The sequence below is a fragment of the Barbatula barbatula genome (genome assembly GCF_947034865.1).
Source record: "Barbatula barbatula genome assembly, chromosome: 14".
NCBI lineage: Eukaryota > Metazoa > Chordata > Actinopteri > Cypriniformes > Nemacheilidae > Barbatula > Barbatula barbatula.
The window spans coordinates 3,043,167-3,187,345 of NC_136777.1; the positions used below are offsets into that span (position 1 = coordinate 3,043,167).

The 144,179-nt window shown below is 39.0% G+C and overlaps 7 protein-coding genes across 17 annotated transcripts in view; 3 read left to right on the forward strand and 4 right to left on the reverse strand.

The window, feature by feature from the left end:
* Window positions 1-293: 293 nt before the first annotated feature.
* On the reverse strand, window positions 294-20,300 carry cpeb3 (cytoplasmic polyadenylation element binding protein 3). 6 transcript variants are annotated; one of them, XM_079472879.1, is made up of 11 exons: window positions 20,246-20,300; window positions 17,839-18,521; window positions 15,560-15,644; window positions 11,530-11,586; window positions 7,959-7,982; window positions 6,923-7,090; window positions 6,686-6,775; window positions 3,286-3,404; window positions 2,522-2,636; window positions 2,106-2,287; window positions 294-657 (listed from the first exon to the last, which is right to left on the reverse strand). In XM_079472879.1, the coding sequence occupies exons 1-11, from the start codon at window positions 20,283-20,285 to the stop codon at window positions 430-432; spliced, it is 1,791 nt and encodes a 596-aa protein (XP_079329005.1). In that variant the 5' UTR covers window positions 20,286-20,300; the 3' UTR covers window positions 294-429. The 6 variants fall into 6 exon arrangements, with proteins under 6 accessions (XP_079329005.1, XP_079329002.1, XP_079329000.1 ...); XM_079472876.1 differs by having other exon boundaries at window positions 19,750-20,248; XM_079472874.1 differs by having other exon boundaries at window positions 19,738-20,248.
* A 69-nt stretch (window positions 20,301-20,369) lies between these two features.
* Window positions 20,370-36,195, forward strand: marchf5 (membrane-associated ring finger (C3HC4) 5). The gene is made up of 6 exons (XM_079472881.1): window positions 20,370-20,756; window positions 30,004-30,206; window positions 32,857-32,987; window positions 33,061-33,244; window positions 33,645-33,811; window positions 33,889-36,195. Exons 1-6 carry the CDS (start codon window positions 20,713-20,715, stop codon window positions 34,003-34,005), a joined length of 846 nt encoding a protein of 281 aa, XP_079329007.1. The 5' UTR covers window positions 20,370-20,712; the 3' UTR covers window positions 34,006-36,195.
* Window positions 36,196-39,204: 3,009 nt separating this feature from the next.
* Window positions 39,205-54,511, reverse strand: ide (insulin-degrading enzyme). 2 transcript variants are annotated; one of them, XM_079473491.1, is made up of 25 exons: window positions 54,200-54,511; window positions 53,211-53,395; window positions 51,851-52,058; window positions 50,689-50,858; window positions 50,065-50,187; window positions 49,521-49,633; window positions 49,220-49,382; window positions 48,649-48,741; window positions 48,479-48,570; window positions 48,201-48,281; window positions 47,673-47,776; window positions 46,409-46,511; window positions 46,135-46,257; window positions 45,660-45,742; window positions 45,083-45,227; window positions 44,032-44,142; window positions 42,509-42,629; window positions 42,344-42,435; window positions 42,152-42,263; window positions 41,547-41,714; window positions 41,073-41,345; window positions 40,904-40,965; window positions 40,130-40,202; window positions 39,981-40,048; window positions 39,205-39,867 (listed from the first exon to the last, which is right to left on the reverse strand). In XM_079473491.1, the coding sequence occupies exons 1-25, from the start codon at window positions 54,232-54,234 to the stop codon at window positions 39,772-39,774; spliced, it is 2,997 nt and encodes a 998-aa protein (XP_079329617.1). In that variant the 5' UTR covers window positions 54,235-54,511; the 3' UTR covers window positions 39,205-39,771. The 2 variants fall into 2 exon arrangements, with proteins under 2 accessions (XP_079329617.1, XP_079329616.1); XM_079473490.1 differs by lacking the exon at window positions 45,083-45,227 and adding an exon at window positions 44,651-44,795 and having other exon boundaries at window positions 54,200-54,355.
* Window positions 54,512-55,732: 1,221 nt separating this feature from the next.
* On the forward strand, window positions 55,733-64,945 carry kmo (kynurenine 3-monooxygenase). Its single transcript, XM_079473168.1, has 15 exons — window positions 55,733-56,149; window positions 57,396-57,465; window positions 57,605-57,702; window positions 58,646-58,735; window positions 59,057-59,105; window positions 59,595-59,682; window positions 60,531-60,696; window positions 60,784-60,855; window positions 61,103-61,224; window positions 61,840-61,987; window positions 62,220-62,277; window positions 62,625-62,707; window positions 63,109-63,210; window positions 63,299-63,358; window positions 63,630-64,945. The coding sequence occupies exons 1-15, from the start codon at window positions 56,072-56,074 to the stop codon at window positions 63,768-63,770; spliced, it is 1,425 nt and encodes a 474-aa protein (XP_079329294.1). The 5' UTR covers window positions 55,733-56,071; the 3' UTR covers window positions 63,771-64,945.
* Window positions 64,946-64,958: 13 nt separating this feature from the next.
* Window positions 64,959-73,203, reverse strand: opn3 (opsin 3). The gene is made up of 4 exons (XM_079473169.1): window positions 72,763-73,203; window positions 70,736-71,055; window positions 66,693-66,944; window positions 64,959-66,017 (listed from the first exon to the last, which is right to left on the reverse strand). The coding sequence occupies exons 1-4, from the start codon at window positions 73,133-73,135 to the stop codon at window positions 65,751-65,753; spliced, it is 1,212 nt and encodes a 403-aa protein (XP_079329295.1). The 5' UTR covers window positions 73,136-73,203; the 3' UTR covers window positions 64,959-65,750.
* Window positions 73,204-100,915: 27,712 nt separating this feature from the next.
* On the reverse strand, window positions 100,916-107,720 carry cdc42ep3 (CDC42 effector protein (Rho GTPase binding) 3). The gene is made up of 2 exons (XM_079473938.1): window positions 107,248-107,720; window positions 100,916-102,504 (listed from the first exon to the last, which is right to left on the reverse strand). The coding sequence occupies exon 2, from the start codon at window positions 102,297-102,299 to the stop codon at window positions 101,406-101,408; it is 894 nt and encodes a 297-aa protein (XP_079330064.1). The 5' UTR covers window positions 102,300-102,504; window positions 107,248-107,720; the 3' UTR covers window positions 100,916-101,405.
* Window positions 107,721-124,386: 16,666 nt separating this feature from the next.
* Window positions 124,387-144,179, forward strand: part of rmdn2 (regulator of microtubule dynamics 2) — a 25,076-nt gene continuing 5,283 nt past the window's right edge. The window contains exons 1-9 of one of the 5 annotated variants that reach the window (XM_079473177.1): window positions 124,387-124,454; window positions 125,046-125,114; window positions 126,385-126,818; window positions 131,684-131,861; window positions 131,954-132,056; window positions 133,133-133,193; window positions 139,222-139,297; window positions 139,861-139,938; window positions 140,146-140,244. In XM_079473177.1, the coding sequence (XP_079329303.1) occupies window positions 124,401-124,454; window positions 125,046-125,114; window positions 126,385-126,818; window positions 131,684-131,861; window positions 131,954-132,056; window positions 133,133-133,193; window positions 139,222-139,297; window positions 139,861-139,938; window positions 140,146-140,244 (1,152 nt within the window). In that variant the 5' untranslated portion in view covers window positions 124,387-124,400. The other 4 variants (XM_079473178.1, XM_079473179.1, XM_079473180.1 and 1 more) reach the window with 4 other exon arrangements.

Consider the following 144,179-nt stretch of genomic DNA (forward strand, 5'->3'; position numbering starts at 1 on the left):
GCATGCTCCTAGAAAAAACAAAACATCTGACACTCAAAACCTAAGTGTATATAGATAAATATACAATAAAAAATAGATCGTTTTTTGTAAATGTATAAGTATATATATATATATATATATATATATATACGTCTCACACTGTCTAATTTTACCTATGTGGAGCACAGAGCAACCGAACGAAGGAAAATGAGATTTCAAGCACAACATCCTTACAAGCGTTAACATCGACTGTGGGTCACGTATATGTTTGTGCCAAAGTGCAACTTCTGAGCACTCAGACTCAAAATTGGTTTTTTTCTGAATGTTTATAAGCAGAGAATATATTAGGTTCTAAAATGATGGAGGAAAAGAAGGAGATCCAGGTGTGTGTTTGACGGGTTATTGGTTATGGTTGAAGGTGTTGGGTGGGTGGAGTGGTATATTCTGACATCAGCTCCAGCGGAAGGAAACGTGTCGGGGTCGGTCACCGCCCTCCTTCACCAGCGGTTTGTGGAACTCGCGCCCGGCGCGGGAGTGAATGCTTGCCCAGCAGTACTCGCAGTAATACTGCAGACAGGTGACGTTGGCACAGAAAAACGGAGCGAACTTGCCACCGCAGCGAGCCCCTTGACATTCATCGCACATCTGATCGTCCAGAACGTACGGCTTCACCTCCACCTGAGGACAGAGAGAGAGAGAGATCATGAACGCCTTCTATGGACAACACATGTAGAGAAAGCATTTGCCACGTTTATGAATGACATCACACGCTTTAATCTTATTGACTGCTTTGATGTAACTTCACAATGTACAACGTTTAGTTCACGTAGACAATACGTATACAAACCTTTCAAAGTGCATTTTTTAAGGTTATTAATGAACCTATTCTGGTGAGCGCAAAGTTTAAGTTCACTGACCGTCAGCTACTTAGCCAAATAACATTCTCAAAACAGTCCAGCAGCTCTGGTGTGTACAGAAGTGAACAGGAATAGCTTGGAGCTATAAATAAGAAATGCCACGTCTGAGAGTTGACATGCTCAATGGTCATCTGGATTACACACAGTCTGCTCTGTGGTTTCCGTCTGTATTGTTTGCTGTATAGAAACAATCGAGGAGAAAAACCGCAGTACTGCCAGTATGTGTTCAGAACATCTAGAGTTAACTTACAGTTAAAAAAAATCTGTTTATGAGGCAACCTAGTCTATATAGCATCCGTGATGAAATGTCCTGGAGCCACGAGTCACGCTCTGATCCTCAATGCTAAAACACTTTAATGGTTTAATTTAAAGGTATAAGAGAAGCAACACGGCATAAGATATTTAGAGGATGTATTTGAATATAAATGAATTTCATCTTGAACGATAAAAAACGCATCCAGAATAAAGTTTGTGTTTACATAATATTTGTCTGTGTAACGTACATATATGCATTTTTGTTTATGAATACATAATAAATATTCAAGATTCTTTTATAAATGTTTGTTTAAATTATTGGCAAATGTAAATAAATACATGTAAATATTTCCTAAATATGTAAACATGTGTGTGCATATTATTTTTGTATTTATAAACACATACACAGTACAAAGACACATATTATGTAAACACAAACTTTAGTTCTGAATGAGATTAATCACAATGAACTGTTTGATAGCTCTTGTTTTGTTATCAATGGTTTATAAACGTTTAGATAGTATACGTTTACTTAAAGAGCAAAACGATGTAAGATTTTGTCTGGCTTTTGAGAAACCAAATAAAATGTTATATTTGAGGTGAAACAATCGAATTCATAAGGAAAAACAGGAAAATAATGTTTGTTAGTAGAGAAACCCTATTTTACGTATTAACGTCACAAGATTTTGTTATTACACAAGATTTTCGATTCTTTCAAAATAATCACACAAATTGTCCTTTTTCCAAAATACATCTCTATACAAAGAGATGTTTAGATATTTGTGTTGTAAAACAAGGCACGAAATAGGAAAAAAAAGGAAAAAATTACTTTGCTTGCTTGTTTCCACTGTTTTTACAAAAGTGTATTTTTGGAAGGCTGCTTTGCAAAAAAGGCAAAATAAAACAAGTCTAAACATCTCATACAGTGTTGCTTCTCAAATACATCGGACTCACCCGTTTGTCAATGTCATTATGTTGCAGTTGAACAAATCTGGCGCTGATGGCTGCGATGTAGCTCTGCTGATTGGAGAAGGCCACCCGGCCCGCCCCTTTAGGGTATTTGAGTTCTGGGTCAGTATCAATCCCAGCGTAACACACACCTCCATACAGTCTGTCCATTATCATAGCCAACTCCACTAAACACACACACAACACAGTACGGTTAGTCACAATCTTTTACAACAATTCCATCTTTTTAATAATAACTCATCTAGTCACTGAGAAAACATCCTGGAATGACTCTATTTCAGTGAGCTTAAGTTGAATGAGACCAGATCACATTAGGTCATGGGACATTGAGACTGTCTGGAGACAAAAAGGGCAACAAATGTACGTTTCCAAACAAGAGATATTGAAGAGGAGAGCGTCACCTGCACGCAGAGGCCGTGGAACTCCTCCCACAAAGATGGTCTTGCGTGGGTCCAGAGGCTGAGAGCCATCCATCACGAAATCACTGTCGCTCAGATTCCACGGGCGAATCTGGACCTGAGAAAGACAAACATGTGATCTCCCTTCCAACAAAAGAGCTTAAAGTGTGCTATTAGTATAGAAATTTGCTTATGTGTATTTATACTGGCCTATACTTGTATTCAATCTTTAGACTGAGATATACTTCAAATCTAAACTTATACGATGAATACCTAAATAGGAACATACTAGCGTACTTAAAGTGCAAAATAATATACAAATAAATACAGTTTGAAAACTACTCAAATAGTAGTTTCCTAGTATAAGTGTGCTAAAAATGCTATAAGTATAAAACTAGTATACTACGACAAGTGAATTTATAGGTGAACCGATATAGTTGCAGTGCAAACGAAAAACATAGTTGTAAACTAGTTGTGTTTACTACTGCTAGCCTTAAAGTTTACTTAAAGTCTTTCATGATCTTAAAAGTGTGCCAATTGAATCTCAGGCAGTACCGAAGTAGTACACTTACAAGTAGTAGAACGCTGATATTAGTAAACTTACTGCACAAGGTCAAATGTATTTTAACTTTACTTACTGCAAGTACACTTAATAATTAAAACCTAAAATATATACAGTATGTATTGTGTGTGTCTTAGTGGAGATATGGTGTGTGAAATCTCCACAGTAGAGAGTGGACGCTGGACGGTGTCTTTACGTGACTCACTGGTTTATCTTTGATAGTGGGACTGGAGACACACAGGTAGAGTTTCCCGTCCTCCTCGATACAGGCGTCAATAAGAGCCTGGACTGAACTCTCCTCCTGAAAGAGCAGGAACGCATAACCTGAAAAAGAACACAGAACATAAAGTTATGGCAATGTTTTTCATTTCAATCGTTGACTGATGAAAACGCAAATTGTTGTTTAGTTATAAAACTATGTGTTCACATATGCCATGTTTGGTTCGATTAAAACGAACGCTGCCACCCGAACCCTGGTGCTCACCAAAACGAACTCTGGGTTCGATTGAAACATGAACGCAACACGGATCAAAAACAGGAAGCGTGATTCTGTAATATAAAAGGAGTGTTTATTAGATCAGTGCTTGCGCGTGTAACGGAGGAAATCCAGGCGCCGTTTTGCCTGCTTTAAACACTTCATAAGGTCTTTGAGTTACCGGCTGGCTAAAAATATCCTCATATGCACAGACATACTCTCAGCATGTATAACCCAGCGCACAGCATTGTTTTGGATGTCCGATAAGTCACAAAACGTGTCCAATCACGTTGCGACTTTACACGCAAGCTGTAAAAGCTGTCTAAATTCATGTTGTTCTTTTAGGGTCCGGACCAAGTAACCAAAAGAACCGACCTACAAATATGAACAGATCTTAAAAAGATGCGAAATCACCTCATTTGGATTTGTTTTCGGCTTCAGATGCACATCTTTACATAACATATTTACTGTGCAAGAAATGCTTAGACAGTAAGAGACTAATGACGGATTTGGACTTTGAAAAGGGGCACACGTGATGTTTGTCGTGGGCTCAGACGTCTCTCACTTCCAGGCCCAAAGAATGAGTGTTATTTCCTTTACAGGACTGCTGTGTATCAGGATCAGAGCCAGCAGAAGTGCCGATGGCATGAACAGAACAAAGAGTTCTGCCTCGGACAGAGAGAGAGAGAGAGACAGAGAGAGAGAGATAGAGAGAGAGAGACAGAGAGAGAGAGAGAGAGAGAGAGCGAAGGAAAGAATCAGACAAAAACACAAACAACCTTCAATATGAAAGGTTTGATTCGGTCTGATACTCCACCCACAAATTGTAATTATGTCATGAATTACTTACCCTAGTTGTTCCAAACCTGTATACATTTCTTTGTTTGGTTGAACACCGAGAAACATATTTGGAAGAATCTGGAACAGTTCTTGGCCGCATTGTCTACCATAGTAGGAAAATGACAATGGTGGTCAAAAGTGCCCCAGAACGGTTTTCTTTTCATACAGTCTTCAAAACATCCTATTTTGTGTTCAACAGAACAAAGAAATGTATACAGATTTGGAATAACTTTGGATGTGTGTAAATGACGACATTTTTGGGTGAACTGTTCCTTTAAGATCATCTTGTCGGATTTAGTTTACTCTCACAAATTAGAGAGATTTGAGCCATTGTACGATAGTGATAATATACACCAGTTATTTAGCTTTAAGCCAAATCTATTTAAAACAACTTGTGCATCTAAGGTAGGTATACATCTTAAGTCAGCGCACCATTCTCTACAGCTGAGCTATAAGGAGCTCTCGAAAAAAAGGTGAGCCCCGTTTAACACGTTCAGGCTTCAGGTCTTAACTCAGTCCTGCCGTGAGGCTGTGAGTCATGATGCTTTACACAACACCGGATGGAAAAATTACCAGCATCTTCCATTCAGTCACTATGAGCGTTTCACATGAGCTGGATGAACAGTCTGCATACAGCCGTCCACATCTATCAAATCTTCAAATGCACTTTGGAGACAAATAAATGAAGACAAATGGCATCCGACGTGACCGATTCGACTACACTTTATCATTGCGAGGATAATTAAAATATCAAACAAAGAGGCATTTATTTAAAAAAGGAAAGATGCATTTAAAATATTTTAGGTTTAAAAAGATAAACAGAAACAAATGGATGTGGAGGTCTACACCTGTGGTTCATCGGCTCTACACCTGTGCGAACTTGAGAAGAATTGACTTACAGCCCGTTTATACAGCATTCCAGTCACATGACAAATATGGAAAACTCCTGCAGGATTTCTCACACCCCCTATACAGTTAAACTGAAAAACAGGTGTTTTGGGGCGTAACGCAGGAACTTTGACTCACTGGTCCGTATAAGTGAATGTTTCTTATTGACCAACGCCAATGTCTGATGTCACACACCTGCATCTCAGCAGTTTTTCCACACTGGAAATCCGACTTCAAGTACCGTTCCGTTTTACTTTTCCGAATAGGAAGTCAGAAATTTAGCGTTCATTGGAATGCAGCATAAAAGCTGACCTAAAATGATCGTGAAAAGCGAGAAAGGATCATATTGTGTTCATATTATATTTGCATTTCATATGTTTGTGTGTATTTATGCCTTTTTCTATGTATATAGGTATTTGGCTGTTCTTCCATTTAACCGTATTTATATATTTCTCGTATAACGTTATAATTGTGTTTTTATAATTGTTCACCTGTCATCCTAAACTAAACTTCCTTAAACCATGAAAATGAAGCTCTATTCTATATCTTTTTAAGCAGAACGCTTGGTTTGATATTATCGAACGGTTTCATGCATTTCATACATCTGATCCAGCCAAACTCTCACGTATGATGCAAAGTCAAATGCAGTTGGTCTCTCCCCGTAGGTTTGTATCTGTAAGTACTTGTCCGTGTGTGTCTGTGCAGGCAACACCTGGAGGCCTTTTGAACAGATAAAGGCCAAACTGACGCACAACCGCTTCCAGATTTACCATCTTTGCAAATACTGCCCAGCATTCACACAAATGATTCAGATCAGCAACTTCTGCACAGAATATCAACTAAACACTTCTAGTTAAACGCCGGTAAGAAATGCCGTTTCAATTCCAGCAGTGTCATGCTTACGTGTGCCAAAAGGCACCTAACGTCTCGAGGCGGCTGCAGTTCTGAGATGCTCTTAAAGGTGAAGTGTTTTACAAGAAGAACGCTTCTATCCAAACTAACACAGAGTCAACTTGACGTGTCCTATTCATAGGCGGATGTGCAAATACTGTGATGGTGACAAAACATTCCTCTGTTTAAGAATGTTGACCAGCCCAACATGACAACATTGGTTTAACCAACTGAAGTGTTTTCAAAACTTTATTTTGCAGTTCTGTTTGGTGACGCTTAGTGACACACCAGTTAATAAATCAATTTGTCAGATATGATGGGTAATAAAATCACATGCATACAATTTGTTCTACATCTAGAAAGAGACTTTTGGGGGGAATAAAAATCTAGTCCACTCGTCTAGTTTTATAGTGACATCTTTAAGGTTTCACAGAGCATCTCATTCTGATCTTTTAAACGCTTACAGCTGTTGTACAATGGCAAGAGAGATATGATGTCATGGTGTCTTTACCTTTAGGGGGAAAATAAGATTTGCTTTCTGCTTTATGCGGCCAGTCCACCACCAGGTGTCCGAAGCGGCGGAAACTGTTTGTGATCTCATCTGGAAAAAAAAGGAATGTGTGAAAAATAAAGCGGTCATTGTTTTGGATTTTTGTCTCAAAGGGATAGTTCATCCAAAAATGAAAATAAGACTTTAAACCCACTTAAAAACCCCACACTTAAACATCCCATTACACGTGTCATGTACCTTCATCGATGTCCGGTGGTAGTCCACCCACAAACACCTTCCTGGAGTAACGCTCCATTCTCTCTCCGTTCTGACAGCGGTTGGGGGAGCTCAGGCCAGGGGTGAGGGGCTGATCGCCATGACCGTCGTCCAGGAAGCCGTCCTCGAACGGAAACAGTGAAGAGCGACCTGAAGCAGGAAACGGAGGAGAAACGAAAAGAAAAGAGAAGGTGGAAGCACACAGAACGGAAGATGGAAGTGTGTGGAAGAGGAGAGAAAACAGAACCCCAGAGGAGAGAAACTCATTAATGCAATTCATGTCAAAGCTGAGATAAAACAGCTTAAAATAAATCCACTTACTCACTTAAATGTCATATGAATATAATTTCTATGGTAATTTAGGTTTAGCAAGATGAGATGTGTTACCCTAAAGCAGGGGTTCCCAAGGTGAGAGGTCGCAAGATGATTTCCAGAATTCATTTATTTAATTATTAGAAATAGCGTATATGTACTATGAACTGAGTAAATAACTATAAAATAATATAATACTGGCACTGTTTTTTTGAGGGTCGTGGGCTGAAAAGTTTGGGAACCCCTGCCTTAAAGACCTCATAGTTAAAAAATACACGGATGTGATTGACACGTTTGTTTGTCTGTTATCAGACTTCAGTAGTAATAAAAGAATCATGCACAAAAACAGAATTAGTCCAACACTCACAATGAAACGTATGCCAAGATCACAGAATTAATTTCACACATTTGTATAATACACATTATTCGGATTTATTACTGCCGTGTTAGCTCCGTTAGCAATACATTGAACATGATTGACTCCAAAACACAATGATCACGAAGAAAGATAATCTTTTCAATAAAAGATTCATTATAGTAAACCTCCAAAAGTGACTATTAACCACTGTGTTAGAAAATAGAAATTTACTAATAATCGTGAAAGAAACTTAATATTATAATTGTTAGAACAAAACCAGTAATTCAATTTCGCGCAAAAGCCCAATCATTCCTGCAAACACAATACACAAAGTAGGCGAGAGGTTACCTCTTCTGCGACCATAACTCCTGGCTGCTCGAGAGCAGAAAGAGAGAGAGAGAGAGAGAGAGAGAGAGAGAGAGTCAGGACATGGCAGAAGGGACAGACAGTCAGAAAAAGAGAAAGACAGAATATGGGTTCTGTAGGCAGAGCCATAGATATGTATAGATGCCACAACTGACTGCTCCGAACACGTTAAGACGTCGACCATCTTGGAACAGTCAACATTTGTGGAATGGGATGCAAATGTCTACTATACTGATAGCACAGATGTCCATCTGATGTTAAGTTTGGTGGTTTAAATACCCATGTGAGGTCTGTCAAAGGTTCAAAAGCATGTTTTTCTCTAGTGATGCTTTTCAGAACGGTCACATCCATAATATGTGAATTTCTCATAAATGGGCACATGAAGATTAAAATGTGCCATTTTATGTTCCATGAAGAGGCATCCCTTCTCCATGTGCTGTGCACTATTGCTTCTGGCGTTTGAATTCATCTTTCAAAAACTCATCGATAACACGCTTATTTCCCTTTTTTAAAATAGAAAAATTATGTCTGGACTCTTATAAGCAATATATTGAACCGTGTATTTCCTAAACCCCTGTTGATAAATACATTACGCTAGTTATAATTCGAGTTTTGACTAAAGATGTCATTCTTCCATTTAAAAAAAGGGAAAAACGTGTGTTATGGATGTCTGGACTCTATTAGCAATATATAAATGAATATTATACATCTCCTAAACCCCTGTTGATAAATACATTATGCAGCTTTCCTGTAGCTCAGTGGTAAGAGCGTCGTGGCTTCGATCCCAGGGGATTGCATATACTTAGAAACAAATGTCTAGGATAATGCAATGTAAGTCGCTTTGGATAAAAGTAAATGTATGTTTCGATCCCAGGGTGAGTAAATGATGACAGAATTAAAATTTTTGCCTGAACTATCCCTTCAACTTCTGATAGACCTCAGCAAAGAATTTGTAACTGTAGAGTAGCTTTAATTTAATATATTACAATCAATATACAACAAAATATGAATAACAATTGATAAATTCAATTTATTAAATATAAAATAAACTGTTACTTTATAACCAAACACAACTGACAACTGATCGTCAGCTGACCACCAATATACCGTATTTTTATAAAAAGGTAAGATCCCAAACTACCACCACCTGAACAACAACACATCTGGTTAAACAGCACAGACGTGGGACGAAGCTTGAGACTTGTGCAAACATTCACACCTGTGTTTGCACAACTATCCGGCTTACCAAATATCACAGGTATAGAATTTCCTTTAAACAGCTTTAAGGGTGAAGCATGTGATTTAAAACAGTACCTCAGTTCAAACAACAGTGTGAGATTGGAAACAATAATTTATGCAATTCTGCTTCGAGTCGATCAAGAACTCTTGTAAATATTAGCGTCTGAGCTCAGGACCGACCTCGATGCGATACCATTGTCCTCCTGGAGCATGATGGGAGACACTAAAGTCTCACAAGAGGGACGCTTTTTACAAAACACCATTCTGAAAGAAACCCATCTGCCTTTCCTCAGCTCCAATTGTGTGACATTTTTCCCAGTTGGACGGAAACTCGACTCACTTCTTGGATTTTCATTAAATCTGTCTCTGTGCACCGCCTCAGACACAAAAAACATCCAAGTAGTGATATCAGGGGGTCTTTAAACTCTTAGCAACAATGAAAGCAGAGAGTTACTATGTGTCCTAAGTCAGCGACCCCTCAGAGAGACAGATAGAGGTGTTTGTTACAAAATGAGACTTGAGCGACTGTACGGCTACAGGTGAAATTAAAGTGCATGATCTAGTAGGGTTTCTCTTTCTCTTGAAGAAAAAGGGCTGACACGTTTTACGAGGATTCGAGAGTGAGAAACGGGGATTAATAGAAGCCCCTCAGGCTAATAGTGAATGCAAGTCACGGCATATCACACACAACCTTTAAAACTGTGCTGGGATACAATGATGCTGGGATAGTGAGAAAGAACACAGGGTGACATTACCACCCACCACCAGCCCAAACTGTGATAAGAGGGTAGTTTATGTTCTGGCAAAAGTTATGATGTAATCTTGAAATTTGTCAAGAGAGGCCATTGCTCAAAATCAATGACTCATGCTTGATGCAACACATACTCCTACATTTTCAAGCCTACACATTCCTAGACTTCCTCTTCTTCAATGTTTCCCTAGACTCGTTTTTTTAAAAGCAATCGTGGACAAAGACTACAGGTTGGTTTCCCATAAAATAATGCTCATAGAAAGTATATCGTATCGGCGTTCCCTTCACGCGTCTGAAACTGAATTTTTATTTAACAGGGTCCCAGAGTGGATGAATCTGAAAATGGCACCCTTGCGTTTGATGCCATCACACCAGCGCCCAACGTTTGTGCGCATGCCAAACGCTATAATAATAATACAAACGCTATAATAATAATACATGAGAATTGTTTTGGGATAAAAGCATCTCAAATGTAAGTTATCACGGTTAATCATTTTTGGATCATAGAGGTGAACTTGTTCATCTTGTGCTAGACTTTTTTTACTCCCCAAACACTGGTAACTTATCTTCAAGTTAAAATTAGAGGTTTGAAGGTGGTCAAGCCATCCTGGCCTCTTCCTGTGCTGCTCCTACTAAACAGTGTCTATAAACCACACAAAGCTTTTCAGTGGTGACCAATAACTGACTGTAACCGAGAGATAGATACCCGTTGCAACCGCCATTCTAATTAGCACAATGAAGCTACTCCAATCTGGAATTATCTTTGTGACCCTGGTCAAAATGCTTCGGGTGTTTCCTTCCTTTAATGTTCTCACGCCAACTGCTGAGGCGGACCGTGAGCGTATATAAACTATCAGGGCGGCTAATCATAGGTGGACAGGTGTGCAGAGGATCAGCACATTGCTTTTCGGGCAACAATGGTCGATAGATATGAGCTTTTGCCATGTCTCTGCTGACGGGCCAATAAAAGAAAATCTAATACAGTGGGATTTAAAGTCTACAATGGAAGTAAGGGATTAAGAATATAGTTCAGCACTACGACGTTGCGCCAAAGCGTCGTCCTGTGTTACATAATCTTTACAGACGTGACGCAACATTGTAGAACATTAGAAAACATATCTTTATTGGTTGACACGTTGTTCCAGCTTCTTTTGTGCAAAATAAAATACGATTTTGCAGTATTTCAAGGTTAGGAATCAAATATATGACACTGTTAAAGGGACAGTTCCCACGAAAATGAAAATACTGTCATCATTTAGTCACCCTCAGGTTGTTCCATACCCGTTCTTTGTAGGGATGCTCCGATACCATTTTATAAGTACCCACCGATACTATGCTACACAGATGCCTGTATTTATTTTTTGGCGAGGTTGCAATTTTCCAAGCACAACACACAGAAAATAACGAATATCTAATCGCTTCTTTATTACAAACAACTCCCCCGCAAACACATCGTTTATAAAAAACATTTTTAGCACAAAAATGTAGTCCTACATTTTCATTCATATCCCTTTAATTTGAAGCAAATAACAATCGTGTGCCTTTGAAGCGTCGCATACTCACTGTTCAGTGGTAATATATGTTCAGCTACTGGATGGTGAAAGTTCAGACCCATGCGACCTATGAAGAGATAAGAGAAGAACACCATGAGAATTATTACACAAACGTTTCCTTTCATGTCCTCTGTGTTGGCGTTTAATTCCCTTTAAACTCTAGTCTTTAATTATTTTCTTCGTGGTAATGCAATACAGAAGCAGGTGGTATAAAGAAAAGGGGCATTCTTATTCAAGAAAACACTTCATTAAACCAAAACTTGTACGCCCATGACGGCAATATTTTAATATGAATATCCTTTAATACTCTTGTTTGGCAGATGTAAACAAACAGCTACTCCAGGTATAACTTCATCATGTCAAGTCAAGTCTTTTACAATTGTCATGTCTATACAGGGGTAGTTCATCATTACTCATCATTGTCATGATGACTTCCTTTCTTCTGCAGAACAGAAAAGAAGATACGCCGGTTACCAAACAACATTGAACCCCATTGACCTCCATTATACGAACACCACATTTCTCAGAAGATGAAACACGAAATAAAGAATCATATTTGAATGGCCTAAGAGGTGACATTTTTATTTTAGGCTATCATTTACTAACTAAGCAGTTGACCTGAAAGAAAAATAATGACTCTAGAAGACAGTTTATGGGAAGGCCACTTACATGAGAAGGCTTTATACGTGTTGTTTTAAAAACTGTGTTCTGTCACATGTTAGAATGCGTTCGCACATCTCGGGACAGAGTTGTAGGCTATGTTGGAGGTACCCTTCATAGTTAGACACGTATACACACGCATGCGCACACACACACGGTCTATATGTTTGCATGCATGTGAAGCAGCTGTCGATATATTTAAAGAAACAGAGCTCTAATACGGCAGCATTAGCAGTTTTGGTTATAAATGACAGCAGGGCTCTTGTGAGATTCCAGGGAACGCAGTGAGCAAGCCGTGACTGGCTTGTATACGCAAATTCTGATGTGCACATTCTCAGAGTCCCTCTGCCCTACGGTGACTTAACCAATGCCGAACACTTGAGAAACGTGTACAACGGTGCAGTTTCGACAGGTATATGAAAAGTGCCCTGTTTAGACAGTTTTCTGGAAAATTCAAATGAATATAACAGCAGTTCAACCGTCATTGTGACACACGGCACGCGCGTCAGTCGCATCTGTCCAGTTCATTTTCAAAGGGAAACATGTGGCAAAATGCGGGCCGATTCGTTGGTTGAGCGGAAACGGTGCTGGTGTATCCAAAATCCCGCAACTTCTACAGGCACGGCTCTTTGCGGCATGCGCAGCTGAAGATATAAATATTTTATATATTTCTGGGAATGGCAGGCGCATCGGCTTAAAGGCGGCTGCCGCGTGACAATTCCACCGCTCGCATGAATCCAGCATAAGAGTACAATGACTATCATTTGTTTTAATTATGCAGTTCATTCTAATAGATCAGATAAAAAAATATAAAAATACATCATAAAATTAAAAACACACGTTTTTGAACTCCTTCAATACAGTTTGAAATAAGATGAGACCTTGAGATGCTGGTTGATGCCTTTGTATTTGGGAAATTGACAAATAAACCGTACTGTACATCTGTCCATGGTGTGACAGCAACAAACGACTAATGTTATATTATTTATATTTACGATATAAAATGGCATGAGAGATTTATTTATCTTATCTTCATTCATCGTCATACTACCAAGTCTGCAAGTGACCCTACATTTTTTAACTAGACCATCAACTAAATGACAATTTCCATAAATAATTCAACAAAAAATTGTTCTCTATTAAGAGTCAAACTGAAGACGTCCTGTGGCTGACATTTCCTACAGGGGTCTGTGCTCATGCAAATCACACGCTTCCTTTTCCCCTCTCGCCGTTTAATCAGCACTGAACGCTGGAAGTAAATGTCAACGTGTTTTCCTTCAGCGAGAAAGTGTCTGATTTTCTAGTCTTGTTATGACAGAAACACATGAGCCATCTTTCCCCCTGTGACACTGGCTTGAAGTAAGGGTTAGTAACTTCTGAGGGCTTGGACCTTGGAGCTTTCATATCTCTTATAAAAACACAACAGAATGGGAACAATGGTGTCAATGTTCACTGACCCTGTTACAAGCGATTTTTTGCACGCACACACCAGAGCATTTTGGATTTTTGACAGTTTTCTATTGTCTTTTGGTGTTCCATGATGGACAAATTGAAATGTGAACCATGACACACTTTTATCAATGTCAAAATCAAACCATCCCAGTGTTGACAAACATCTTGCAACATGATCTTAGTCGCTCTCTCAACTTTGGCATGCTCAAACCTTCTGGGTCGAAATGAGCTCAGATTGACCTCTATGGATCTCAGCGTCCCAGGTCATGCTGTCAAACGTTTCCCAGTTCTCAAGTTCCTCTCATTGCACTGTGTGTCCAGATATAAAGAAATGGGACCCTGAAACGCACTCCTCTCATCAGCTGAATTGCTATTAAATCGGATTTATTGATCAGATTGAAACTACTATCAGCACCGTATCACTCAACCCTATTTCAAACCCATGACAGCAAAAGATTCGGTCACAGTCCAAACTACATTTGATTGTTCTTGCACAAAGACGTACAAACACAGCATCTTTGTGATTTTCCCACATTTTGATCTTATCAATAGTTCTTCTGCTTGTTAATAATACAAGTCCCTTGAGTCCCCTTTATGACTCGGTGGGATGCGTAAATGTGGCCGGTCATATGGGAATGTTTTAAAAACTATGAACCATTTTGTAGCTCTAAACAAACATAACATGTAAAGGTCCAGTGTATGAAATTTTGTGTCATCTAGCGGCGAGGTTGCCAATTTCAACCAATGGCTCACTCCTTCGCTCCCCTTCCCTTTGGAAGAACTACGGTGGTTGACACAGGGTTAAGATGTCTTCATGTTTCGGCTTCTTTGCCAAAGTAGATAACATATTACGAAATACACTCTGTAGAGCAGTTTGTCCATTTGGAGCTACCGTAGAAACAACATGGTGAATTCCACATTAGGGGACCCACGCTGTATATAGATAGAAATAGCTCTTTCTAGGGTATAAAAACATAACGCTTCATTATGCAAGGTCTTTATACACCTCTGAACACATAAGTACAGTATGTATATTATATTGCATATCTATCAATAGATCCTCCATTAAAAGAGGTTCACATCATGAGAATTTCTGGTAGCACAGCCAAAAGAAAATAAAGCCAGCACTTTATTTGCATGCGTCAGAAGTGAGCAGTTTGCCAGGGTTTCAACAAGCGATTACTACATAATGTCAACTACGACTAACCCCACGACTTGAGCCACAAGATGAGAAAAACAGCTTGACGTACGAGAACGGGCCGAGGACCCTGATGTTGCTCTCCATGAATCCAGCACATAAAAACAATCTCTCTCCCACTGTTTTTCACATTCAAACGCTTCCATTGTCTAAGAGAGGAAAGCAATCACTTGTGATATCCCCCGAGACTCTGGTGTGATCATTAAACATCATACGAGAGAATTTCCCACTGCTGTCAAACTCTATTCTCATCTAATGGTTCACTAAAGACTTCAGCTCTTCAGGTCCATTCACACCCGGTGTTGAAGGAATGTTCCAGATTCAGTGTTGTTGATCGGATTTGCCCTTTCTGTTATTGCAGTGCGAACGTTAAAAGGTTACTGGTGTAATGTTGTCCAGTTAACTTAGAACTAATTTAAAATATTCCGGGTTTATTAAACGTTACAGATATTCTTAAAACGGTACCCATAAACATTACGTGATATGATCACTCGAGCCATTTTCATATGTGATCAGACATGCATATGTAAACCCCTCTGCAACATCCAATCACATGTGGTTACATATTAGAGGCATGTTAATAGCATGTGTAAACTGCCCTTCAGTGCTATACTGGAAGAACAAAACAATGATCACAACTAAATGATTTTGGTGAATGAAGTCAACAGAACATAGATGGTTAAAAAGTTCTAACCTTCAAAATGATAAAATATCAGCGATGGCCATTTACCTTTGTCATGGTCGGTCCTAATCATGTCCATCAAGGAATTCTCCAAAGTTTGCAAACTAAATGGGTCAAAGGATCGATTCCTATCCTGAAAGACAAAACGAAGAGGTCAGAAGACAAGCAACTGCAGGATCAGCCTATTCACAACAGAGTAACACATTACATAAAAAAAGAAACAAATCTAAACAACTGAACGTCTTGTTTAAAAGAGAACTAACCGTTTGTGCCGTATTTGTAATGAAAGTTGGATCTGGTGCTGTGTCTATTTTTTTGGAGGATCTATTGACAGAAATGCAATATAATATACATAACTATGTCTCCAAAGGTGTAGGAAGACCTCACATAATGAAGCGTTATCTTTTATATTTCCTTAGAATGGGCTATTTCAATCTACATACAAAGCCCCCTTACAAGGAATTCGCCCTGTTGTTTCTACAGTAGCCTTCAACGGACAAACGTTAATACGTAAATACTTTATCTCCATTTTGGCAAAGAAGCGAAAATGTGACATCATCTTAGTTGTGTGTCAGTCGCCATAGAGCAATTCGCAACCTCACCCCAGATGCCGCTAAATGTCATAAATGGACCTTTAACCCCAAGTGTTAAACATGAATAATCCAACAATGAATAAAACCTCAAACCACGTGACTTGTTCAGTAGATAGTGAGATTGCTTAAAGTAATGGCACGTCAATTTACAGTACTATTTTGACAGCCACCCACCTGTCAACCACCCAAATTGAGAGTAGTGCTTTTTGGCAACGCTATCATTATTTTTAATCAAGCGTGCTGTGAATTCCATAATGATCATAGTGTGAATGTTTGCACGACCATCAGCTTTCTTCACTAGATCTCCTGCCTTCCGTCCAGTGAGATGGGCAGTCTAACAGGATCTCCATTAAAGAGAACGAACAGGGGAATAAATTCAAGGAGAGAGAGAAATAGAGAAAGAGAGATTAAGACGCAGGTGGACGTGTCGATGAATACAGCAGTGGACAGAGGCCAGCAGAGGAAAGGACATTGTTTGCAAATCGAGCCCATTGTCACGTAACCGGCTGAGCATTCAAAAAGCCATATTTCCCCTTCTCGCGTTCCAGATAAAAATCTGCCCGCTTTGTGAAAATCACGATGGATATAAACGCTGAGCTCTTCACTACAGTCACATTAGACAGACATATCTCAGAATTAAACAACACCACACACATTTGCCACATACTGTGGCGACCTGCTCATGTACCTATAATATAAATTGCGTTGGATGATAGCATATGCAAAATGTATTCATTTACATGAATTATATTAATGTAGTGTAATGCCCATAATTGCTGTGAGAGAGGCTTCTGGTAGATCAAATATCACTATGGAAATAAGCATCTCAATGCGGATGAGTGAGTCATTTGGCTACAAATGATAAAACAAGCACAATAATGTAGTACAAAAGGAGGTGGGTGTCTCAATTTGTTCCTCATTGCAAAAAAACATCTTAACAATAGAGCAAAATGTGTTGCCTAGATGAAAGATTATAACCGTGTCTGTGAATTTTTATTAATTATGCACAAGATGATGATATTGAAAAAATCCCTATAAGAATAATGTACTGCATAAGAATAAATTAAAATCTTGTTGGATAAACTGTAATTCCTACAGGACTTTAGGAAATCATCTGTTCAAACTCCTTAACTTCACAAAGTCTATTTAATTAAAAACAGTCTCCCGGACACATGCTAAAGGTGTTAAAATTAACACATCCGTTTTAAGATTGTAGGAATAAAATGCTCCCTTGATTACTTTGAGCATTTGTTACAAATGTTTTATTGTTTAAGTCTTTCATGCCAAAACAAATATGTCAATGTCCCCTTCTCCAAATCGTCAACAGAACTGCTTCAGTTCATGACAGCGAATCAAGCACCGCCCCCGCACCCACCAACCACCAATCAGATTCGAGTGGTGTTCCCTTTAAACGCCCCCAAGTGAGCTTCAAAAGAGCTTTGCACCTTACATTTATAGATAAAGCTGGAAATATATTTTTAAACAACTGTGTATTATAAACATAAATGTACACGTTAAAAATTTAAATTTGCGTAAAAATACATAACAATTTTTATAAATGTGCAACTTCCGACTGCTTTCCTGAAGACCCAAAACAAAAATCTATGTATGAAAATACAAAAACCCACCTCTCAAAAATAAATATTTTAGTGATGCTGCTCTTTAAATTAAATCTTATAAGACACCCAACGACGAGCAGTAGTTGTGTGTTATTTATGTCCTAAATACTCTCACCTGAAACGGCATCAAGTTGTTGCTGTTGTCGGTTCTGAATGGTTCCGGTGGCTCTGAGATCATCCAGGGTTTCTGCAGGGCTGCGGGTCTCTGATACTTCGGGGGCGCGATGACATTGGTCGGGAAGAGTTTCTTGCTCGGGGAAACGGGGTTGAGCCGAGCCGGGACGCCGAGTCCGAGCGCCCTACGCGGGTCCCTGCCGCTCCAGGGGTTCGCCGCGGTGCTCCACGCCGCGTTCTGGTGATTATTCCAGGCGGAGGCCGAGGCGGACGACGCGGACACTTTACTGATGAGGGTCTGGTGGCTGTAGGGGTTCCTCTGGTTGACGTTCACCGGAGACCTTCTCATCTGGGGAGAAACACCTCCGTACACCGGACTGACGTGATGGGGAAAGTTTTGGAAAAGCACCGACGGAACCCCTTGATAAACGCTCTCGTCTACGGTGTTGGTGGACCAGGTGCTGGCGAACGACGGCGATAGAGAGGATCCGACGGAGTCCTGATGAAAACCCAAACCCGGCAACACCGGAGACTCCATGGCGACCCGCTCGTGGTTCTGCTCGTCCGGGATATGCGGGTCGGAGGGGGTCGCGGTGGATGGAGGCTCTGTATTTGACGGGTCTTGCTGCTGGTGAGGATGAGCTTTGTTTTTGTCCATCAGTAAATCATCCTGCATGTTTTGAGCTGAAACAGATGTTCAGTTAATTGAGGACACTGATCGGGAATGGATTTTTATTAATGAACCCCCGATCACCCATGCATTAGCGGCACGGGATCTGTCTGCACTCGCGTTTCATTCTCTCCTCGCTCGGGTGTCCGAATGCGAATAAAGGGGGGAAGCTCGCAGGTCACCGATATTCGCCAATTTTCGCCACGTCTCGTTTTTCTCTCGCCGGAACTCCAGACAGAAATGAGAAACTGATTCTTGTTCCTGTTTTTTCCAAGTCTAAGCCCCGCCCCTCCGCATTTGCATACGTCAATAAATACAGCCGCGTCCTTCAACAAGGTTAAAAAGAAACACCCGTCGGGTTTAAAAGTACACAGTGCCATTTTATCACCTTTTTTACACGGGAATATCACGAAACGGTTTTGCGGGGATTCACTTTCAGCGTCGGGTTAAAATGAAAGGAATATACACGCGTATAGTTCCAAGAGATGGCAAAGTGTGTTGATATGTTTTGGATGGTGTGCAAAAGTCAACGGCACAGCAACGAGGTTATATTTGCTGCAGGATCTTGGGTTACACCCCGGACTGTTGCACAAAAACATCTACGCAACATAAATCCCGACTCGGTATAAATTCCCACTTCGTGGCTTACAGTACACTTATAGTGAGAAGACCACGGACGAAAGTTCTAGATACACCTGAACGATTTGTGTTTTTTTTTTGTAAAATGTCATTTCTATACTCATCCATACGATCGGTGCATAAAACGTAAAACCTTTCTAGAAAGTAAAACGATTTCAACGTACCTTGTGAGGGTTTCTACGCCGATTCAAGTAAAAATGTTCCCACGAAAAGCAGGCCGAGAACGCGACAGTTTCTGCGATTTGCGAATAAAATAATTCAATTTCGATCGAGCTGTAACGATGATGACAATCGTGAAAGGTGGACGGCGAATCGCTCTCATATTCCGTCGGTTAATCCTTGAATTGCTGCATTAGATCTGCGTATTCAAGGTCATAGAAAGCATTACATCAGAAGACACGCTGACCAACTAAATGACACTAAACGATGCGATTTTGTGCCGTGATGATAAAAACGCACTCGGTTATTTCTAAGCGGACTTTAATCCGCCGCACGCAAAGTATTATTAAACACGCATAACATGCATCTGATGGGTTGAATTTCTTTCCCCCCGTTCTTTCTTTTTCGCCCCGTACATGAGTAAGACTTTACCTTATCGTTCACCTTTTTAGGATTCTGTAAATAAGGCTATTTCTGTTGGTCTCGCCTGGGTTTTGATATGACAGATGAGCTGCCCTTCTGCAGTCGTCTAAACAGCTGATTGACTGCGACGCATGCCTGGTGCACTGGAGGGTTGTGGGAATTGTAGTTTTCTGGTAAGTACGCGCAGCAAGCGCTCAAACTTAATGCGATGAGATGCGGCACATAACAAGCAAAACGGAGTGTGATTTTTGTTCATTTCCACAACGTTGATAATGAAATAAATAAACAAATGGTGAGTGTGAACTCCATTGCGTTCTGTGCACATGGAAGGCTTTAAATAAATATCTCAAATGACAACACACCGGCTGTAACCGCACCGTTTCTCAATTCCCAAACTATAGGTTGCACGAAATTGGTAATGAAGATGCAGCTATAATAAACGTCGTGCCTTGTAAATAAAGTAGCCACATTAGAATGTACGTTTTAAATTGAATTAAAATAGGCTGACTCTTCTTACCGCAGTACGAGGTGTTCTGAAGCCAAATATGTATCTTCATGTTGTTAAGGCAAGCAGGCGTAGTCCCTCTTGCTCTGGGCTGCCTGGCTGTTAGACATAAATTGTATATTTTTGGCTACACGCTAAGAAGACTACATTTCCCAGAATGCAACTGTAGTATCGCGAGAGTTGGCGCTCGATCGCAAGCGTGGCGTCGTGTCCTCTCTCGCAGTCAATGGAGTCGTTGCGTGTTTCTGGAAATGCAAACATTTATGATAAAGCATTTCCGATTATAATAATTGATACAAGTAGTCTGTAAGTTAAGTGGGTTTCTGTGATTTTGTTTTCCGTCGGTGCGCGTTCGCGTCTCGTGCCATACGGTGTGCACGTTCACCGCGGCCTGACGATTCATCCGCTATTTGTATAATATTCACACTTGTTATAGTTGAGTTATTTATCGTTATTTAAGCGCGTGAACTCATGTAAAGATGGCAGAAGAGGGAGCGGTCGTGATGCAGCAGATCGTGGACAGGTGAGGATTAAAATGAATGTAAACAAACGACATAATGAGCCACACACCAGCCGTGTCGTTAAAGGTGCAGAAGAAGTCATCGATGTATGTTTGAATGTAGATATTGTTAACGATGTATATATGTTAATGAACTAGTTTGATGATTAATGAGTGATTGTTGGCAGGCAGATGTTAGGTTGTTAGCTAACAGCCGCGATGTGTCGTGACGAGGGGGCGTGGTTTTTAGTTCTTTAGTAGTGTTTATTTAGTTATTTAGTCTTTTATGTGAAAGAGCTTTACTTTTATTTACATAGTGCCTTATGTTTAATATGTCACGTCATATCTTTCTCCTCGCCATTGTTATTTCTGGTATTAGCTTTGACCTTCACAGATGTACACCATGCTCAAAGCATTGTTTGTTTATCATATGGGTCCGGGTTGCCAGGTCTAAGAAATATTTCCATCCCAATGACCCCTTTAATCTGCCCTATATGGAATCAAAACTTTCCCGATTTTTTTCCCGGTGTCAAATTAAAGTTAACAACTGACAAAAGACATTTACGATTGCTGTGTGTACTTATCTCAATGGTTCCCTTGGTATTGTATATATTTTTGGTTCGGGTTAATTGTTTTCTGTTTTGAGGGATTTAGGATGGCCAACATTTCTCGGTCACCTTTGACTACCATTACAAATTTTCAGCTACACGGTAGTCAATGATGCTCCAGAATATCAGCTGCTAACATTTTTCCTAAATTACAACCGAACAAATACATTTTTGGGTGGAGTGTCCCTTTAAAAAAGATCCCATGGTGGAGAAACGTGTTTTCTCTCCGTAAGACTTGCAAAAATTTGCTTAAGAAATAAATATGGTTACATTTATTGCATATGTTATGTACAATGTGTTCAAGTCCCTTAATGTTTTAGTTGTTCTTGTCTAGTCTCGCGTAGCCAGACCTTCATACTTAAGTAGTTATGGCCGCTTCCCGAACTAATCGTTCTTTTGAGCCAGTTCTTTTCAGTGAACCGGTCGATCTGGTTCACCAATTCGGATTAAACGCCTCTAAACAGTTCGCGTCTCCACTAAGCACTTAATCACAAATTACTTGAATTACTCATTTTCTGGCGTGTCTGACAATCCCTCTGACTCGAAATAAACCATTATATCATTCAGTAAGTCACAGTACTTAACTGAAGTGGGTGAAGAGGGAACTAATGAGAACGGGCAGCTGATACTGAGCTGTATACACTGAACCGAGAGCTATATAAAGTTATATAAAAACAGATAAATCGTATTTGATTGTGCATGGATCATATCGTTTCTGTGAAACGCTGATGAAGATTAATTATGTGCTACACATTATGTACTTTGTTGTAAACACGACAGTTTACTTCTCGGATTAAAGAACGCGACACACACGTCTCCCAGAAATCCTGTGAAATTCAACCAATCAGATGTCGACTTTGAACATGCTGAAGTGTTTCCAGAAAAGTTTAGCCAAGTTTAGGGGTCCGTGAGCATGACGTCTCAGGCTGAGACTAGACTGCATATAGGGCTGCTCAAACGTGATATTTGGCAGCTGGATGAATCAATTGTTGTACACTCACGCGTGAAACTTAGTAAGAAAAATTGGTACAAGCATAATTCGGATCTATTGTCTCATTCCACTGCTATATTTTTCCTCTTTGGTTGAGCTGAGCTCCCGCGTCCCTACCTGTACTGTCGTCTTTCAGACGCTCGTTCCCCACACTTTTGAGAACGGGTCTGGTCCTTTAGTTGCCAGGTATTCATTCGGAGTATGAATGCACATTAGGAAACTCATCAATTAACATTTATCCGTAGAATATGAAAAAACATTTTGGCTGCCGAATTACATTATGAAAGTAGCCCAAGCCCAAAAACCTGTGGCAACTGCATTTAAAAAATAGTCTAATTGTGGGGAAAACCCTAATAAACATCTTACAGACGTCTACAAGACATCTGACAGCAAAAGTCTCCGACAGTAATGCAGATGGGCAAACTATGTCCTGCAGATGGAAATGCAGACATCATAAGGTGTGGCTTGGATTTATTTCATCAAAGGTTAAGCCTATCGACGGTAACAGTGGCATGCTCTTGGTTGTTCACCGAAACATTACATTTATTCATTTGGAATACAGAAACACGCGTTTACAGTGATGTTGATGGCTATGAAAAAAAGTTTGTGTTTTTGTTACGGTGCTTTCTACAAATTCTTCCTCAAACAGTGTTAGTAACCGATTAGTATCACGTGAACACATGACAATACTTTCTAAACAAAGCGTGTATAAAATATTAATTCAAGTGCAATGACTCGCCCCAAGTACATTATTGTGAACGTCACAAAATGTTAGTTTTTCATGTTTTAATTCACCTGCTCAGGTCAGCAAACAGTTACGAAGTTATACAAATAATAATTGACTTATTTGTGATATCAAGCAGGTGGCTTGTGTGATTGATCTTGAGCACAATGTACCTGAAGGTCAACCCAGCAACCATAACATATTTGTTATGGGAGCTTTGTAACCGCCGATAAAAGAAAAACAATATTCTATCACCTGTTCCCTATTCACATACGTCTTTGCATTGAAGTATTAATTACATGTTTTAGAAGTTTATTGTCTAAAACCTAAAGCCAAGCTTTTCTGTGTCCTGCTCTTGTACATGTTTCTCCACTTAGTCTGTTTGCCAAAGGCCAGCATCCACAAACAAACCAGACAACTGCGCTAGCCTGATGGTTTGACACATGAGATTGGAAAAAGAATCATATTCATGCAGTCAGACACCATTAATGCTCCTTTTGCTAAGCAGACAATGACACAGGTGTTGGTAGACAGTCATCTCCCTAAAACTCACATCTCTTGCATCCGTCACTGAGACAGGCACCTTCACAGGTCTGTGTGGAAGCAGATAGCCGTACTCGAGCACACAGCTCTATCAGACGTGAACACGCGCCCTTATCACGGCCCGCCACCCGCAGCTGCTCCCTCTGCAATGCAGCTCCTCACCGGTTGAAAAGACGAGGTCATGCTTAAATCCTGTCTGACCTTTATGTGGCAGGCTCTCTCTATCACCCTTTTGTTCTCGTCTGTATTCACAAAGCGGGCTTCATTTATTTTGGCTGTTTTTAAACCTTATTTTCGCCGTCTTTTGTCTTTCCCACCGAGTGGGACGGGTTCCAACGTCAGCAGGGATGAAACAAGCCGGTCTTTGATATTTGTGTCTCAATCTGGTTGGAAAGTGTTTGAGATTATTCACCCTGATATAGACCTTTGTTCTATGTCGTTCCATGTGAATTTCAGTCAAGATACTTTTCTGAAGAGTGGTGGTGTGAGGGGATGCTAGCGTGTTGCTAAGTGGTTCTAGCTGGCCAAGAGCCCAGTTCCAAATCTCAGTGATATACTGCTTCCTAGTTTTGGATCCGGGTTTACTTCATTTTTCAGACATTGTTTGCTAATAATATAAGCTCAATTTCACACAAAGCGACTTTAAAAATGTGGAACTTACATTGCACTGAAGCAGAAATAAATGTACATGTGTGCACTTGCCAGATTTATTCAAAGTAGCTAACAGTGCATTTAAGGTATAATAAAGATATTTTACAATAGTTTTCCCTTGGATCAAACACTTGTGTTGCTTACTCAATGCTCTTCCACTTAAAGGAATAGTTCACCCCAAAAGGTCCCTATTCAGGGCTCACAATTTGAGAGAGATGGCACTGGTGCTACGAAGTTATTTCTATGGTGGTAGCTCCAGAGTCATGAGATGAAGTAGGAAAAAATAATCAGAAAAATTGTATTCAAATTTGTTTAATTGTTCAATTTGAAATCATAAACAATTATTTGTTTTAATTTCTAAGTTTTTTATTGTATAAACTCTCTTTCCGAAAAGCACATCTTCCTAAAGCTACTTTTTTCCTTTATTTGTTATGAACAACTTGTATAAGACATTAAGATTCATTTAGATTCCATCCTTTGTTGTTTGATGAACATTATAAATGGAGATCTTTAATATGCTGCTGCCACTTTTAAGAGCTAGCGCGCTTTACTACAACACACATGCGTTTTGTTTCCCAACTTTTTGTTCACGAAACGGACGACGTTTAGAAGGATTCTTGTAAATACGCTAAATTTGACGTCATTTTGTGTTTACATGTCAGTTTCATAGTAAGAAGGTGTGAAAGAGACTCTGACTCCCTGGGCACGATCTCAAACAACCCGCGAGACCTGAAGTCTTGAGTCATTATTCTTCATTGTCTTCATCAATAGAGACTCACAAATAAATAGGATTCAACATGATGCATAACGTCAACATTTTGTATGCTTTGCATTATTGTTAGAGAGCACTCAGTGGCGCATGGCGCTAACAATGCCAAGGTCGTGGGTTCGATAACTGGGGATTGCGTATACTTCGAAACAAATGTATAAGATAATGCAATGCAAGTTGCTTCGGATAAAAGCGTCTGTGCATGTGCAATAGTATAGTGCTTAAAGTTTAAACACATTTTTCCTGCATTAGCTTCACATGCATACAATACACGCAACGCATTTCTTTATCTTTGCCATTTTGTTCCTTGACACTCTTGTTATCTGCAGGCGTCAAAACATATTTGAGTTGCAAGAATGCCTTCTGCTTCATTATAGCATTAAATTCGCCTCTTTTTACACCCGCGCATCATGTCTTTGGTGGCGGGACACTGATATATAAGTGAATGGTCGAAGGAGTGGAGGGACATTTTTAACATCCATCTGTTTTTCATAAATGCTGATAATCGTACGCGGTGTATGAATTCATGCCCCTTCATACATTTGCAGGCTTGATCTTGTGACCACGAAAGAGAGAGAGAGAGAGAGAGTGAGTGTATGTTTATGGATCAGCAGGCCACACCAGACCCCCTTCGAAGTACAAATATAGATCACACGTTCAAGATGAGTTTCTTTACTGGAACCGCAGTGCCTAAAGTTACATGAGCTCTGGTGTAGCCGCTGTTAATCTCATTAAAGTGTCTGTCCGAGCTCTTATTTAAACACGAATTTTGTTGCAAAACTTTGAGCCGAACGCAGGTAGATTTGAGTGAATAGTGCAGAAGGATGATTCAATGTTTGTAGGAGTTGTACAGTTAAGACTTCAAGCTGTCAGGATGTAGAAGATAGAAGCTCTGATGCTAGGCTCTGTGTCGACTCCCCGCTGATGGAAGTTTCTCCCGCAAGCTTTTGGCTGGAAGGTCTTTCAGGTTCCCACAGTCACGTGACCACGGCCTTGTGTTCGGGGATTTAAAGGACTAAACACTATAACCATACTGCAAGTGTCTTGAACGTGAAGTCCAATGCATTAAAGTGAACCCAAAAATAAACAAAAAGTGTCATTATTCACCCTCACCTGTAGTTGACTATTTTGTATGTAGAACACAAAATAAGATATTCAAAATGTCATCTTTTGTGTTCTGCACAAGGAAGAAAGACATATAGATTTGTAATGAAGAGAGGGTGAGTGAATAACATCATTTAAAGCCACTGTTTTGTAACTCCGTGTGATATTTTGATGTTTTGTGATTTAACACAGTTTCATATGAGGTGCGGTAGAAGCCCATGGATTGACTTTAGCATTCACGATATTTCAACTATTATTAGGGTTATCCGATCCAAAGACCCCCTCGCTAGATTATTTTACTGTGCCATGTAACCAGGCTCCAAACAGGTAAAGAGAGGTGAGCGCTATCGACTTTCTGACCTACCGATGGCATCTCACGGACATTAGAGCCATATTTTGCAAGAACTGAAGTAGTAATGGAAATCTATAGGTCATGAAGTCCGTTTGCTGGGAAACTATGAGGGATTTTTGCGGCATTGTTCCTGGAATATAATGGCAAATGGCTGCCAGGATAATACAGATATTTTCAGGAAAATAAATGTTTGCTAAACTGTAGTGAAATGTAATTCAGTTTGGTGATTGTTTTGAAGCTATGAAAAGAGATTCAGTGTTTGTTTGATGGTCAAACGTCATTGGTTGGGTGCGTGTGTAAATACGTGTAATGTCTTATGGAATAACTTTCATTAGTCTACATTTCAAGTCAAAATTAATCTTGTAAACTGACAGTTTTGCAAAGATTTTGTTATAGATTAGTTGTCATAGTAAAACCGGTTGGTAATAATAAACGTCGCTGGGTTTGTGACCACGACATTATTCTTTATTAAAGGGACAGTTCACCCAAATTGAATATCTAGTCATTTACTCATACTCAAGTTAATCCAATCTGTATAAATGCCTTTGTTGAACACAGAAAACGATATTTGGAAGAATGCTTGTAACCAAACAGTTCTTGGAGCCCATTGACCACCATATTTGGAAAAATTGCATTTTTTCCTATTAGTTTATTAGTGGTTATTTTAGGATATTTCAATTTTTATAAGTGTATGAATGCAATCCGTCTACCAAGTTGTAAACCCGAAAGTGATCGAATAACAAAGTAATTGGCTTGGGAAAAATATTTTTCAGTTCCCGGTCAGATTTGCGTCACTCTTGTGTACTGCCCCCCAATATTCCATTTGCGACCATGCGTGCGGTAGACCAATCACAGCAGACTAGACCATCTGACCAATCAGATCAGAGTGGGCTGACCGAAAGGAGGGGATTAGACCGATGAATCGCAGAACGAATCATTTAAGAGTCAGTCAAGAATTAAGGTAACAATAAATGCCTATTATTAGAAAATGTAAGTGGTTTCACATCGTGTATGTATGTAAACGTGTTGTTGAACACTGCATAAACCAAAGGTTTAGGACCTGAAAAATATTTACTCTTTAAGGGATGATTGCAACTGTTTTTGGAAATGAATGTAATGAATCAATGTTCTTGGCCCCCACTCCACCGAAATCTCACTGTAGTAAGTGTTAAGTGTGTGTGTAGCCCTTGGTTTGAAACCGTACCCTCGTACAGTGAAGGCGAATAAGCTTAAATCAGATACCATTTCACAGCAGGATTTGTTTGAGCTTCTTTATTGACTGATATCTGGTGGTCTGACCATGACGGTGCACCTTAATGAACACGTGTTAAAGCATGTCATGAGTGTGTTTGCGGGAGAGGGGGACGATGAGACGCGTCTTGGGTTTCTCAGGGCTGATTGGGTTTCTGAAGGCTGTCACGATGGAGGCAGGGTTACAGATACAGGAGAAGATGGAGAACGGTCTTTGTCCGTAGCTCCGCTCCTGCCGAGATCTCCAGCCGGCCGGTGCTGCTCTCGTTTCATGCGGCTGTCAGCAGACGCGGACAACTTCAGTGTTCATATGCGATGATTGTTTTCAGTAGGGAATCAGACACCCAGTAGTCTGAATCAGTTTTTTGGTTCTCTGGTGGATTCTTAAAGGTGAAAGGTAGAATTCATGAATTAAAGAGATTGTAAATAATTCAAGACGTTTATTTTGGGGTCGAACTGACTCTCATGTGTTTCCATGCCTGACTTTCTTCTGCAGAACACGGAAGTTATTTTGAACAACGTTGGTAACCGAACGAACTTGGATCCCATTGACTTTGATTGTATGGACACAAAGCCACTGAGAGGTTTCGCAAAATATCTTCTTTTGTGAAGAGAGAAGGAGAGAGTCATGCGGGTTTTGAATGACATGAGGGTGAATAAATGACTTAATTTTCTGATGGTTTTGCAGTTCTTTATTTCTCTTGGATGGTTGATCAGGAGCTCATGACTGTTGTCGGTCACTTGAGCGTCTCTGCATCCCTCATGTTTAATTAAAAAAATGCAGAACGGAAAACTCACACAGGAACCTTAGAGAAGGTCCGATGGTCTCTGTCCTTTATCCAGGCACTGAATACTGAAACAATGACTTGGATTATTTACAGCCTCTACATTAGACATTATCGCAGCGACGTTGGACACCGTCTAGATATGGCACATTTACACCAGTACCAATAAACATCATTAAGCTTTGAGACGTCTCGACTGCGGATGACGCAAGATGCAAATTATGTTTAGTATATTGTTTGGATGAGATCAGGTTTAATGGAGCTGTATGAACTTTGACTCGTTACTTTCAATAACGTTTTCCAATGTTTATGGGCAGAATAGCGACGTATAGAAATCAATGTAGTACACAGTGTTGTAATGGCACATGTTTAAATGTTTAGAAATATAGCTTCATGAATTAAAGAACATATCGTTTTTATCTGTATTTACATTTCAGAAAAAGCACATTTGTCATACGTGTTTTGTTAGTCTGCTGATATGTACACGAATGAAAATGAACGTAACTCACTCTCTATCTAATAAAAGGAGAAATTCTCGACTTTAAATAATGAACTATTTATATGCTTAAGACATCTGTGTTTTAAGAATGTACCGTGAGACTTTAGATGTAAAAAAACCCCTATTCATTTAATAGTACGTTTGGGAATACCAACATGGCGGCGCGGTAGCTACAGTGTAATGACGGCATGAACAATCCAGTCATTTCAGGGCTCCAGACTACGACCAAATGGTCGCATTTTGCGACAAATTTTTGAGACCGTGCGAGCAACTACTCCTGCATTCGCGACCAGCCAATTTTGATTTTTTTCTACCACCATTGTAGGCCTATGGGTGTGAGAAGGAGAGAGTCCCGAGAAGTTTGCGATGCACTTTTATTTATACCAGCCGCGCAGCATCAAAGCGTCCCAAAAGCCGCTCTCCATGCCGCCTCCCTAAGGATACGCACCTTGTCTATTTTTGACGTCATGTTTCTGGTCGTCTTTGCGTTGGTCTCAGCTCAAGTTTACAGACACTTAAAAATTACAGTCAGGGGCTACAGTGCAACATTTTTTTATATATTGTTTTTCTTTAATCTCTAAAGATATGTTGTTTCATTTTGCTTAGTCACTGATCCACATTACTTTGTTCTCTCTCTCTCTTCCCCTTTTGTCTTCTGTCCTGCAATACATCAAAAAGTTAGACTATAAAAATAACACAGTCATCTGTTTCAAAGCCTAGTCAGCTGTGACTCAGTCTTTTTCTTACAAAGGCCGCTGTCCTCTTAAACATCATCCTAGTTGGAACCTCAGAAGTTCGAAAGTAAAAAAGGGAGCACATCTACGTTGCCTAAAAATGCTGTCTTGGTAGGCAGCTCTTTAGGACTTGAAACAGTGAATCTGACACTCAAGTTTTCCCCTAAACTTTTAGTTTTTCGTCCTTGCCCCGGATTTCTAGAACACGCACACATGGTGTAAGATGATTGTCACTGAGTGCTGATGTGTGTGTGTTGCAGGAGTTGTTGGGTGTGTTTCGCCACAGACGAGGACGACCGGACGGCGGAGTGGGTGCGTCCGTGCCGTTGCCGTGGTTCCACTAAGTGGGTTCACCAGTCGTGTCTGCAACGCTGGGTGGACGAGAAACAGCGAGGGAACAGCACAGCGCGCGTCGCCTGCCCACAATGCAACGCGGAGTACCTCATTGTGTTCCCCAAACTCGGTATGACAAAACTTGTTTTACAAAATAAACGAGAGTGAAAAAGTGAAAGTATGTCAGGAATCTGACACTGTCGCATTGTGCATATTTCAGAGTTTCTATTGAAGCACGAATGATCCTGTAACAATAAAACATGCTGCAGTCGTGATGAAAGAGGTTTCTCGCACTTTTTAGGTCAATCCTGGTTCCAGAGAATTAGCTTTTGATTGTTGCGATGGGGATTTGGTTGTGATTCCAGTAATCCGCTGCTCATGAAGCGAAATGTCATTTTTCATCCTCGTGTATTTCTGCTCTTATGTAAATTGATCAGGTTTTTGAGTACATCTACATTCTGCGCTAATAATCTTCCATCTCCTGAGGGCCAGACGCCTTCCATAGCATTGGGTTTATTCTGGGAGACGGTTGTCAGGGTGACTGCGACCAGCTGTGAAATTGCGACAGTCATGTATCCTGTTCAATTTTCAAACTTTAGGAGCGAGAGACAGGAAGCAGAGATGAGAGAGATGCGGACAGATGCGCTACAACAAAGAGAGAAATTTCGCAGTTCACTCACGAACTGCGCAGCGAGAAATTCCACAGCCTGACAACAAAACGCTTTAGACTTTTGTTGAGCTGTGAGCTTGTGTATTTAAAACGAGAATAAATGAGCAACATATTTTGGAAGGAAAGTGGTCATGTCTTCGCCTAGTTTACATTGTTACGTGTTTTCTTTGTTCTCTGTTTTTTCTCTGTGTTGTGTACATTTAAGGATTTTATTTTAGAAAACAAAATGTTAAAGCTCAAAATCTCAAAGGTGTTTAAATTGATCCGCAGGCCTAACACTTCATAGAAAATGTGAAAATATGAAGATAACCATTTGGGCAATTCCAACGTTATGGATGTGACATTTAGCATTATGGACGTGACATAAAAACGCTCAGAGAACAGATTTGTTACGAATATATTGAACCGTCTGTTTATATTTAACTAAACCCTTGTTGATAGAGCCTAAACGTCAAAAACGTCAGTCTATGAAAACATTTTCAATTTGAAAAAAGATCCTGAACATGTGTTATGGATGTGACATAAAAGGATGCGGTATTTGGGAGACGACAAACTTTGGATTTCTGTGAAATAAAATGCACAATCCTGAAGCAATGATACCCAATGAATGGAGAGGCGATGCCTCTTTATAGAACATAAAATAGTTGAAAATTGAACAATCCTGAAAATGGCACTTACCTGACTATGAAAAATCCCGCACTAAAAATAAAACAAATGCTTTACAAATTTGAAGAGAGATCTCACATGAGTATTTGAACCACCAAATGTTTATATCTTTGCTGTAACCATAGTTAAAACTTTATTTTTCGATAGTAAGGTTGACATTTTCAGGGAATTGGCCATTTGTCTTCGGTTCCTAAGAAACAGGTTTAGATCAAGTCTTTAGATGTTCTTGAAAGTACGAAGATGACATCACATTGAAGCTGTTTTATGCCGTTTGGCATTGTAGAGGGTTTGTGAAGAACAGAAAGTCCCTGTTCTCTGGCCGTTGGGAAATGTGAGAGAAAAGACGTCAGTCTTCTATTCCTGCTGAGTTCTGTTTTAATGATCTTAATAATGGAATATGTGGCCAGCGACAGAGATGCTCGAGCTCTTTCTCTTGCCAGATAGCCATTAGATGTGACTCGCGCTGAGAACGTCAGCCAGATTCTGGTGATGTCAGATGCGGATACATTGGTTTTGCCGTGATGAGGACATCTGCCGGGGTTTCCAGAACAGTAGCCGGATTGTTCGACTGCTTCAGTTTCAGGCTATAATCTCATGAAACACGTCAAAATTACACCTTTTGATTTTGGTGTGAACCCAAAAAGTCATTTAGCGAAGAGCTTTGGTGATGAAACCTATTCAACTTTTAAATTCTCCCATCAAGTCCTGGTGTCACATATTGCGCTGGAGTTGAACCGTGGCGAAATGTTGAGGGTCACAGTTTCATATACAGTAATGGATGAAAACCCGATGAATGATGAAGGTGGAAATAAAAGTGTTCTGAAGTCAGTGATCCATTAGAGAAGGAAGGTGGAAATAACCTCTTCATTCTCCGGAGATATTTCCCAGACATCTCTCCTGCAGTGGAGGATATTTATAGGCGCTGAAAGGAAAGCAGGTTGTCTGCTGTAAATATTTCATGATTTCTTCATGATTTCCACCTCGAGTGCTTCCTCATTACTTTCATGAAACCGTTATTTAAGGTCAGTGAGACGTGCCCATAACATTTCATTTCTGAACTGTTTAGGAATGCATAGTGTAAAGAATGGTATCATCTGGTTAGATGCTTTTAACCTTTTGATGGATTAATTCATTTTGAACACACTCATTTCTGCCCCCTGCTGGACAGGCAGAAATTAATCAAGTCACTAATTCAATAAACTCAGAATTTTTATTTTGAGGTGAACTATCACTATCATTTATTCATTTTCATGTCATTCAAAACCTCTGTATGACTCTTTCTTCTGTGGGACACGAAAGAAAATATTTAAGTAAATGCGTCTGTGGTGTTTTCTTGAAAACCTTCCTCAAACTATCTTATTTTGCGTTCTGCAGAAGAAGGAAAGTCGTACAGGTTTGTAATGACATGAGAGGGAGTAAATGTTGAATTTTTCTCTCTCCGCAGGGCCGGTGGTGTACGTGCTGGATCTGGCAGACAGGTTGATCTCAAAGGCCTGTCCGTTTGCTGCCGCTGGTATCATGGTGGGGTCCATTTATTGGACGGCCGTTACTTACGGAGCTGTTACAGTCATGCAGGTGGGACACGGCACAGCTGAAGAGTTCGTATTTACACGATATTAGTTGATCCCTAACAATCTCTTCATTTCAGGTTGTGGGTCATAAGGAAGGTCTGGATGTGATGGAGCGGGCGGATCCTCTTTTCCTGTTGATTGGACTGCCCACCATCCCAGTTATGCTCATTCTGGGGAAAATGATTCGCTGGGAAGATTACGTGCTTCGGTTTTGGAGGAAATACTCCAATAAGCTTCAGATCCTCAACAGTATCTTTCCAGGTCGGTCTTGAGTCCTGATCAATTCTGATCTGTGTCCTCGTGAATCACAACACAATTGTTCAATGATAGTCTCTGTGACATTGTTGTGTTCAAAATAGTGTTTACAGTGGCCAATAGCATTATTTTATATTATATTTTTTAATTTAATTTAATTTTTAATGTATTTTATTTGAATGCTTTGATTTGATTTTTTTTAAATAAAATAATTTCATATATTCTATTTTAATGTTTTATTTTATTTCCTATATTATGTTTTACAATATAAATGTTCTCCCTTCTCTTCCTCCTTCTACATGTATTGTGTAGCACTTCTCATATTATTGGATTGATGAAGCGTTGTTTTTGAAGTCACATTACATCAAAGTGTACATTTTTATAAAATCTGTTGTGTTGTTTGCAGGTATTGGTTGTCCCGTCCCGAGGATCCCGGCAGAGTCCAGTCCACTCGCTGACCACGTGTCGGCCACAAGGATCTTGTGCGGAGCCCTCGTGTTCCCCACCATCGCCACTATAGTGGGCAAACTGATGTTCAGCAGCGTCAACTCCAACCTTCAGCGGACCATTCTGGTATGAAGAAACTTCAGAAAACGTTAGAAATGTATTTCTGTCATCATTCTGATAATACCCTTGTGTTTTTCTCTCAGGGTGGCATTGCATTTGTGGCTATTAAAGGGGCGTTTAAGGTTTACTTCAAACAGCAACAGTATCTCCGTCAAGCTCATCGTAAAATCCTTAATTTTCCAGAGGTGGAAGATGTTTGAGGTCGTCGTCAAAGCTGTGCTCGGCTTCATCCAGCGTCATTAGGATTAAGACCACTTTAAGAGACACAACCGGGTCACATTTGATCATTTTCACAGATTCTTCTTCCCTGAGAATGTGACATGGGTTTTGAGAGTTTTGCTTCTGTTCATATAATCTGGATTGGGGAGCCGTGTGCTACTCATTTTATGAGCTTTTTAAGAAAGAGACTGAGAAAAACAAAACCGTTTTTTATTACAAATGGTTGTTTTATAATGGATAAGAAACGCCAGAGTGAATCACCACGCTTCAAGTACAAACCTCGGGGTCTCATTTAAAGACTGGCTGTATCGCGATGCAATTTTGCTGAATGTCTTCTCATTATAAATTAAGTCTGGTAAATGCATTATGCTGTAATATTAATGCAAACATGTATAGGTAAATCAGTAATTTGCTCATAAGAATCATATAAAATAGTCCTTTTTTATGTGGTTGTTCTTGGAGAATTTAAGAAATGGAGAAATGTCTGTTTAATCCCAAATTTAAGAAAGAAATGTCTGTTTAATCCCAAATTTAAAAGATAAACGTCTGCTTAATCTCAAATTTAAAAGAGAAATGTCTGTTTAATCCCAAATTTAAAAAAGAAATGTCTGTTTAATCCCAAATTTAAAAAAGAAATGTCTGTTTAATCCCAAATTTAAAAGCGAAATGTCTGCTTAATCTCAAATTTAAGAAAGAAATGTCTGTTTAATCCCAAATTTAAAAGATAAACGTCTGCTTAATCTCAAATTTAAAAGATAAACGTCTGCTTAATCCCAAATTTAAAAGATAAACGTCTGCTTAATCTCAAATTTAAGAAAGAAATGTCTGCTTAATCCCAAATTTAAAAGAGAAATGTCTGCTTAATTCCAAATTTAAAAGAGAAACGTCTGCTTAATCCCAAATTTAAGAAAGAAATGTCTGCTTAATTCCAAATTTAAGAAAGAAATGTCTGCTTAATCCCAAATTTTAACAAGAATTTTTTTCAATAAAGAGGAAGCTTTTTGTTAAAGGACCATAATGATTTTTTGACATTATGACTCTTCGATGTCACACAACACAATGGAATAAGATTTAGTACATCTAACACATGCCAACATGATGTATACTTAGCTATTTTGTGAATCTGAAGATATGCTTTTGTAACATATCAGAAAAAACTGTAATGGTCTTAAAAATAAGATTCATTTTATTCAACATATAATTGATTTCTTTTGATTTAACAGGAAAGAATTATCCAGACATTTCTTTTTTGGGAGTTTGGCCTCCGGATTCGGATGTGTGGGAGTTTGCTTTCATGTTTTTTTATTTCATTTTTGTATTATTGATGTCTTGAGTTGGCAATCAATTTGATCATTTAGAAATAACAGACTGGTTTGGAGTTAGTCTGCATTCGTTGTTCTCGACACATGGAAACCATAAAGCAGTCAAAAAGCCACCATTGGGGTTCTGTGAATGATTTTGCTGGACTTTGAGTCACTTTATATGAAAAACATGTTGGGACATGATGCCTCACAACCATTGCTAAAAGCCCTACTTTATATTCACAGAAAACAGTATTAGTGGCCTTTTTGTTATACAAGTACAATGTCTTTTTAAAGATGGACAGGTGTAATTGGGAGAATATGCCAAATGTTTGGATTGAGTTTTTTTTCTGAACCTTTGATGGATGTCTTGTGAATAATTTTATTTATAGTTCATTGGTGGCCATGATGTATCTGCGTATAATAGAGAATGTATATAAATGCATACTAGGTACACATTTACAGCGAGCTTGTGCGTTGATCTTTCAGTGTTTGTGAGGGGTCAAGAAATCAAATACTTGGTTGTCTACTTAAGAACATTTATTTGTTAGTAAAAGTAAATCACGTCATTGAAGATTGATGATCAAATAAAGGTGTTGCTTAACTAGTGTATTTCTGCACCGGCTGCATAACTGGTATTGATAGAAGCAGATCAGTGATGCTGGTTGAATAAATGTGATTTTATCCACTACTTGAGATGAAGTGTGTTTAGGTTTCTTGAGTTCTCAGCTGTCTCTGGTTGTACAGATGAAGCGTAATGCCAAATACAGATAAATATGTAGTAGAAACGGATGCGCTGGTTGAACAGATACCGACTCTGAATTTATAGTTTCCTGGTTGATTTATGTAAATAAAGTTATTTTTACAATGCTTTTCTGTGTTTGATTTTTGTTCATACAGCACTTAAAGGTCAGTTGTGTAGACCGGTTTGACAATGGTCCAGACGGGGTTTGGAGCAGGCTTTTAAAGACAACATGGTTTACCAAACCTTGCCAAAGGTTTGATTTATTCCTGATTTAATTTCCAGGTTATCTGTGATTGTGATAAATCTGACATTGCTTTTAAAGATACCTGTTACAGTAAGTTTGCGTGACCCTTGATGCCCAGACGTTGGTAAACATCGGATTGGTGTGTCAAGGTCTTAATAACAATAACATTGTAAGCGTCATAACAATGACGTATTATAGAAGAAAGCCAATTTCGATTGGAAAAATTACACAATCGTGTACTATAATTATATTTCTAAAGGAATATTTCGTGTTAAATATAAGTTGATATCAGGTCAGCACAATGTCAGTTATCAAAGAAAATTATTAGCATTTTTGTTTAAGGTCTGACAGGATATTCTCAAATGAATGGGACATTTGATCATAAAAGTCATGTGAAATATTTATAAGCAACGGGACAATAGTTCATCGCAAGCCGTGATATTTTATACTGCAATATTTTGCACTGCTAATTTTTAAGACATTTGTTAGAATCAGGATACATTAATTTGACCAGGAAAGTGATAGTATTGTTTTAGGAAGTGATTTTGTTTAAAAAACGAGCAAAAAATCTGCAAACCAGCTATTAAATAGCATATTTAATACTTGAGAATTTCAGGCTTCTTAAAAATTATTTAATTTAAAATATTTACATAATTTTCATGCATAATCAGGAAAGTGACCAATGCCCCAAATCTTAAGAAAATGTCTTGATTTAGGAACTTTTAGATATTTGTACTATAAAAACAAGACAAATATGTGGTGTAAGAAATAATTTTTTTCAGTGTGATCTTATGGTTTACTATTCTACATACGTATGATCACAGTGAAATACACTTTTTTTTTTAAATCTTCGAAAAGAGATTTTTTCCTTTGTGCACTGACTGAAGTCAAAATGAGTTTAAAATGTGCTCAATTTTGGAAATTCTATAAAAAAGCATTCGACACCCCCTATTTGTAAATCCATTTGTAATGTTTAACAGGAGTCTAAACAAAAGAAAAAAGACAAGTAAGATAAACAATTGTTTATTTATAATAAAACACAAAACTCTCTTACAGAAACACACAACGCCACCTTCGCATCAGTACCACACTCCAAATTACCCGTTGCACTAAATCCACCCAAAAAACAAACGCGATACAATCAGTGTGAGAAATTAACTAAAGAATTGTCTCTGCCGGATACATTTCTGTTTCAACTCATGTCGATTACAAAGCATGAGACACTCGTGTCCCTCATATAACTCTGGACTCAATGAATTCTTTACACTATTGGTCTACTCTTATCAACATTTTGTGACGTCTGTTTACAGGAGATACAAGTATGGCATAAACCTAACTCTGAGCTGATTCTAGAACAGTTAAAGGGATGTAGGGTGCACATGTGAAATGCATCTTTGGGTTTTAAAAGAACGGCTCACTGAAACTCAAAAACAAACCGTCACATAAGCAGTTCCAAACTCAAATGACTTCATGTTTATACTCCTAAACAAAGATAATCATGTCATTCAAAACAAGCATTATTTTTTCTTCAGTGGAACACAAAAGAAGATATTTTGAGAAATGTCTTCAGTGGTTTTGTGTCCATACAAATGGGGGATACAAATTCTTTAAAATGATTTAGTTTCATTCCAAACCTGTTTTAAGATATTTAATATATTTAAATCAAAAAGAGCTGTAAAAACATAAGTCATGTGGGTTGGAACATCATCAAGATGAACAAAATGAAGTCCTCCTTTTCAATTAGAAACTAACATAGGCGTCTTGATGCATCGCTTCTGGTTGTGCGAGTAAATCTATCATAGTGGTAAACCCCCAAACTCCTCTAACATCCTCTTGTTTGATATATTCAAACAAGCGCAGGAAACCATTCCGATGGAGGTTATAACACGGTCATCACTTCTAGAAAATGCAGCATTACAGAGGATTTGATACGCCTGAGTAAGTCCAGAAAAGTGGTGGTGAAGGTTTTGCCCATCGAGGCTAACATACACCTGAGAAATGAGGACACGTGAAATTACCGGCACAGACTACACAACTACACGCTAGCTTCAGATGAGAGCCGACACCTCACACGAGAGGGTTTCTGAGCACAGACTCTGTGTCGCTTTAATAACGCTATAGCTACGTTCAGAAAAATGCCCAGAAGAGTTAAAGACACTAGTCATAGGTCCTGTAAATCACATTATTGCTTGCGAGAAGTGCAGAATCACAAGACATCCGTAATAAACACAGTTAAAGGGATTTTAAAGGGAAAGTTACCCCAAAATGAAAATTCGTCATTGATAATTCACCCTAAAGTTGTTCCAAAGCTGTAGAAATGTCCTTGTTTGGTTGAACACAGAGAAAGATATTTGGAAGAATGTTAGCAACTGAGATATGTTGAACACAAAAGAAAATATTTAGGGAAACAAACTGCCATTTTAATATTAGTCAAAGGCTATTAAATCTCAGTTGCTAACATTCTTCCTAATATCTTTCTTTGTGTTCAACCAAACAAATACATTTCTACAGTTTTCATTTTGGGGTGAGCCGTCCCTTTAAGCATGAGTCTGGAGCATGAGACCGTGACTTCAGACTTAAACGTGAGCCGGACTCGGTCTATTTCTCCAGATTGCTTTTCTAAAGTGTAGATGTGTCTTGATCTGTGTAGACTTCCGTATAAAAGTCAGAATTCTGCACAAATGAAACATCTAAGCAAATTTTAGAAACATTAGGAACTTTTGGAAAACCATAAGCAAATTTGGATGAATAGTTTTTTTAACATACATTCTGCGTGTGGATGACTAAGACCCAGTAATGAAGCTGAGGGACGTCTAGGGCAACTAATAAAACAAAGGTTTCATGATAATTAGAATCCAAAGGATAAAGTTATTTAAAATAAATAAACAAATGCTATTAAAACTGATTTATTATGATATTCGTTCAGCCACAAATAAAAATTAAAATCAAATCAAGAAATCAACCACCTTGATGAAATTACAACACAATCCTTAAGATAAAACTCTGTCGACATAATCTCAGACTAAAAACAACTCATTTAAATTAAACTTAAAAAAAGGTGTCAGAAATCCTGATCACGTATTAAAATCATATTAAGGCCCGTATGTGAGAGACGTTGTGATAGTCATCCCTTTCAGTGATGGTATGATGAGGAAATGACACAGCATTCCTGAATTGACACGAGGAACCAGTGTGTCACCGTGACCAGCGTGCATATAATTATACTATATTATAATAGGGACACACATCTCCTGACAGTAGTGACAAGATTTTCCCTCTGTCTTCTCATCAGGTTTTCTTTTTATCTATTACAATGACACAGAACACACTTAAATGCTAAAAGCACTATAACGGCCCTGTCTGCTCACACACACACACGCACACACCGAGATAGACAGACAGAGATGTTCCTGGCTCCAGATGATGTTTGCTGTCTCTGGTGGTCCCATGATGCTGGTCACAGTTTGGCAGCCATGAAGTTGATGTGAGGTTTGGTGAGAGGGAACAGCGGTAAACTCCTTTTAAAATCAGTCATGTCCTCAACCACAGACGGCTGAAACACAACGCAAAACACACAATGAGTAAACCAGATATCTTGCGTGTGTCCACACACACACACACACACACACACACACACACACACACACACACACACGTGTCCTGTACCTGAGGAAGTGAGGGGGCAGGAGCCAGGTTCACATCATTCTGAGCTGGAAACTCTCCCACCGGTGGACCTGCGAAAAACAAAACACAAATAAATGACTCAGTCTTGTTGCATCAGTTCAACGTGAAGGTCGGATCGTGTCAGTACTCACAAGACTCCATCTCTCTGGACAGTACGTGTACGGACACCTTGTGTCTTCTGGGGGCGTCGATGGCCAACAGGTCCTGAAGAGAAAAGACACAATCAACCCATGAGACCAGAGGAGAAAATATTTGCACCACCGTAAATTCCTTATTGAGACATATTAATCACACAAAGCACAACTTTAAAGTCCCTGTGAAACAGAAGTCGTTTTCCTTCCGTATTTAGATGCATTTCCAAATGTGAAATGGAATTGAATGAGAAAAATAGTGGGTGTGGCTTGCATTTTATTTGACGTATAAAACAGCTCTTGCAGCTGAAATGGAACTGGCAACAGACGGACAGTTGAAGGGGAGGAGTTAACAGATGCACAGCCAATGCCATATAACGTCCATCCAATAGTGACTATCCAATGACATAAGTGCATTTTCAGATTTTAACTGATGATTATGAGGGCACACAAATTTTAAAAAGAGAAGAGAATTACCCACATTGATAAACTATTTACAATAAACACAGCAATATTTCAGGAAAGTATAGGCATTGTTAGTTTTTATTTCACTGGGACTTTAATAACATTTTTTTATTTATATTTTTATGTTTCCAGAGCTATTCAATTTAAATCAAAGGTTAAAACTTATCCGCGCTTATCCAATAATGAAGGTACATTTCAGTGCTGCTCTGTGAGCATGGCATTTCTTTTGATGTTAAAAATTACGGATTTTCTATAATGTAAAAACAAGGAAAATCAAATAAACAATAATGCGCTTCAATCATCACTAACCCGATAAAACTTCATAATGTGTTCTTTAGTCAGTGTCTTCAGGAAAGCCACTTCAGTGTTATCTAGATCAGAGAAAAGAGATGATTAGAAAAACAAAAAACACCCACATAAGCTGGACTCTATAAAGAGTTTATAAGAGGTCTGTTTTATCCAAGCACGGACTGCTCACCCCTGTCAAAATTATACTGCTGGGAGATGATCTCTCCCCAGTATTTGGCACACTCAGCGGCAAGCTTCTTAGGTTTGTCCAGACGGCGGATGGCCAGGGCCTGGATGTGCTTCTGATACGCTTCATCTCCCATCTCCTCTAAGCTTTTCTCCATGGTTTTGAGAAATGCCTCCACGCGAGACTCCAAGTAATGAGGTGCTTTCTCAGATTGGATGATAAAACGCAGACCCTGCACACCGTTGGCCCGGCGGGGGCCGCTGAACACTATGTAACCTGGACAGTTGGACCGACACGAAGAAATTGTTTTAATACAATCGACATTTAATTTCTGTCTATACTGCTAAAAGCAGCCTGGTTTTCCAACTTCAAACCAAGTTCATCTCAACAAAACGCTGCAGCTTTGATATTACCAATCAGCTGTGCTCGACCAATCCCCGCAGAGACTGATAAAAAGCTAATTGCATTTCCACATACCCAGCTGTTCTTTGGTGCGTAGTGTGTTGAAGCAGGGCTCTGAGATGATCTGACAGAAGAGCTCCAGCAGCATGTTTTCATGAGTGTTCTGCATATCCGTCTGATAGTAGATCTCGATGCCGCAGTTATTATGAACCTCGTTCCTCTGCTGGTAAACATACCAACCACCTGACAACCACAGAGAACGGGACTTAAACACAAGAACCGTGACAAACACACACAAACAAACAAACACACAAATATCATGGACCTCAGATTTCACACCATAGAGCGGTTCGAGAAGGTTAAAGTGTGCCATTTCTGATAACAATCCTTTTCACTCCTATTATGTCTATTTTTCATATAAAGACGTGTAACCATTTACTTTGATGACCAAATCGTCTGCCATTGGTAATAAACTTTTGACTAGGCCATGAAACAATCACAAATGTGTCAATCGCAAACACACAGACAAATCAACACACGTACTTTTTGAAATACTATGCTTGAAAATGAGCTAAAATAGAATTTGCATTCACTTCGTTACACAGAAAGTTCAAATTCAACACAGAAGCCCTAAAGAGTTAGAAATGCATATACAAAGAATGTTAAGCGGTTGTACATACCATCAGGAACCTGCACTTCCCTATAGCGAATAAGCTGACTCGGTAGGAGGGGCTTAGTATGAGCGTGCTCAATGAGAGTGTCCTCCAGCATCTGCATCATGCCCAGAGCAGACTGGAGAGAACAGACACACGATCATTAGAATTTAACATCCATCGGTCTTATTCTTCTAAACAAAGGTTTATCAAACCAACCTGTTTGGTGATGTTGCCGTGCAGCAAGACTTCAATGTGTAAGCGTGACAACAGCTGAGGTATGAACGCCTTGAGTCGAGGCAGCGTCACATCTGTGGAAGAGTCACATTATCAACACTTCATTCACATATAGAAGGAACATTGCTTCAGATGAGAGTATCTCACCGTCTAAAGCATCTCTGAGTTCATCTTTGGTCCAGGCCACCTCGGTCATGAGCAGTCGCAGGTAATACATGGCGTGCTGGTGAGGCTGCTCGGCACGGAAGTTATTCAGAGACCTCATGTACTGAAAATCATACAAGCATACTTTTATTAAAGATGGGGTAACATGCTATTTCATGCATTCACGCTGTTAAACGTGATGGCTTCTCATGCTTAACTTGTTAAAAATCGAGTTGGACGTATGACATAGTATTTCTGTGCTCAAAACACTTCCCCAGAACTCCAACTTGTTTTGGAAAGTTTTTTATAAGTCTGGATCCCTGTTACATCCTATTCCAATTGGCCATTCTCCCAGAAATGCACGGCCATGAATCACCCACAGAGCGAAAGACAACACCCACAGAAAGAACATCCCCACGCGTCACACCCATCAATGCCGCTTCACTCGGCTGATGGAAGTTTGACTGTGTGTATGCTCACTGCATTTCGGCGATTATATAAACAGTGGATTTGGAGATTGCTTGAAACTGATAGATGGAGCGGTCCCAGTGCTAAAAGATGCAGGACATGGACCACACCGCGGTATGTCAAAATAAGTCATGTGTCGGCATGTAAGTGCATAATGTAAACAACAGAAAGGGATTAATGTGATTATGTATTGTATGCTCGTGCTGTAGTTCCGTCCCCCTACCCGCCTCCAGCAGCTCCTCTTTTTCCGGAAACAATCGTACAGCTGGATCACGCTTTTATAAAATTTATCAAACTAAAGTGTCTTCGAAGATACGAATGTATACATTACCACTGTATAGGTACTCAAAATTAATAAGACATTTGCAGAACTGCGTTTGTAACCCTATCTTTAAATATCACAGAGCTGTTGAGCACATTTTCTCCTGGTGTGTCTGATCATGGTTAAAGGGGTCATATGGCACAAAAACACGTTTTTCTGTGTCTTAGGTGTGTTATAAGTTGCAAACATTAAAGTGTCGAAAAAAAAAAGATGCATTCTATCTAAAAGCGAATGCTCACCCAGACCTGCCTGAAATGGCTCGTGTAACCACACCGCCACAAATCGTGGTATAATTCAACTAAAACCGCCTAAATGTATACGCACGGAAGGTTGTACCTGTCAGTACAATGGCTTTGGAACCTGATGTTCCAAATATGGTAAGAGGCGATACATTTCCCTCACACGCTTGCAGCATTCGACCAATCCTACCCACTGGTTAACTGGCCAATCATAGCACACCTTGCTTTTCAGAGCGATGAGCTGTGTAAAAATGTTCACGTTTCAGAGAGGCAGGGCAAAGAAGAGATACAAACATGCCCGGCATGTTGAAAATACAGCGTTTTGTAGCCTTAAATCATTTATAACAAACGATAATATTTGTGTCATATGACCCCTTTAAGACAGAATGTGGCTAGGTCACATTTTTAGTGATAAAATTATGCCATTTATTCAGCATTACATCTTTTAAAACCTGGATAAAGCATGACATATCTAAACACGTGTGTCTGCATCTTACCGCTTCCTTAATGATATTAAAGCGTTTCTCGTCGATCTCAAACATGGCCATCTTCTCGATGATCTTCTTCAGGAGGATGTGCTGTTTGTCATTATAACCCTTCACTGACAGCTGACACACAAACAACACAGAAAGCAGTGAATATTCATGACAATTATTAGGTAGTTCACTCAAACAAAGACAGAACCCAAATGCTGATTGGATCTCCGTCTCGCACTCTCTTGCTTCACATTTCATTCATAATAATGTCATCACAATGTCACTCTACAGCTGAACACAAGAACGCTGAAGACTGAAAACCATCCATGCATATATGGGAGACTGTGAAAAAAGTGTGCAAAAAAGACAAAGGTGTGTGTGTGTTAACCACAAAGCAGTGAAATCGACTTTGTAATAATCAAAGATTGGCTCTCCTGGGAGTTTCTAACATTCTAGGATTCGTCTTACTAAATAACTCGATGCTTCTAGACACCTGCATGTGTTTTTCTCTGCCACCACTAAGCAAGGATCAGAATTCTAACATACAAGCAACCCTGCAAACTCAAAGGTCTCAAGCTCCACCCTACTACCAATGCCACGCCACTCACAAAAACAGGGAGGGGCCAAATACCATACTTACAAGGATGGCATTCATTCCCGAGGATATGCCATAGACCAACCCTGCCAGACGGGCTGCATATGTATACTCTCTCAAATCATCCTTCAACAATCTGAGAAACAGGTAAGTCATGTTGCAGTGCTGCGGGTCTGTGTAAAGGTAGCGACTACCAGCGTGGAAGAAGGGGGGGAAACAAAACAAACAAATGGCGTGATGTTTGGGTGAAAGTTTTGATATGACAAAGAAAATGGATTGAGAGGGACCACAGACAGAGTATGAATATGCAGCCTCTGCTCCGGCGCTAACCTGATGCTAATGCTAATCCATGTCTACATACGCAACGAAAGAATCGGAGTCGGAGATGGACAAACAAAGTTTGATTTTTATTCAACATTCTGTGTGAGATTGGTGCTCCCCGCAGGAGGAGCATGTCTGAGTGGCGAAGATACTTACATACATTCCATAGACTGTATTTTGGAGGTCATAGTTCAAGCCGGCTAGCTCGGCTGCATATGCATACTCATTCAGGGAGTCCTTGAGCAGCTCAAGGTACAAATACGCCATGTTACAATGCAACGGATCCACGTATGCGAACGGGCTGTGGAGAAAGCGCAGTTGATGAAGCGCTTAAAATCGAAAGATTTGTGAACACTAAATCAATTTGTATTCTTTTCCAAATAAGGTTATAGTAGTAAAAAGGTCATTTATCGAAACGTTTTCTATGCAAACAACAATAAATCTTTTACAGCACTATGAAAGGAAGTGTTATTCTTGGCCCAAGCAATGAATTATGCCCCCTTTTCTTAGATGAGTTTTAAATATATTCATTTGTTAAGCATTTAATTGGCAAAAGTAATAAGCACCAAGACATTATAAAATAAAGTCTTGCATCTCTGAAGTTGAACTAGCTCTTCAAGTAAACATTGTATATTGAGCAAGAAACTGGCAAAAACTTATTTGAATTTTACGCCAACATTTATACAGACACATGAACTAATGACACTGAAGGTGATAAACTATATAAACCTACCTGAAGAACTCAAAGTTTAAACAAGCCTTGGGCAGAAAAAACTTGTCATCTTGCTTGAACCAAATTTTGCTCATTGCCGTGTCCTAAAAAACACATAGGAAAACGGATGGAAATATACATTATTTTTAATATGAGTAGTTCAAAATTCAACTGTACACTATTTGATTTCCAAAATTAAGTATCTCCGGATTGCTCAAAAATCATGTTATATTGTGTTAGTTAGCTGTATTATTTTAGTTACTATGGCTTCAATCAAAAAGCAGTTTGATAGTTTTGATCTAAAAAAATAATAATAATCAAATATCATATATCTCATTTCGGAGACAAACTCTTCATTTATGTATATGCATTCGGCAGATGGTATAATCCAATGCGACTTGCAGTACGTTCAAGGTGTACATTTTATTCCTGGGCTTTGAAACCATTCCCTAAACACTGAAATAACTCAAATGATGGTGTAAAAAGACAAATAAACCTTAATCAAAGTGGGGGTGGAAGGGGAATCCTTTTCTAGAGGGTAGATCTCAAAGTTGGTTGGAATAAATTCATTCTTCATTGGCAGTTTGAACTTTCCATTGAGGTCTGCGTTTTGCCATTTCTGAAACACACATGAATTCCCATTACACTTAAACACCTTAAGAAAAGCATGTAACCCCCAAGAACTCTGAACCCCAACACATTAGACCACAACTACCAGTTATAACAGAAAATAATTTAAAATGTACCGCAAAACAATCTTAATGTCTCACCTTAATGACCTCATCAGAAATGGCTTCCTGTTTGTACTGTGTGCCGTACCACTCCTCCGTCCTGTCGGTCTGTCCTTCAAACGATTTGGAGACAACAGCAACCCTAGAAAAACAAATAGCGAGTCCAAATGGTTAGGAAGTCAAACGCTGCAAGACACTGTCCATTTCTCAACAACTCTCATGGGGAAAATAAGGGCCATGTTATTCTGCTTTTATCAGATCTTTTGCTCTAAGTAGAATGGGCATCATGGTCATTACATCAATCAAAAGCTTGGCTTTCTAGGAGTTGGTAAGTATACTGAGCTCCAGATCAATGATTATTTCTGGATAATTGAAGTTGTCCAGGTCAATAGTGAACCACTGGTACAATGACCCGCTATTCTGGACTCATCCGCTTCAATCAATTGCATAAGAGAGCTTAAAATAAGTTCTAAAAGCTTCAACGTGGTTAAAAAAACCGAAATTAAATATCATAATGACCAAAGTTTTATGTCTTTAACATGTTTTAACCAATTGGGCTAACTTTTCACACAGAAAAGCACTCGAAAGGAACGTTGTCGTTGTAATTACAATAATAATAATCAGGATAAACACACCAGAGATGATCACTCCACATCAACCATAATGACAGCTCATGTTGGTATATCGGTTTTCCTTCTTCCCGAAACCAAACAGGTTATGGACAAAGATTGAGACGCATTCCAAACACAGAGGGAATGGGCTTTCAAAGGAAATTGAATTTGAAAAGCTTCTTCACATTATCAGTAAGCTGAAATGGGATTCATCCAACAAACACAGCAAGACGACGCCATCTCAAAACACGCATCAAAAAACTATAGAAAGAATCAGAGCCCAGTTTAGCCCTGAAAGACGCCAATATCTACTTTGTCAAGGGTCAAATATAAAGCTGGTTCTGTGAATCTTTGAAAAGAGCAGCCAATGGATAAAGATCTGTTACAGTAATCTCATCCCAGGTGTAATGAAACTTCTTTCAGGTCAAGGGAGTTTATTAACAGTGCCGTTTCTGTGGGTGCCTAGGATGCAAACAAGCTACCAAGATTCTTCAGGGAACTGTCAGCGTGTTGTCTCTTTAAATTCCAAAGCAATTCCACATCATCTTTCAGCTACTATGCTTCACATATTTGGAAAATGTAAAAGTATAGTTCTGATGTTGTGGTAGGTTGTTGGTCATCATTCATTTCATTCAATAACTAAACAATTAGATAAATGTTATAGAACTGAAAGTGTGTGTGTGGGGGCTTACCGGAAATTCTCTGGTCTCAGTTTATCCAGCACCATCTCTATGAGGTCTGGCCTGAAATCTTCCAGCAAATATTCAGCAGCTAACACCTCCTCCAGCGGATAATACTGATGTCGAGAGAGAGATTTCAGCATCATACACAGAAGGTGTTTTTGTTATGTCGTCTACATATGTAACAGGTAAAAAATAGGTTGCAATGACAGAAATTTGACTACACACAAAAAGTCTGATCTTTCATTAAAGGATATGATGAAAACAGAAGCAATAATCTGGATTTTTTTTATGTAGCTTGAATCACTATTTGGTCAGTCAGCATCATTAAAACTAAAATGGTTCTTAAGGAGACTGGCTGAACTAAACATGATCAACAGCACAGTAGGGAGTATACGGTGGACTCCTTTTCAAATTCAACCCGACCATCTTGAAATAAGCAATGACAACACATAAAGCAGCAACCGGTCACAGCTGCTGATGAGAAGAGCATCCGTAACCATGGTGACAACCTTCAAGTGTTTAACGAGAGACACCTACATGCAGCAGTCCAGCCACTTTAGACGTGTATCCACGTGGACGCTCCTTATCCTTAAAACGAAATGCCACCGTGTTCAAATCCTGAAAAGAATAAAACGTAACGAACATGACTTAAGGTTTTATAATATAAAATTTATTTAGCCTTTGTGTGATTTAACAGCATTTAATGACTACACTCACATCAACAACCAGGTTAAAATGACCCATTCTGCTCGTCTGACGCATATATTTTTTTGATCTGGAAAGTCTGAGACGGATCTTTTCTATTATAGTCATACCTTACACTCCTGAAAGACCCATTCCTGAGGACCCTCTGTCCGCAATTTCTGAATATACTGGAACATGTGAAAGATGATATCCTCTACATGCACTGTAAACATAGAGACAACAGTTCAAGCTAAATAAAACCTGACAAACGCACACACATATATATACTCCAGATCCTTACACAGTCCCTCTTCTGTCAGGTCCACATTAATGATAAAAAACATGAATCCTTTGGCTCCTTCCTTCTGACCTCCGACAAGCGTGTTCACCCATCCTAAGGAGAGACAGCGAGAGCATTAACATCTAGTAACTAAAACACTGTTTGACAAGTCAGATTACCTTCCCATTATAAAACAAGTCAAGTTATGGCAAAGCAGTCAACAAATATTTGTTTTCGCAAATGTTACCAAACAGCATATTTCCACACATGAACAAACTACACTGAACATTGATATTTTTATCCCTGAAACACGTTTTAACCACATTATAATGTAAACATAGTAATTTAAGGTTGAGTGTTTAAAATGTAGGGGCATTGAGCGGTCGGTCGGATTTGCAAAATTGCTACCAACGGCTCACTCAACTCAACCACACCCCACCACCTCCTCTTTATAAATATCTGAATTATGTATATATTATATTGCATTCCTGTGAAAAAATATACTAAAAAGAACTACACCTTTGAAGATTGATTTTAATGGACAAATTCTAAGTGAGAGAACTAACACAATTTTTCGGACGAATTCTTTCACCTTTAGATTTGAGTTCAGAAAGAAGACTTCCTGGGCCTTCGTGACCAATCAGGTGGCCTAGATAATGACCCGGGTTAGACTTGTAGTACTTCTGTAGGTCTGGGATGGGGAAGGTCACATACAGGTTTCTGATGTCCTTGATAGGCACAACTTTATAAAATTGCTGTGGAGAAAGTGCAAGATGTCAGAAACCAACGACAATGAAATGTCACTAAAGTTTTCTGTTCAGTTTTCTGAAACAGCTGTAGGGTCAGGACTCAGAATGTGAGATCTGGGATTTATAAAGGTGTAAGGAGTTCACCCTCAGGTGTTCCTCCTGGAATGGGTTTGTGGGAAATTCTGGGACAGGCACGTTCTTATTCTCCACCTCTCCGAAAAGCTTCACCACCATAGACGTCAAGTCTTCCAATGACTCTGTCCAGGGTAAAATAGACACAACGTTAAACTTAAATTAAATGGACACGCCATCACCTCTACATGACGCAGTCGGTGCAAAAACATTGAATCATTTAAAAGAATGACAGGACAGCTCTCATGAAACTTTCAACCTCGCGCCAGGATGAACTGAGAAATCTGGCATGGGTTGCGTGGAGCTGACGAAGCATGTGTTTTTCTCGTCATTTATGCCAAAATTACTTTTTTACTTTGCAACACTGTAACATCAAGCACAGAAATGATTTATGTAGAACTGCACAGCACTTAAAAGTGAGAGATCTCCAAGTGTGTCCAGAGTGAAAGTGAACATTCTTCATCTCTAGGGATTCTCTGATTTATGAAACTGAATTAGTAGCAAAGGTAATGCCGAGAGCTTTATTCCACGGTTTTATTTGTGTCTGTTGACAGACCTCTGCCCAGCACACACAGCCCCATCAGGTTGGATGAGTAGTAGGTGGAGTGAAATTTGAGCAGCTCCTCACGGATGTCGATGCCCTGTTGAGATGGCCTCGTCTCAAGTGTCAATTTATTGCCTAAAAAGAAACACAAATACGGTTTTCAGGAAATGAAAATTCTACATGCATTAAGTCTGAAAACTTGTACAGGGTCAATTTTACATAGTTATATATCACAAACCAAAAAAACACCATTTTATTTGTGTGGGGGTTTAACTATAGTGTAGAAACACAATAGCTTTTTAAAGACGCATTAGGCAGCATTCAATTCTTCAATTCAATACACAGCTGCTTTTCAGAGCCAACACGCCTTATATAACTCAAGGCTGCCACCATTTGGCTATTCTGGGCACAGATAAATCTCAAGGCAGCTTAAGCTAAATCGATCTAGACATTATCCTCAGTGAAGGACAAAAAAAAGCTGACGGATGAAGATGTATACAGTATCCTCTGGGGAAAACTGGACTTCTAATTTCTTTTTAAAACAGAGATAAGGGTTTATATTCAAACTAAATCTATCAAGAGGACATTATGACAAAAAATATGTGATCATATCAGGTGTACAGCAGTTGCCCATACCAGTGCCAAATTTACTAAAGGGGTGTTTGGGGTTCCCAGTAGCTTTCTCCAGTTGAAACAGGCGCCAAGCGTCATTCATGACATTCTTCTCGTGTTCAGAGTCCACAGCATTCACCTCTCGATCCTTACAGCTCTCATCAAAAAGAGGACAGAGGAAGAACTGAGCGAACCTGGAAACAAAACAAAACAAAAATCATCTCAAGCACCATACCATCCTAAAGATCTCAACCACGTAAGCACAACAAAAAGGTCATTCACAATATTCAAATGTGCGATTTGAAAACATCAACGCATTGTGAAGTGGATGACCAGCCGTTGCTTGAACCCCACAGCTGCAGAGAGGTTTGCATACGATTAAGTTTCTGATTTTATAAATATTCAAATGAGCAAGAATGCTGTTGTCCAAATGCAACTGCCATGTAAATGAGGACGGAAGTACGCATTCAGTACAGAGGTGAATACAAATATTTTTTACAATTTCCCTTTGTGGCAAGTTTACAGTCGGAGCTAACAAAACCAAGTTTTATAATCCAACTTTAATAATAAATAAAATCTAATCACATAGTGAGCCGTTTACATAATGAACCTTTTGTCACATCAGTTGAAATGCAAAAACACTAATTTTGATGGAAATTGTGCACCATGTGGTCATATAAAAATAATACAAGGCTTTGTGAAATTGATGTCATGTGACAAATTTTCTAGTAGGGCTCCAATGACCAATAGGAATTTAGGGTCAGGGTTTGAATGACAAATTTAATTTGCATTACACCAGTTAGATCTCATTTATATCTGCTCCATCAGAGCTTGTGCTGGTGCGTAAACTCTATGTTCTGACTTTCGTTTATTAATATGCAGTCATGACCCAGTTGTTTGAGATTAATCATGAATCATTCAAATGTTTCTATGAGCAGGTGGTGCTCTGGGCCGCAATAGCAGCTGGGGACTTGGGTAACTATCTCCTCCGTTTCCCAAAACAAAGCAACCTGATACCTCCCAGACACGTAACCCCACACCAAAAGACAGCTTGACACCTGAAGATCCGAACCTGCTTATCCTTTCATAAGCTCTAACATCTCATCGCTCTTTAGCAGTTCAAACAGTCCAGCACTCCAGATGAATGTGTAATAATTCTCTTACAGACTTTTTTTGGATTATTTACCTGTCCAATGCCCCTTCCAGGTGCTCATGGGACACATCAAAGTAGTAATTGGTGTGCTCTCCGCTGGTGAAGGCATTGGAACTGCCAGCGTGCTCGCTTAGGAATTGGCTGTACTCGTTCTCTTTAGGATACTTCTCCGTGCCTAGAAACAGCATGTGCTCGCAGAAGTGGGCCAGGCCTGAAATGTTGTCAGGATCTGACAAGGAACCTGCACGACAAGAAGAAAACGCATTTTATTGCCAGTTTTGCGTTCATATAACAGACTGATATCTTGAGAAACTTGCATGTCGAGTTCACCATTCACTTGACAACACGTTCAGACACACTTGATAATTTCACACTTGTTTGAATTTTGTTTTTAGGCTAAAGTCAGTAAAATAGAAGGTTATGATTGCACAAGTAGAATACCCAAACAATGGGACGTGGTATAACATACAGGTCTGTCTGGCACGTTTCCAAATCTGCCCAGATTTGCCTACATTTTTTAATAAAATAAACACAGGCTTCATTACTCCCTTCTGACTTTCATAGGAAAATCGCCGTTGCAACACACAAACTATAATGTTCAGCCCAAGCAATGACTGGATAAACTAATAAACAAGTCAAGTACAGTGCAGTTGACGCCGATTTCTTTCGCCTCCATTTCTGCTTCAAGAATGGACCACAGTCCCATCCTCGCGATGCATGTTTTTTTAATCAGTGCCCGTCCGCCTGATGAAAATGCATTTAAAATGCATATTTTAAAGAATGTAGTTAATATTACCATAATTAATAACTGATCTTATGCGCCCAGGACCCACTGGCACTTAATCAGAATGTACTTTTTTATTACTTTACCCGCCCAACCCGCGGATTAGCCGCATCGCCCGTGCATCACTACAACATACCATTTCATGACAGAGACGTGCACGACCCATTAATACTTGTATTACTATATCACTAATGGATGCAGTTGTAAAAAACTGGACTTTCTTGAATCACATAGGCCTCCTACTAGTCTGTGTTGTCACAGTGGGCGTCTCACCAGCTGTAGCTTAATCCAAATGTCAAACGAACTTTATTCTTATTGCAACACAAAAATTGGGAATAGGGTAAGCGTCAAGGCCAGAGTTATTAAAAACTGCTTTTTATGGAGAGGAACCATGGGAAAAAGTGACACGCAGACAGACGTATTGAGACGACCCAATCGATTGTGTTAAATACGGTGGTAATCGATGGCCAATAATGGAGGCCTGGATGCTCTTCCGGTTAGTAACAAATTTGAGGCAGGCATTTAACTGAGCAATAAGTGCACGGATATATAAAACCTTAAATGAGGAGAGATATAAAATACAGGCAAGAGAAAGGACAGACGTATTACCTATGTGAACGTCCAGTGCAGCGGATGATTTGTCAGTGGTCGGGTCACTGACCAGAACAGCTTTCAGGCCATTAGTGAACTCAAGTCCTCGATATTCTCTCTTGTCCTCTGGAGAGCGAATGATGTTACTCACCACTCTCTTCACAGCTGTATCACTCATTTTGAAGCTCCAAGTCGAGACACCTCTGAAATGAATGATAATGAAATGTATACATCATTATTTATGAACTTTTTACTTCACTCTTTATACCTGAACAAATGTGGTCTCAAAATAAAACATATAGTTTTTTCATGTATTAAGACAAGAAGAAAGTCTGATCAAATAAACACTATACAATAAGGAATTAATTTCTGAGCACATTCATCTCGATGAACAAATCAAGAGATGGTTTTAAGAAGATATTTTAAAAATAACAGCCACAACAAAACACAGTTTAGTATTCTTAAGTCAGGTCTAGATAAACAAATCTAACACAGTAATAAATAGTAGTATGACGACAATATATAAAAACTGAACCAGAATACTATAAAAACAAACACAGCTTTTAGTCAACGATTACAATTAACGTGTAGTGTTTGTAAGTTTAATGGTTAAGTCTAAGATTACATGACTGAATTAAGCTCATTTAATGAACGTAAAAAAGGTAAAGGTAATAGTTTACGTTAAAGTTTTGTCGGTTTTAGGAGTAACGTTAAGTTACAGTTTCAGTGCTAGTTTAGCTCAGATTAAAATGGACGTCTTCCGGCGTCTTTGTGTTCGTTACATTGATTGAATGTTATATTTTGGAGACCCAAACAATTCCTCAATGTAGAGAATAAGAAGCGCGGTGAAATATTGAATGTCGCAAGCATCGCGCTATGAAGCTAACGAGCTAGTAAAGAGCACATGAGCCCGGTGCGGGTAAATTAGCATCAATCGACAGAACACCGGCCCGACACGCAAACAAGATAACCTTACACTTATTTTAAAGAGCACGGTCAATACTTACCTAATACTTCGAAGAAAAACTACGGCAAATTTCATAAAATCGGCAGATATCTCGCTGTTAGTGACCAACGGTTAACACATTTCTGCAAACTCCATCACTTCACTGAATAACAAAACTCGCACGAAGACGTCAGGGCGCCATGATATTTGCAGACACGATCAATCAACCTCAGAACATGAAAATACACTTACAGTTACATTTTTGTTAATTAACATTCGACGTCACGACGTGACTATTTCCGTAATATTTTCGTATTGCTGAACATATATTTTATTTTAAAAATACTTAGATACCTTTTCGTTTTCATCCAGTACTTGGAATTGCTTAGTCACGCCTTACCAACGCTTGACGTTGCTAAACAGGCCACGCCCATATTCAGGTTTAGCGGAGAGCACGTTACGGAGTATTTAAAGAGAACAATTCCAGCTGTCTTTCCGCAGTTAAACTAAGCGGATCATGTGATCTCCACAAAAATCATTTGCAAAGCCTAATAACATCTGCTGAAATTTATATCTTATTATTTGAAGGCCCAGTACTTTTTATGTGAAGTATGTATGTTAAATTGAAGGCTTAAGTAATTTTCTTGAAAACAATAACACGTTATAAGGACAAATAGCGCTATTTATAATGTTGGTAAAAATGCAAACGGAATAAAAAATTATTTTATTGAATAACCTTTTTGTGAGTGATTTTATGATCAATTCTCTAAATTCTATTTGTTGTGCTCGTCTTCTAAATGGCTCGCCGTGATCGTATAGTGGTTAGTACTCTGCGTTGTGGCCGCAGCAACCCCGGTTCGAATCCGGGTCACGGCATTTTTGGATTGTGTAAAAGGCATAAAATCCTAAACGGAAGGCGACGAAAACACACGAGAACATGCGGATAATATTGAACATATGAATAAATCCAGTCATGTTTGAGTGCAGATTGAAGAACATTAACGTTAATCATTTTGACGACAGCTCAAGTGTATTCGTGCTGCTGTTTGACATCTCGCAAGTTATAAAATGCTTGTTTCAGAAAAGTCAGAACATAAAAAGAGAGTTTGGGGAGCTTTTGTACAAAATGAGTTTATATAAAACCATGAAGTTATTTTGCCACTAGGGGGATGTACTGTGACTTTGATGACTGAAGACCAAAGTCCCCCTAAAGAAAGTCTCCGCACTAGGGGCCATATTTGTAAGCTATTTTTTTTCATACGAGACTAAATCCAATGTATTTGATAGAGTAACGACATTAAAAGTAACGAGTAAATATGCAAAATAAACCACCGGGAGACTGCTGACATTAGATATTATTTACTAGGTGTTTATATGACAAGTTAAACTATTCATGTACTGTGTTTTTAACTTAAAGCGCTATATAAACAAAACAGAATTAACGACATATATCTGATTTAATCACAATTAACACGATATCAACTGCACATTCTAAGTTGCGCTAAACTTTTTTAGTTTGTAATGTTTACGACACGCCCAAAGCCCCTCCCCCAGAGAATCTTCAGGCTTTAGCGATTGATGATTGGCTTTCTTTACTGAAAGGCGTGGCATCCTTCGCTAGAGAGCGTCACTTTCCTCCATTCATGTTTATACTACGGTCTTTAGTATAACTAGTTTCACGAAACTAGTGGTTTTTACATATACTACATTGGTCACTGGTTTAATATATACGCACAAATAAAATACTCTTGACAGCTATAGACATGTTTGATTGAAGTTCTGATGAACGACGGGCGGGTTGGTCTGTCTGGTTGGTCGATTTCGCTCCTCCTTCATAACCAAACCGTAAATCCCTGTTTTGTAACTTACAGCATCCGCAGTCACTTACAGCGCAAGTTCCCTGCTGTCATTTAATAAGTTGTGTTTATTAAACATGGAGACTATTCCGATAAACACACATGAATCTAGGGAAGACAAGAGGAAAGTGATAGCAGTGGTGGGAGGCGGTTTGGTGAGAATCATTTTATCTTTATGACTTGATTACGTATCTTACAATGCTCTCAATGACAGTCTAATCTGTATTAAATCCATATAAAAGTAAGGTCACATGATGAATAAGAATCGGTGAAACAAATCATACGAAGAATGAAAATCAAAACTGCTTCAAACGTTTTATTGTGTTGTTATGAAACATTTTTATTTCTTATTAAATAACAGACACACAGTGAGCGTTTACTGATTTACAGACTGATTTTGAAACCCTGAGCACAAGTCCCACAACATCACACATGTTTATTTACCTTGATCAAAGTTCATGATATAATAGAATGTGTATTTTTCATTCATAATATAATTTCAAAATGAATGTGGATATAATTTCTCTTTGTATAAAGTTCTGTCATGTGCTTTGTTGTTTTCATGTTCCTCTCTGTTTGTGTCTTTGCCCCGTTTTACACACAAGGCTTAAAACTAGTCCCAGACTAAAATGAATGTTGAGCTTTAACTGAAAATAACTTGACCTTACATATGTTAAAATATGTCATTGCCATTGTTTTGTTTCAAGATGCTCATCTGTACTGTTTTTTATCTACAGCATTCTAATAAAAGCAGCTTAAATAGCCTAATTGAACTAATGCATAGTCCTGGTTTAGGCTAAGCCTTGTCTATATGCGTCATGTTTTACTGTTGTGAGTTTAGGACCTTTTTCCACTTTGTATTGTCCAATCTGATTGAATCGTGGCAGCTTTGTTGGTTTAAGTTTCAGTTTCTTGTCCTTTGTGTTTATTTCAATAAAATCCTGCATTTAGATCCCATCCTATGCCTCTTTCAACAATGATAACCTTTACAGAAAAGCCACATCAATTTTGTGAGTGCAGAAATGTGGTCACGTGTCAAATGTGTTTGAAACGTTTACATGCGAATCCTATGGAATCACATGTGAAACAGGTGGTGACGTGTGGAAAGCGTTAAATTCACATATTGTTCTATAAGGAAAACGTATTTATTAACCACTTATCTGACGTGATATTTTCCATGTGAAACGGAACAATAAATCACCTGAAATGTTTTACGTCATCCTTTAAAAAGCTTTTTTTATAGCATATTCATTTTTCTAGTAGTGAGGCGAAAAATTGAAAATTATCGCCAGAGTCATTGCATAAATTGCCAAGATACACATATGCCACCATATACATGGCTTTTGAGTGAGTCACAGTGCTTTTTGTAATATGCTCATTTTTATAATCCTCTCAATGTAGGTTGGATCACTGAACGCTTGCTTTTTCGCAAAACGAGGATTTGACGTTGAGCTTTATGAATCTCGAGAAGGTATAAACACACAATGATTCTAAAGCCAAAATTTCAGGCACCCTTGGACTTATTTTACATAATTATAGAAACAACATTTATACATTGTATAGGTATAAGGTTAAGATTTGTGCTCTCTCTTTAACTTGAATCTCTTTAGATATTCGACAGGCCAAAGTCGTGAGGGGTCGAAGCATAAACTTGGCTCTGTCCCACAGGGGACGCCAGGCCTTGAAGCATGTGGGAATGGAAGATAAGGTAGGTTCAGTCCAATTCAATTTGGATTTAAGATCATTTGTCTCACTCCTATAGGATGGGTATTAATAGATAATCATTAGTAGCTTCACAAAAATGAAATTTCTTTGCTGTAATGTTTCACAAAGGAAGTGTGACCATCTTATACTATGATTTAGGAAGTATTTCATTTGGGTTTCATTTGTATTTTGTTGGCCTAGAGTGAGCTCACAATGTCTCCAGGATTTGGTTATTTTACAGCTGGGACAGCGTGTGTCAGTCGATGTGAAGCATTAAAGACATAAGAGGGATGGACTGAACTGATGTCAGACTGAAATTGAAATGATTTACCCAAGATGGACAAAATGTGTCTTTGTTGGCCCTGGAACAACATCCATCAGATCTTAAGGGTGGTTAACTATAGGATTGCGCTTCAATGCTTCAACGTTATTATAAACGTTTTATTTTCCTCTGACATTAGTGTTGGTTTTATTAAAACAATAATATATGTGTTTTTGGACACACGGTGTATTACAGTCACAGCAACAAAACCATAAAACGGATATAAATCATCTTATCATTTGATACATTTATTAATATTAATAATCAAAATAAATTTTCTTGCAGAAACAGTGGAGAATATGACGTGTTTTTGTATGCCAACCTGGAAGTTAGCGGTTCCCTAGAATGAAAGCCAATGCTTTTTCCCCATAGACTTTTGGAAAGTCGCAAAAAAGAAGCTCTGTTTTCTGTTTGCAAGTCTTTGCAGGGACATCCTCTGCTGTGGTTTAGTCACTTTGTGTTTGAAAAGCCCAACAAATGTCTGATCATGACATTACTGCTCTAGGTGGAAGTTTTAAGACGTTTTAAACCTTCACCTTGGGATAAGTTTTATATTCTGTTTTTCGTCCACCAAGCATTTGCTTGATTTTATGAAATATCATAAGCAGTCTGTTTTTTCTTCTAGATAGTCTCCAAAGGCATTCCTATGCATGCACGTATGATCCACAATGTGAATGGAAAGCGTACACCTATACCCTACGGCAGAAAAGGACAGGTGACTTTAACAATTTCTTTGCACAGATATGACTATAATTTAAAATGTCACCCTGTACACGTTTTTCTCAGCAGTTAAAAATGATTGACAGAACACTTGAAACCTGCAATAAATTCCTCACACAGTTATGTGTTTATTTACCCACTAGTTCAGAACATTTTCACTTCTCTCTTTCTTAAACATTAGTAATGTGGCCATTTGTGTCTTTGTGCTGTTGTACGCTTTTGATTATAAACTGGACTGAATATCATCAAACCACGATTTCCTTCATAATCCCTCCATTATATATTGAACTCATCATATTCCTCTTTCTTTTTGTAGTACATTCTATCTGTAGACAGAGCAAATCTGAACAAGGAGCTGCTGACAGGTACATGTTCATTTAACCAATTTCATGTGAAATGCAATGAAGAACTGATTATACAGCGAATGTGACACACAATCTAATGAAAGCTGTCGAGATGTTGTCAATGTCATAACCATAATGCAAAATGTTTTTGCATGTTTTAGTTAAGTCAAGTTCATTATATATATATATATATATATATATATATATATAGACACGTACATATAAGCATTGAATACCATGTTAAATTATAGAGTACAAAAAACAAGGCATTATTGCAAGTTATACATTTAAATGCATTATCAACAAAGTAAATAGAGAATTTGCAATAATAATAATTTAATACAAATTTGGGACTTTTATACTTCTATATTTTATGGCAATTGATCGTCTCAACAGGACAAACCCATTAAGAACAAGCAGGTTGTAGTATCGTGAAGACCCAGTGTTAGTGTAAATGTTATGCATTGTGTTGCATGAAAAAATATGCTGAAATGAATTGATTTGTCACAGCGGCAGAGGCGTATCCAAACACTACACTGAACTTCAGTCACAAGCTGCACAACTGGAGTCCAGAAGAGGGAACGGTGACCTTTTTTGGGTAAACAGTGACATTTGCTTCTCTCTCTCTATTTAACATGCGCCACGGTAATACCATATTTTTATAAGAAATATTAACTTCTCCCTTCTGAAAGCTTTATTTTCTGTTTCATCTCACTCTTTGTTAAGCACATGTTAAAAAGGAAATCTCATGCATGAAATTGTGTCAGAGCTTCCCCTTTTTTGTTTTGTTTTTAAAGGAATAGTTCATCCAAAAAGGACAATTCTTACATCATTTACTCAAACCACTAGTTTCGTTACTCATCATTCCTGTACGACTTTCTTTCCTTTGCAGAATACAAAAGAAGATCTTTTAAAGAACATTGTTTACCATTAGTGGTTTACAATATTGTTCCCATTATAAAACAATATTGTCCCCCATTGACTTCTATAGGAACACAAAACCACTGAGGCATTCCTCAAAACATCTTCTTTGTGTTCCACAGTCATATCGTCGCTGTTCTTCCAAAACCTTTTTTAGGTAAATGAAGAATATGGTACTTTAATTGTACTTTTTAAACGATTAAATACTGTTTTGTCAACATTGACAAGCACTTTTAAATACTTATTATGGGCTAGATATTTGCAACACCCAGTGACAATCATAAAGGGCGAGTGATAATTGAAATTACAAATCATGGAGATACAAGGTTTCAGTCGGACAACAGCGATATAAAGGTTTTACACAACATGAGGGGGAAAAATGAACAGGATTAGTATTTTTGGGTGAACTATCCCTTTAACATAAAAATCAACTGCAATATTTAAATGAGTCAAAATCATTTTGCTGAATTTCATTTGAAATCTAGCTAACCAGATGTAGATCATTTTTTCTTTTGTTGGGAATAGACCCGACGACCAGAAAAAGGAAACCCAGGCAGATCTGATCGTAGGTTGTGACGGGGCTTTCTCTGCTGTCAGAAAGCAGTTCCTACGGCAAAGCCGCTTCAATTACAGCCAGACGTATATTCCTCATGGGTACATAGAGCTCACCATGCCCCCTAAAGATGGAGACGTAAGAGTCCCTATTATGTTATCAGGAACTTTTCCTTGCATATCTGCATATTGAATGACTCACTGATTTCTCTCTCTCTCCTGTCAGTTTACGATGAAGCCCAATTATTTGCACATTTGGCCCAGAAACACTTTCATGATGATCGCCCTGCCCAATTTGGTAAGGTTTACAGCATAACTTCCCGCAGCATGAGCTGTACCATATGTTTTCTGGGTTGAAACAAAACCTTCGTACATTCTTTCGACTAGCTCAACCTCCAGTTCAGGGCCTTTTGAATTCCAGTGTGAAGATGGCTTATGAATAGTTTACCACTGACCTCCAGAAGCAGTTAGACAGAATATTCATCATCGTTTGTTTTGGCTGTGGTCAGTTGGATAATTGGTTTGCTTTGATCGGTCATGTTTAGGACAAGACGTTCACGTGCACCCTCTTCATGCCCTTCGAAGACTTCGAGAGGATCCACACCGGCGATGAGGTCATTCGGTTCTTCCAGACATACTTCCCTGACTCAGTGCCTCTTATAGGCGTGTGAGTACAGTTCTGTCTCTCCCTTTCTTGCTCTCTTATCAGTTTTTCGGCTTTGAAGTAGTTCGGCTTATTACTGAGGTGTGAAATTGCAGTCTTGCGGACACGCGGTCCGGCGGGAGGGGGTTTGAATATGCATGCTGCAGGTAATGATTATGTACTGAGTTTTGAAGACAGCAAGTGATTTCAAACCTCAAGGAACTAAAAGAAATGTTCTGCTAAATATGCTTCAACTGAAGATCAGCATGTTCTCATTTTCCACCAAAGATTTGCATAAGCTTACAGAAAGTATCGTACAGTCATTGTTAATTAAACATTTGATATTGCTACATGACAGAATTATCAACGATATGATGCCCTTTTAGGTTTCAATCTATTCATTAAAAAAGATATTACATTTGCTATTCATACTGACATACTTATGCATGTCTGTATAAATGATTCATTAATATTAAAACGGTCTCGTTGAAATGAATGTGTAATATATATTTAAAATCATTCATAAATGAAGTGTCGCAGAGATTCAATATGCAGTACCTAAGATTCAGTATATTGAATATGCATTTTGCATGAGTTATGTAAGTTTTGCAGTACATTGAATGTGTTTGTGTGTGTTAGTGATGCTCTGAAAAGGGATTTCTTCAGACTGCCGGCTCAGGCCATGGTCTCAGTGAAATGTTCCCCGTATCATCTGTTCGATAAATGCGTGCTGATGGGAGATGCCGCTCACGCTGTGGTTCCTTTCTATGGCCAAGGCATGAACGCAGTAAGATAATATGTTTTTCATGTCCATATATATAAAATACGTGTGTTCTTCATTTGAAAACTGCACTTAAAGGAGTAGTTCACTTCAAAGTTTGCCCCATTCACTTTTCATAGTAATTTTATTCCTACTATGGAAAGTCAATGGGGGAAATGTTTAAAGTGAACTATTCTTTTAAGGTTCTCTTCAAAGAATAATTTGAGGAAATAGACTACTGTTTATGTTTGTTTCACAGGGCTTTGAGGATTGTCTAGTTTTTGATGAGATTATGGACCAGTTGAACGAAAACTTTGGTACGACTAAAAACGGCGAAGACTGAAAATGTGCTCTGTATGCTGAAATGAATTCATCTTAAGTTCATTTCATTATTAAGCAAATGTTATGAATTCGTGCAAATCCATGTTTCACACCTAGAAGCTTGTTGTTTAGAAAAATGGAAATCATGGTTTCAAATGAATGGATGAAATCAAACTTTGATGCTCATTACCACAAACTTAGATTGAGAATATAGACTGGATTTCACAGGTGTTGGTCACATTTGGTCCCACGTTACACATGAAACGGTTCACATAATGGACAAAAGAAAACTGGAAACACATTATGGAGGTGCAGTGTCATGTTTTCATTCATATACCCACAGCTGCTGTGCTTCAGGAATACACCAGAGTCCGTGTGCCTGACGATCATGCTATCGCTGACCTGGCCATGTACAACTATGTTGAGGTAGTCTATGAACTTGAATCTCTATCTGAACACCAGGTATTATCTCATTATAGTCACATGACTTCCTATAGCTGTAATATAGAATATTTTACTGTGACAATTACGCTAAATGTTGCCACACAAATTCTTTATATAAAGCAACAGTGACACTAGGATTAAATTAATAGGATATTAATAGAGACATGAATGCACACACGCACGCAACATGTTCAATGTTATAAAAATGTAATTTTGAGAGATGAACTAATCATTTTGAACAATTGACAGGCTATTGTGGGCATTCCATGTTGTTGTGCTGTTTGTAAGAATTGTTTTGAGAAATGCACTTACAATTTTTGAGTCGCCAAAGCGACTGAGAAAAACTATAATAATCAGCTTCACACTTTGTGCTTTTGTCTTAGATGAGGGCGCACGTAAACTCCAAATATTTCTTATTCCGAAAGCACCTGGACAATGTCCTTCACTTTATCATGCCCAGAACAATCATCCCACTTTACACTATGGTAAGAGTGTTTTTATTTTATTTTATTTCTTGTTTAAGGTCGATTAAGTCTCGAGTGAAAGAAACACATCAGATTTGTTTTGTTCTAGGTCACGTTCACCAGGACACAGTACCATGAAGCTGTGAAGCGCTGGCACTGGCAGGATAAGGTGAACACAAGACAAAGACAGTTGTTATGTATACCGTATATATATAACAGAAAAAGCAGAACGAAAGAGTATTAGGATAACATATGGAGTGTGTGATATCCCGTTTCCAATATTTACTGCATGCATAAAATGAAACGGCCACGGTTTGATTTAGGGCATTTATTTGAATAATGTTGTTTTACAAACGAAGGTAAATAAAACCAAATAATACAATGGGAATCCTAGATGTTTTGAGGAATCGCAGGACAGTAAATGTACTGTTTGTTTACAGGTGATCACTCGCGGTTTGTGGCTGTGTGCGGTCGCGTCCACTGCCGGCGGGACCTTTCTCTTGATCAGATACTCTCACAAACTCCCCAGCATCACTGCAGAGAACCTGTGGACCCGTGTACTTGCTTTAAAGAGATTCTAAAATAATTTCAATCTATAGAAAACCCTGTTGTTGTTTGGTAGCCTTGTTGTTGCCTTGTCAATGTGAAAGAGTGAAGATTTACTTTCATGTTTCATACAGGACACAAACAGTAAAAGATTTTAAGTCTCCAAAAAATGTTTCAGGATGGATACGAATTAGACTTAATCAACAGCATTTGTGAGTGACAATGTTGGTTACCAGCAAATAATAAAAAACAACAACAGCAAATTTTTTTTTTTTGTTAGAGTCATGATGCAATCATTTTTATCATTAACTATCCCTTTTAAGCACATGATATATGATTCAGTTAAAATAAAGACTTCCACTCATCTAATAAATACTTCTTTCTGAAGTGATTATACATTTCTAGGTGGATGAACTGGAATGAATGGTTATGTGTTGCATTGCGTGTTTGCTCCATGTAAACAATCCCTGTATCCCAGTGCAAACGTTATGGGGTCGAAAGACCGGTTGTAACTATGGCAAGGTCACATCACACTAGTCTCATGTCAGCATGTATATGAAGGTTTATGGGTATTTTATTGTATATACCAGGCCACTATCAGTAAGTGCCTTACTGTGACCGCATGTTGCAATACTGAGCAACAGGTTTTATGTTCATCTTTATCAGGGGTTTTCAAACTGAGGGTTAGGACTCCTTGTCGGTCACGTAAAGTTGCTCTGAACACACCCACACAAAAACAGTTCAGTCCGACTAGAAATGAGAATGATTTTGACATCTTACCATGTGGTATTTTGGTATTGCACATTTCATTGACATCATGAGAAAGAAACTGAAAATTATGCTAAATATTGTGGTGGGTCTAGGTGGGTTTTGGAAGAAAATGGTTTGGGAAACCCTGATCTAAACAGTCACAAATGCTGGGGATCAATCTTGTAGTGAGCTTGTATTATATTCATCTTTCATGAGCTGAAATGTTGTTTTAAATGGGTCACCAATTTGAATGACAGCAAGCTGTTGTGAGATAAAAAAGAGGGGGTGTATAATTCGAAGGTGTCAAATTTGCATTTACGTGTCACATCTGTGTGGGAATTCTGTGATTTTAGAGAGAGCACATTTGATATAATATCTTCGTTTTGAATTAAAAATGTGATTATTGTATCGTCTACGAATTTGAGATCTATACAAAGTTATTCTGCTGAATAAATTATGTAAAATACAAACATCGAGTCATGTCTGTTTTATTTCTCTTTGAGGACACAAGGGATAAGTCTTTATGATGCTCTTTCATTATAATATAAAATCCTTGTTCTCATTTAACCTTCAAATCCTCAACAAAGCATAATCCTTGAATTACATACTGTAGCAAATGGTCTACCAGATGACATCATTCCAAAGTTTTTTATTCAATAATATTTAAGGGTGCATGCCAGGGTTTTGCAATGCTATGTGTTTGGATTCATTTTTGGTCCAATTACAAAGAGCCCCATTTATGATATTCTTGTCCCTAGATAGGGCTCAGGTCCTTCCTCTCACATATGCACGGACATGTAGCAAAAACCGTGTGGAATAAGTTATGCATCAAATATTTTCATATGGGACACAAGTGATTTTTTCTGCAGGGGGCGCTCTGGAGCTGGCAGACAGGTGAAGTTCATTGTCCTCTACAAGAGTCCTTGTACTAACACCCTGTTCCTATCTATCTCAGTTCACCGACTAATGTATTCTCTGCACGTTTTGTGCAATCTATGCAGTGGATTTTCTCACCAACCTATGGATGAAGGTTGATAAAAAAGACAGAAAAGTTACACAGTTGCTTATAAAGAACTCAAAGTAATTTCCACGGGGGACCCACTGAAAACGTAAGTTGCATCATTGCCGCAACGATAAATAAATCTTCTCAATGTGTATAAAAACACAAAACAAAATCTCCTGCATATTAAAATCATATTGCACAAGTGTGATTTCGCAAACTTCAGCACTGTTCCTGAATGTCACATAGAGATTGAGAGTAAGTGTCAAAGCGGTCTGACTTGAATCACGTTGATTTCCTGTACGTCGTGATATTCAGAGGTGATGCCCAAAGGGTAAGCCTCGTTGCTGGTGATGATAAAGACGATGGAAGAAGAGCTGAAGGTCACCCTCTTTTTGGGGCGGTCAGCTCGGCTCTGTGACATCACAATGGGGCGTACAGGATGTTCCATGCGGGCCAGAGGACGGTCCTTAATGCTTTTCTGCAGGGTTGTCAGGCGAGAACACAATAGCTGCAACATGCATCTACGAAACTGACCCAGAAGGTGAGAAAGAAAATACATTATGGTCAATTTAAACTATTAAAACATGTTAAATAAAATAAAACATAGACCTAAATATTATTCAAAGAACCTAACTCTAAAAGAAAAATACAGCTTTATTGCACTAAAAGTGGTTTCCCTAGGATCACAAGCAAAGAACCACTTTAAGTGCAATAAAGCTTTATTCTTCTTTTAGAAGTTAACTTTTTTAGAGTAAAAACAAAAACGAGCAATAAACAGAAACACGTTTAAATTAAATACAATTATTAACTGGAAAAATGTAAAAACTATAACTGAAATAAAAATGAATTAAACCTGTAAAAAACAAAACCACAAAAAGAATTGGTAAACAAAAATTTGAATGAAATCTAAAAATAAATATACTATATATATTATATAAGTAAAATATAAATTCTACTTTCAAAATTATAATTTAGTCTAAAATGATAAACTAGCAATAAAATTAAAAATCTATTACAGTTGTATTACTTCATCATTATTTGACAACCTTCAGATGTCTACAGAAAAGTGTAGCAGAACATGTCTGAGCATTTCCACATTCATAAATGAAGGTAAAACAAAAAATATACCATCAAAACATGTATATTGAATTTTAATCAAAAAGTTTATCCTTCATATCTTAGGAGGAAGAGACCCTCTGCTGACCTTTCGGCTCATGAAAGCGCAGATGAGGGGACTGTAAGCGGTGCTGGATTTGGCGAAGAACGATGGAATGATGGCAACGGTGGGAGAGACGATACTCTTCCTGCCGAACGCCTCCAGCATTGAGACCACAGCGTAGGGCGTCCAGCACACCAGAAAACACAAGATCATCATAAGAAACATCACAGCCACCTTTTTCTCATACCGCAGAATTTTAATCGTCTGAACGGTCTGCAGGTCCTGAACAGAGCGCAGCTGTAGAGAAGAACAGAAGACGTTCTCTAAAATTCATCATGTCTATACGGACCACCAAAAAACAAGAATTCATTCCTTATTTTCTCATCCTCATATCATTTCAAACCTCTATGACTTTCTTTCTTCTGCAGAACACAAAAGAAGATATTTCTTAAAAAGAGTCATAAACAGGTTTTAAATGACATGATGATGAATAAATGATTAATATTATATATTAAGCAGCTCATTTCATTCATAAACAATTTGGATGTCTTCACATAGACAGCATATATAGGAAACATATATAAGGCTCCTTGTGTGAAGCCTATAGTACATTTGACTATCAATCAGTTCCACTGCGCTCATCCAGTGCATTATGGGACTGCGTGAAATATGCACGTGAAACCACAAAGTACTTTTAATAAGTACTGCACATGTTCAAAGTCATATATTTCCATCCACACCTATCGGTCACATTCCAGTTAAAATAATGCTTTTTATGTAGTGGCCATGCCATGGGAAACGATTATGGTATGTCTTTAATGAAACTCAATATTGTCTCCGTAATGGATTCACTCATTATCATCACACAGCAGAGGTTCAAGGACGACATGAGAAGGTACTGAGTCTTCCTGAGCATCTCTCTGAGCCCTAAACATTACAGACTGAAATCACAACTGGGTCACCACAAGGGGATGCAGTCGTGAGTGAGTTTTGCCTTGAAAGGATTTTGGTAAAGTTCGTTTAATATGGAAGATGACCTTCTAAATGTTATGTAATGAATGTAGAAGTTCACTCTTCTCATGCATGTCATTGCAGTGCATCCATTTAAATGGATAGTTTAGTCATTCCAAACCTGTATGAGAAGATATTTTGAAGAACAGTAGTATCCAAAAATGTTGACCCGCATTGACTTCTATTGAATAGATACAGGACCACTGATACATTTCTCAAAATATCTTTGTTTGTGTTCCACAGAGGAAAGAGTCATCTACAGATTTTTAACAATGTGAAATGATGGAATTATCTGGGGATGGGGTAAATATTCCTTCTATAATTTATTTATTAATTAACTCAAGTGTTTGCTGCATAATCATTAAGTGATCCATAGATAATATTTGAGAAGAATACAGATTTCATCTTGCTTATAAGAGTAAAGCTGCACTATGAAAATGTTCAGATCTCTCTGTAAATTATATATTTGCAAACACAGAATGGATGTGTATGGATTATTAAAAAGGCCCTGCTGTGCTCCAACGTTCGTCTAAAAGTAAGAAAACTAACATTGTGTGTGTGAGTCTTCAGTGTGTACTTGCAAGAGAACAAGCCGTCCCACTAGCTTGACACTGAGCTGTAGGGATTTAACACCGAGTACTAATGACTTGCAAAGAAGTTCACATGCTTGAAAAGACGTACTTGGCGCATTTTTGTAAAACTTTTGCTGGCTCTTCTTCATCCGTATTATTGTCAATGGGATGGACACAACTGGATCTGTATAATGACATGGCTGCCATACACAATAAAAGGAAGACCTGCTTTATGTTTAAAAAAACAGCCAAATAACTTCATTTGATCAGTGAACATTCATTTAAAACATTTGGTGTTGAAGTGTTATTCACTTGTCCTTCTATTTTAACAATCTGATGTACATAACACTTATTAGCACTACAAATAGACCATTCCCATTACAAACCTTTTCAAAGTAAATAATTAGAAAATTGTTTCTAATATAATCGAATCTAGTGCATCTAATATAAGCTTTTTCAAAACTACATATTTCTATATGCATGCAAAGCTGTTTTGCGATAAAATGCGAAATTGTGAAAAGCACTAAACAAAACAGGATTTGAAATATCTTCTTGTGTTAGCAGGGTGTTAGCAGTGCAATGGTTGTGGTTTGATTCCCAGGGAACCCTAAAGTCCCCATGGCATCAAAATTGAAGTTTATTTTAAAAATATTTTAGAATTGATTAGGCAACAATAAACGGAAATAGAAATATATAATAGTATTTATGAACATTTTTATACCCAAATTTGAGCCGTGTCATTTTTTTTTTATAAAATAATAATGTGCTTCGCTATTATTTCTGCCTTTCTTGTGAAACAAAATATTTTAAATTGTACCAATCAAATATTTTTTATGACATCATTCTGCCACTAGCTTCTTTTCAGATTCCAGACTGTGAGGTAAACGAAATGCTATTATGTATTTTAAAAGGGGGAGGAGTCATCCAATATGTCAGCACATTAAACAAAACCATACATTTTAAGGCACTTCGGTGGATGTGTAAATGCATTGCAATTCACTTTGCATAAAAGCATCTGCCAAATGGATGGATGCAAATGTATTCCTTCCACTATAAATTTTTTTCAAAATATGGAAAAGTGCACCTTAAAGTCTTTTAACTCTTGAGCGCTAGGCCTATTACACTGGTTGTTTAACCTTGCAATAATCACTGGCGTATAACGTATTTCATCAGTCTGGAAAATGATCACCATCTCCCCTTATTTACAGAAGGCATCTTCAGACAATAGGCTTTGAGTTAAAACCCCCGTACGGCAGACCGTCTGCCCCCTGCGCTGTAAATCACAGCAGCTTGCTCGCATGTTTGTAAAAGAACAAGAGAGGATGATTAGGGTCAAAGATGGCAAGTGAAAAAATGATAATCAGAAAAGAACAAACAACCAGCCACAAGAAAAGCTTTTAAAAATGAAATGATGCTATTAAAGAGCCACAAAATGCCCCTCGACCAGGCTGCGTGCATGGTTTCACTGTCCAACTATGTAGTATATTTAAAAAAAACAAATCATAAAAAATGTAGCATGCAGGATCACGTACTTGCTGTCTAGTGCCTGTTTAGGGAACAACTTTAAGACAGCATTTTACTCTGTTGGAATCTAATTAATTGTCATTTGTAACTTTGACAATGATTCCAAATGTGTACATCACACACATGCACTGCTTAAAGGTCCAGTGTATGAAATTTAACGGATTGCTCAGCCCCCTTTCAAAGCACTACGGTGGCTGACACAGGACTAATATCAAGTTTTCATTTCTTTGCCGAAGGAGATAATGTATTTACAGAGCTTGAATTCCATGTAAGGAGACCCACAGTGTATGTATATAGAAATAGCTCATTCTAAGATAATAAAAACATAATGCTTCTTTATGTAAGGTATTTAAACACCTCTGAAGACATAGTTATGTATAATATATTGCATTTCTGTCAGTAGATCCTCACAGCGCCTCATAGCACAGCAAAATACTCATAGCACCTTTAGGTCAAATGTGCTATAGACATTTGACATTTTCACATTTATACACACAAATCGTTAACAGATTCATATTAAAATGTAGCTAGAATGAAAATCACTCAGTTTTGTAAATATTTTATTTAATACAATTTTATGCCATCTTGCTTGACCTGAGTTGAGAGGATTCTGGGATTAATTTACCTGTGAGCGATACTTGCAAAATTTAGATTTAGGGATGCATCAAATGAATTGGATGTTTTAAAGGGCACGTATCATCTGTAATTTGCTTTATTTTGCCCTCTAAGGCCCACATAAAAATGTTAGTAAAGGCATCTACTTGCAAATGTAGTCGGTCATGAAGGCATACATCTGGGATATTCTCACTTGCAGTCAATTGTCTGTACAGCACTTATTGACATTTAAATCATATCTAACACAAATCTTACATTTAACCCATGATATGAACGTAAGCAGCTTACTGGGACCGGAAGTGGTTAGCAACAGATATAACTGAACACAAAACCTCCATAAAATGAAGCTTAAAGGAGAATCCTTACCATTCTCACTGTATACAAGACATTTCCATAGCAATAGGCCATGACGCCCACAGGGACGAAGAAACATCCAAGAAGAAAGAAGAGAATGAAGGACGCATCATTGGGGTCTTTGGAAGCCCAGTCGAGAGAGCAGCCCAGCTGATGGACCTCCAGCGTGTAGCGGTTCCACCCGAGCAGAGGAGCACCGGTCCAGGCTAAAGAGTACAGCCAGATGTGTGTGATGGCCTTCCAGGCCCAGGGGAAGTCAACGACCTTGGCATGTACCACACGGATATATCGCTCGTACGCCAGGCCAGAGAGAGTCATGATGGACACGATACCTTAGGAGATAGAGAAGAAAACGTATGTCTTTATATTATTCACAACCATTTGCCTTCTCCTTGACTCTATAAATAAAAATGTGCCTTATTTGCTGCTGTGCCTTTAAGAAACTCTAATGATGATCCTGATGATGCTGAAGATGCTGCGGCGCGGGTTTGCTGTCAAGTCGAATACAGGTTTTTAAATGCATGTAATGCTCTCTCATTGCTCAGGAGTTCTTAGTTATATAAGCATCAACTTAGTCTCAGATGTTTCTCACAGAATTGCTTGTGAGAAATAAAAGTGAGACAATTCTTCAAATACATCAAAAATATGTAGATTTTAAAGATAAAGTATGAATATAAAATTTAAAATACTTCACAATATATTCAAATGATTTTTTTATTTGCATTACAGAAGTCACATTTCATCACAAGATGACAGTACTTGTCACATTATTAGAAGTACCTGTACCTCTAAATGCAGTGTCCACAGTGACTCTACCGATGAGACACACAGACATCTTCACCCAATTACCCAGAAGCCCACAGTCCACTGTGACAGATGCAGACAAGACCAGTGGGAAGATAACACTAACATGTTTCTTTCTGCTGTCACTTCACATTCACACAAACCTTTTTTTACACTTCATTGAATCTAACCATGATACGTAAACCGGTTTTAGTATATTGCGGAATCTCTGATGTGTTAATGCCACGCTATCAAACAGATGTGTTAAGACAACAGAGTTGTATTGTTTAAATAAAACTGTATCTCTACCCAGATTTAGACGTGGAAGATTGGACGATGAGATTCTCATCAGAATTGCAGTTATTATTTAAATGACTCAAAATCTCATAGGACAATGAAAATCGAGGTCAGAGACACAAATGCCTCTGCATGCAACACTTCGAACAGAACCCGTCACATCTTCGAAGTGGCTTTATAATCTTGATCTGTTGATTTATGAATGCTATCAGGTGTGACCTTAGGATGGCAGGTGTGCAAAATCCATCTTTTCTTCATAAATGTGTTGATGGTGCAAGCCATACCCTCTCAGAAAGGCATTGTTGATATCCTGCTCTATTAAAGCATCATTACTCGAGTTTATCAGTCTCTGTGCCGGATTGACTTTTTCAGTAATTATATCATAGTTGTTTACAGACGCTTTGGGTTGTTTACTTTGTCTTTGTTTGTAAAAGATGGCTTAATTATATGCCATAAATGTTCTTATTCCTGTGTCAATCTGATGATATTGTTAAAATAAAGAGGATATAATTCCATAAAAACATATTTAATGGAAACATATTTAATGTGCTGAAATGCAAGGGTCTGTGCATATTAGTTTGTGCAGATGGGATGCTACTTACATTATTAATTTTCTATAAAGAAAAGAAAAAAGGGAGATGAAAATTTGACTTTTGCCTTTCTTCTGCCTCCTTACATGACCGCAATAGTCTCCTCGAGAGTTTCATCTCAACCATTTCTCAGATTTGCCAGCATCACCAAAGCACACAACCATTAAAAGTCAAAATATTCCAACACAAAGATATATTAATATTAAACTATATGCAATATACATCTATTGTGTCCAAATGTCTTTGTTTTGACTTCAATTTTTTTGAGAAACATCATAGCCAAAGTTGAAACAGAAATGTTTGAGTTGCGTAAAAGAAAAATCACATGTCGATCTAAACAAATACATGTCACCAAAATGCAAAACTCACCGAATAAGTTGTTGCTGAATCCATCCCAAACACATGTGGCTGAATTAAAGATCCATCCTCTCTTTACGCACGAGACGAACGTGAAGTTAATACCGGTGACGGACACGAGCAGATCACTCACACTTATATTCACTATCAGTAGATTAGTTGGTGTTCGGAGTCTCTTGAATCTAAAGTAAAGAATAATGACGATTATATTATTACAGAATCCCAGCACACCTATAGATCCGATGGTAAACGTCAAGAGTGTATAAGTTTCATCTGCGAAGATGTAATCGCATTTCTCCACAGTCGACGTTTCATTAACAGGATTCATTTCTTTTCGAAGTGAACAAACATGATGACAGAAGCTCCTGATGATCACTGACCCCATTCAGCGGTCCGCGCACCCGGGTCTGGAGAAAGGAATGAAAGTTGCCAATGGAAGCGCAGGAGAGCAGCGCGCGTTATGACTGATGTTGTGCCTCTTATGAACACTAATGGCAATAACTGTGAAGTCTTCAATGAAACGTGCTGTATGAACACGTTAGTCTGTATTTTTGTATTAATCAGCATGACACGAGTTGTGATGGTCTGTATGGAATGCGCAAAAAAACTCATGCTGATACGAGATGTATTTAATGCATTGCCTAGAAACCTTAAAACAGTTAAATTCATTATTGTAAGATTGATTATTGATTTTTTTGGGGCTGTAAAAGAATCCAGCTTTAGACAATTTTGTTTTTATTTGATCAGGAAGGGTGTCATGATCACGGGTGGTGAGACACGGACAGAGGACCCAGGTGCTGGCAGCGGGTAAGGGTGTCACGGAACAGGTAGAGAGAAGAACCCAAGCGCAGGCAGCAATAAGGGGTAACACGGATTTTAATGAAATAACAGAAAAATAAAAACCCACGAGGGGGTAAAACCACCGGACTTGACGGGACCACCGGGACCACCGGACTTGACGGGACCACCGGGACCACCGGACTTGACGGGACCACCGGGACCACCGGACTTGACGGGACCACCGGGATTGACGGGACCACCGGGCTCGACGGGACCACCCTTCGAGCCGCCCTCCGAGCCGCCCTCCGTTGCCTCTTCTTCAGCCGAGCCCCCCGCCTGGAGGCCGGCTGCAGGAATGAAGAGAATGGGATGAGCGGCTCGGGATTGGAGGTCTCAAACGAGGACCCCCAGGATTCCCGTCTCCCTCGCTTGCCAGTGAGACTGGGCGGTTGTGGAGAGGCCGCAGAGGTTGGGGAGTGGTGTGTGGCGATGCCCACATTCCTGATCTGCAGAGGACCACTCTCTGGTATCGCAACCAGCGGAGATGAGTCAAAGGAGTTCGATGAGGTCGTGGACCACGAACGACCTGTGGCGGCATCCCACACAGCGTCGAAGTCCAACGGCCTCATCGCCCTCATCTCCGATCGAGAGAGTGGCTCTCTGAGACCGGTGTTAAACAGCACCGCCAGCTCCTCCTCCCCAAAGACGCCCTGTCCTGCGATGTCCAGGAACCTCTCCACATAATCATCCACAGTCTCACTTCCCTGGCGAAGGCTGCAGAGGCGGCGGGCCAAGCTAGACCGGCCAGTGTCCATGCTGCTGCTGGGTTCAGTCTTGGCTCGTTGGTTCTGTCACGGAACAGGTAGAGAGAAGAACCCAAGCGCAGGCAGCAATAAGGGGTAACACGGATTTTAATGAAATAACAGAAAAACAAAAACCCACGAGGGGGTAAAATCCAGGGGATAACAAAGACAGCAAAAAACAAGAATGAAAACTCACAGAGGGTAACAGAACAGGATGCTACCGCTGGGACACAGCGTAGGGACAGAGCAAACAGTTTCCACGAGGTACAAGATTTACAAGAACAGGAAACATGTACAACCAACGAGCAACAAGACAATAAACAAATGGGTATATATATAGGGAAACTAACAAAGGAGATAACGATGGGCAGGTATGGGTAATAAGACACAGGAGGAAAGCTATACTAGAAACGAGAGGGGCGGGGCCAAATGACGAGACAGGAGAGAACGCATATTATGTTCTGATTGACAATAATATGTTTCTCTCCACATAAAACACGTGGATCTGTCATGACTCTGCCCCTAGACCAGAAAATCAAGACAAGAGAAGGCAGAATCATGACAAAGGGGTTAACAGATATTTAATAACAAATGACAAATCAAAGACCAACGAGGGGTAACATAACAAAACACAGGATGGATACATAACATGACAAGCCAGGACTAAGACTAGACTAGACTAGACTAGACTAGACTAGACTAGACTAGACTAGACTAGACTAGACTAGACTAGACTAGACTAGACTAGACTAGACTAGACTAGAATAGAATAGAATAGAATAGAATAGAATAGAATAGAATAGAATAGAATAGAATAGAATAGAATAGACACAGGAACTCACCACACAACCACAATGTACCAACACAAGACAGAAGACACAAGGGCATTAAGTAAGGGAACAAATCAAGAGGGGAACAGGTGTAGGGCATGAATCAATAACGAGGAAACGAGAGGATGGGAACAAAGACGAGTCCGGAGAGAGCATATGGCAAGCCAAATAAACAATAGTCGCCTCTCTCCACATTGAGGTTCTGTCATGATCCTGCCACTAGACCAAGAGAAACATGACATGATGCGGCATAATCATGACAGAAGGGATTCACTAAACATCTGACCAATTAATAAAGATGATATTTGTGCAAATTCTCATAAATGTCAGTGTCAAAGTTTTGGATGCATTATTGCATGTTTCACGTGGCTCTATGCTGTAATACATCAAAATGCAATAACAGATCTATTTCTACCTGATCTGTCATATCAAAGAGTATTTGATTTAGATCATTCCAAGCATGTTCTTTTGCCCTGAGCAAAAATAAATAATTTACATTAGGTCTTTTATCAGTACATATTACTTATAGTAACGCAATGCCACATTTGAGAAGAAAACTGCAGGAGTAAAAATCTGAACATCTTGAAAAGGGTTGTGTTCAATATATAGCCTTTTTTGAGAGAGATGAAGGTGCAAGGTGGGGGCTTACTAAAAAAGCAGAACTGCTGCTATTGAATGCCAGTTTGGCATTCAATAGCAGCAGTTCTGCTTTTTTAGTAGCAAATGACTAGAGCATCCTCAATACTCTACTATTTCCTTTTAAAGAAATGTGTGTGTAAAAGAGGCAGGGGTCATATCCTTGATCCTTCGATATAAAACAGTATTGTGTACAACCTTTTAACAAGAATCCCGTTGACTTTCAGATCTCGCATCCATAGAGACCATTTATTAAAACTGCAAGTCCCAAAACAAGCAAGTCACTTAAATTTTTATTGGTGCATTATAGGTAACAAGACACTGAAGTGATGCTTTCTGCTTGATGACAAACATGCAAATGAAGCACGGGTGATCATCAGTATTATCATTATACATCCATTCTTGTGTGGATTTTGGTTTGACCCACACTTTGGATTGCAGTACACATAATAAATAACCATGCAAATGTGAGAATTGTTTTTAGTTGAAGCTTTGATGTAAGTGTTATAAGTTCAGGACAGTTTATTGTGTAATCTGTTGAGATGATAATATAAAAGACAACCTTCTCTCGGGGGAATTAGTTATTCATTTGTGGCAAATTTGCATGAATTCTTATGATGTAAATTATTCAAAGCGGCGGTCAAATGATTAATCGCATTCAGAATACAAAATTTACATATACAGTATGTCTGTGTGCGGTGCATATTAATTTAGTAGTTGTAAACACATACATGCATATATTTAAGGAAAATATAAAACATAAAAAGAAACATTTATATATAATTACAATTATTGGCATACATGTAAATATTTCCTAAATATGTATACATGTATGGACATAAAATGTGTACACACAAACTATTATTCTGGAGAAGATTAATCGCGATGAATCGTGGTACTGTTAGTAAAACGGTTAGTAAAACAGGCTATACTAAAGCCCACCTAGACCTAAAACCCCTGGCGAGGAAACGAGTATCGTATGAATTCATACAAATTACCCACCTCTTAAAATAGAATTCCTGTGAGATGGTGTTGAAAAATACAAAATATTTTTTTAAATACAGATTCTGAAGCATTTAATATTCCATAAGAAGTTCTCGTACTGTATAACAATCTATCTTCGGAGAAAAGCATTCCTCATGGATCTGTTTCATCACGGACTATCCTTATTTTCCTCATTAGTCTTTTAACCTAGAAACTATACATCAATAGTTAATTTGGCCAAAACATAAGAAATCAATATCAAATCAAAATCGATATAGACAACAAAACATTCAAGCCTGCCATAGCTCTCAAATCTCATGCACAATTCAAGACATGAAAGTCGATGCTATTAGTTTTTCAAATGTCGATTCATTGAATGTGTGCATACAAATCATTATAATTGAAAGATTAATGCAATTCACTGAATCTATCTTGTAGTGCACAAATCATGTGGGTCAATTTAGAAGCTTGACATCCCCACCTTTGTTGTTTATCTACTTCCTTTAATCTAACAAAATGTCATGTGGCTTTTTTGCATCAATAACAGATGCTCGGTTGTCCTCGTGTGAATCTCTCTCGATGATTCGGTTTCACATGCGGAGTTTTCTGCGATTCCCCTCGTCCGAGTCATATCTCTGGAAACTGGGTCATAACATCCAGGCATCATTTCTCTTTCTCTCTCGCTGTCTTCCAATAAGATGCGGATCTCACAGTTTACAGCACACAGACTGATGAACAAAGTCTAATTATGAGATGTTGGGATTTGAATGAATTTTCTTCAGTCTCTATAGGGAAAACCAACGTACCGGCCCAAATCCCTCTCCGTTCGTTTCTCGTGTCCTCCAGACCATTTTCTTCATACCTAGAAATATTTACGTCAGAGCCCCAAAATGCCATGCCATGTTTAGATGACGGCTGGTCTACCCTTTTCTGGGTTGATGTACCAGCCTTCAGATCAGACTGGAGATCAAAGCTGTTTCAGAGGAGGTGTTCGTCTTCACGAGCATGAAATTTGCTTAATTCCGATTAAAACAGTGCAGAATTTAGAAAAGCTACACATAATCACGACTGTGTAACAGAACATCAAACATGAAAATGTGGGAGTCTTGATAAGCACAAAGAATTCATGTAGAGCAAAAGATGAGGCACATTTGATGTAAATGACAAGAGTACATTTTATATTAAAGTGCCACTAGCTGCGGATATTACACATACTGATGGCTTTCTAAATGATAAATCTTTTAATGATGTGTTTCATTGGGTATCACTTTAGTGAAAGAAACAAATGAGTCAATTGTTAAAAGACATGAAGAGAATAGATGTGTAAATTAATGGAAAAATAATTTATATATATATATATATATATATATGTAAATAAAAATCTTAAATTTGACTGCAAACTTGACCAATCCAAGCTCAGTTTGGAGAAATTTGTAGAAGGCATTCAGTAACTGTGTCTCCTATTTCCTCTTCAACTGTGATACATCAGGGCTTTAGTAGGACATCGCACACACAAAACCCTACGGTATATTGTTTGGCCGAAATGCATTGCATCAGCACAGTGACTGATGAAAGGGGTCGTAATTTGAATAAGCAAATAGCTTTTACCTAATAAGTTATGCAAACATAACCTCGGGCAATTCCGTCAGCTTGTCTGCCTAAATTACACAAACCAAATGTGGAGTACTACAGTGGTGTTTATCAGTGAACCGCACGTTATTTTTTGCTTCGGGTTTATCTCCTCCATCCACTCCGAATTGATTTCTTATCTGTTGATGTACTTTCAGGTCAAGGTTAAAACGTGGTCTCATTTTTTTAGATTTAGTCTTGGATAACATGTGATTTGTCCGAGATAAATCATTGGACGATCTGTTACACAGTGTTGGGTGCCAAACTACCGCTTAGTCTAACATCAAAAAGCTGCCATAAAAACAACACATAGAACCATTTGAAGCACCTTATTTATAAAAATGCATGATCAAAGACATTTTTCAAACCATTTTCAAAGCCTAATTTAACTATAAACCAAATATCGTCGACACTTGCCACTTCCAAATTGCTTAAAGGGGATGTGCAACAGTGTTTCTGTCATGAACGTGTTGCGGGACAGAGACAGAGGACCCAAGCGCAGACAGCGGATGAAGGGTTAACAAGGGATTTTAATAATAAATAAAAAACAGTAACAAAACAAAAACCCACGAGGGAGTAAAACAAGAGAACAGCACAGGTACACAAGAACATAAACTGACTTCACTAAACTAACATACAACTTAAGACAATACACTAGACTTACGTTACATGACAAGGCAGGAGACAAGTGCAACATCTGACACATAACAATGATCCGACACAAGACAGAAGACACTATGGCATTAAATAGGGAAATAATCAAGATGGGGACAGGTGCAGGGCATCAACTAATTAACAAGCAATAACGGGGAAACAAGAGGACGGGAACAGAGACGGGACCGGAGAGAGCCTATGGCAAACCAAAATAAAACATAATCGCCTCTCTTCACATTAAACATGAGGTTATGTCATGATCCTGCCACTAGACTGAGAGAAACATGACATGATGCGGCAGAATCATGACATAAGCCTCTCCTTTAGGAGCAGCAACCTGATGCTCCTCAAGGCACAAACAGGACAAGACAGACTGTGACACTGACAAACACAGCTACATGATAACTGAAAGCAAAACACTAGAGTCCAAGGAAGGGGAACATAAGTCCAACCAGCGAGAGTCCAAAACAGGACAAACACGAACTGGATCGCCGGCAGACACGAACTGGATCGCCGGCAGACACGGACGGGATAGCCGGCAGACACGGACGGGCATGCACCGGGCTGGAATGGCCGCATGCACCGGGCGGAAATGCCCGGCTCCGCCAGACGGGAATGCCCGGCTCCACCGGGCGGAAATGCCCGGCTGCATCGACCTGGAATGCCCGGCTGCATCGACCTGGAATGCCCGGCTGCATCGACCCGGAATGCCCGGCTGGGGATCTTTGGCGGCCACAGGATCCGGCGGCTTCGACCCTGGAGGGAAGACCGGCAGTCTCGACCCTGGAAGGCAGTCCGGCGGCCTCGGCCCTGAGTGGGAATCCGGCAGTCTCAACCCTGGAAGGGAGTCCGGCGGCCCCGACTCAGGAAGGGAGTCCGGCGTTCTTGACCCTGGAAGGGAGTCCGGCAGCCTCTAACCCTGGAGGGGAACCCGGCGGCGTCGACCGCTGCCGCAACGACCCCTCTGTCCGCTGGGTCCTAATCTGGGTCGGATCATTCTGTCATGAACGTGTTGCGGGACAGAGACAGAGGACCCAAGCGCAGACAGCGGATGAAGGGTTAACAAGGGATTTTAATAATAAATAAAAAACAGTAACAAAACAAAAACCCACGAGGGAGTAAAACAAGAGAACAGCACAGGTACACAAGAACATAAACTGACTTCACTAAACTAACATACAACTTAAGACAATACACTAGACTTACGTTACATGACAAGGCAGGAGACAAGTGCAACATCTGACACATAACAATGATCCGACACAAGACAGAAGACACTATGGCATTAAATAGGGAAATAATCAAGATGGGGACAGGTGCAGGGCATCAACTAATTAACAAGCAATAACGGGGAAACAAGAGGACGGGAACAGAGACGGGACCGGAGAGAGCCTATGGCAAACCAAAATAAAACATAATCGCCTCTCTTCACATTAAACATGAGGTTATGTCATGATCCTGCCACTAGACTGAGAGAAACATGACATGATGCGGCAGAATCATGACAGTTTCACGCATTCTGACTTTAAAATGTTAAACGTGCTGTCTTCTCATGCTTGACATGGTCAACCTGTCAAGAAACGAGTTGGCGTATGACCTAGTAGTTCTGTGCTCGATACACTCCCCCAGCGTTCTTATAAGTTTTGTATTGTTTTTACAGAACATGAAAACAACTTTTCTTCGTAACAACTTAAACCCAATTCTTCTGGAAAATCATGCCCATGCATCAATCCGCCAGAGCGAAAAGAAAGAGCACGGAGAGTCAACCAGGGAGAGCAAGAGAAGGAGCCTGCACACACGTCAATCAGCTGGAGCAAGAGAGAGAGAGCACTGCGTTCGCGAAGTTCAGCTGTGTTTGTTTGTTCGGTACATTTCTAAGAGAAATGCTATATAATATGATCAATCTGAAAACTCTACGGATATTTGAAGGGTGCGATAATATTCTGTAAACACTCAAGAGTAACCTGAGAAATGCAGTAACTGTCTGAGTTACAGCCACTTTAAAACTTCAAAGGAATAGTTCACCCGAAAAAAATGAAATCTCCAGATGCTTTATACACAAAAGCTATAGTTTTTCAACAGGTTATTGAAAGATTTATGGGGACACAGGTTCAGACTGAGACTTTTATCTTGGGGTCAGAATTTATTTTACGGTGTCACTGTCCTTTCCTAATAGTGTGGGTGGATGTCAGACAGCTCTTTAATACAGAGCAATGTAAAAGAAAACATGAAAGCTTTCAATTCTGTTCTGTCTCTTTCTTTACAATAAAATAAACGTTTAAAATGTATTGGATACTTTGACTTTTTCCTGCAAAGGGTCAATTTATGTTCATATAATAAAAGTTCTCCAAACCAGCATAATACCATAAGAAAAGTTACAGTTCAACAGAAACTTTTGCTTATGTCTCCTTCGTGTCCAATAGGAAAAACACATGTCTCAATGTCAAAAACTGAGCTTGAGTTTGCCAAATCACGCAATCAAAAGTCAATATTATTAAAGATGAATATGAACTCAAAGATTTCGCATTAAATTGACCCAAATCCAGATAATTTCACCACTACAATTTAGCAAGTCTGTAAACTCCTGATGTAGTTTAACAAAACCCTTCTATTAAAAAACTTAGTATGAACAGTTCATACTAAAATGAAACATTTGGGAATGTTGTCACATCTCCTGAGCTTTGAAAGACCAACCTCTGAGCAATAACATTTTCCTCTGGGATACAACTGTATAAAGGGACGTTTTCACCTGCTCTCAATCAATTTTTTTCTCACCTCATTCTGCCTGACTAACATGAAAAGCCTTTACTGGATCCTCAGGGACGGAGTCAATCCATCACCTATCTCTTTGAATCCATTAGCACCTCACACTCCCGGCACACTGCCCCCGACAGGGCACAGCTCTATGATGTTGCCATCAAGAGTCTTATGACATTGTGGACCTGAAAGGAAATAAAAGTACAAAGATAGAGAGAATTTACAGCAACTTTTTGTCATTAAATCCAATATGCGAGTCCCTAATACGCATTGTTCACACTTCTAAGGGAAAAGAATAGAATAGAGTCTACTTGTATTCTTACAGAACAGAACTGTCATGGTTCTGCCACGTCTTGTCAGGTTTTTCTAGTCTTGGGGCAGGATCATGACAGTACCACATGTTTTGTGTGGAGAGAAACACATTATTGTCAGTCACGACATAATGTGCTTTCTCTCCGGTCTTGTCTATGTCCCCACCCTCTCCTTACCTTGTTAATTATCTCATGCCACTCACCTGTTCCCTGCTTGATTTAGTTCCTTATTTATCGCCCTTGTGTTTTCCGTCCTGCGCTTGTTTGTATTGTATTGCTCGCCTGTGTGGTATGCCTTGTGAAGCCATTATGCCTAGTTCCTGTTCCTCAAGTCCCGTCAAAGTCTAGTCTAGTACCGTCAAAGTCTAGTCTAGTGCCGTCAAAGTCTAGTGCCGTCAAAGTCTAGTCTAGTGCCGTCAAAGTCTAGTCTAGTGCCGTCAAAGTCTAGTCTAGTGCCGTCAAAGTCTAGTCTAGTGCCGTCAAAGTCTAGTCTAGTGCCGTCAAAGTCTAGTCTAGTGCCGTCAAAGTCTAGTGTAGTGCCGTCAAAGTCTAGTCTAGTGCGTTCAAAGTCTAGTCTAGTGCCGTCAAAGTCTAGTCTAGTGCCGTCAAAGTCTAGTCTAGTGCCGTCAAAGTCTAGTGTAGTGCCGTCAAAGTCTAGTCTAGTGCGTTCAAAGTCTAGTCTAGTGCCGTCAAAGTCTAGTCTAGTGCCGTCAAAGTCTAGTCTAGTGCCGTCAAAGTCTAGTCTAGTGCCGTCAAAGTCTAGTCTAGTGCCGTCAAAGTCTAGTGTAGTGCCGTCAAAGTTTAGTCTAGTGCCGTCAAAGTCTAGTCTAGTGCCGTCAAAGTCTAGTCTAGTGCCGTCAAAGTCTAGTCTAGTGCCGTCAAAGTCTAGTCTAGTGCCGTCAAAGTCTAGTGTAGTGCCGTCAAAGTCTAGTCTAGTACCGTCAAAGTTTAGTCTAGTCTCGTCAGAAAGTGTCACGTGTAAGTGTCAGTGCAGTCCAGTGTTTGGTTCCTGTCGAGTCTGTTTTCTACTATTTCGTTGTCAGTGTTATTTTACCCCCTCGTGGGTCTTGTTTTGTGTTTGTTTAATAAAGCCATTGTTTTTCCATCAACGCTGCCTGCGTTTGGGTTCTTTCCTTCCCGGATTATGACGAGAACAGAGTGGAATAGAAGACAGAATCTATTTTTATTTCTCTTTACATAATAAAATAGAATCAGTTTGCATTACTCTAAAATAGAATAGAAAATATTATCTTTTTGTGTTTTATATTGTCATTGCAAAAAACACATGTAAACATGGATGCAAATATTCAAAATATAGAATAATACTGCTCTGTGCGAGACAAGGATTAGAGTGTCTCTGTCCTCTTATCTATCGTGACATGATGTGCTACTGAAGTCTTCAAGTGTGTCTGTTCCACAGAGCTGCTCCGCTAACCCTCCATTAAATGAAAAGCATATAAAACATTCCTTTAAACTCAAAGACCGACAGGAACTGTGTAACATTCACAACGCTGTCTGGAGCAGACAACTGATCCACGCAGAACGCCAGAGGACCACAGACCTGTCGACAAACTGTCACGATGATTGACAGGAGACAAAATCTCACAGATTGAGACAAATTCAGTTCTCAATTTCAGGACAGCTGCAATGAAAGTGTCAAACAGTTGAGAATATCTTTTGTCTGCAGTGCAAGGCCAGTGGTTCGTTTTAAAAAATTGTGTCTCAAGACCTCTACATTCGAATCCCTACACCCGTGTCTTGCTATTTATGAACCCACGAACACATCCTGGGTGGGTGGATCCTGTAAGACGGACAGATCCGTGACCTAAAAATGAAACCATGTTTTGCTGGTAAAGATTCGCCCTTTGTACACAGTGATTCAGGTTGGCACACAAGAGGATGATGAATGCGAGAGAGCAGGTCACGGGAAATAAGAGAGCGAGAGGGGAATAATATCCAGCAGCACCTCTGGCAACTAAGATCCCTTGGTAAAAGTCAAGTAAATGTCAGACAACACACAGCAGAAGAGATTTTAGGCTTTGTGATCAAGTTGGCTCATGTTCTTCTTTCCTCCGATCACTCACTACTAGATTGATGTGCTATTTAATTCATGGCAATAAAGGCTATTCAAAGAATTGAGAAGATGGAGCAGGAATTCTAAAACTCTCATTGATTTGTTATAATGGCAATGAAAGTTCCATCACAAAATTACTTACTTTTCATTAACGTAATTACGGAATGATTTGTCATTTAAATATGAATATACACAAGACATTTACAATTTTCAGTAAGAGCAATCTCATGGAAAATTTGTATTTTACGTATTCCTCATCTTCTGGACTGCAACTTATGAACTGCATTAACTCATATACTGCACCGTACCTTTAATAGCTGCATAACTCATCCATTGCACTGTAACTTCGCCAACTGCATTAACTCACCTATTGCACTGCAACTTTAATAGCTTATGTCTATAATTTATGCACACTTAAGTCACTTGCACTATTGTTTAGTCTAAGTTATTATCTGTTCATAGCCACATGTACATTAATGTTCATAGTATACAGTCATCTGTATATATTGTTTATAGTACATACCTACTGTCATATTTTCATAGAACATATCTACTGTAAAATATTTTCATAGTCCATGCCCACTGTATAAAATTCTCAATATTGTATTCTGTATTTATTCACTGTATATCTTGCGCTTGCTAATTGCACTTCTGGTTAGACCTAAACTACATTTTGTTACACTGTACTTGTATATGTGTAATGACAATAAAGTTGAATCTAATCATCTAATCTTCATACAATCTCATTCCTACATTTTAGTATAGTCATTCTGAGGTTTAGGAGTGCATTATTGTTTACTTTTTTGTATTCGTACATTTTGAGGATACACACCATAAGTACATACAGATTAGCCACTTTATTAAATAGTTATGAATTCCTGTGGGACCAAGCCGTCTCCCACAAGATTTGCTGTTCCTAATCCTATAATCTTTAATCTGGTTGATTGCAATAAGGCCAAAAAAAGAAACACATCCTACTTAAAGGAACAGTTCACCCGAAAAGAAAATTCTGTCATCATTTACTCACACTCAAGTTGTTCCGAATCTGTGTAAATATCTTTAATCTGATGAACATAGAGAACGATATTTGGAAGAATGCTTATAACAGTCCTCGGCCACCATTGACTACCTGTCACGGGGTGCGTGGTGGAAGAACCCAATTGCAAGGCAGAACAAGACCAAAAACACCCTCGATGGGTAAAACACTGACTAAACAAGATACTAAAACAGAAAGCAATCACTTCCCACAAGGGGGGCAAAAATAACCAAACTCACTAGATACTTAACATAAACAGCTGACCAGACCATGAACAAAGGAACTCTTACATACAGGGCAGGAAACATGTACAACGAACAAGCACAAGACAAAAGACAAGAGGGCATAGGGAGACTAACAAAGGAGATAACAATGGGCAGGTGTGGGTAATGAGACACAGGAGGAAAGCTATACTAGGAACGGGAGGGGCGGGGCCAAATGACGAGACTGGAGAGAACGCATATTATGTCCTGATTGACAATAATATGTTTCTCTCCACATAAAACACGTGGGTCTGTCATGATTCTGCCCCTAGACCAGAAAATCAAGACAAGAGAAGGCAGAATCATGACACTACCATAGTAGGAAAAATGACTTTATAAAATTCTTTGTTCTCTTGATGATATTTTGAAGAATGCAGGAACGCAAACAGTTCTGGGGCAATAGTGAATGGTGGCCAAGAAACGTTTGGTTTCAAGCATTCTTCCAAATAAATTGATACAGAACAAAGACATTTATACAGATATGTCAATGATGACGGAATTTTCATTTTCGGGTGAACTATCCCTTTAAGGAAACATCTCTTACACTGAAGATGTTGAAGTCAGGGGTCTGACACTCCGTGATTGTGAAATCAGATCGATAATCGGAATTTCAGAAGAAAACAATAACCTTTTTTGTCTCTCCTAACATCTATTCATTCAAACAGTGTCTGAAAGATGTTGTTTAACACATGTCTTTCATCGTTTATTCTTTTCTCCTTAATCCCTTTCTGTCTGTCTGCTAGCGTTTGACATTTTCATTCCTGTTATTCATTTGGTCTTCTTGTGTCATCCCTCAATCCCAGCTCAGCACTATGGATTGAAACATCTCATAATTACATTGGGAACTGCCACAGAGCCCCATTAGGATGCCGAGGATGTCTTGACATCAGAATGGTAATCCATACCGAGCTTCTGTCAGACTCAGTTTCCCCTGGAGGCGCTTTGGAAATGATTTGCCTGCTCAACCTGTTCGGATTCTGCTCTCTCTTCCGATCCGCAGGAGAGCATAATAATGAGGAATTTGTATGGTCCCGGTGGGTGACCTGTCCTTTCTGAATGCCAAGATTCCTGCAATGACAATGAACGAAACATTCTAACTAAGGTTTTTCATACAACGTAGCCTGTTTGATCAAATGTGTATCACACATCTCAAATAATGGCATAAATGATATCAATTTAGTCAATATAGAATACAAATGCAATTCTGTGAAGCTCCCATATTTGTTTTATGTGGCTATCATAAGAAAGCTATTAAAGGGGTCATATTGGATTGCTAAAACGAACATTATTTTGTGTATTTGGTGTAATACAGTTAGTGTTTACGCGGTTTACGATAAAAAAAACACATTGGTTTTCACACATTAGTTTGCATTACTGTTGCTCCTCTGCGCACCGCATCTCTGAAACGGTTCGATTTTTATCAAAGCTCATGATGCTCTTATTGCCAGCTACCCAGTGCGTTGTGATTGGCCGAATACCTCTAGCATGGAACGCCCTTTACCATATTTGGAACATCAGCCTTCAAAGCATATTGACAGATGATGTCACCGGTACCTTGGGAGTTCAAGCCCGAATATGGTCCAGAAAATGCATTTGACCAAGCGGATTGATCAACTTTGCGGGGTGCGACTTTGCCAGGAGAGCGTAACAGATCAGTAAGGTTTTCAAAAAACTATTTGGTTTTACAATTAGCTAACAACAGCTAACTTCCTGAGCTGCCGTTGACAATGTGTCTCGAGTCGAGTATAATAAAACATATTATAATGAGACGGGACATAATGCTTAATATAATGACTTATATTTACTTTTTTCGTGTAGCATCACGCTGCAAGGGAGAACCGCCAGAGGATACAAAGCTCCCAATGGATTGAGCCTCGTAAATATAAAACAATTTCTGCATTTGGGATGTAGGACTGACAAAAAGCTTACGTTGCAAATTCTGTAACAATGAAAACGTGTGAGTGAGAAGCAGCAGACTGTCCTTACAAAGTTGGATTTGCACCACTTTTTAGAAACCAGGTGTTAATCTGCTGCCAGTTCTGAAATATTTTTTTGTACTTCCCCACATCCAAATCTGCCACAATATCGCTGTATACCATTTCAATACTATTTGGGACTGACATTTTAGTTTATAAATGTACTTTTCTGTAAACTTTGAACTATAGCAGTATACTTCCATACTATGCAAGAACACCATTTGCATAGCTCATCATTTGCACTTTAAGTACATGTGAAGTATATCTCCATACAAGTTTGAGCAAAATGTATTTTCTCTAAGTATACAGGAACACATTATTATACATATACACATTATACAAATTTTGTAAGGGTTGTTAAATGAATTCATTATGCGTGCTGGGTGCATGAACAGCATAACAAAGCTGCACCATGTAAATTAATAAAAGATAAATTGTTTTGATCTTTTAACATTAAAACGTATGAAAATTAAATATAAACACTGCTTTGGAGTGGTCAGACACACACACACACACACACTTCAGAAAATGTCTCAGAAAGAGTCTGGTGTACACACACGGTGGAAAACTTAAGGCAGGAATCTATTAAACGAGTAAAAAGGACCATTACTGCTAAAACCAAAACAAGCAAAGCATTCAGGCGAAACAGCAGTTTTATCAAAGGGAAACAGCCGATCCCTCCCCAGACAGCAGCCAGGCAGAGGATTTTCCATAGAATGGAATTGAAGAGGGATTGCAGAAAAAGGAAAACTGCTAAGCAGATTTGTGGCACAACTCTATCAATTATTGTCCAGTGAAGACTGCACTCGAGTCGACTCAAGATAAAACTATGAACTGAGTTGGAGGAAAAGCCCAAACAGCCTTTTAGGAAAAAGCATGAAGTGGCGGATTTATAAAATCGGATGTGATAGACAAGTAAACATTCTGACACATATGACAACAAGAATGTTATAAATTGTTTAATCTCACTTTTCTTCACAGCAGTAATAAGATTGAATGAAGACTGTATTTCTGCTCAAACACCAACGGCTGCCAACATCAGAGATGAAAATGAACTCAAACTGATCTCTAAAATCCAATTAAAGTTTCTCTCGCTTGAAGAAACGTTAAATGAATGAGTGTTTCTGACAAACAAGATTGATTTGTTGTTGTAAATAACCCGTTCTCGCTCGCTCTCAGTGTCTGCTCACACCCCTCAGCATAGTTTTATTTAGGGATGTTTTCACTGAAATCTTCAATCAGATGCCAGGCCCCTTTTCTATTCTCGAAATATCTACGAATAACGCCCGTAACCGTAGTGACAGCGACTGAAGAAATAGAAACGACGACGATGCCGATTTCACCTGAACGTATCGCCTGGACGTTAAGCTCAAACTACTGAATTTAACATTTAAACTCACTTCAACAAGCTGCTTTGTGAAAACATCTATAGCGCTCAGATATGCTCACACAACTAAACGTAGGTCGACCGCGCCGCCATATTGGGGAGGGAAAGACTGCCCTATAAACACAAGTGAATCAGGGAGCTGCGGTTTTCCTGGATAAATATTATAACAGCATTGTAACCATTCATCTTCATTTACCTAAAATCCCACTAGTTAGACATGGTCAATTCTATTCATAAGGAATTGTGAAAACCTTTTCACGCAGAGGTCATCCATATACGTTTGCATTTTATTGCATAGCTGCACATCAACCACTAGTGGGTGCACTAGTGTATGATCGTATACACCTATTCAGATGAAAGTACGTTTTAAGTTAAAATCTTGTTTTAAAATTTTGTCACACCCTTAAAGCAGTCCTTAGATAAAGTAATCGTCATTGGGCTTCTCATAATGCACGAAAGGGTAAAGCATAGTTATTAATGTATTAATGTGTTAATCTCGACATAGTGCTTATCAGAATACAGCTTTAGCAAAAAGCATACACTGTACAAAACGGGTACGGCGTACATCGACATATATCACACAATATTCACACATTCGGAAAACTGCAGGATTGGAGAAACACGATCACCTTTCCACCCAAATTCTTTAAGACTGGAGTATCACAATAACAACAGTGTGCATGGTGGACAAATGTCACTGTCTAAATGTCACAAAGATGTGGAGCAAGGAGTGTTTGCAGAGAGATCAGCGCCGTCCTTTTTTCTCTTCTGGAAGTCTGAAGAAAGGTCATATTGACATCTGTGATCTGTAATGAAATAATCACATGCAGCATTTGATGGCTGTGGTCATTCAGCGGGAAAATATACATTTTCTCTTCGGGTTTGGATAATAGTTCATATAAAACTGATAATAAAATTGTACCTATATAGTGATTTTCACAATGTGCATTGTTCCAAAGCAGTTTTACAGGAGCAAATGATAAAAACACAGAACAATGCAATTTCATTATAGTAAATAATATCTAATAAACACAGTGTCCGGGTGAGAAAGAAACCCAAACTCAAATGATAAATAAATGGAGAAAAGATCGATCCAACAGAGGAATGTTATAAGCATGGAAAGTAGTAATGGCATAATGTAACTGAGAACATCTATAACTTCAAACTGCTGTCATGCGATGCAAGTTAAGCATTAAATACTGAGAATTGTAAATGTGGTATAGCTATGCAAAAGATATGCATGTGTTTCTTGAGTACATTTTCTGTCAAACCTCTTTTGACATGACTAAATTGATACGTGTAGTCAGTGCGCTGTTTTTCTATTGTATTGTCGAGTCAAGCTCATGTACAGCCATGAGACACAAGCCACGAGACAGCCATGAGGAACAAACCAAACTTTAGAGTGGTTTTTAGTTTCTTGGATGAACAAACAACAGACATGACAACAACACTTATTAAATGCAAGCCATGGAACAACTGAGTGTTGTTTTCGTTGTAGAAACATATATATTCACGTACCTGATTTGTATTCAGACACAAGTTTGGAAAAGGCAAGACACGTTTTTGTTATTTCCCTGAAAAAGATGTTTAGAAATATTGATGAGATTGACTGTCATCCATCAGATTTGTTTACGCAGCCCTGTGGTGCCTTACACAGCAGTTTTCCTCTGGTTATTTCAATGATTGACAGGAAGCCACATCCAAATTCATTCATATTCAAAACACTTCCTACGCATGTTGCGACTTCCGAGACTCCAAATCTTAGCTATGTTATGCCTTTGTCGACCATCATAGGTTAATATGAAATTTACACAGAAAGCAGCTGTAAGCCTTTGGTCTTTGAATACAATCGTGTAATGGTTGTGACTGTAAATGACCACATGATGTGTACAGAACAGGATTAAGAGCAGAATGACAGTTTAAGACTATTATTCATCTCTGAATTGAGTTTACATGCATATTCTGACATCAAAACGCCTCGTACAAATCTGACAGAAAGATCATTTGGAGGATTTGATTTGGATGGCAGAATAGAAACAGTGTTACTAAGAGTATTAATGTTAATGTTATGTTAAGAGTATTGTATTTACGGCTTTCAATAGGATGCACGAAACATAATTCATAACCTCGATGCAGAATTCAGGTTCTTCAGTTGCTATGGGGATATGCATTTTTATTATATGAGGGACTCTTCCAATACTGTAAAAGGTGCCAAAGATAGATTTTTGCACAAATGCCACGTGGAACCTTGTTTTTGTCTGCAAAAAAACGTTCAGGGAAGGCTTAAAAAAATAACTTAGATTAGAGTGAGTTAAGTAGTAATTAAAGAGTCTTAAGAACTGCATATGAAGAATTGAAAGGTTTTATGGATGTTAAAGGTGCTTGATAACAAACTATTTTTGGGAAACATTATTTTTAGGTAAAAGGTGAATACAGTTTGTAATCATTTTTGTACTGGATGGTAGATTTGCAAGAACATTTACATTCACGTTCACATTCATAGTATTACAACCTTTCAACATTTTTAAGATGAAAATGTCTTTTTTCATTACAGGTCAACTATTCCTTTAAGAATCTACTGTAAATGTGCATTTATAAATTCAGATGTCATTTCTGAGTCAGATTTGCACTGTAAATTGTGCTGTAGATATATAGTATTGCTCTCACTATGTCGTCTGAGACAGGGGATGTAGTGCTTGTTTGGATGATCTAATAATAAAATAGAAACAGACACATCATTCACGTGTGGCATTTTCATGCAAATGAAGTGCGGTGGTATTTAATTCATTATTTGTTATGGTCACTATATTTAGAACGTGACCCATTTCCCATCCTCACAAACACAACAGTGGAGAGTACAACGAGTAACAAGCGCTTATTGCCAAAAGAGTCAAACAAATCTGAAAGAAAAAATAAAATAATTTGTCTTCTCCAGGGCGTAGCCTGAGAGAAAATCCCGAAATAAGATATGCGCATAAAAAGCTAGGCCAAAATTCCCAAGAAATGAAGCAGAATAGGAGAACATAGATTTATGTTTTATTAACGTAACTTTTGTGACGACCGCATTAACACAAAAACGACATGCAAAGTATAAAACAGAACATCTGCATCCTTATTTGCAATGCAAGGAATGCAAAATAACACTTTATGACTAAGATGACGGAACATACACAATGAGGTCACGGATGCCCATCAGTCAAAATATAAATTGCATTTACCTTTTTAATAATGGGAAATATTCATCATTGCACTACACTGTATAATCTTTGTCCTCAATCTGTGCTTGATGTTATAATAAGCCACAAGTAAACAGAGAAGCTGTCTATTTCACAAACTACACCGTGCACACGGACTAAGAAGCTTATTTGCATATTTGTTTCTTATACAAACCCTTTGGCTGACACGACAAACGTCTTCTGCGCAGCCTCTAACATGCCAACGGTGTCTTTGAAATGGAAATGCGAATGGAAAGAGATTGAAATGTGCCAGTCACACAGTGTTTGTGTTATCGAGACACACGAAACTTCAAGACAAGATGATACTCTGCACTGTTCTGTGAAAAAAGACAGCAGCGTAGAGTTGATGACACAATGATGAACATTTCAAAAGGTTTTTTAGACTTTTTCAAGTTGGCACTCGAATGCAACCTCATTCCCGCAGACTTCAATCATGTCTCCTTATGGACCTGCAGTCGGTGTTACATCAAAAGCCTGCGTGCATCCCTTGTTCAGTATTCAGGGCACTGATCAGACAAAGGACAGATTGTGTTGTATTTAACACAACAGTGTATGCAAGTCTTCAGAACTCCGGAGACCATGTAATAAATTGGATGTAATAAAGCTCATTCTGATTATATTAAGACGAAGGTAACCGGAGAGCATCTGAACTTTTCTCTTTTGTACCTCTGGCTCACTGTTGGAATGTCACGCTGAGGGTTACAAAAACAGAACAGAGATTCGCTTTTAATAGCGCTTTCCTTGCTCATCATTTATGGACTCCTCTTGATTCTGTAGACATGGGCAGTGATATTAAAGAGAAAGAAAGCCGGGGCCAGCAGCCCTGAGTAAGCTGCGCAAGCTTTTATCTTGCACAGAGAGTGATGAGCAGTTTAATTTGAATCTGACTTTGCCCAGCGAGGCGCAGCAATCAGTGTGTGTTTGGAGTCAAAGGACAGGCTGTCATTGACAGTGTCTGAAAGAATCCAGCGTTAAAATCACCATAACGGAAAATAACATGCACAGGACATTAAATATTTATGCAGCCTTCTGAGGTGAGATGCACTGACATCTAATGTAAAACAAGATCATTTAGTTGTGACGCCAAAACGTGCATCATTACCTCAACTATAGACATATTCCAGATTTCTCAACAGAAAAGTACACAGATTTACATTTTGCACTTCATATCCATGAATTCTTCGTATTCTTCGAAAGCCAACAAACCTTTTGTCAAATGTTTTCTTTGAAAAGTATGTTCATTTTATATAAATCCTCATTAGGTTGATATTTTTGCAATGCAATTCCAAGACATTGATGTGTAAATTCAACGTCTTTAAAAGACCAAAACACAACAAAATATACAAACACAATCTTATGATAAATTATTCTTAAAGGGCACTCTGATAATGCTTTATTTTTGGCATTATGCATCAGGGATCCCTGCTTCTTTCCTGTATCCACCATGGGGTCCCTGGCCCTGGCAATGAGGTTGAAGCCCCCTACCCAGATTATAAGATTCTCTATTGCTCTTTCCTAGATACCTCTCACCTGAGTTTGATGCTGGTGCGGTTGCCATGGATACATGAATGCCGAGTAAGAGAAGCAGTTGCTTAACAGACGGGGAACTGAAGACAATCAATATGATGTCTATTATTCATTTGTGTGTCATTGCAGAGAGACTCTTAACAAGATCCAAACAGAGCGTCTGGATGCAGTTCAAGGACGGTAAACACATTACAGCACTTTGATCACTTGAAAGAAAGATTGCTTGAGTGTTTTCTCTTCCCTGTGTTTGTTACGTGTACTTGAAGCGAATTTCCCCAACAGAAATGTAATTAAACCTGTGGAAAAAAAGTTTTAATTGAAAAAAGGTTTTTCTGCGTTTGGCTAATTGAAAACGGAAATATGTTGTGAATATCAGAAGTAACAAACAGGAATGTTCATTTCCAGAAAATGTTATATTTCTGAATCCAATAACAATGTTTAACCAAATGAATAAGTGCTTTAGTGTACTTGTGCCACACGGTGGCGCTGAAGTCCCAAAAATGACGCATATGAACCTACAACCTATGAAATTGAAAACCATTTATTTTGTGTTCTCTGTAAAACGAGAGTTTGATTTAAAATACATCCACCATCACCATATGTGACTGAGAGAAAACTCATTTGAAATAAACATTACATTTGGAAAACTTCATTTGTTAAGTTTATAGGCTAAATAGCAAATCTTGTTCTTTCTGCCTGGAGGTTAATAGGATTTATATAATTTAGCAAAGACGTATTAACTGAGATAATTCTAGAGTTTAACGGATCATTTAGCATGCAAGGTGTGACCTGTTGTTTTTTGCCATAATTGCCATCGTATTAGTTTGTCACATAACAAATTGATCTTAATGAATATAAAGGCTTGAAACTTCAACAGCTCAAATTAAACACAAAGAAAAATAATTTATTTTACTTAAAACCTAAAATCTAAAACCAAACGACAGAGCTAACCTTTAAAAACAAGTATAATAGCAGTTTTGTTGTAATTACCGTAAGAATCTGCATTTTCCAATATAGACTTTCCAAATAAATATTGTCAGTAAAAATGTCAATGTACAAATGTATGATAAAACATTTAATACATTTATATTTAATATTTCATTTTAAAAATGCACACATTTTCTTTCTAAATTTCTAATATGACAAGACTGAACCTATACATACATTTGTGATTAAACAATTGAAATCAAAATATCCTGTTTTTCTCCGGCTTCCCTTAACTTTGATTAGCAGTTTTCATTAACACTGATTGAGATCCTGTAAAGTGCCCTCCAATGGCAAAACAAAGGTGTTTATAAAATTGAGTCTGTGATTTGTTTCATTGTCTCTCCTCAATGTCTCTCAGACAGTACTAGTATTTGTTTATTATTCTGCCTCACCATTAATCCAATAGTGTTGAGCTCTTTCACCGCCAATTACTTTGTTCCTGGGTTGTGTGGACCTGATACCCACATCACGCTCATGTGACAGATACTGGACAGCCAGTGATGTCTAATGAATTACTGGCACGCAATGTGGTCAGTAACTGGCAGGGTAAATTAGCAGGTTGCATGCAAAGTTTTGAGTCGGAGCCAAATCTTGGAATATATTTTTCTCAGTCTTTCTTTTCAAATCCGTAGTTTCCCCCCTGGGAGGCACATAATCAGATAATCTCATTCTCTGAAATGTTTTGTTTAGATTACAGTTTTTCTCGATTGTTTAGACGCAAATATTGGTACTTGAGACACAATGACCACTACATGTAACTCATTCACCAACCCCCTGAACCAATTCTGCTAAACTACAAGCACAATTCCTGCTATACACTCACATTGCAGTTCTAAAAGACACTTTTTTCAAAAAACTACACACAGTTCTCTGCATTTGGCACAATTTTCGGGCCGAAAAATCTGTTTTCACAAGCAGAATTGGTTCAGGGGGTTGGTGAATGAGTTACACGTAGTGGTCATTGTGTCTCAAGTACCAATATTTGTAATAGTAATAGGTCTAAATATAAAGCTTTTGTCTCTGCTTATAACTTGAGAAACTAGGCACACAATCCAATTAGACCTCCCCAACAAAATGCTAACACGTGCAGAGTTTTCCTACCTGTAGGGCAAGTGTTTTTCATCTTTTACTGGATGACACCAGAAAATGTCCTCCGTGTTAATGTCAAGGAGGGTCAAGCCCAATGTCAGAGGTCAGCTGACCACTCCTCTGTCCATCTGCTCGGGTGTCATTCCACCCACTGTAAAGCTCAATAAACGACAAAGGTCAAGGTCTTCCTAGTAATAAATTATATGATTGCATAGGTGATTGATGCAAAATGCGAAATTCCCGAAATTTTTGGTGGGCTTGATTCCCAGGGACCACATAAAAAACTCACCATTAAAACTTAAAACTTTAGCTCAAAGATTGCCTTAAAGTTTAAAGTTAGGTCAAATATGTTTTTACGAGTTACTTAAATAAAAAGCAAAATGAAGTTTTTAGAATAAGGGTATTTTTCACCTTTGAGATATGAGAAACCTATACAGTAAGTGCTAAGTGTTAAATTGCGAATTAGGTGCAATACTGCATCAAACCCACAGGTGGCAGATGTGTTAAAAAATGAAACATTAGGCCAATGCAAACTCTTTTTGCAGATTGTCATATTGTGTTTTAGTTCAATTGTGCATTCCATACCTAATTTATGAATAAATGCGTATGCTTCAATGACTGCTCTATCACAAACACTTCTCTCTGCCGTTTATATCATTCATAGCTAATGAAATGAATGGTGTGTTCTGAAGCTGTGTTCGAGGCAGAAGTTCTGCCATAAATGGGTCTGTTTAGCTGGAGAGTTCACTGCCTGTGCCGCAGGTTTGTTAAAGTGGCTGAACGTGTGAAAGCTCTTCTAAACAAAGCGATCTTCTGGCAGCGGTTCCAAGGATATCTACTGGAGACCAGCTACAGCTTATTAAACTAAAGAGAAGTATATACTTCTATTGGAAGTGTGTGTATTTAGATACCTGTGAATGTATTTGAGTTACAGTCTGTAATGGAGGTTTGTGGAGTTGAATCTTTACGGTGCAGTATTTTTTGTGAATGATGTTAATGATGCAGTGGAAAGTTTTCTCACACCGGTCTCCTCCTCACACGCTGATGAGAAATGAAGTCCTCAGTGTGGCGACAGGGCTAAAGCAGCCCGGTTGGCAAACAAGACGGTATCTGGTTTGGCCTGTGGGACACTTAACTTCAGATTGGCCCAGGAATATTGTACCCGTAACACAGGAATATCTGGAAATGTTTCGTTTTACATGTTAAAGAGTTTTGCGTAAAGATAGCACTTATTTCTAGTGCCTTTGCAACTTTATATCTCTAACTATGCATTCTCCATTTGTAAATTCATAAAGCGGAACGTGGATGAAGAACGAGTGTACACCAAACAATTTGCAATCTTTAAACTTTAATATGCATTTTTCCCCTCTCGGTTGCAATACCAAAACATAAAACCACAGGTTACTTTGCATGGTTTTCATAACTTGAGTTGAAGTCAAACGGCGTCAAACCTTACATTTCTCGTGAAATTGTACTAGCTTACAAATCATTATTACACGATAACCACGGTGAATCGTGGTAAACTAAGAATACATCATTTTTTATGTTGTTGCTCCATAATGACAGTTGTGAATCGCACCTTAAGAATATCTTTTACTTCATTAAAAGTAAAACCGGACAAAAGCATGCAAAGTTGAAATATAAGTATTGTTTATCTCAGATTTGATTTTGTTATTTATATGTCTTGTCATTTGCATCACCTGGTTTGGTTTAACACACGCTTCATTCTCATTGGTCGGTTTCTGCTGTTCACTTTGTGTGCACTGTATTTACTCAGACCCCAGAAAACAAGTTTGCCTGTGATAAATCATATATATCATTAATGTTGTCGGTTTGTTTTTCATAGTTTTATGCATTAGATAAATCTGGAGAGGAACTGAATCACATAATCTAAAAAGAAAGAGCATCATTTGTTCCGCAGTCCCTGCAAACAGCCACGCAGACGTTTCTACATAGCTTTAAAGAGCCTAAGTGGGGGGTGGTTTGTTGAGTAAGTGTCATCTGGTCTGTTTCATGCTGACTGTGATGTGACTGTGACCTTTGATCCGTCCTCAAAACCACTGCCATGTGCCAGAGATAGAGAGCGCACGTCCAAGGCAACAGTCAACAAACAACCATCAACGTGGAGACTAAACCGTGCGTGCTACGAAAGACTTCAACGTAAATCTTTCCTGTTTGTTTCAGCTTTTTCCATGTTTCTAAAAGATGAGGAGATTTTGGTTGTCTCATTTCAAACAGATTGTGGAAATAGCTGCCATGGTGGACAGGTTTGCCTTAGAAGGCACTTGGATGTAGTTATTTAACTGAAGTATTTGACATTTTGACAAATATTTTATTCCGTCGCTTTCTCTCCATCATAACAACACGTAGCCAACGTTCCCTTCCCGTAACCGGTACAGTATTCAGACATCAGCTAACACAGTTTCAGATCATTCCCATTTTGAAAATGAATCCCGTTTCTTGCTGTGGAAAGGAAATTGCTTTCATTCTTTCAAATACGGCCGTGTTTCTGAACGGAACTGTCAGGAGGAGGGTGTGCTGTTTTATTTGCTCTCTTTTGGAGGAGAGAAATGTCGAATTGGAGGTTGTGTGTGTAAGGTCTTCATGAACCAGACACTGATGGCTTTATACAGAGCGCCGTTGTCAACCCTGTGGAAAAGTCATTCCGTTTGAGTTATGCTTTCTTTGGCAGCACTGCGTCATGAGCCAAAGTATATTTATTCTGACAGTCACACCTTATTGCGAGAAACGGAGGCTACTTTGGTGCTTCATACGCTTGGGCGTTTGGACTTTTAAATACCTTGAAGAAAGGCAAAGAGGAATGAGTGCCCTTACAAAAATAAGTATACTTCAAATATGTTTTATTAATTATGCTTAAGTAAAGTTCAAGCATATTTTGAAGTATTCTTCAAGTAGTAAGTATACAAATATATTAGTAGTTTACAATTTTAGTATTACCACTGCTGTAAACTGGCCCATGTTTCGGTTTATAAAAGTGAGTAAACCTTAAGCGTAACAGTACTAAGCTTTGAATACACAACTAGGCTATTTTTTATTTGTGTTGCAACTAGAGTACTAATTTAGCTCAGTGCTTTTAGTTTAGGAAAGTAAATGTTTGAAGTATACTCTCGGTAAACTACTAGTTGCGTTGTTTTCATACGTACTTGTTTACACAGTCTTTAAGTGAACTTAACATCATGCAGTTTGTTATTTATTTATATTTTCTATATTTCTGAGAAGTATAAAACGTAGACAAACTATTCTTATATTTAGCTAGAAGTATACTAATAGCACACTTGAATACACTTCTTTTTGTGAGAAGGATACAGAATGAGGTTAGAAATGCATCAAAATACACTGCAAAAATGATTTTTAATTAAACGCGTTCCTCCATTGGCCGGTGCACTATTCACTCTTTAAAATGAAGATGCTTAAAAGGTTCTTCACAGCGATGCCGTAGAAAAATCTTTTTCGGCCCCAATAACCATCTCTTTCTTACCTTTTATAACCTTTTTTGGCCCCCAAAAAAATATTTTTCAGATCTTAAAGGTTCTTTAAGGAACCATTTAGACAAATAAGCTTCTTCGAGGGCGCCATGAAGCACCTTCGTTTTTAAAAGTGTCCATGACTCTATTACTTCCAGCAGCATTTCAAGTTTTTAAAGAATTGCAAAAATAAAAAGCATCTCTATTTCCAGTATTTTAAGTCTGACAATCTAACCACAAAACTAAGCAACCTGTCACGTTAACTTAGAAAGGCATTTAAAAAGATACGTTTCGTCTGTGATACACCCCGTCTAAGTACAACCTCGGTGAATAGAAAACATGATACCGTTTGCTGTTCAATTCTAGTAATTACCTTATGGAACATCACAGACTCCCGCACGGCTGTTACCTCAGGTAAACGTTTCCACCAAAGTTCAAACATCAGATGACTTCATCTGTGATGTTTGTGCTGAGCGAATGACCTTTACGTGTCTTCTGGGGAATTTCCAGTAGTCTCTGCCCAGACAGAGAGCATGTTTCCCCAAGGCTAAACAGCAGAGGGTCGAGACACACGCACAGCTAAACACACCTGAGACCAGAACCTATCAATCAACAAAGAAAGAAAGAAAAGAAAGAAAGGGATAATGACTACTGGATATGACAGGAGTTTTTAAAGAAAAAGATTAAGTTATAGCATTTACGTGGAGGTTAGAAGTCACATGAATATATGAATAGACCAGGATGAATCAAATCAAATAAATTCAATAGATTTCCAAGAACAAAGTCGAATTGTGTTGCACTCCAACTCGGTACACAATTAAACTAAACAGACCTCTATGCCTCTGAAGAACAGAGACTTTCTTGTACTGGACAAAGTTTGTCTTTGGGCTGTTAGGTTTTACGATCACGTGAAGCATGACCCTCTCTCTCAGTCCAATGGTTTTATTTATGGCTCATCTTGAGCTCTTTGTTTTCTCGCAGGAATGCCGGGAATGCTGCAGGCTGCTCCCAACAAGATGCAGACAAATAGTACTGGCACGTTGTTTTAAACACGACCTCACCCACGCGCTCTCCCACTACAGGACATCAGGGCACAATCTGAGGAATGCAAGACGCTAACAAGAGGGTCAATTTATCTTCGTCTCGTTCTGTTTCCCTCTTTTTCCGTCTCCTACGTGACAGCCGCAAAATGTCACTATTTCTGGTCTTTCATTGATTTTAGGATTAACACCGGGGCTTAATGTCACATTGTAAGGTTTTTGGTTGCCTCACATTTAAAAAAAATGCTACAGGTCGTTTTAACTTAGTATTTAAAATGTTATCTTAAAGAAGTTGAAAGTGCTTATTTTGGTAAGTTTAAATAATGTCAACGAATAAATAAAATAAGTTCAAATCACTTGTAAAACCAATTGTCCTTAATAATTTATGGCAGCATTTTTTACAGTGTGGGGTTATTTTTCAAGTGAATTTCAATATACAAAACCCCCACAAACAAGCTACTTTTGTTGACAAAAATAGTTTGAACATGCATTGATCTCTGATGATAACATGCCCCAATACAAATGTTATGTATGGGGTATGTAGTCATAATGCAACCTGGTTATTTAGTTAAAATACTATTTAAGTAATACGTATTATATATTAAGTAATATTGAAGCTAACAAAATGAATGGTTAGTAAAACACAACAAAATATAGTTTAAAAATAAAGTAACACATAATACCAAGCTAATATAGTTATTTATTTATTTAATATTTAGCTTCACAATGTAAAACATATATGCCTCAAAGTATACACCATTAGGATTTGGAAATGTGGTTAATGAAACAATCGTAAATATATCTGTGCATGAATGGTGTTGTGATGGCTTGCATTAATTTACACAGGCATTACTACTGCATGACGTTGTGCATGGACATCAGTACACGGGACAAATTATTTTATCTGCATGTACAATATCATTGGCGTCAACACATGCTAAACTGCTTTCAACTTAAAAGGCACAATGGGTGTGTTGTCTTTTGCATACATTTTGCCCTCCATCCGGCAAAACCAAGTATGCAGAAACACTCTGAAGCTAAACATAAAACCTTACTCTGGTCAGCCTATTCAGTCCATATTTCCAAATGTCACATTGCACGTTTTGATTTGACAAGCAAGTCTTTCTGTGGGCAGAGAAAATTCCCTTTGGTTCTCGTTCAAAGTCACAGTCTAAGATTTCGGCCGATTCATAATATTGAGTACGTCATCCAAGATGGATGGACCCAAGTCGAGTTCGAGAGTAAAAATGGATCCTGTGATTTGCGTGAGCGACTCCTGAGAGTGGCTTTTGCTTTTGGAGAGCTCAAAGTCAGAATCGCATAAACGGCCTTCCTCCACGCCGCTATCTCTGTCTGCCCAATCCCCCTGGATGCTGAACATCTCCTGTTTGTACTCAAAGTCGCCGTTGCTGTGGATGCCGTTGGAACTGCTGTTCTCATTAACAAAGACGGATAAAAAACCGCCCTGGATCATCTTCCTCTTCGCTGGTGATTTCTCAGGCGTCTCCATGTGGTTAATCAAACGTTCGTCCTCTTCAGGAACAGGACTGGGGTCGCTTCTAAATATGCTGATGGACTTGAGCAAGGACTCCATTTGTAGGATTTCCAGATCTTCTCTTCCATCAGAGCCGGCTGGAGGAGTAGACGGCTCATCTAGGTGCTCCAAAGGGTCCTGGTTCACGGGATACACGGTGGTGGAGATCAAAGGTAGAGTCAGTGCTTGGCTGCCCCCGATGGTTGGGAGGGAGATGGCGTTCTTCAGTACCGGCGATGGCGTTTCAACACAGGAGGCATCGGAGGCACTGTTGGCCCTCGTGAACACACCCTGCGTGCCATATTGTGGTCGAACGATCCCACCTTTCCCAGGTAGAAGCTCGAACTTTCCTTGCAAGAACGACATGTCACCAAACGCATCGCACTCGCCACCTTTTCCAATGTGTATAGTGTGGCGAAAATCGCCGAGAGGCGGGCTGATCATGTCGGGGGACAAAATGTCTCTCAGACGACATTTCTTTCCCTTCTTGCTGTTGGTGGATTTCAGGTAGATGGGCGTTTTGGCAGGCATCGCTGCATTAAAGTCCAGCAGGTACAGAGAGGAAAGAGGAAAACTCTGGATTATTGTAGATCTTCAGATGTACGATAAACTTGCTCCAAAGTCTCCTAAGTGAAGGGAAAGGGTTACATTCTCGAAGAGAGGTTTCTTTAAATATGTCCTTAATCCTTCGAGACGCAGATAGTCCAGGTCAAATGTTTGGAATAATGTGCTTTACCTGGGAAGACAGAGACAATTTAAAAGATTTAAGCTTATTTTGTTCAAGACTTTGTGAGTAAATGTCAAAGTAAATTTAACACTGCATCTTAAGCATCTGAATGCAATTTTCATGGCACGCACCATCAGATAAAAAAATCTTGTCGTTTATATGTCTTTTGGAGACGGAATATGCAAAAATCTGAAATAACTCCTAATAATTTGTGCTTTAACCTGCTGATAAAACTCAAAGACAATTCTTACACAAACGTTTAAAACAAGAACGATGTTATCAAAGATCTAAAAGCAGATTCTCATTGCAAACCATCTTATTAGAAATGTCAAGAACTTAGATTAGTATACAAGTGTCACAGAAAAACATGGCAGCGGGTGGGGCTGACTGCTGTTTAACATGTGTTAATATGACACAGCTGTCTGCTTTAAGACAGACGGTAAGACAAGGGGGATCATATTTTGAGCACAGACAGAGAGACAGATGGACAGACAGACAGGAAGAAAGACAGAGAAAAGCTTAAAGTCAAAGTCACGTCTGACAGTTTACAACAGTTTGAAGATCAGCTGGAAGCCTGAAGGAGTTGTATGAGATTCGTGCTGTCTGAAAATAGTTACAATATATTCTCTGGTGGACATACAGACCTCGATAACCCTGTTGTGATCATAATTGTCAAAAACAAGCTACAGCTAACATTAATAAAACTGTCTGTCATTTCAACACAGTCTCACATTGTCACAAAGTGGAATCTATTGATTCATGTTCATAGACACATATATGTATATATATTTAATATGCGACATCCTTCATAAGTATAAATATTTATCAACGCAGTCTGATGGGAATTCTTTGGCTATACTTATTTCACAAGGTGGCTTATTCGTGTGAATTCTTACAATCTTGTGTTTTAGCTAAATTAGACTTTGCTTGAGGAAAGGTGTTGGTTAGCCGTACGACTTCATTTGGTTAATACATATTAAAACTTATAAACACACAACTGTGTATTAAAAGTCATGCGAAAAAGTTTGTGCTGACTGACTTGAAGAAAGGGAGAAGTTTGCGAATGTCCACGGACACGAATCGATAGATTCTACATTTCATCTCTATGCTACGGTTGGTTATTTCTTCCAAAATTACAGTAAGGTCGCTTTATTACTGCTGTTTTAATAAACACAAGTCTAGAAGCTTAAAGAGAGATACAGGATTTCTAGGGATAAAGATGAGTAGTAAAGAGTAGAATCAGATCAGAGAGTTTGAGAGAGAGAGAGAGAGAGAGAGAGCACAGATCATATGAGAGAGTTGCCCATTTATGGACATATTTCCTTTTGAGAGGTCTTTAAACACCGGCCCTCACCAACACCGCTATCACTGAAGCAGCAGCTGGAGCACGACTGTAAAAACATCCACATTCCCAACGTGCTCCAGCTTTATATAAAACAGCTAAATGTCATCTATTCCGTCCCCTAACTAAATGAATGGCATTATTCATAGTCATTTGGATTCTGCATGTGTCTGTTTTAGTGCAGCTCAAAGAGATGAGTTCAGAAAGCATTTTTGGGCACTGATGCAGCAAACCGCAAATAAACCTCGCTGGACCAGCAAACGGAAGACTATTTATAAACGTGACAAACATCGGGACGGCTGGAGAATGTGTCGACATGAGTGTGCGTGTGTTTGGACGCTGCAGTGTTTTAAGTGTCACTGCTCAAACAGAGATGTGCTTGGATTATGCAGGAGCTGTGCTTTTTGAGCGGTGAATGCTTATCCGCCCTCCCCCAAAAGTCTTCTCTTATTGCTCGCCTCTCCATCTCTGTGTAACCATTCCCTCATTTCTCTATTTTAATCTTCCACTTATTTGACTTGAGTCTGTAGATGCATGTACAGCAACCTTGGTATTTGGTTGCGTGGTTGTTGATGATAAAGCATGCGCATTTCTAAACAGCACCTGTCACAGCAAGATCAAAGACAGCATGCGTGTGAATTCCCCTTGGAGGCTCCGATAGGAAAGAAAAAAATTCACAAACACCTCGAGTCTGCCTTCACAGATGTCTCTCCTGAATCTCACACGGGTCTTTTCAGGAGTTCAAGATTCAATGCAATGTCTCAAACTTTGCTCCGATTCGTCAAGATATCAAGCTCAGATTGTCCATCACTTATTTTCAACGCAATAGTATCTCTATTTTCTTCAGATTAATGTGATAGCATTAGCATACTTTCATTGCAATCATTTATATTTCTATTGTCTGTACATGAAACGGATCTGATGGATCTCTCTGAGCAATACAGTATTCCTCTGGGTAAAATTAAAGTTATGTTTTAAGGTCGTGATTCAGTTTGAGGTTAAGGGTACGTCAGCTCCAGCAGGTCATCTCTGCTAAAATCCCAGCAGGTGTAAAATGCCTTCGATAAACTTCACGACACATAAATAATAACAAACATCTCAAGCCAACACAACAGATAAGCACGTGTGAAGCTGAGCTTTTCGAGTAGAGCAGCTGCCTCACACTCCTTGATATGGATTTATCTCAGGGTCATATCCTGTATGCAGCCTTCATTGCTGGAATGAGTCCAGAGGCAAATGTTACAAGTGCCCTGACGCCCCTGCAGAATGCAGAGAGGATCTATCTACCCCCACCGCCCGAGGCTGTCCCATCATCACACACAGCCCAGAAGTGCATGTCAGCAGGCTGGTGCTGTCTGAATGTGTCAAAGCCTCTATCCACCGCCTGAATGAGACTCGAGACCGACTTGGGTTGTGTGAGGAATATTTACAAAAAAGACTGATTGAGACAAAAATGAGACTACACGAGACCTACATTTAGGGGACTGAATGGGCCTGAGACTATGTGAAAGACTATATAAACTGGGACCATAGAATGAGATGGAGTAAGATTGAATGACACTACACTACAAAGAAACTGAATATGAGCCTGAATTAGGTTGTGCGAAACAAGACTGAATAAGAACAAATGACAGCATGAGACGAAGTGAGACTAAGTTAGTTTGGAAATGGGTTTGAAATAAGACTAAATGAGGCAGAATAAAATATATTGAGAAAGAACAAGAAATAAACCTAGATAAGGTTGTCTTGAAAATTCTTGAAAAAAGGCTGACTGAGACAAAAATGAGACTAAACAGCAGCGGAGTGAAAGATAAAAGACTGAATGAGACAAAACGAGTCCGCATTAAATACAATGAGACTGAGAAACATAAACCTGAATGGAGCTGTGTGACAAACAATGAATGAGACAAAAATAAGACCGTATGAGACACAATGACAGATAATGAGACACAGGCCTGGATAAGATTGTGTGTAAAAGATTGAAAAATGAGAGTGAGCAATAGATGAAGACAGAATGAGACATAGTGAAACACAATGAATACTGAACGAGACAGGCTGAGACGAAATGAGACATAAGCTTACATGTTGTAAGATTGAGACAAAAATGAGACTCAGGGTAAAGACTGAATGGGAGTGAGACTGCATGAGACTATATACGTACAGAATGAGACGCAACGAGACAGGCTGAGAAAAACAATGTGTGAATGAGTTACAGTACAGGGTTTGATGACGGATCTCATTCCAATGCTTTCTCAGTACTGTGACTACTCAATAAATAACTCACGTGGAGTATGTGGGTCAGATTAATATTAGAGCGACGGTGAGCAGTAATCTAAACAGGGCTAATGATGACATACCCACTGTACACAGACACTTCTGATTCCCCCTCTGACCTATTTTAGCCATGGCCTTTTTTGGCCGAAAGCTGGACCACCCGTCCGTCTCGGCTGACTAAAGCAGTAGAGATGATGCTGTATTTAAAGCTCATCTGCACCGTGATGGCTTTCGGCTGTTTCTTACAGGTGCCACAATACTCCCCCACATCACACAAGAGTAAAGTGGTCAAGCTCTTTTCTCCAAGCCTACAGTAAACCCTTCATTCCTCACCACGAGAGACCCTCTCTTTTGGACAATGTTCTGCATGATTAAAGACAAACCCCACAATGAGTAATGGCACTTCAACCAGTTTGAGGTTTCGAGAAGTTCAGTATGAAAGAACCCTCAATTACACTCCGGGTGGAGCCAAGGCTCTTTTAGTTCAGCTCGTGTTTTACTATGTTTTTACACCCTGCAATCGACCTCCGATGCTTCTGTTCCCGAGCTGGTGTTGTGCTTGGCTCGCTGCACGCAGAAGAGAAAGTCGAGTCGCTCTATGCTGTGGGATGAAGGAATGTATTTGAGGAATCTGAAAAGAAGCTCTCTTCGAGTTAAATGCTTGGCTAGCGGGACAGAAAACAGCGAAGAGGAGAAGAACCAGGTGTCGGGTTGCTTGGCCTCTCTTCAGCTTTTGATGGTGCGGTTGCGTGGAAATTCACTGCAAATTCAAGCGTGTCGCAATGACAACCATGTGCATGAGTGGAAGTTTCAAAACCAGAAATCGCGGACCGACACCGTGTGACACACACGCCGTGTCTCGTGAGACTACCATGTAAGCCACATCTCGTGAAGTCTACGTGATCCTGTTTAAACGCACTCAAAAATTTACATAGGAAATTAATCCTGTTAAAGCATCATCGTATGGTTTGGATGCTGATCCCCAGCCAGGGATGCTGGTGTCCTATCTGGCTGATAATCTAGCTCCATAAGAAAACATAACACAGCACTGAACAACATTCTGACTTGCAAGATTTTACATTCAGCAGAAAATCATTTTATCATTTCTAAAGTGCAAACATCTGCATTAGATTTACCTGCTCGTGTGAGATTAGCGTCCCTGTTTCTCCATGCTCTGGTTGTTGTCCCATAGGTGCCTTGACCCAAACTGTAGTCTGTAGCTTCTGGGTGGTGCGGCGTGTTGCCGTTTTCGTCCTCTCTCTCTCTCTCTCTCTCTCTCTCTCTCTCTCTCTCTCTCTCTCTCTCTCTCTCTCTCTCTCTCTCTCTCTCTCTCTCTCTCTCTCTCCTTTTCTGCCCTTGAGCGTTTACTTCTCGCAGGCAGGACGTCTGCCGGACAGCTGTTTGAGAATTCCTCTGTTGAGCTGCGCTGCTCGGCTTGTCTTTGCTCCTCCTCTCTACGCCTGCAGCACCTGTCTCTGCCTGTCGAAATGCAATTCTCTCGTCCGCTGTCGGTATATCCTGAAGAGACAGATATCATTGATCAGTCCTGGGAGCATGACTGAAGATTTGTGACCCGTGGCGTGTGTGTCCTATCGTGCTGTCTTACTGTAACAGAGTGAGAAATGCGGTCTCCCTCTCTCTCTCTCATTTCCCCTTTTCAACTTTTTTCAATATTCCGTTCTGTTTAGAGAGAGAGAGAGAGACTACAATAAATAAAGGGTGTTGAAATGCATACATTGTAAACAAGGACACAATTTTAAGGGAAAGTTCACACAAAAACAAATATTCTGTCACACAAAACCTGTATGTGACCAACACAAAAGAAGATATTTTGAGAAATGTCTCTGTGGTTTTGTGCGCATACAATGGAAGTCAATGGGTAGAGGGTGGTTTGGTTACCAACGTTCTTCAAAATATCTAGTTTGGGTTCTGCAGACACGCAGGTTTGAAATGACACAACGTGAATTGATGACAGAATCACATTTTGCATGAACTATTCCTTTAAACATAGAATAATCAATCTGCAGTTGGTTTGTTATGATCTGAGCCACGATAACTAAATAAATACAGCTAACTTACACAGTAAAACACAATAAAAACACGTTACTATAATAACAAAACATGATTTTGGATTGAGTTATCTCATTTTGAAACCAAACTCTTCATATGTACAGTACATACAGTATGTTATAATTATATGTGTTTTTTTTTGTCTCCAGTTATTATTTATTTATCAATGGAGTTTGGGTTCCTCGCCACAGGGCTGTGATGGCTTGCTCATGACATTGCTTTTATTAGAAATCATTTATTAGAATGATCTTGCTTGTTTTATAAACACCACTGCACCATGCCGCGTTTTCACCTTTCCTGTGTTTTTCTGTTTTTCTTATTTTCTCCGGTAAAGCTGCTTTGGAACAATATTAATAAAACTGAATTGGTAGAAGTGAAAACACATTTACGTCCTTCTTTGTGGATGGTCTGTAAATCTCTTAGACACTGAGAACTGTCAGTTTACCCTCAACGTAAAACAGGTTTCCTTGGCAACATACAGTTGAGTGTTTTGCAGTAAGCTCACGTTTGACGGGGATGAGGACGGCCTGCAGGAAATGTGTGAGAGAGAGAGAGAGAGAGAGAGAGAGAGAGAGAGAGAGAGAGAGACTTAAGCTCTAAATCCCAGAAAGCTGCCATCCTAGACACCATTTAAAGACAGACATGCTTCGGATGCACAGGCTGTTTCCAACACAAGGCAACATGATGCATTCTAAAATATTCTTTTGTCAGCATTGCACGCATCCTAACGAATCAATAGAGATAAACTTAAATAAATGCTATTTTAATAATTGAACATGGGTAGTTGAGAAATATACTGTACACGTGTCCTGTGGTGTGACTGCAATAATGAAGAAAACAAACTGTTAATAATATATTGTTTTATATTATTAATTTTTATTTTTATAATAAGATAAATCTCACTTATGCCATAGTGTATGTCCATAATCCAGCATCATATAATAAAAATAGACTACAGTCAAACCCGTAAAATCTGTTTGCCCTACAAAGTCTAAATGGTTAGAGATGTTCTGCTGGTGTGCGGTTGGTTAAACTTGAAAGGATAGTACCAAGAATTATTTCATCATTCAAAACCGACATGACTTTCATTCTTCTGCAGAACATAAGAGATATTTGGAAGAACGTTGGTAATGAAACAACTGAATTTCACTGTATGGACACAAACCCACTGACATTTCTCAAAATATATTTTGTGTTCCACATAAGACAGGTTCTGAACCTAAGGGTGATTACAAGATGACAGAATGTTCGGGTGGACTATTCCTTTAAGTCATCGTTTGGGTAGGTGAAGCGGCCACTATCTGACAACATTGTAACTGGCTTTCTGAATGAAGTCTTTTTGTGTTTCTGGGCGTGTTGTCACATGTGGAGAGCACATGGTCTCGTAAAGAATAAAGAGTATTGTCCTCGAGTTTGCCAAGCCGTAGTCACCATATAAATGCTGTAAATGTTCTTGTCGAGTTTAGAAGAATGTGAGGAAACACCTCCAGTTTCACCCACACAAACACACATATTTGAGTTGAAGAAAACTCAAACTCAGAGGTGGAAATGTTTAGCTGTTCAGACTCACTCGATTTTCCCAGTTTTAAATAAGCTTGTTTTGGAGCTCGGATGGAGAACTGAACAGTCAGAGCCTGTGAAACCTTCAAACAGAACTGACTAATACTGACAGGAAAGTCACTTACTATAGTGCCAGATGTTTCGAGGTTTCACACAGACAATATTCCCTTGAGAAACTTGAATTAATTGCAGGAAAATAAAATGAAAACTTCTTTCATCCTTCACTCACCCTCGTGTCATTCCAAACCTGTATGACTTTCTTTCTTCTGCAGACAACACACGAGACATGAACGTTTGTAACTAAACAACATCGACCCCCATTGGCTTCCATTGTATGAACACAAAACCACAAACACATTTCTCAAAATGTCATCTTTTGTGTTCCACATAAGAAAGAGTCATACACATGTTTTGAATGACATGAGAGTGTATATTTGGTTGAACTTTCCCCTTAACCACATTAGTTTAATTCCTCCAAAAAGTGATTTGGCGATGCTGTGATAATGGCAAAGACATTACACACTTTACCATTAAGCCAGGGTCATTTTTAACTCTAGGTTAACATAGCCGGTTATCATGATCCATCTTTTACACTTGCATACCTTTGGCACTGCAATTTAGTATTTAATTCTGGTGCAAAACCTGCTCTGGTGCTGTTTTTTATAACTCATGGCTCAACATGTTGCTTAAAAATGACCTCGGTTCTGGGTTAAAAAAGTCATTAACCCTGGGTTAAGCCTAGTGTGAGAAGCCTTAAAATGTGCACATGTCGAGTTTAATATGGTTGTTTAAAGTCAAATGAAACATTGTAAATCTTTGGAGAGTTGTGAAAGGAGGAATTTCCTTTGGAAATGGACCAACTTGGGAAGAGCTTCATCAGATCATGAGTTTTGTTTATTGCAAATGCTTGTACGGTTACTCTAAGCAAATGTTTACAGGACTGTCCTTCTATTTTATTTTAATGAATTTTTAATGCCTTACCGCACACATTCTTTTATTTTCTTGAGCCTAGAGCAACAGAATGTTTTAAGTTCTGCTCGGGTCATAATCTCCTCTCCGAGGGGAAAAACTGTAAAAAAGAAAAACCACAAAGCTCAGGTTGTTGTTTTCTCTCAATGTTCTCTGGTGCTTCTATTCTAAATTTATCTCCGTACCACACACCCAGAGAAACACTTTCTTCACCTACAGCTACACGTGCCATCAACACGTGTGGCATCTCCTGCACCTGTGATCTTTACTGTGATCTGATAAACAAAGAGGATGCATGTGTGAGAGATAATTGTTATAATGTTGCAAATAGCTAAAACACAATATTATTAAAGAAAATATTTTCTTAATAACTGTGTACAATATGCTCTCTGCCTCTCACTGTCATTTAATACCTCAGAGGTTCTGCTTACCTTAATAAAATTATAAACGTATTTCAGATTATTCCTAAGGCAACATTTCTCATTTCCATTTATTTTAAGATAAATAATATTAAGGCCTATATAATAACCTATATATATAATAACCTTGATGTCATGATTCTGCTGCATCATGTCATGTTTCTCTTGGTTTAGTAGCAGGATCATGACAGAACCTCATGTTAAATGTGGAGAGAGACAATTATTGTTCTTATGGCCTTCCATACTCTCTCCGGTCTCGTCATTGTTCCCATCCTCTTGTTACCTCGTTATTGATTAATGCCTACACCTGTTTCCCTCTTGATTTGCTCCCTTATTTAATGCCCTTGTGTCTTCTGTCTTGTGCTGGTTCATTGTGGTTTGTGTGGTGAGTTCACGTGTCTTGTTAGTTTAGTCTAGTGTAGTTTTGATGTTCATGGTCATAGTTTATTTTAGTCTTGTTTTGTTATTGTACCCATGTCATGTTCTGTTCTTTTACCTCCACGTGGGTCTTTGTTTTATTATTTATTAAATATATGTTAACCCCTTACCCGCTGTCTGCACCTGGGTCCTCTCTCTGTGTCTCACCACTCGAGAATCATGACAGAATGAACCAGCCATAATCGGACCCAGCAGACAGAGGGATCGTTGTGGCAGCAGTTGAGGCTAACGGATTCCCCTCCAGGGTTAGAGGTTGCCGGACTCCCTTCCAGGGTCGAGAACGCCGGACTCCCTCCTGAGTCGGGGCCGCCGGACTCCCTACCAGGGTTGAGACTGCCGGGTTTCCGCTCGGGGCCGAGACCGCCGGACTGCCTTCCAGGGTTGAGACCGCCGGTCTTCCCTCCAGGGTCGAAGCTGCTGGAATCCTGTTGCCTGCAACCGATCCCCAGCCAGGCATTCCAGGTCGGTGCAGCCGGGCATTCCAGGTCGGTGCAGCCGGGCATTCCTGTCTGGTGGAGCCGGGCATTCCCGCCCGGCGGAGCCAGGCATTCCAGCCCGGTGCATGCGGCCATTCCAGCCCGGTGCATGCGGCCATTCCAGCCCGGTGCATGCGGCCATTCCAGCCCGGTGCATGCGGCCATTCCAGCCCGGTGCATGCCTGTTCCGTGTCTGCCTGCTGTCCTGTTCGTGTTTGCCGGCTATCCTGTTTGTGTCTGGTACCTGTCATGCCGGCTATCGTGTCCGTGTCAGCCCTTGTTTGGACTTCCCTTTGGACTCTTGTGTGCCCCTTCCCTTGGACTCTTGTGCTTGCTCGTTTTGATTTATTGTATTGTCATGTTGTATTATGTTGCCATTGTCACAGTCTGTCTTGTCTTGTTTGTGCCTTGAGGAGCATCAGGTTGCTGCTCCTTTAGGAGAGGCTTATGTCATGATTCTGCTGCATCATGTCATGTTTCTCTTGGTTTAGTAGCAGGATCATGACAGAACCTCATGTTAAATGTGGAGAGAGACAATTATTGTTCTTATGGCCTTCCATACTCTCTCCGGTCTCGTCATTGTTCCCATCCTCTTGTTACCTCGTTATTGATTAATGCCTACACCTGTTTCCCTCTTGATTTGCTCCCTTATTTAATGCCCTTGTGTCTTCTGTCTTGTGCTGGTTCATTGTGGTTTGTGTGGTGAGTTCACGTGTCTTGTTAGTTTAGTCTAGTGTAGTTTTGATGTTCATGGTCATAGTTTATTTTAGTCTTGTTTTGTTATTGTACCCATGTCATGTTCTGTTCTTTTACCTCCACGTGGGTCTTTGTTTTATTATTTATTAAATATATGTTAACCCCTTACCCGCTGTCTGCACCTGGGTCCTCTCTCTGTGTCTCACCACTCGAGAATCATGACACTTGATTATGGGATAACCCCTTTGAGTTTGTCCAAAACTGCTTCCTATACTATGTAGTATTTATACGAAATAAGTATGTGTAATAAATAGTATGTCTGAAACCCCATTATGGAAAAACAGCAGGCGAGAAATACCCGCATCCAGCATCCATTGAGGTTTCTCAGTGTGTACTGGATGTTTACCTCATGATCAAATCAAAAAGTTTGGAATAAACAATATATTTCTCGTGATGAATGTATTCTTTGAGTGATATATTTCCACAGCTGTTGTTAGTACATCAAACGGGTCACACGACAATGTTAACATGGTGGATGCAATGCAGTATGTCCAGAATGTACCAACCGTACTGTGTACTTTATCAAATTTAGTACATGCTGTCACCGTACATGATTTCGGATGCTGGACATTTTATCTAGGACATATTCACATAAAACTCCACTCACCTCTAATTCATTTTTTATATTATTTGGGGGACTTTCTATGACTTTGATGACAGCGTACAGTTGACAGGAAGATATGGGAGCAGGACAGGCAATGGACTGCTGAGAATGGGAATCTAACCCGTGTCGCAGTCAGCGTACTGGCACTATGTCTCGGCGCACTAACCACGAGGCTACCGAAACGACCTAATTCATTTTTATCAGATATAGTCTATGGACACTCAAGGAGGCTATGGAGTGGATTCAGTGCTGTATTCCCAAAAGAATTCCAGTAGCCATTGGAGTATGTCGACTTGTAATCAGATTGTGGTATGGCGAACTGGCCATAAATTGCAGAAAGAACAACCCCAAACACATATATTTATTCCATGAGAATAGGCAGCAAACACAGAGATTATTACAGGGTTCATGTGGTTACAAAGTGGGAGTCATAGGGATTAAAGGACAAAGTGCTGCAAATTCCCAGAATGCAATCCTGCAAGAGAAAGACAGTTTAAGAGTTAGAATAAAGAGTGTGAATATATGTTAAACAACACATATCATAGATGAATAGAGTGTATTTCTATTTTTAGAAAATAGATTAGCTGCAGCGTTCACTGCAAAGTATTTAAGTAAGCTTTAAAGAAGAGGAGAATGATTTTAAACTATCATATTAGATGGTTTTTCAGCAGAATTATTGTGCTGGTTTATTTTTCGTGTGGGCAGTGGGGGTTACAATCTGGTTTTCATTAGACCAGGTCTCGGTTCAGGTTCTGGTTAAGGCATCAAAATCTGCCGGCCTGGAATTGCAGCTATGTTTACATATGAGATTCCATAACACATTTCTATGTATAATTCATTTAGTTAAATTCGCTACTGCGTATTTTCCATGTTTGGGAAGGCTGCCTCTTTTAAATCGTTTTACAATCCTTATCTATGAAGTTTAATCCCCGTGTCCCATAGGAAATGCACGTCACTCCTTGGAATATCCGGAAAGTCAACACACAGTTTATCGGTTTGTCAGTAAATAACATTCCAATGATAAAGAGATGACCATCAGAAAACATCCCACTGATTTTAAAACTATTTTAGACTTGTAGAATTTATAAAGTTATCCTTCAAATTACCGTGAATACTGTATTTCTCACAATCAAATCACATATTAAAGAAATGTACTAAAAAACGAGATTTTCCTAATTCGACAGAAAACGTTCCTAGATCAACTAATGTGCCAAAGAAACGTGAGCATTTGTCTCCTGGATCCTTTCTTTAATGTCAATGTCAACAGAATGTCTTCACATGCCAAATCATACATCTGATTGTATAATAATAGGCCTTAAGTCTGATGTCCGTAGGGAAATGCACTAAATTGCTATAAGTGATGCTTACAATAAGCATCTCTACAGTCTTATGATATGAATCCCTGGAGTCATAAGTGCACTATGTGACCTACCCTTGACTTGTTAAATATACGTGTGTGTTTGTGTCTGTGGGGGGAGGAAGGGGTCAGGCTACATACCACAGATACTTCAACATTAACTGTATCAATGGTCACTGAGCGTTTCCAGGAGCACATGTAAAACCACAGAGCGTGAGCGAGACAGCTGACTTCACTGTGCGCTGCTGATCCACAGACGGTGGAAAGAGAAGATGTAATCTTCAATACAGAACCAATAAAACACATATAGAAAATACGGACAGAATATCGTTACAAAAACTATTTGGACACCAATGAACATCTAATTATGTTATTTATGTTTACAAAATATAGACGTTTCCTCGACTGCATGTGCCTAGACCGAAGTCTACTTCCGGCCTTTGTTTGGATATTGGTCTGGCTAATAATTTAACTATTTATTTTATATGAATATTTTCTTGTATATTAATTGTATTCAATTAAAACTACTCGACAGTTATTGATTCTTTGCGGAGGTCTACCGTTACGTGTTGGCCACATAACACTTGTTTACGTTGTTGCTGCTGAAACCGTCTATATGGAAAAAATATCAAACCACTAGTATTTATTTTGAAGACAGAATTTTCTATTTTTATTATGCTCATCTCTGATAAGCTTACCTATGGTTAAAGGGACCTGTACTGTATATGACTGTTTCTTCCGTGAAACACAAAATCAAATATTGTGGCTTTGTGTTTACACAGTACAATAGAGGTCAATGGGGTCCAAGATTGTTTGGAAACCAACATTCTTCAAAATATCTTCTTTTGTGTTCTGCAGAAAGAAAGTCATGCAAGTTTGGAATTACATTCGCATGAGCTGTCCCTTTAATTTTTATATTGCTGCCTTTAGACCCACAGCAAGGAAATGAAAAATGAAGGAAGAGGAGTTTCTACATTGACTTAAATAGCGCACAGTGTGATGTAACATGCCTTAGAAAGTAAATAAATAAGCCAGGGAAGATTGTCATTAACATTCAGTGTTTCTAACAGTTATCATGTGTTAGGAGGGAGACGTTAGATTATCCTACAGCTACAGTTTCATCCTACACACGCATTGTCCAAATGGATATCCATCAGCAAACATTCAAGGGAGGCAATTCATTTTTTGGTACAGTATACATTTTTTCTGAAGGTTGGGAAAATAGCAGATTGTACAAAATGAAGCCCTTGGGTTTAGGACTACAGCACTGGAATAAGGGCTGGTGGTCCCTTGAGCTTTCCCCAAGAAAAAAGAGACATTCAGTTCATCTACTTTATATAACTAGTATAAATATAACTTATTTTTGTAGAGGCAAAATTGTTGCTAGAACCGACATGTGTGCCATGTGTGGGTTTAGAAAGTAAAACGCATATTAACATTTTCACACGCGCAGATGTTCTCTGCAATTCAATAGTCACACTGTTCTTGAGCTGTGATTTTAGTGACCTGTGAACTGCCAAACACTGTAAAGCAGTGCCTATAAAGGTACATTTACATGATGGAAAGTGAAAATGTGTATCTGTTGGAAGCGAAATGAGCCGAAGAAGATACAGAGGAGTTTAGCAGATGTTTACGGTCTAACAAGAATTGCATTCCTGTCATCTGACGTATTCTTTGTTCCTGCAAACTGTTCTTCTGTCAGACAGCGACCAAACTATCTACTGAATCTGTCTCACAGCATCCTTCTGTACCATATGATGAATCTTCCTATACACTGCTTTTTATCTAGAATCCAACGCAAAAGTCATTTTTACAACATCCTTGTAAGGAAAAAATGTTCTCTGTCAGTCCAATATAACATTGGGTCACTTTTATAATCGGCATTTACAACAGTAAATGTTTACAAATGAAACTTTATGCATGCAAGAAACATTCTGTACTATAGAAATTCTCCTTCCTAATTCATAGTCATGATAAATAATTTAATACTTTACAAATAGATGTATTTTCTTAATATTATGCTTTGTTATAGAGAAAGAACTCGATTGATAGAATTATCGGGCAATTGAAGAAATATTAACTTAGATTTGTTGTTATAATGTATTAAAACATCCTGATATTAAGAAACTGTAAGCATTTCAAACAAACTGTTAACTTTAACTCTCTCTGTAAAATACTTTAACATTTTGATATTGTAAATTTTGAATGGCGACTGTTACATCATTCTGAATGGCGTCGGGTGTGAGTCTGCAGCTGTTCGGCGTGTGTGTGAAGCACATTCCATCTGATGTCTCATTCAGTGCCCATGTAAAACAAACCAGATGCTTTACTATTTGTCCTGAGCATGTGCAAAACCACACGGCTCTTTCAAAGCAGGCCAGTCTCCTTAAGTCTCAATCTTCTGATATAATCACATCTTTCAATGCTGCAAAACACTCAAGTGACTTAACAAACAAGGAACTTTATCATCAAATTATGTGTATTGGTAACATTAGATTGTACAATTTATAGATATTTGTGGGCCCGTAACGTAACCTAGCTATACTGCTGAAATGTGATGGGCAGATCATCAAAATTAACACTCAGATAATGAAAATGAACAGAGAATATTCATTTAATTCCATAAAAAAGTCATCAGTACACCTGCAATGCCTTACCAATGTTCTGAAGCCCTATGACATGTGAGAGTCAATAGCATTTGACACTGCTGACATTTAAGTCAGAGGATAGTTTTGAACTCCTGAAAAGAGACATGAACTTTAATTTCAGAGCGTTCCTCACGCAAAGTTATCATATGGCTTCGGAAGACAGAATATTGCACACAGGGTAACCAGACAGTACAAATTAGCATCTACTTTATAGAAAAAACGCATATTCTGCAACAAATATAGCCACAGAATAGACATTAAGAAAGCCCTCCAGTTTTGCATTTAATCAGCATTTCTGCATGCATTGTGGTCATTCCAAACCTCAGGAAAAACGGAGAGAATGCGCTTTGGGTGTGCATCAATACACAATAAAGCGCTATATAAACGTCTGATTCAATGCAAAGATGCCTAAAAAAGTCAGGCTTTTTCCATCATATAATATTATTGCTTAAGCTAAACCTAAAACACATAAAAACATTAGTATTGTGTTGTTTAAACATGATTATATATTTTTTTCTTTGCAGTATTCAAGATCTGCAAACATTGCATCTGTTTTGTTAATTGGACCGGTTTCTCCTGTTTAATCTTATGCAAATAAACAGAAATAGAAAGCTGAAAATATTTTTAGAGTGACTTTTTCATTCTTCTCCTCGTCTGTATATTTGCGCCACACAGAAGCCAGAAAATGATGAGGGTGGGATAAGTGTCTTGTGTGTCTCACTGCTTTGGCTCTATTCTCTCTTGTCTCTTTTGTGCGCAGCTGGAGCGAGGCAGAGCGAAAGAGAGACAGAAATATCTGAGGCTGTGTAGGCCAAGGTCTCACCACTGGCATGCAGCAGGAAACAGGCATCTGTCCAGCAGGAGGATGAGGTTGCTTCATTGAGGAACAGAGATGCTTGGGCTTCCTCAAAGATACATCCATGTCCACTACTTTTCACTCTCGTACATTTACTACAACAATTATAAAACATTTGTATTAGTGTTTATTTTTTGCACACATCACATTTGTTAATATGATAAATATTATATTCAATTTGCATAAAAATGTTAAATCAATATGTCTAAATAATCAAGAGAGCTCTGACGATCATTGACGCTCAACGCCCATGTTTTTTTTTTTTGTGGATGTGAAAGCAGGGTGATGTACAGTCCGCCCATTATTATCGCAAAATAAACCCAAACAAGGAGTCTTGTATATAAATGTCGTGGGGTTTATTTTGCGAAAATGACAGGCTGATTGTATATCACCCGGCTTTCACATCCACTAAATAAACACGAGCATGAAATTGAGATGAAATGATTTTATCTTACTTGTAAATTACCACAAAGCTTTATAGCAGACCACTGCAACATTTAAAACAATCCTAACAAGACATAAACTGCAACAACTGTGATTTATATATTAATATTACTCTGGTATTTTTTATACTTTTTAATAAATAAAAATGTATTACGACGGTTATTGTCCCATGGTGGTTCAGGTAATGTCAAGCTTGGAGCTGCAAAAACAACCCAGCTGGCTCAAGCCGAGTTCTTGAGCAGGGGAGACTACATGAAAATAGATCGGAAATACCAGAAATGACATGTCTTCACTACAACGACTGCAACTTGATTTTCCCCTTCAGGTGAAAACACCACCCCTTCCGAAGCTAACTGTCAGCAGCTTGTGTTTACCCCAATGGAGAGGAGATGCCAAATTCAAACTAACCCAACCCTGTAAAGTGAACACATAGCACAAGAATGGTCCCAGTCCATCCTATGACTAAACGTGAACAAACAACATCCCTGCATCTGTGTGCAACATCGTTGGGACTCGTTCACGCCTCCAAAACACTCGTGTTGGACAAGTCTGTAGGAAGAGCAGAGACAACTGAAGGAAACCATGAGCATGCAGACAACAGCACAAAACACAAGTGTGCCAGCGGTGTCTGTCTGGCAGTGATGAGTCAATGACAGTGATGAAAGCGCCACCTGCTGGGATTTGTATGCATGTGCACACATGCAGACAAATGCTGGAGGTGGTTGTGCAATTGTATTGAATGGATAAAAGGGTTTAATCAAAATAAATGTATATGACGTCTAAATTATTAAGAATATTAAATATATGTGATTTATCAAGGAAACGTCATAATAATCTCACATGTCTCTTTTAGACTTTAATCTAAAAAATGTTTCAAACTGTTTCACATTGCACAATCCAATTCAGTATGTTGTTGCATGCTTAGCTGGTTCTGGATCAGTTTGGGTGATGGTAGTAACTGGTGTGTGTTTTGAGGCCTTTAGTTACCCTTGACACGCCCCCTTTTTGCACCAATCACTGAACCGGAAATCATTGTTCAAACTCAAATTTACTTTCATTTCTGCAGTTTTTCCAACTTTGTCTCTCTCTCTCTTTTTGTGTTTAAGAAGTTCTATTTTACTTTTTTAACTTTTATTTTATTGAAACCCAAAAAAAAGTATTCTGTCATAATTTACTCACCCCAAGTTGTTCCAAACCTGTGTATATCACAAAGGAAGATAGTTTGAAGAATGTTAGCAATTTTCAGTTTTGGTACATCATTGACTACCATAGTAGGAAATAATAAAATGGTAGTCAAGTTGTCCCAGAGCTGTTTGTTTTTCTAAATTCTTCAAAATACCTCGTTTTGTGTCCAACAGAACAGAACAAAACATAAACAATATTTATTTTCTATTCTTTCAAATATCTTCCTTTGTGTTTAACAGAACAACGACATCTCTACAGGTTTGGCACAACCTTTCCATTTTGGGTGAACTGTTCCTTTAAGAGTTGTGTTATGTTTCTTATATTTATTTTGTTTAAGGATGTTAAGGATGTTTAAGAACGAAAATACTCATTAAGAAAATCATATTTTGCGATGCATAACTGAAAGCTTAAAGTCTCTAAGCATCAAAACTCGATTCGGGAACAACTCCTGTCGATCAGCGCAAAACCTACATTCAACTTTAGCATTAATTACATGGGAATTGCATTCTGGAAAAGTGCATAGAATTGTCCAAGTCCCTTCTGATGTTACACTGAACACTCCACATGCACACTGTACTGATGCGTATCATCTGCTGGTGATATGTGAGGCCACTGACATGTACAGTATCACGTACAGTCCCCACAGCATCTTTACACAGAGAGAAGAAAGAGAGTTAATCAGTTTATCTCTTTTCCTCCCCTATCGGCTCGCTGCCAGCGGGAATCCATTTTACTGACTTATGTCACCAGTGGGGCACTAGGTCACGATGAGGACAATGTTTTCCTCTGAAAACAGCAATATCTTCAATATCAGCGAGCCAATTTATGCACATGTTTGAATGTATGTCTGGCGCTCTGTTTTATCTCTCGCCTCCGGAATGTTACCAAATATTCCTGGACCTCGAAACGCAGCATTCTTTTGCTTCTGAACATTTACATGTCTTCATTTGGCAGACGCTTTTATCCAAAGCGACTTACAAGTAGTTTTATACAGTTGCACATTACTGCAGAGCAATCAGGGGTAAGGTGCCTTGCTCAAGGGCACTTCAGTCATGACCTGCTGGCACTGAGATTTAAACCTGCAACCTTCTGATCACAAGCCCTACGCTGTAACCACTAAGCCACATCTGATCTCTGCTAGATGGATCCGTTTCACAAACAGGAAAGTTTCCTGTTAAATGTTATCGCACTACACATAACTTGTATCTAAATGGCACGTTGGTTTTGAAGCCATGTTCTTTCATTTAAACAATAAATTGCGGTGGATTAAAGCGTCTGCTTAATGAATAAATGTAAACATAAAAGCATTGTGCGCACAAACTGTTTGCTGACTATCTTTTGCATATTGCACACACAACTGACTGGCTTAAAGCACTAGCTCCAATCTGATTGGTTGATTGCTATGCAATTTTAACCTATGCATATTTATCAGTCTGTAGGAAATCTATACTCTAGATATATCAGAAATATACAATGAATATCTACAGTACAGTGTGTTTAAAAAAAGAAAGCTGCTACTGTTACACACCTTTCAATCGCTTGAAATATCCAAAATATATAGAACTTGTCTTCTCACACCATCAGACATGCCATACAATTTTGTGTGCATTGCTTGGGTTTATAAACAACTTAAAAAACATAAATGTATTTTAAACATTGACAACATATGCAATTTAAATAGCAGCCATATAACAGACATGCTTTCTATTTTATATTACTACATGTTGTGAATATGACAAAAATACCCATATATGAGAAATATGGACCATTGTCAAATGGATTAGACCAGTTTTTCTCAAAGATCTATGCTATCAAACATAAGAAAAATAAGAAAACCAACCAAAAGTATTCATGTCTGGAATTTTATAACTGAACATGTTTTTGGTATAATTAAGATTATAGTCATGACATTTATAGAATATATCATTTGGGGGGCCACAAAGCAATGTACTCTATACAGAGGGGGCCTAACACCAAAAAGTTTGGATTAGACAATTCTAAAAGATAAAAAAATATTTACAAATGCTTTGAAAACTTATTTTGGCTATTTAAAGCACAAAATATTGCAATAAAATCTGTGCCATGATCCCATCAGTGGATCACGGTCCCCAGTTTGAGAACCACTGCTCGAATCCATTTGACAAAGGTCCATATTCCTCATAAATGGGTTGTTTTTTGTCACATTCACAACACATATAGAAATTGAGCAAAATATTGATTAGTAGGATGTAAACATTTAGTATATTGTTTTCGATAGTAAAGTTTACATTTGCATAGAATTGCCCATTCATTATAATTTATCTTGTTTGAATACATGAATAAGTATTACAATGCATTTATTTTTATGCTATAAATTTAGAGTGATCAAGGTCTTTGCTGTGACGGTGCCCTTATCACACCTTTCACTCCATTACTGTGGCTACGGTTGTACAGTATATTTCGAAAACCACAATGGGAGACTCCATTTTGATAAAATCCTGAAACGATTTTATGTAAGAGTCATTTTATCTTTCCATCAGTCTTGTTTTCATATCGCAGACATTTGAAGCTCTGATAGCATCGATTGGCTTCTATATATAACAGTTTCAACATGTATGTCTTTTGAATAACATGCCCTTGCATTAATCTGAAAGCTTTGGTCGGATCAACATGCAGTCTCGGATGGATGACAGCTATCAATCAGCTATCAATCAGCTATCATTCATATTAAAGCAGCACCTCCAATACCCTGGGTTAGTACATGTATTTATAGACCGAGCGAATACAGGCCCGTCGGAAACAATGCAGTGTTTTGGTAAAAGGAGGCATATGCGTGAAACTGCACGTAGCAATCGTAGCCAAGCGTGCAAGCTCCACCTTCCACACCTTTATGTGGGCTTCACCATCAGTACTGTTTAAATGGGGCGATGCAGGCTGGGCTTGTGGAAGACTGCACGTTTCGCCACAAATAGCCCCTGTTACGTAAATATTAAGGAACGTGATGTTACATAAAGGAAGACTTTCATAAAAACTGATCTTCATCATCAAAGAACGACTCCTTTTACACAACAACAATAGTCATATCTATTTAAGAAAAAACTAAGCAACACAACAACACACAAAAACATAATTAAAGTGATGAGTGTTACTGATGTCAATTGTGTATGCGTGTTACAGAAATAGTCAACTTACCTGGACTGGGAAGTCTGGGAGGCCATCCAGGGCTCTGTAAATGAAAGATTTTTGTCATCAGGGGTGGTTGCCCAGACAGGTGGGACGTGTCTTCAGGTAAACAGAGGGCAATAGTCTGTGATCCAATAAGAAATTAATTATTAGGGGCCAAGCCCCGAAGGGGCTATGGCCACTACTGTTTCTGTTGGTATAATTATTCTTCTTCTTCCCCAATGGGAATCTAAGGCAGCCCTATGAACATACGTAGGAAAATGATGAAATTTGGCACACTGGTAGTGGTGTTCCTCCATACTACAGAGTATGGGGTCTCTAGCACTCACTCTGTAGTGTCCACCAACAGTTAAAACATTTTACCTAGTGTTCATGAGATACAATGCTTTTTATATAATTGCTCTTAACTCATTAAACACAATGTTAAATTATCTCTTCTTGCATTCATTCCCACTTCTGATATCTGTTTCTATTGTACATTGTATTTCTGTTATTTTTGCTCTACGGTGTCATTTCAGCTCCTTCAAGGATTGGTCCATGTCAATGTTAGAAGCTCCTGGGTCAAGCGCATCAACTGAGTGGCACATCTGATAAACCTCAAGCCTCTGATTTAAAAGGTTGTAGGTTCGAATTTCATGTTCCGCATTTCTATACAAAACAATATTCTTGCTTTCACTGTCACTTCTGACATCTGTTTCTGCAACTTTTGAGCTTTTGAGTTGTTTTGATCTATTCTTCTTAACCTGTCCCTTTTTCATCACATATTTTCTGTTTCTGCCTTTTTTGCTCTCGTTGCTCTGTGTCGGCCCGGCTCCGGCCCCGTATCACTGCTTGCAGCTATATTTACAGCTTGTTATGTTAGGTACATCAAAACTCTACAACAAAGTGCACAGACTAACAAAAGCACGGTGCATCATATTGAACATTTTCCACTAGCATTAACTATTTTATTGTTACTGTAAGGATACATAATATGAGGCCCGTAGTCAACACCTTTCTGTTTCTGAATGTGCATAAGACATATATGCCTTTTAGGCAGTGGAATTAACTTTGGGAAGACAAATAGAATGTGTACATTAAACGCACATACATCCAAAAAAGCAGAGACAAACAAAAAGCTCACAGAAAACAAAGCACACATTGACAACAAATCTCCTATGGTAGTATTTTGTCGGCCTTGAGTCAGAAAGCGTTGTGCATGTGGTGTTGTTTTTTGGCATCACACCGTCCGACGTCCGAAATAGATTTTTAAAAGTAAACATTTGCCCAAAGAAGCAATAGCCTATCAGAGCAGCTAAAACTGCTTTTACAGTTCAAGGTTGATCAGATAGGCCTACGTCTGTTTATGGACTGGATCAGGAAGATCCACAACCGTGAAGGCCAAAGATCTGACATAGTAGTAAGTTTCTAACACTTTATCCAACACGTTCCAACATAGTTTCACATTTTTTTGGGAAATGACTTATTTGTGTAGAGCATTTTGTCGCAGATAGACTGTTTACTGTGCATGATGGATATAATGAATACTGTTTAAGTTCACGATGCTGTTATCAGACACATTGGAAAGTAACAACTGTATCGCATTTAACTATTTCAATTACATTGCACGTGTCAAGTGCGGACATCAGATATTACCACATCTAGGTTAAATTTGAGTAAAGTAAGTTAAAATCTGAGGTTACAATATACAAATCACTTAAAACAAAGAGCCAAAGTTCATTTGAATTAATCATTAATTGTCAGTAACAGAACAGTATGTGTGTGTGCTGTTATAGCATAGCACTGCATTATATTAAGAAAGAATCAGTCTACAATTGAGTTAAGTTAAATAGCAATACGTATTTTTAATATTGGCAAAAATATTATTTATCATAAAATACATATTTTTTTTTCTTTCAATGTTTTCTTTGAAAACGATTAAATGGTTATTACGTGATGGCAAACAGCTATTGTTAATACTGTCTTTTCCTAACTCAACCGGAACCTTTAGTATCGATCGCTCGAGACACACGGACTATTTTTCCAGACGCACCGCTGCGCCCAAGCGAGATCAGTGCAGGTAAGAGCTCAAATACCTTCTTTAATTTAAAGAAGTTTTAATAGGACAGTTGTTATTTTATGACATTAAAATATTGTTCCTGATGGGGGTCGTCGGCAGAGGCTCGCCCCCCGCTGCTGCGCCCGTATTACGGCAGGTCTTGTATTATAACCTTGACAGTTTATTACTGTAACGTTAATTACTGCTGCAGTTTTGTACTTTGACACGTATGTTCTGTCTAAATGGACACAAAGCCGGACGAAAATGTTTTTGTATATTTTCTGGTGTTCGTTTGAGCTGTTAAACGTGATGGTAATTTTGTTAAATGATGCTCGTTTGTGTTTAACTTGATGATAATGTTGTTGTTACGTGTGTTCGTGATTGCTGTCATGTGAAATTAAGCAGACACTTAATGGGGATGTTGTAAGTATAGTGTTTACGCTTGGGATGTGTTAAAAGAGGTTTTCTTAAAAAAGACTAAAGATGTGAATATTGCTAACTTGTTGGAAGTAATAGCATTTGGTATATAAACAGTATTTAACATTTAAAGTGAGACTTTATTGATACCGAGAACGTAGGAATATGTATAAATTCTTAAGAAAAATGTCTTCTTAAGAAACGCATAGAATATTTCTTATTATATTCCTTTTTATTTAAAAAACGTTTTTAATTTGAAGTTCTTTTTATGAAATAAATTATTCTTTCAGTCAGATTCATGTATAATTTTGTATATTTTGTGTTTTCTCAATCACACTGAAAATACAAATGTTGGGGTGGCAGAAAGAGTTTGTAGCCATTTGCGCTCATAAGGTGCTGAATTATCTGCCATATGCGTGGTTATAATATGCTTTGCTGTTCTTAATTATTTTATAAATTAGTAACCCAGAGACATCTTATTGCCACGGTTTGAATTTGACCTTGTTCAATGTTTCTCTCTCAGTTCAGTTAATGGCTGCCTTGTTTAAGCAATTACTGTGCATGTGGGTAGTGCACTGTTCTAATATTTTATAATCACTTGCTAACACTGTTTTGATCAATTATGTATTTACGTGTCATTTTATGATCATTTGGACTGTTCTGCATTTAATTCAATGACAAAATCTGGTCCATTTTTCAATTTATTCTAACCTAGAGCTGCCTGCCTAGACAGATAATGGCACCTGATTTGTTTGACATGCACTTTTTATATCTTTATATGAAGTAGAAAATACGACAACAATAGACCAGCATGGAAACGGACCCTTGTCCAACTAATAGGAGGTTGTCAATGACTGTGTTCTTTTCTCTGCAGTTGTTTACTATGGCTCAAGCGGACAGCAGGGCTCTGGCTTTAGGCGTTCTGGCGGGAGCTGCAGGTATCAGTCTGGCTGTCGTCTGTTTCCGCAGAGTTGGATCTGGTGGTGGCGGCAGAGTCCTTCAGGTGAGCCGTCACGTGGATCATGTAGATGGTCTTTTTGGTCTTCAAACGGATCAGTCAGAAGTGCTGGATCGACTGGGCTCTCTGATCCAGTGTGTGTCTGAGCTTAAAGAAGAGGTGCGAGCCCTGAAGGAAGCGCTTCCACACCTGCAGGACAATGTCAGGGATCAGCTGAGGGGTCAGGGTGGGGAGGGTGTTGGTGCTCACCGGGTCAGTCCCCTTCGTAGAACTCCCACTAGGAGGAAAAGGGCAGGTGTCACAGCGAGGAGTGAAGGACAAAGCTCAGAAGATGCAGAGAGTGAAGGAGGGTGAGTTTCAAGTCAAGTGTGTATTGAAATGTTTATTTAATAAAAGAAATGATTACTTCATTAAATAATAGCTACTTGTCAGTTTTTTATCGTTTTAGTTGCACTTCTAATTGTGATGTAGGATATTGAAGAGCGTTCCCTTTTCCAAAAATAAAAGCTTATCAAAGCAGCTTAATCCATTTCTTATTAAATGTGCATGTGTGCTTGGAAAAAGATTTAGCACAACCTGAATATCTGGCATACTGCTTTAAACCGGATACATTTAGTGACGTACAAAGAATGGCGCCACGTTTTTATGAGATTTGTGAAATAGAAGGCTTTGGAGCGTTTAATTGTTTTGATGAAAATGCCGTCTCTGCCTCTCGTGCGGTTAAAGTCATGTCTCATCCATATAGAGGAGGTGAACTATGCTGCCTCTAGTCATTCATTTAAATCATTGTTGACCTAATTTGGCATTAAGCATTTTCAAGTCCATTCCAGGCTCATTCAGCTCCTGAAGCAATTTACAATATATCTGTTTTGCCATTAGTTCTTTTTAGAATTGAGTGTTTCAGGTTATTTACTTTAAGATAGACTTGTTATATACGCACATGTACGTACTGCTCTGGGTTCAAAGGCCGTTCTCAGTTTTTTTTGGCTCAAGGTTCAACATTTTGCTTCCTCTAGAAGGCGCATCAGGGGCCGTATTAGAGAAACGTCATATTTTAAGTCTTAACGTAAAATCAATGTTCACAAGTTTGAGGCTTTAAATTGGTTCCTAATAAAAATCACAATGCTTTCAGTATGACATATCGCTTATTGCTTTGGATAAAAGCGTCTGCTAAATGACTAAATGTAAATGTAATGCTTTCTAAACATATAAAGATTCAGGATGTTTCCATAGTATAATCCCTAGTTCCAAGAAGCATGATGCTGTACTGACAGCCATTCACAAGCATCTGTTTATTCAGATGGAATAATTTTAAAGGCAAATTAGAAATATGTAATTACTAATGAAATAAGTAAGAAAATAATGATCTGAAGTGAATGGTATTATAAATATTATCCAACTTTTTCATTTGCTTGATTCCATTCCAACGTTAATAAACATTGTTTTTGCTCCTGAATGTTTTTTGAATAACTTTTCTTTAACGGGTTCTTAAAAACCTCCAAAAAAATTTTTTGTTATTGTAAGCATCTGGTTTGTGCACTTTTCCTCCAGATAAACAGGTGTAAAACTTGCCCGTGATCAGGTTCCATAGCGTGTGCTTGTCTCTGGGTGTTTGCAGTGTTTTAAGACCATGACTGGCTTTTGTGTGCCAGTCGATTATTGTGTCATTACTTCAAGCTGTCAGGATGTGTTTTAACATCACAATGCAGTGATTTGGAGCTAAATGTTGATTCAGGAGCATGTGTAGTTTAGGCCCGAAGCCCCTCGGGGTTCAAAGGACCATTCATCTGTCAAAACAGTTTCCTCCTTTCCATCTCTCTTTAAAGCAGCGGGCGATTAATCTGAAAGCATGAATGCTGCCTAATTTTTCTTGCGCCGTGCAGAAACTTGCTATTTTTGTCATCGCTCCCACAGCAGTGGAGGGCAGTCACGTCTCGGCTCGCCTTGGTTGCTAAAGGATGTTAACTCTTGCGTGTTTTTAAACGATACCATTTATTATGTGTGATGTACATGAAAATGGTTATTGTTTATATAGAGGCAGACAGGTCATATCGTTCATGCGTGGAGGAGAGAAATAATAAATGCTTTGTTTAATAAATGACGAACACTAGAGAGGAGTTCTGTTCTGCTAGATGGACTGTGATGTTAATTTGACAGACTGGTGCTATTTGCAGTAGGTATTGTTTTTAAAGGCACAGATGCCACATTTTTGTTTGTCAAAAAAAATGTGTGCAGACTCATCGAGGCGTGACGTATCTATGCGTACGGTTGTGAGGGGATTCTTTTATATTTAGTCCTCATTTTCTCAACAACCAAAGAAAATGGTTTACAATCATTCAACTCGTTGTGTAGATGCACAGTTTTCTTGTTATTTTCTAAAACGCTGGAGCAGGTCATAAGGGTGAAGCTGTGACCTGCTCTGAGCTCTGGGGTTGGGACAGGGAAATAGAGGTTTCTTTTTGTAGGTCCAAACTCCAGGGGCTGCCTTTGATGAAGTCATTTGAATGTGTTCACTGCCTGTGACTGTTGGGATGGAAACCATGTTTCCCCCGAACAGCTCTCCGTTTTAAAGTGCCTGCGTATTTGTCATGCATATTAAACACTTGAGCCTGGAGTTTAATCTGTTCTGTTTGAAGACTTACTTTGGGAGGTGTTTTTTCCAAAACAAAACTCGAGGGTCTTACTGAGGAAATGCTTTATTTAGTTTCTTCTGCACTCCAAATATAACTTCTATAGCACACTGACATAAATGTACTGTTAAAAATAATGTATATACTCTGGCGGCCTTAAAGGCCTAGAATCTCATTTACATCACAGTCCTGGCCAAAACATGCAGTTGAAGAGCCTGTTATGTCTCCTTTTGAAGGTTTTACCTTTCAGTCTTTCATCAAGAATTTGTGTTTGGGCACCAAATGTGTGAAACGGAGGAATGGTGCTGATGTTTTTCAAGAAAGAGAAAGTGTAGTCGTTTTTCCTTTAAAAACGGTGTTAAGGCCATTTAGCTAATAAGAAGAACCGTTGCACTGTATACTATACAGTGTTTGTCCCGTGTCCAGTGAACGAAAGCATCCGTCCTCTGTCATTTGTGGGTTCAAATATCAGACGGGAGAGGATCACACTTGAATGACATCAGATGTCAGAGCTTTGGAACTGGAATGTGCTGATTTATCCCCTCGGCAGACAGAAAGAAAGAGCTTTTCAGTGAGGGGATCAATGGATGTTTGAATTATAATGTATAGAAACGACAGCCCCGTGACAAACATGACCTGTGCACGGCAATGTTTTCACATTAAAGTGATCGTTCACCCAAAAATCAATCATTTACTCTTTATTTTGGTATGCTATGGCAAAGTCCAGTTTTTTTCCTTGTATTCCCCTGTTTGTGCAATTGAATAGACCTGTGATAAAATATGGTTGTCATTGCCTGACAAACATAAACAGAAGCGGTGGCGCGTCGCAAAGCCAAAGCTTTGTGTTAATGATGTTTGTTAGTCCTCCTTTCACTTCGGTTGCCGAGTCGGATGCTTGAGATCTGAGCCCACAGCCAGATACTTGACAGTTGTTGATCTTTGCCGAGGACAGATTAAGACATGCGCTCTCACACAAACAGCACGCTCTTAAACTTACACTTCTGCTCCGAGTGGCACACAAAGACACAGATAAAAGATTCCCATTCTAATAATCCTTGCGGAAGATTCCCGCTTTTTCTGGGTGCGGTTGTATCCTCCGATCCACAAGTGCAGACTAGGGCTGGGCAGTATGGATCGTATCTCATATACTCGAAAAATGTCAGCCTTCGGACAATGAAAGCATAGAAATGTGACCTTTGGTGCAAATGCGTTAACGTCACACGTTGGCCTTTTCGATTCGTGAGCTCGAAACCCAAATATTATACAATATCTGTTTGTTTATGGCAAGGTATGAATCGAGTTTGGAATTGCAGACTGCATATGATATATACGTTAGTCCCTGGACTTGCCATTACCTAACTTTCCCCCAATTTTGGGCTGTGATTCAAGCGTACCGCCCTATGCAGGAGAAAAATGCATTTGTTTAGGTGAATGTGTATGTGGGAAAGATACGGTTGCACATCACTGCAGAAACTCTAAAGAAATGGCCAAAATGACTCACATCTCTGGCAGTTTATCTGTAACGCACCAGAAATCAAAAACATACCAGCAGAGTTAGAAGCTCATTCACCGACGTTCCGCGGATCCTGGGGCTGTATGTGATCTCTGACTGTCGAGCGACCTCTGTGTATATAACGTTTAAGTGCCCTCGGAGGTTCCAGCTCCAACACATCCCTCCAGAAGTATCGCTGGAAGACTCAAACGTTCTCACAAACCGCAGATGACGCACATGCCGTCCGTGCCAGCTCTTAATGGAAGCCTTTTAAGTCTTCACTTTTTCTCATTCAAGTCTTTCATTTATGCTTCAGCCTGTAATTAATGCTGAGTTTTTACACTATCCCCTTGGCTGATGAGAGCACTGGTTGTTAGTACATACTTGGAGGTATTGAAACGGGACATTTTTTCGAAGGCTGTAAAAGTTGGGCAGGTATTGCGTGCCGCGTAGCAAGTGAAATAAACAACACTTAGGGTGTTTTTACATAAGAGCCTTCAGGTGTCTGAAAGCGCCAATCCAGATAAACAATAAATTGGCTCGCTGCACATGTACTTTGTGTATGTTTTGCACGTGGAACATTTTTTAAAACGTCTATCAGTTACCGGCTGCATCCGTTTGACCTTCCTGTGAAAACACCTTGTTAGGTCCGGACGTGGATTACCTAATTTGTGCCTGGCCTGCACAGGGAATTCCTTCACCTCCTGTTGTTTAGGAAAAACACACACGATGAAAGCAAAGTGTGATCCTGAGATTAACCATATGTTTTTGAGAATGCTTTTGATATTTCTCTTTCATTTGAACTGAGCTTACCCAAAGCTTTTTGCCTTTTCCTCAAGGAGACATTAATAATATTATGAAATAAATGTTAAATAAATTATTTGAATATCTTTAAAATGAGATCATAAATACAAGCTTTTTGGGGGAGAGGATGTTTACTGGTTGTTTATTCACAACAATATCCGCAACATAAAGTAAGAGAGTAAGTAGGATCACGAGTTGAGTTGAGTTGAGTTGAAGTCATGCTCAGTTTGACAGAGCGGTCCTCTACTTTCTTACCCAATGCTTTTGTCTTCTCTACATTGTGCTGCAGGTATATAACTGCACTTACAGATTCAGATGAAGAGCACAGCGATGAAGATCTAAACAGGACAGTGAAGGAGCCGGTGGATGAACTCACAGCCCTACTGCAGAAAGCCGACCATCTCCACAGCTGTAACGGAACAGAGAAAGCTCAGGGCCTGGACTTACTTCTAGAGAAGAAAGAGGAGGTGTGTGCTGTGTGTGACTTTTGCTACATCGAAGTTAAATCAACCGTCAGGTTATTACAATAAAGTGACACATGTCATGTATGTGCCCACAGTACAATGAGAAGTGCCAGTATCTTTGGCGGTTGTCCAGAGCCTACGCAGATGCCCACGATTTCGCTGCGGACCTTGCAGGGAAAAAAAGTTGCGCTGAAAACGGTAATCACACCATTTTGCACAGAAGGACCGACTCTAACTTGCGGCATGTGAATTGAGAATTTACTGCTGATTGTATATATTAGATTAACTATTGCATCTGTCATGAACTATCATATTTTTGTTGGGGCGACCGAATACGATAACGAACAAACTTGAACCTAATTCTGCGAACTGTCACTTGCCTTGACTTAGTGACGTAGCTTCTTTATCGCCATCTCCGTTTGAAACTAAAATTGCAGGTTAATTGCGCAGTTGGTAGCGACGAAACATTTTCTGTGTTATCGTACCTGACAGCGTAGATTAAAAATCCTTTCAAAAGCTTACCATTGTAAATAGAGATGTGTCCAGTGATGTTTGTGTATTTTATCAATAACTGATTTCTGTTTATTTTTAACCACAGAAAGGTATGAATTGCAGCTTTTCAGATATGTTAATCGATATATAATTTTTTTTCAATTCAATTTGTTTACAATGTGCATTGTTCCAAAGCAGCTTTACAGGAGAAAATAAAAACACGGAAAATGCACTGTGCAGTTTTATGCAAATAGGCCTTGGAAGTGGGTTTTAGGGTCAAACATTTGGTTTAGAGTTTTTTGACAAAAAAAACAACATACTGTACAATTTCTCATCTGTGAGACCATAACAATTTATTCCTATTGTGCTACCTTAATGTCCTCCGGTCATGAAAGCCTGCGTGCCCTGTATTTAGCTTTTATTGTGTCCGTACACTCTGTTCAGAAGAGAGAGTGAGACGTGAGTCCTCGCCAATTAAGTGCAACACAATAGCCGCTCAGTCTCTGTGTTTTTTGTGGGACAGGAACAACCAGTTCCGCTCTCGATGCTTCTTCGCTAATGCGTCTTTAATCGCTGATCTCCAGTCAGTCATCTGACGGCTGATGTCAAAGACTTCTGAAACAGACAAACAATGTCTTCTTTACACCTCCAGGGGCCCTGAAGGAACTCTTATTACTAGCAGAGGAAGTGTTTTCTCATTTGTGACCTGACATGCAATAACGTCTTCTGCAAAACACACATTTTGGATGTCGCTACAGTATCATGTTCCCTAATTCTTTCAGGTAAGAAGATTGGCGAGGAGGCAATTTCCATCAACCCACTGTGTGCCGAAAGTCATCAGTGGTGAGTTTGTGTACTGCAGCAGCACAGAAGTTATGGGTTCGAAACCCAGGGAACGCACATACAGTACAGTACCGATAAATGTATTATTTAATGCACGCTTAAAGTTGCTTTGGATGAAAGTGTCTGAAGAATGTACAGTAAATGAAAATACCCTTTCATCCAAATCTCCCCTGACCAAACCTTATTCAGTGATCTGAATCCGCATGCCTGTTTGTAGCTGTTTACCACCTGGGCATCTATCAACTTGTGTATGTGGGTGGATGTGCGTCGCGTGTGTGGGTCTCCTGCACCGGAGGTTTTCTTCTGGCCTGCTGCACGCTGTATATAGTCACTCATCTCAAAAAACTCTTGCGATAGCATCACCACACCCCAGGAATGTAAACACATGTAAAGACAGCCCCAAGCTTACATGTAAATACGCATGCCTGCTTAATTGCTTCGTTTTTTTGTTGTTGCTTTACTAATGCATGTTCATCAGACGCAAAGGCATGTTTAAGCTATTTAAAAGTTTGGAGAATTCATTGCAGTCGATTTGATAGTTGATATAGTGAGGGTGAAATGTTTGGAAAGTTATATTTTCTTTAAATGTTATATTGTGACACTTTCTATTTGTAGCCTAGTGCCGTTTTTAACTCTAGTGACTTTCCATTTGCAGAAAAAGAGTAAAATCTAGATTTCTGATGTTTGTGAAGGTTAGCTGTCAGAATTTGGATTCAAACATTTTTTTTTGGAAGTTGTAGTTTTTAAGTATTTCTATTTATGGACCTCATTGTAAATATAATAGTTTTGATCATATGATCAATTTGATCATACAGATTGGGAGTTTAAGGTTATGACTGTAGTGTTTGGAGAACTTTGTTATATTTATTGTTGAAAACACTTTAATGCCATTTGAGAAATACAGTTGTTTTTGTGTGCGAGGCAAAAGAAAAAGTGTTCAAAAGTGTTTTCTGGTGTAAAAAAACCAAAAGGTTCTGTTTTGTTGGCTTAGGGAATGTCGCTGAGAGATCTTGTCCTTTTTTTATCTTTTTTTTGTCAGGGAAAGACAAACCTCAGTTTTTAAAGGTTAACATAAATATGTAAATATGACAAAATCTTGTATGCAACTACTCTCTTAAAAAAGGTTCTTCGATGCCATAGAATTAGCTTTTGGTTCCATAAAGACCCTTTATGAACGAAAAATAACACTTGCTTCGTTCTTGAATGAATCAGCGCCGTTTCACAGAAACCTTTGGCTCAATGGTTCTTTGTGGAACCAAAATTGGTTCTTCTATATATGTTCAATATAACTAAGTTCAATTGACTCATGAAGCTAATTTTATTTAACTAAAACATTTTATGAAGCTATTTAATTTATGTTTTTAAGTCGGTTTTTACAGTGTAATGGGTCTGGGTATAAAAACCTTTTAACTTACTACGTGCATTTTTGTGATTTCATGTTTAGAAGCACGTCTGTATTCTCATAATGTGACTCAATGAAAGAGGGTTCATGGATCCCTGTGTCTGTAATTTGCCTGTGCGAATGCCTGTACAAATCCCTGTGCAATACGTTTCCGTTCCACTGACAGGGAGCAGGATTAACTGAACTGGCTCTTCTTATCTGTCATATGTCCGGGCTGTTAAAGTTGGTTTTCATTGAAGATTTGACCTTCGGCTCTGGAAAATACGGCCATGTCCTTACTGCAATGGCTCTTATCTAATGCTGCGTTGTGAAAGATAATGATTTGCAGGCTGGAATCTCATTTTAGTCATTCATAGCTGTATCACCTGTGGGTGGGCTTTTTTGATCGCATAGCATAGGGTTGTCATGGTACCATAAACATATTTTACAATACTTTACAATATGAAATATCACGCCACTGAGTAGTATTGCCATGCTGTGTCAATTAAAATCTACAAAATCGAGTTCCTTAATACGCAGATCTAAATAAAATATGTTTTATTTAGTGATCGGTATTATACTGCACACTACAATATTGGTTGCATTACCTGTGGTAATTGGACAAGTTTTAGCAATTACTATAGTAGGCCTACACAAATTTGTTTTACACCACAAATGTAAAAACACAGAGGAACTATTCCGTCTGCGTTTCTCTCAGAGCAATTTTTGACGATAAAACATTGACAGCCAATCAAAATCATTTTGAATTTGAAGTGCTTGCGCATTGAAAATGTGAAATTGCACCATGGGAGCTTTGAATAAACGTAACGTTATCGTCCGTTGTTGTGGACGCTAATACGTTATCGATATAGTTTTTGTTCTTGTTGAAAATGGGTCTTTTGTCACTTGCGTCTCTTTGGGCTTTGTTGCCTGAGCTTCAGGTTTCTTTTAATCTGTTTTAGTCGAACACTACCCGTCTATTCCGCCGGCACAGAGCAGTAGTTTGACCATGAATGGCAATGGCAGCCGCTGTCAGCGTGACTGAATGTTGAGCCCAAGGTGTCGAGAGAACTTTTCCGAGCGAAGAGGTGAAAGCAATCCGCTCTCTCTGTCGAGCAGGTTGACTCTTAGACCTCTTTGTTCGTGGCTAGTTGCTCAGGGGATTTCTGAAGCCCATGAGGAAAATACTGATTAAAGTTATATAATCTTCTGGCAGCCGCGGCTTTTCGTGTTCTGCTGTTTCTTTTCTTTCTGTCTGGGACAAGAGTGCGTGTGATTGTGCGTCTGTATGTCTAGTCTATATAATATTTCAACACATTGAAAGGACGGTAGTTTTTCTTGTACAAATCTCTTCCTCTCCTGTAGTGTCGCTTTCTCTATATCTATCAGTCTCTCTCGCACACACATCTACAGATACAATAAACTTCACAGAAGTTTCACACGAAAAAGCTGAAAACTTCCCCAACCTGTTCTGAGCATGAAGCATTACTTTAATGGAGTGACAAACATCTGCTTGTTTGCTTTTACACTTTTGGCATATTATGTTTGTAACTAAACATCAGATTTCCTGGCCGTAACCTAAGCTGAGAGGGGAAGGTACGTTTGCTGTGGCAGCTCATAAATTGTGGAACGATTTGCCGATGTCTATTAGACGGGCTTCTTCGCTTTCTTCATTCAAATCACTTTTGAAAACTCATCTTTTTGCCTTGGCTTTTAAAACCTGATGTTGACATTTTGATTGGTTTAGTTTATGTGATGTATTTACTGTATGTCTCATGTTTGTGTACGTTTTTACTTATTTCTTTTTCTGTAAAGCACTTTGGTCCACTTCTGTGGTTGTAAAGTGCATTATAAATATTGTTTTCTTGCATGCTTGCTGGCCAGATTTAGTCTACCGAGGAACTCAAATTCATCATTCAATCAGTAGATTTTGCATTGTCAGAAGGGAACGGTAGCGTTCGCCAAAAATCATAAGTTAACTCTTGCTTCCTTATTAATGAAATGTTGGGTCGCCCTTAAATCTTAATCATGACGCTCGACATCTTATTTTCTGTCTGCAGGACACAAATTTGAACCTTGTTTTTCCGCTGTTATTGCTTTGATAAAGTACAGAACATTTTCAGACACTGTGAAACCGTGGCGTCTACGGTTGACGCTTTTTATTATTCGGGATGTTTACCCAACATACCACTGTGGAGGGAAACCCCAGAATCCTGAAACTGTGTGATGTGTCAGGTGTGTGATGTGTTCAGTCAGTCAGATGATGTTCTGCCACCAGCTTCCATTGCTTTAGTGTGGTTAAATAGTCAGGCCTCTGGGCATTGCCAGAACATGACAGTTATGAAGGAAAACATTGCAGAAACCAATCTGTGAAAGGAGGAGGAAAGAATTAGCCGCGGGAACATTGAGCAACCTTCTCCCCACCTGTACAATCTCTGCCAGCAGTTTTTATTTGTAATCACTGCAGGTATGTCTCTTTGTTATTGCCCTCATACTCCCATTTCGAAACATGTTGAGAGGACTTTGGGGAAGATTCCCAATCACAGCTGTCCATGCACTGTCACGCTTACGTCCTTATTCTTTGTTTGCATTGTTTTGGCTGTTTTGACTAGATTACTTCTGTTCCCAATTCTACTGAATTACCTACATTGACATTTGTCTATTAAAGCAACATATCAACTGAGTCGGCTTATTTGGAAAGCTCTTTGCAGGCTTCAATTACGCTTCTTTATCTAGCCACTCGCATATGATAAAAGTTTTTGCAATGATATTTTCGCTTCTTTGCATAAAGGAGATAACGTATTTATGAAACGTGTTCTGTAGAGCAGTTTGCCTGTTTAGGGCTGCTGTAGAAACAACATGGTGAATTCCATGTAAGGGGATATAAATAGCTCATTCTAAGATAAACATAATGCTTTATTATGTATACACCGATGAAGACATAGTTATGTATATTACATTGCATTCCTGGCAGTAGATCCTCCAAAAATGACTGACCACCTTTAAAGTCACCATGCTATCAAACAGGAATATTCTAAGTGTTTTACACAGTGTTGCAGTGATTATTATACATGATTTATCCGGGCACACCATCCTTTTTCTTATTAATTTGCCCTTGTAATCTTCAATCAAAAACGTTAAGCTCCTCTCTCTTTCCAATGGCCAGGCATTATTAGCCCTCCCCTCCAGGCCCAACTTCCAACAAACCCATCAAAAAGGGAAGGCCAAAATAAAGCCCGGCCCTACATGTTTTCTAATTTAAGAAGCCGTTTCACTCGGATACACATCGCAATACGGAAAAGAAGTCAATCGCAGCTTCCTTTTCACTTATCTTTCACAAGTTCTTTTCACCTTTGCTTACAAAGATCTCACGGCACACTTCATAAGCCTTGTCAAGGTTGTCCATTTCGTCTTTGAGGTAGAGAGCTCGGTGTAAATCTGTCCTCCTCTGCTCCATTGATTCACAGTAGCCAGACGGAGAAATTGCCAAAACCTTCCCAAGTGTTTGTTTGCCTTGGGAGGAATCAGTTGAAAACTGTTTTTAGACTGTCTGTCCTGCTGCTCTGCCAAGCTCGGAAATCCAACTCCTAAATGAGGTGATGCAATGTTCGTTTCCAGTCACCCTCTGTCAAAGAACAGCCAAACTAATGATATTCACTAAATAGTTTTACAGCAGACTCCTGACCGAGGGCATAACGTCTGGACTGGTCCACATTGCAGCATATTTTGACAAGGAAGCTTCCACTTAGACAAAGAGACTATCTGACCGGCATGTGAAGTGACCAACCACTGGTTATTTTCAGACGTTTATACAGTGCTGTGAGTTTGTAAATGTCCTTTTGCAGACCACCCTTGAATCAGCCGTGTGTGTGGGCCATTTTGGATAGAGCAAGTACAGTAGTACATTAAGTCCTTCCATCAAGAAACACAGGCTGTTTTGGTATTTCAGTTCTCTCTGACTTGTTCGGCTTGTTTAGGTTGAATCCTTATAGCTACGGGCTTTGTCACCCTATAACACGCAGAGAAACCGAGCCCCTCCCACCACCCGTGACAGTCATTTAACCTCTTCATCCCTGATCGTACACATAAAAGGTGTTTGTACCTGGCTGAATTGTTTCACCGTGAGCACCCGCAGGATTTATGTACAAGGCGATGTGGAAAAGCTTTGATCACCTCTCAGCCGGCCCCGGAAACCTGCACACACTCGTATTGCACACATACTGAATATTCTATCCCCCGACCTTCACACTAACCTTTCTGCATTTTTACATTTTCAAATAAACATCATTCAGTTTGATTTAAACGGACCCACAAATGAAAATTCTGTCTCCATTTACTCACCAAATGTGTATACATTTCTTTGTTCTGAATCTGATGAACACAGAGAAAGATATTGTGGGAAGAATGCTTGTTACCAAACAGACTCCCAAAGTAGGACAATTACTTGATCTGTTTTTTGTTCTGTTCAACACAAAAGAAGATATTTTGAAGAATGTAGGCGGCTACAGCAAACGGCTCTGGAGCACTTTTGACTACCGTTGTGTTTTTAAATTACTTAAAAACACTCTTGCCATTAGAACATAGACAAGAATATAAAATGATCATTTGCATGTTAGTAATATTTATTTTCTGTCTCTCACTCCACAGGTATGCTATACTCTGTGGACTCCTATCAGAATATGAATCCATCCAGAATAAAATAAAAAATGGCTATCTTTTTAAGGTGGGTATTAATTTTAATACAGTCATGTTTTATTATAAGCTTTGAAAATAAAAGATAACGGATACAATCCCTCGGACACTTTGGTACAGTAGTTAATAATTGTCTGACAGATGTGACCCTTGGAATATTTTCGGTTTTGCAATTCACATGCAAAGCCTGGGAATGATATGAGATTATCTCAGCCTGAGGTCTAAATGATTGAATGTTGATGTGAGTCGAAGCGCCAGGCTTCTGTGAGACATAGGGTCTCTTATCAGAGGAAGTAGAATGAGGGTACCACACACACGCGTGCACATTTCAAAAGAGCAGATTGTCTCTGATACACGTAGCATTTTATCTTTTGCAAACGCCACACACACCTGCAGAACTCTTGCAGGTAAGTGCGCGACAGTGAGAGAAGGTGAACAGATGTGTGTGATGGGTTTGTATATACAGTATCGCTCAAAGAAAGTCTAGCAGAAATATTGAAGGAATCTTAGTTGTACAGATCAGCAGAAGACAAGTTGAGAGATAAATGATCTTCGTCTCACATTCTCTGTCTCTCTCTTGCACTTTCTCTCAAGGATCATCTGGATAAAGCGATTGAGCTGAAACCGGAGGATCCTTTGTCATATTACCTGTTGGGTCGCTGGTGTTATGCCGTAAGTGAGAGAACATTTGGCGTTAGCGTTTGGAAGTTCAAAGTAGCCTAGTTAAAGAGACAGTGTTATTTTACAGAATACAATAAAATAGGTTACTAATTGTTTCTTAAGATTGCAATCTCTACAAGTTCAATTCACTTATCATGAATGAGTGGAAATCCATTGAGCAAACTCTTTACATTCACGATAAGCTTGTGGCTTGTGCAGGTGGCACAGTGTACATGGATCGAGAGGAAAATCGCTGCCACTTTGTTTGGAGAGCCGCCCAGTGCCACGGTCCAGGATGCCCTGCAGAACTTCCTTAAGGTACAAAGCATTGGACAATTGTACATTTACACTTAATTGGAACACACATATACTGTATATGTTTATATATATATAAACACTTTCACACGTGACGTTCACTGTCTTGTAGAGATCGGTCTGCACAGGGATGTGTCTTGGAGGGCTGTTTAAATAGCAAGCCATGTTGAATAATAAAAGAGCTTTACGTGTGTTCCTGCATTTCATGTTTTTATGCTGTCTTTTTAAAATTCTCATAGCCCCTTGAATCGCAACCATCACCTCTCATTGAAGGGGCCTGTGCTTAGACTTGTTGTGCCCTGCCAAGACAACTCTCCAAAAAGCTGCTCTGCTTTCTGACAAACATTCTGCAGCGTTATACAACATCTAGAAAGAGAGCAGGAGAGAAATACGCCGTGATTCTTTAAACTTTATCATTAATATGCTCGTTCGATTTTTTTTCTGAGGAACAAAACTCAACCCTCAACCTGTTCTTATACACGCACTGAATGACACACCTTTATATAAACCAGCTTGTATATGCTGTCACAGCTTTTGTGAATGTAGGAAAGATGCTGTTGTGGAATTTTCTTATTCCTTAATCAAGGTGAGTCAATTTTGACAAACGCAATATACAGAGACATCAGGTACTTTGCAAAGTATTTTATTGTCGTTTAATCTGCATCATAAGCAATGAGCATGTGCAGAGAAAAGGCACTCTTTCCTCCTGCACCCAGAGTTTATATATTAATTAGGTGAAAACCCCCTCCCTTTGCCCCCTAGCCAGAATCCCGAGCTGGTTTCCGAGAAGTGATGCCCGCTATTCCAAACAGAACATCTTGGCCTCTGCTCGAGGGCAAAGGCAGAGTGGTATGACGCGTATAGAGAAAAACATGATAACATAGAGAAGAAAACATGGATAAAAACTTCATAAACATATAGATAGACACATCAAGAAGCTAGACTAGAAAATTTCCATTACATTCCCCCCTTTTATCATATATGATAACCAAAATCTTTATACTTTGACCATGTAAGATGAGCAACGCCCTTTCTCTTACAGGTTTCATTCTTCTATCTAAACAGTTCTTAAAATCCCACTAGAATCGGTAACACCACCTGCTTCAGCCCCACTTCCCAACATTAGCAATTCCACCACTTCAACAGGCTGTTCAGTCATATCATCCAGCTTCCTGAATGTAGAAACAACAACTGACCCTGAGCTTTTTACACACACGCTGCTTTTCTCTGCGGTGAACACATCTAAAACTAACCTACCCTGCAATCCTAATTCCCTACTTCCAAACTGTTCAATTCTGTACTTTACTTACCACCTGGTTCTCTGCACTCTGTCTTTTCTTCGGCCTTGTTGGTGCTGTTTGCAACTGTCAACAGGGTTGTGACTTTGCAGGGTAATTGACCCTTTAGCCTCTTCCGGTCCTCTAATTTCAGAAGACTAACTTTCCATGCCTGCTCGAGTTGCATACACCACCAACAACTGTCATTCACTCCAACCTCTTTCCTTTCTCCAATATCGCCTTTCTCATACCTACGTTTGTCTCTCCTGGGTCTATCCATGTTCTAGCCTCTACTTCTTGTGCCTCTTCTTTTGCCTGCTCTGCGGCCTGAAAATTCCTTGGCTGCACTGATATCTGAACCTTCTGACCTGTGTCCTTTATCTCCTCAATCTCATACACCAATACTGACCTGCTTAAACCTTCATCACTTGCTTAAACCTTCGTCACTTTCCATATTCTTACTCTCATTTGTGAAATTGCTCCCGTTCCCTCATAATTCAAATTTTCTGAGTTAGAGCTAGTCTAAAACTTTCTCCTTTGCCTTTTTATTTGGCCGTCCCAGGGGACATAATGGCCCACATTTTCAAATTTTGTTGCCTTATCCACCACATCACCTGAGGTACACGTACCTCTACACAAATACATATTTGTTCCCCAGTACCTAGCAGAATTGGGTAACACTGTCCCTCCCCATACCATTTTATTAAACTTGGAATATAGTATTGCACAAAAACAAAATTCTATAATCTCTAATTTCTCGGGGTTCGATGCGTCCCCGACTGGAACAGTTGATTCCCTTTGTCAGCACGACCATTGCGAAGAGCCATTGTGGATGGAGTTGCCCCTCCTTGGACACCTTTTTGCTGTGGGAGGTGTGTCTTTCCTACGACTTCCTGGGAGCTGTGTAATGATTTGTCAGCTCCGTTTGCTACTGCTCCTTTGACCTGCACAAAAATTTTGAGAGCAAAAACACAAAAACACATTGCCTTGTAACATCCCCCCTTTTGACGCGTGGTCTAGGCCATGCGTCAAAATCGCAAAAGCAGGGAAACAATGTTTTGGCAAACAGGTAAGGCCATTTGGGCCCCCCCAAACATTGTCTGTGTGTATACATGAGCACTCCTTCCAAAATGCACGCTCAGCTGGTTCTGCAAAATGTTTGCATCTCTGCAAGAGAAAGAGTTTTGTTAGTGATTTCTGGAGACAATCTGTCTGTCTCTGATGTTGCTTGCTTTGCTGCAAGGTCAGCTCGTCGGCTTCCTGCAAAAAATAGTTTCAGATACAAAAGTGTGTGTGTCACAGTCACACACAACAATGGCTGCTGGTAGAAGAATGGCAGATAGCATATCAGCAACCTGTGTGTAAGAATCTTTTTACCATCAGCTTTCAAAAAGTTTCTGTGTTTACACAGTGTGCCAAAATCATGAGTTACACCAAATGCATATCTACTATCTGTGTGAATGTCTACATTTTATTCTTTGCTAATTTGCATGCGTGTGTGAGTGCAATGAGCTCTGCTGTCTGAGCAGAGAAATGGTCCCTAAAAATGATATCAATTGCTTCTTTGCTTTTGGACTTGCGATGTCTGTAATTGCAGACACGCTTTTGCGGACAGCTGTCTGCCGCGGTCAGTAATTTCGTGACCCAAAAACGAACAAATTGTTTTGCCAGCTGGACTTTGGAGACATTTTACTTTGTGTTCTTTTCTCTTATCTTTTAAACTGGAAACAAAGGCCTGCGCACCGGTAAATTTGGGCATGGCACAACTATGCCTCTTTTTCCTTTTTTTTTTTATCTTTTTAAACTCATTAAATATTGGCCTTATGCCATTGAGGGCTTCTGGTTTGAGGCTTCTGTTTTTAGGTGGTATTGCTGTTTGCATGGACGAAAATTACCCTTGGGTGTTATCACAGCAGGCTCACAAATCCTAATCAACTCAACATAATATTTTCCTGTTACCAACAGTTGAACGGGCACCTTTACCAAAATTTCTGGTATGTCAATACTCATCATTAATCTTTTTTAGTGTGTGAAAACACTTCAAGTCCCCTTGTTGCTGACAGACAGGCATGATTCTCACGATGGGCATGCAACACATTTGAATATTGCACGTCGTCCCTTTTAACCCATTCTATGGCGTGCGCATATTTGTCAGCAAAACACCCACAGCTCCCCACACCATTGTAATCAACGTCATGAGGCTCTGTGAGGCAATACATTCTACATCGTACTTACGTAATTCAAAACTACATCGTACAGCTGTACGAGCGCTGCACTCGGGTCGTGTTGATATCATGCTCAATCTGTCATCATACACATTATGACTCTGCCCAGCAAATGAATCGGGCAGCAGTCAGACATGAGAGACCTGTGTTGAAATTTGACACTCCCCAACTCACATTGCACCCTTTTGACATAAATTATTTTACATTAGAGCCACTAGCATTTAGGGAAAACACAGCTAGTTTAGACTCTGGCAAATTTAAACACTTCTTGTGAATCACAGTAGGCTATTTGTTGCCCCTGAATCTATCAAAAATTCAAGCGGTTTGTTGCACACAAGCATTGTGCATTTTAGCAAAGTTCAGAAAGCGGTTTCATTCATCATGGAATGTGAGCTAAGCAGATCTTCATTGCATACAGTAGGAAAAAGCATTTCTT

Excerpts from the sequence above, each read along its gene's own strand:
- cpeb3 (XM_079472879.1), bottom strand. The coding sequence starts at position 20,285 with ATGAAGATACATATTTGGCTTCAGAACACCTCGTACTGCG. Across the intron at positions 11,587-15,559 it reads TAGGACCGACCATGACAAAG|GTCGCATGGGTCTGAACTTT; the intron begins GTAAATGGCCAT and ends ATCTCTTCATAG. Across the intron at positions 658-2,105 it reads ATAATGACATTGACAAACGG|GTGGAGGTGAAGCCGTACGT; the intron begins GTGAGTCCGATG and ends CTCTGTCCTCAG.
- marchf5 (XM_079472881.1), top strand. The coding sequence starts at position 20,713 with ATGGCAGAAGAGGGAGCGGTCGTGATGCAGCAGATCGTGGACAG. Across the intron at positions 20,757-30,003 it reads ATGCAGCAGATCGTGGACAG|GAGTTGTTGGGTGTGTTTCG; the intron begins GTGAGGATTAAA and ends TGTGTGTTGCAG. Across the intron at positions 33,245-33,644 it reads CCTCAACAGTATCTTTCCAG|GTATTGGTTGTCCCGTCCCG; the intron begins GTCGGTCTTGAG and ends TGTTGTTTGCAG.
- ide (XM_079473491.1), bottom strand. The coding sequence starts at position 54,234 with ATGAAATTTGCCGTAGTTTTTCTTCGAAGTATTAG. Across the intron at positions 41,715-42,151 it reads GGAAGTGCAGGTTCCTGATG|GTGGTTGGTATGTTTACCAG; the intron begins GTATGTACAACC and ends TGTGGTTGTCAG. Across the intron at positions 39,868-39,980 it reads CTGCCCCCTCACTTCCTCAG|CCGTCTGTGGTTGAGGACAT; the intron begins GTACAGGACACG and ends GTTGTGTTTCAG.
- kmo (XM_079473168.1), top strand. The coding sequence starts at position 56,072 with ATGGAGACTATTCCGATAAACACACATGAATCTAGGGAAGACAAGAGG. Across the intron at positions 57,466-57,604 it reads GCTTTATGAATCTCGAGAAG|ATATTCGACAGGCCAAAGTC; the intron begins GTATAAACACAC and ends GAATCTCTTTAG. Across the intron at positions 59,106-59,594 it reads GAACAAGGAGCTGCTGACAG|CGGCAGAGGCGTATCCAAAC; the intron begins GTACATGTTCAT and ends GATTTGTCACAG.
- opn3 (XM_079473169.1), bottom strand. The coding sequence starts at position 73,135 with ATGGGGTCAGTGATCATCAGGAGCTTCTGTCATCATGTTTGTTCACTT. Across the intron at positions 71,056-72,762 it reads ATTCAGCAACAACTTATTCG|GTATCGTGTCCATCATGACT; the intron begins GTGAGTTTTGCA and ends CTATCTCCTAAG. Across the intron at positions 66,018-66,692 it reads GCGCTTTCATGAGCCGAAAG|TTTCGTAGATGCATGTTGCA; the intron begins GTCAGCAGAGGG and ends CTTCTGGGTCAG.
- cdc42ep3 (XM_079473938.1), bottom strand. The coding sequence starts at position 102,299 with ATGCCTGCCAAAACGCCCATCTACCTGAAATCCACCAACAGCAAGAAG.